Source organism: Arvicola amphibius, chromosome 11 (assembly GCF_903992535.2).
Source record: "Arvicola amphibius chromosome 11, mArvAmp1.2, whole genome shotgun sequence".
In the NCBI taxonomy this organism is placed as follows: Eukaryota; Metazoa; Chordata; class Mammalia; order Rodentia; family Cricetidae; genus Arvicola; species Arvicola amphibius.
In genome coordinates, this window is record NC_052057.2 from 118,840,567 (window position 1) to 118,984,745 (window position 144,179).

General features: G+C 42.8%; 3 protein-coding genes across 7 annotated transcripts; 1 reads left to right on the forward strand and 2 right to left on the reverse strand.

Annotated features, from left to right (window-relative positions):
* Nucleotides 1-43,334: 43,334 nt before the first annotated feature.
* Nucleotides 43,335-81,128, reverse strand: Tmem67 (transmembrane protein 67). Its single transcript, XM_038348282.1, has 28 exons — nt 80,888-81,128; nt 79,427-79,515; nt 78,163-78,256; nt 73,368-73,467; nt 71,629-71,698; nt 71,461-71,535; nt 69,218-69,280; nt 67,154-67,308; nt 66,930-67,038; nt 66,164-66,241; nt 65,414-65,479; nt 64,046-64,202; nt 63,427-63,550; nt 62,266-62,371; nt 61,041-61,097; nt 59,305-59,403; nt 56,910-57,008; nt 56,597-56,683; nt 55,660-55,759; nt 55,432-55,571; nt 53,736-53,876; nt 51,601-51,681; nt 50,892-51,008; nt 47,948-48,064; nt 47,756-47,860; nt 47,095-47,197; nt 45,102-45,244; nt 43,335-43,848 (listed from the first exon to the last, which is right to left on the reverse strand). Exons 1-28 carry the CDS (start codon nt 81,108-81,110, stop codon nt 43,768-43,770), a joined length of 2,979 nt encoding a protein of 992 aa, XP_038204210.1. The 5' UTR covers nt 81,111-81,128; the 3' UTR covers nt 43,335-43,767.
* Nucleotides 81,129-88,362: 7,234 nt separating this feature from the next.
* Rbm12b (RNA binding motif protein 12B) lies at nt 88,363-96,065 on the forward strand. Of its 4 annotated transcripts, XM_042055963.1 has the most exons (4): nt 88,363-88,593; nt 88,809-89,016; nt 91,593-91,642; nt 92,131-96,065. In XM_042055963.1, the coding sequence occupies exon 4, from the start codon at nt 92,159-92,161 to the stop codon at nt 94,661-94,663; it is 2,505 nt and encodes an 834-aa protein (XP_041911897.1). In that variant the 5' UTR covers nt 88,363-88,593; nt 88,809-89,016; nt 91,593-91,642; nt 92,131-92,158; the 3' UTR covers nt 94,664-96,065. The 4 variants fall into 4 exon arrangements, with proteins under 4 accessions (XP_041911897.1, XP_038203079.1, XP_038203080.1 ...); XM_038347151.2 differs by having other exon boundaries at nt 88,363-88,957; XM_038347152.2 differs by lacking the exon at nt 88,809-89,016.
* A 2,367-nt stretch (nt 96,066-98,432) lies between these two features.
* On the reverse strand, nt 98,433-118,928 carry Cibar1 (CBY1 interacting BAR domain containing 1). 2 transcript variants are annotated; one of them, XM_038347155.2, is made up of 9 exons: nt 118,696-118,928; nt 118,048-118,282; nt 115,916-115,984; nt 115,150-115,251; nt 112,771-112,776; nt 111,273-111,377; nt 102,476-102,589; nt 100,193-100,312; nt 98,433-99,070 (listed from the first exon to the last, which is right to left on the reverse strand). In XM_038347155.2, exons 1-9 carry the CDS (start codon nt 118,926-118,928, stop codon nt 98,987-98,989), a joined length of 1,068 nt encoding a protein of 355 aa, XP_038203083.1. In that variant the 3' UTR covers nt 98,433-98,986. The 2 variants fall into 2 exon arrangements, with proteins under 2 accessions (XP_038203083.1, XP_038203084.1); XM_038347156.2 differs by lacking the exon at nt 112,771-112,776 and having other exon boundaries at nt 115,156-115,251.
* Nucleotides 118,929-144,179: the final 25,251 nt, after the last annotated feature.

Sequence of the window (144,179 nt, forward strand, 5' to 3'; positions counted from 1 at the left end):
GTGCCACCACTGCCCGGCTCTGAATTAATATTCTTATTTGTAGTTTTTACTGATTGATTGATTTTGATTTTTTAAAAGTTTTCCTTTTGGGGTGCTACAAGGGTGAAGGGCAGGTACAGAGGGACTGGGAAATGAGTGGGATTGGGGTGCATGATGTGACATTCCTAAAGAATCAATAAAAGTTATGTTTAAAATAAAAAAAATCCCTGATACTCCAAGCCAAAATTAATCTTCCCCCAAGTTGTTTCTGTTGGGTATTGTCTTAGTTAAGGTTCCTGTTGCTGTGAAGAAACACTATGACCACGGTAATTCTTAGAAAAGAAAGTGTTAAATTGGGGCTTCCTTAAAGTTTCACAGGGTTAGTCTTTTATCATAAGAGAGAACATGGTGGGAACATTGCAGCACACAGGGTGCCAGAGCAGTAGACACCACACACACACACACATAAACACACACACATATACACACATACATACACACACACGGGGGGGGGGGGAGGGAGAGAGAGAACTAGGCCTTGCATGGACTTTTAAAACCTCAAAGCTCATACCCAGTGACACATTTCCTCCAACAAGGCCACACCTACTCCCACAAAACCTCCTAATCCTTCCCACATAGTGCCATTCTCTGACGACTAAGTACCCAAATATATAAGCCTATGGGGACCACACTTATCCAAAGCTCCCCAGGTGTTCTGCCACACCTTATATGTCTTTTTCTTTCATCTCTGTCTATGAGCTTTTTCTGAAACCTGCCCTAATAAGGCTACCAACTTTGACATGGTCTCTTTGGTTGATCCCTTTGTCCCTTAGCCTCATCAATCTCTCTCCTTCAGAGTGTCCCAGAACCAGGAACAGGACACAGTGTCCGTTCAACTCTGCAGTGGAAAAGCTGTGGGCTGTGGAGTTCTGTCATCTGTGTGCCGTGCCCATCTCCTCCGCTGAGGACTCTGGCTATCTCCTTAGACATCACCTGCCCCCACACGATTCTGTAATTGCCTGTACACCTGTGCGTTTCACATTTGGCTGTGCCTACCTTCAGACACGCGTCTGTACTAACCCTGGCAAGGAACATGGTCTGGAAGCCCCTGCAACTGTTTCCTGTGGGAAGCCGAGGGAACCCATTCATTCCAGTTGCTTTTCTTCTAAGTGTTACGACCTTGGAAAGTTACATAACCTACCCATGACTTTGTCTCCTCACAACCTGGGTAATCACACCTACTCGTAAAGGTTACTGAGGCGATCTATATTTTGGAAAAAAGAGACTATAAATGGTGTTGTGAGGGGCAGAAAATGAGGGAAGATCTGTGTCACCAGAATGGTGGGTAACTAACCACATCATAATGACGAAGGTGATGACAGCTGGAACGTTTTCAGTAGCTGTCACCTGCTCAGTGTTTTAGGGCATTATCTCATTAGCTCTGCCCAGCATTTTGAGGAAGATATTATTGTAGTCATCAGACGAATAAGAAAACTGGGACCCAGGCAGCCGAGAGTCAACCCAGGTGGCCCAGCTGGGAATGAGAGCAGGCCTTAGAAGCTAAATGTTGTCATTTCTTCAGCCTTGACTCAACAGCTGCTCCCCGCGGGTCAGCTGTCCTCATCTGACATTGATTCTTAACAACCCAAAAGCCAGCAAGCACACTGGGTCCTGCAAGGATCAGAGGAGGAAACCAAAGGGGCCTTCACAGAGTGCGAGAGAGGAGGTACAAACTGTGCCAGTCACAGGGAGCTAATCCACAGAGAGGTCAGGACAGAGAGGAACAGGAGGAGTGGCGGAGCTCCAGAGTGGCTAGGCAGGTGATGGACAGAGATTGAGAGGTGGTTCTGTAATTCGACGAGGTGAGGAGGGGCCAAGACTATTTTAGGCGGCACTGCAGTCAGTGTTGACCTGCAAAAAGGGCAAGCCCTCTTCTACTTCATGGTCAGCAGAGGGGAGGCCCCCAGAGGTACCGTGTGTGTGTGTGTGTGTGTGTGTGTGTGTGTGTGTGTGCAAACTTGTGTGTGTGTAAACTTGTGTGTGTGTGTGAGTGTGTGTGTGTATGTGTGTGTGCAAACTCGTGTGTGTGAGAGAGAGACATACACACAGAGAGAGAGAGAGAGGGAGAGAGAGAGAGAGAGAGAGAGAGAGAGAGAGAGAGAGAGAGAGCGAGAGAAAGGCACAGAGGCACACTTTGATGTTCAACCTCACGAACCTCCCCAGGAATCCTTTTAATTGTCTACCTCTCCAAGTTGGGTTCTGTGATTTCCACTGTCTGTAAGAGGTATTGTGGGTGACACTTAGCAGACTGCGGGATATAGATCTGAGTAGGTGGGGAGGCAATGAGTGAGAAACAGCGGAGTGGACTGGAACTTAATGGATAAGCTCACTTCCAGTCACAGGTCTCCCTTCAACCCCAAAGTCTCACCTTCATGTCCACCTAGAGTCAGTGGAGCTAACAGGCAGGAGTTGGGGCTTACCCCGGACACCATTTTCTTCTCACACAAATTGAGTTATTCGTCTATATTTGAGGCAATTTGCTCAACTATGCGATGGGAATTTAAGTGCTTTACCTAGGCCGCAGAGCTGTGTACAGGGACTGCTCCCAGAAACTGTAGTGCTTGGTGAGGGGAGGTTGTTGCTCCCTTTTGTTCTGTCTAGGGCTACAGCAGGAATCGTGGGTATGTCTTTAGGATTTGGTTAACCAGATTCTGCGTAGTGGACCAGATTGAATCAATAATGGAAAACTCCAGACTGAGAACTTTCTTCTATGCTGGGCCGAAGTGACCCCAATCTTTAGGGACCTTTAGAGCCACATTTTTCCATATCCTTAGGGCTCTATTAGGCTTGGTCCTGCTGGGAGCATCCGTATATGTGGATGCTGAGGCAGGCAAAGTTCAGCCTGATTTTGCTGCTGCCCTCTATGCCTCCTGGAGTGGAGAACCGTTCAGTTTCAATGTGTCTCTCCCGCAATGTACAGATTATAGCTATAGCCTGACACATGCCAAAGTAATTTTATTTCGGGAAATTGGTGAACGGGCTTCATCTTTTTCTCTATTTTTAGTTTTTACTTTTTAAGAAAGGGGACTTAGAATCTGCTGGAAACAGAAGGAAATTCTGGGCATGCTCAGAGGCTGAAGCCTGGAAGAAGGAAAAGACACCTTTGGTCTTCTTGATGGAAGCCCTAAGGTTGTCATTTGCCTGGATTTGCATGCCACAGTGGTAGGTGAGTGTACCCATGCCCTAAGAGGCCTCAGTCAGAACCCTTCACAGGAGATCCTTCCTTTCCCAAGCCAAGCAAAGAACATTATACGACATTATTTCCGAACAGCAGAACAGACTGAACGCAAATAGGCACAAGCCAAGAGTGATCTTCATCCAGATTTGCAAACCCAGTCTCTTCGTGCAGCATTCGATTCAATCAGATGAATGTCTCCATAAAACACTCTAAAAGGCTGTGCTTTGGAATTGGGCATCGCCATTTACAGGTGATGTTTCCCATGGTGGAAGGTTTATGATTTAATAGGCCCCCTTGAAAGCACTCAGTTGATAAGGATTATAATGGAACCCTTTGATGGTGACTTCTCCCCCTCACCCTTTACAGTAATTAGCAGCCTTGCTTGAGAAGCTATATCATTTTTTTTTCAAACCTCTCTTGGTTTTATCAGATGGGGATGCCAAAATATTTTGCCAGCTTCCAAGGCAACTAATGGAGGAGGCAAAGTTGTTGCTGCTCAGATGTATCCTTGGGAGGCGTGTGGGAGCCCAAGAGCACACAAGTCACATGCCCTGGGCCGAGAGCACACACTAATGTTTGCGTGAGCCGGGCAAGTCTCGTGACTCTGCAGATTGTTTTCTTCTTCAAGCAATGGCTATATTCTGGTAGCTACCCCACCTGCCTAAGCAGTTGTGGGAAGACACTGAAGAATGTCTGACAAAAGGTTTTGAAAGGTCAAAAGCCACACAGATGCAGGAGACAATAATTATGCCACTATGACCATCTGCCTTTACCCAAAGCTGGTGTGGAGAATTTTATTTCTCCAAGGGAAAACTTCTCTCTTTCTGAGTTGAAATAGTTAAATTCCGTGGGCTTTATCGGACAAGGCCACCAGCCCCTCTCACGGAAAGTGTGAAGGTGTTTTCTGGTGCTCACTCAGACAGACAAGCCCGAGTCTCATCCGTGCTCTAGCTCCCCTGATGACTGCCCAGACACTCCGTTCTTGGACTGGGGAAACATTGGAGCAAACATCTTTTGCTCTGTGGCTCTGCACCCGCATGGAGCCAGCCACTTTAGGGTTCTGCCTTCTTCTCAGAGAGCCAGACAACGTCAGGCAAATGCAGAAGCCCACAGTGTGGCACACCAAAGACTCTGTATTGATCACCACATTCACAGGGTCAAAAAGGCTGAAGTTAGAAAATTATCTAGGCCAAGACATGGAAACTAAGCTTTGAAAGCAGGTTCAGATAGGTAAGTAAGTAAAGTTAACAATCACCAGCCGTTTCGTATAAAGGCTCTTCTGACTTCTGACCAGCTGTTAATGATGACCAGTATGCGGTCATTAATACTAACAATGCCACACCTTCGATGGCTGCCACTAAGTGCAGAACAAGGTGTGTGTGAGGCACAGCGCTAAGCCGTTTGCATGTGTCCATTTGTTTGATCCCTGCGTAACTCAGACACAGGCATTTCACCCATTTTACAGAGGAGGAGGAGAAGCCAGGAAGTGTTCACCGAGTCCCAAAGTGTTAGTGTTTGCAGTAGCCCACAGGATGCAGGGTAAGAATGGGTATGAGTGAGTTGTAGCTGCCTATTCCTTTTATAGACAAGATTGCATATGAGCATGTCATAGCTACCTACTCTGCTCATAGACAAAACTGTATATGAGTATGTCACAGCTACCTATTCTGTTTAGACACAAAATTGCATTTATAATTTTTTGTTAAAAAAATTAAAGATGAAATCACTTTACCCAAAACCTCAAAGTGTCCTGGAAAACATACCTCAAATAAAACTGACCCACAAAATCATCCTGAAGTCCAGCCTGGCTTTCTATTAGTGGGTTAACAGAGAGAGGCCCAAGACTTCAAAGCCCTTCCTCTTACCACGCTTTCTGACTAGATGAATCAGAGGAGAGAATCTGCAGCTTTGGCCACAGTGGAGACACTCACGACCCCTGTGGCTCAGGGGCCGAACATCAAGACCAGCTGCCTTTGTGCCCAACAGTTAAGCATCTTCTTTTCTAGTCTTAGTGTTGCTTTTAACAGAATGAAACCAACTTTGGTTATCCCCGCTGGAGTCTCATTCTAAAGATTCTATATTTAGGCATTTTCTCCTTTTGCTTAGTAGGAGTCAGGCCTAGACAGTCAGCTGCCAAAAATAAACGTCCCTGCTCTTTTAATCTTCGCATTAGATTTTGCCAAGCTTCATTGCAAAGCCCGTCAACTCTATGAGGGTTCTCACACTGCGAGTCAGAGAGCCTGACTTTCAAATCCCAGACATGGTTTAGTTATTATTCAAAGGAGCAGACAACACTTTCTTGACTTTCTACCCCGTTGAAAATGTTAATTTCACATTAAACCGTGCTATCAATGGATGCCCCAGAAGTACCAGGCAGAAAAAGTTCTGGACCTTTCCCCAGAATGAAGTGAGAAAGAGAGGAATACTAGCAGCCCAGAAATCTCCCAAGGCTCTTCAATCTGCTCAGTGTGGCCATTTCCTCCTAATGGAAACCTCCTCTCTGTTTCTCCCTGGCACTCCCTGATGGTGTTTACTGAAGCTCTGCGCCCCCCAGCCCCCAATGCTTCCAGTTTCACGTAGCAGGGACAACGCTTAACCTAAAGCCATGTACATCGATCCTCTAAAGGTTAACTCAGCTCATATCCATTGCTGATCACAGGGTGGCCGAGGTGTTATCATAGTGCTAACTCTTAGTTTGCAGAGCTGACCCTCAGTTTGCAGAGCGATGCTTCGATCTTGTAAACAGAGCAGTCAGCTGTAAAACCCACTGTTGATATCAGATCCTTAAGCAGATGAGAAATTAACTCACCAGGATAATTGATCCTTAAACTGCCAAGAAAGCTGTTGGTAGTTTGCTTGCATTTACAACTTCATAAGCCTTTCTTTCTACATTCTAATTTCTGGGGCCTATATTTCTATATTCTCATTCTTATTTCTAGACCCTTCAAGGATGTCTATCTGTTTCACCCACATTAACAGCTGCTTTGAAGGTCAAGTCTGGAAGACCCCAAGCAATGAAGCAAGCCACAGAGCATGAGGCGTTCAAGAGGCAGAAGGAGAGACAAACATTCCTGTGCAGAGCCAGAGGTAAGTCAAAGTTACATGAGCATAGTTACAGCTGAATCCTATCAGGACCTCCAGTCTCCAGACTCAGGCCAGGGCTCGAGCCTCAGTTTCTGTTGTTTGGCATACTGAGCTGTGCACCGGCATGGGGTCAGTTAGAATAGAAAATTACTCTACATTGGCGCATTATCTTGGAAAGATGTGATGGATATAAGATACGGTGTATCAAAAACCCTTGGCCACAAATTGTTGCATAGAAGGTGACTGTCCCAGAAGTAGTTGGGATTTAGAAAAAGCCGTGCAAGAGAGAGACAGAGTTCATGTGAAGGGTGGTTTTTTTTTTTTTTTTTTTTTTTTTTTTTTTTTTTTTTTTTTTTTTTTTTTTTTTTTTTATAGGGGGAAAGTGAATGGGAAAAAGGGGGAAGGGGAGAGGTGAAATCAGCCTCTGGGGACAGGAGCGGCAGGAGAGAGAGAGGAGATGAGAGGAGAGGAGAGGAGAGGAGAGAGAGAGAGAGAGAGAGAGAGAGAGAGGCAGAGAAACAAAGAGACAGGAAGAGACGGGAGGTGGGCCTTACCCACCTTTTAAAAGGGACATAGCAAATGTGCACAGGAGGTGCTCAGTGGCTGAAGCTGAGGTTGTATCCTTAAGGACCTCAAGAACAGCCCACAACAGAGCTCATGGACCCACATCTTCCTAGTCCATCCGCGCTCCGGACCCTGGTACTGCTCATTCCTTTCCTCACTTCTAGGAGTTTGGTCACTTTACATAATTCTTATTTTAATGTACAGCTCTGGGCTTGTGTCTCTCCTTACTGAAGGCTTCCCTGGGTGCATGTCCTGAGGGCATCATCTTTGATAAGAGGGCTCCTTTCTTGACTCCCTTCGGTCATTCCTCTGCATTTACCCTGTGTTCTATCCACCAGGGGCTCCTGGGTACTTTCTTTGTGTGGCAATTTTTCTTCGTTTTCTTTGACAATCTTGTTCAATTTTTCCAAGCTCTAGTGGCTATTCTGATTTTACATTTATGTCTCTAGTGTTAGTATAGTTTGCGGTTTAATATTTATGCCTCTACTTCCAGAACCAGACCGAAGGTGTCTCTAATACAAGAACTTTACCCTCTTAAGCTTTTATCTAATGCAGAGACCTTCTTAGACCAGGCACTCAGCAAGGACGAAGGAACGAGTTCTACCCTTAAGAATAAAAATACAGAAAGATGACCACTTACAGCATAAATTCCTAAGTCAATAACTATTCAATTTTAAGTGAACATTTTAATGGAGCACCATGAATAATAAAAGAAATCCATTCTACTGGTGAGTGATATGTGCTTATAATCCAAAACTTAGATCACCGAGGGAGGAAGATCAGGAATTCATGATCAGCCTGGAAGACATTATGAGTTACTATTTTTTTCTTTAATTCCCATTCCTCCAGATTTCTAAAATTACATTAGGGCTGGAGAGTTGGCTCAGCAGTTAAAAGCACTTGTTCTCTTTTTCTCTCTTATGGAAAACAAGTTTGTTTCCCAGCACCCACATGGTGGCTCCCAACCATCTGTAACTCCAGTTCAGGAGAATCTAATCCCTCTTCTGACCTCCTCAGGCACCGGGCACATACATGATGCACAGACATACATGTAGGGAAAACATTCATACACATAAAATAATAAATACATCTTTAAAAGTTTTAAAAACTACTTAAGGAATACATTTTTATGAAAAAAATAAAAGTTCCATGTAATAACAGAGATTTCAAGATGATAGAGATTTAATTCTTGAACATACAGAGGAGTCAAGAGAAGGGATTGATATCCAAATCATGCTCATTAAGAAACTAGTCTCCTAGTCCTTTGCTTTTTTGCTTTCCAACATGGCCTCACACCTGTGTTCCAGTCGGCATGAAGTAGGAAGAGCCAAAACCAGTACCTTTCACCCCCAGACTTGATACTTTGGAAGTTTCCATAGTACTCATTTATATTTTATTTATCAACACTTAGTCATGCAACCATGTCTGGCTGTAGGGGCAGGTAGGAAATGTGGCCTTATTTGCAGTTCCAAGAATAGTAAGCCCCAGAATAGTAAGCGTTGTGTTAAGGACCGAGAGAGGAAACAGATTTAAAGTGGACAGCAGACTTGACTCTAGCCGGCTCCTGCATTGCCTGGATCTTGCTCATTTAGGCGGACATAAGCATTGCTCATGGCAGAAGACCTGGGTACTGTTTGTGTAGCTAGCTCACCAAAGCAGGCAACATTCATAGGAGGAAATGTGCTATGTTTGCTCCTCAGAATGAGGTAGATACTGAATAAATAATAATTAAAGGAGAACAATTGAAATGTTAAATAAGAAGAACCATTGACTGGGAAAACAGAGCGTACACCTGATGAAGCTGAGCTTATTCCCCATACAGGTCTGCTTTTCCACTCGAAACTTGAAGATGATGCCCGTCTCTCGCTAAGATGAAATGGTACCAGTCATGTTTTTGTCAATGACGCTTGACTCTATTTTAGTCCAAAACAACAAGGCAGCTCACAAACCAAGTTCCTAGACCTACAGCCTCGGGACGACTTGGAGTTGTAACACTCCCCAATCCAGTATGAATTTCTCACGTGTGTATTATAAACAGCAGTATCTTCTTCCCAGAGACTTTATGAAAAATAAGTGAAAATATATTCAGTAGTTTCAGTTTTTCAGTCCACCCGTGCTGTGAGGCTCCGGGGCAGTAAGTAGATGCCAAGTCATGTGGTGTGCTGGACCAAGGACAGCAGCATTCATGCTGGAGAATATTCAGAACGGAAGCTCCCGAGGCTGGATAGATAGCTCCGCGGTTAAGAATCCATACTCTCATAGAGGACCAGAGTTCAGTTCCCATCACCCGTCTCGGTGCCTCACTGGGACTCCAGCTCCAGAGGACCTGAGGCCCTCTCCTGCCCACATTCTCCACATAATAATTTTTTAAATAGCCACAAGGTTCTCTCATAACTCGCTCCCACAGCTGAACAATGTTCACAGAGCAGGCTATGTGGAGCTAAGAAAGACCGCAAGGCACTGTGGTCCCTGTCTCCAGCACCATGGAAACAGGATGGATACGGCGGTGTAGATGACGGTGGTCACCTGCCCTGTTCTTGGAGCTGAGGGCTCCTCTTGTGAGGCAAGAGCCCCAGACTGCCCACCAGCACCATTTTATATTCCGTTCATCCGTCCTAGTCCTTTCTCTGGCTCCTTATCAATAGGTTAATTGGTGAGATATCTTGTAACAAAATTCCGCTGAGTGGTTTGTATCCAAGTTGGTTCACGAGCTCCAGTTCCAGAGGAGACTGTGTCCAGGTGTTGTTTATTAGGTTGTCTCCTGAGGGCTATGGAGGGAGAAGCTGTCTCACGTTCTTCTCCTTGTCTTAAAGAAGGCTGTCTCTGCTTCCTGTCTTCTTAAGTCATCTTTCTTCTGTGGGTGTGTGTCCCTGTGTCCACACTTCCCCTTTCCATAAGGATGTCAGTTGTATTGAAGACCCCATCCTACAGACTTGACTTAACTTAATCACCTTTATAAAGATTTTTAGCTCAAAAAAAAAAAAAAAACCTTTGTATTTTGAGGTCGGGACAGCAAGCTATCTTTTCTGTGGGGAGGGAGGTGGGGGGGTCACGATTCCATCTACTTGCCAAAGAATCTTCCAGGGATGATGTGGCTCGCCTGAAGATTCTCCTACGTGGAGAGCATGTGGGTGTCGGTGGTGGGAGGGCTTCTCACTTTCCGTGGCTGCCTTGTGTTGGTGAAATAGAATTAGAAACAAAACCTCCTACCGCCAGAACAGCTTCTTCTCAAGAGCAGAGGAGAAAGAAACAGTTTTGCTATTGAACAAGCACTGAAGTAGGATGCACGAACATCGTGAGAAAGCTGCTAAGGAGGCTGCAAAGACAGAAGGAAATGTTGCTCCCTATAGACAAGTGGAGACACCCCACGCACGTTCTGGAGACCAACAATACCTAGTCCTCAAGCAAGAGGACTTCCCGGGACAGTTTGCCCTGTTGCTGCTGTCAGTGCTCCTGGTTTGGGGCCATCGCTCTCTTTCTTCCCCTGAGAGATTTACAAATCTTGTAAAAGGTTACAGAAGCCCCTTGCCTGCTTTTCAGGTCTCTCTCTCTCTCTCTCTCTCCCTCTCCCTCTCCCTCTCCCTCCCCCCTCTCTCTCCCTCTCCCCCTCCCCCTCCCCCCCCTCTCTCAGACTTGAGAGTTAGCTCTTTGAAAGGCAATGGCTGGCTGGTATGTGAGGTGTGAGGTATGAGGGGGTGGGGCGGTAGGGAGATAATAAAAGTGCTTCTGAGTCTGAATTTCCAGACCCTGAGTTCAAGTTCTGCAATTGCAGGGCTCCCAGGAGGAAATGGGGTTAGAGGCAGGAGGATTCCCAGAAGTTCCTAGGCCAGCTAGCCTGACTTACACAGAAGAAAATCAGCAATGACACCGTGACTCAAAACTAGGTGGGAGGGAAGAACCAATACCCCAAGGTTTTGAACCCTACAAATGTGCATTAGCATACACATGCCTGTGTTCACACACACACACACACACACGTACACACACACACACGTACACACACATTCTCACTCATAGATAAATCACATGCATAACATTTTAATAAACAAACAAACAAACACAAGAGTAAGGGCCAAGAATGACTGTGACCCTATGAGTCAGGAAACAGGAAAATGAGAGTCTATACCCCTGTGTAAATACTCATTGAAAATACACCACGAGCATCATTTTTCTATTGTGTTTCTGAGAATTCCACATCTTATTTTTTTCTTTTTCTGTTTTGTTTTTTATTGCTTCTTGTACTGACGTTTCCATGCTAAACTAAATGAGCTCATTTTTCCTTGTCCTTCACAAAGGTGGTCTTGAGTTGGGGTTTGTGCTCCACACTCGCCAGCTGTGGATGTCCCCCGTTCAGGTGTCTGTGCTGGTCTGCTCTTGAGGTCCTGACAGGCAGGATATGTCCTCAGCTGCAGCCACTAAAAACACCTTCTGTGCATGTTCGCTGCCTTCCCTTTCAAAAGGTGGGGGCGCCTTGCCCATCTCCTGTCTCCCTCCCTCCCTCCCTATTCCCTCCCTCCCTCCCCCCCCCCATCTGCCTGCCTCTCTTCTCTTCAGCCATTCCTGTCCCCAGAGACTGGTCTCCCCTCTCCCCTCACCCCTACTCCTGTTCACTTCCCCAAATAAAAAAATCCCTCCACCTGAACTCTGTCACATGACGTCTTTCTCTCACACACTCCACTTTTTTTTTTCTTTTCTTTTTTTTTTTTTTTGGTTTTTCAAGACAGGGTTTCTCTGCAGCTTTTTTAGAGCCTGTCCTGGACCTAGCTCTTGTAGACCAGGCTGGCCTCGAACTCACAGAGATCCGCCTGCCTCTGCCTCCCGAGTGCTGGGATTAAAGGCGTGCGCCACCACCGCCCGGCACACACTCCACTTTTTAAAATCACAACACCCCACTTCTTCTGAATGGCTCCAGTAGGAGCCCTGGCATGTCCCCCTTTCTGGCAGGTGACTACTCAGAGTTCTGCAGGGAAATGTACCAGGTCAAGCCCGCTCTCCTATGTAAATTGAGAGCACTGAGGTGTAAAATGGCCTCAAGAGCACTTTGACATTCTTCAACTAGTCCCTTCTCCCACTTGCACCCCAGCTGAGACGAAATAGTCTGGGCTTATAAAAAGTGAGAGATAATGATCTGACTGTGTTCTTAGGCTCAGGGGACAAGTGCACTTTTTCTTCTCCTTAAATGAACTGGATTTTCCCACTTTAGACAATGGCACCTGAAGCTATGATGACGTATGAAGAAGTCTATGGCTGAAATGATTTGGAAAACAGGTAGGTGATATTTTAAAAAAAAATGCAGTGGGATAAAAAAAAATCAAAACTGAGCAGAGCACACACTAAAATGCTGTTTGCAGCTGTGTGACTTACTTGACACCCGGAAACAAGGTTGCTCATCGAGCCACTGAGTCCTGCAGTAGCGCTAACATGTCAAGATTTTCCATCTCCCCTTGGAATAACTTCTCGCATTTCCCTTCTCTGTCCACTTCTATCCCCACCCCCCATTCTTACCGGCCGTCTCTGGTCCTTCATGTCTCCACTGGGTCTGAGGTGCACCAGTGCCTGTCATTCTCAGCCCAGGCCTCTAAGAACCAGGGGTGGCCTGAGACTCCAGAGGGAGGCTGTGCTGGAGAACTGAACAACGGCAGGAAGTGTCAGGGCCTGGGGTTGTCACTTTTGGTGTCCACTTTGCCCAGTGTTTGGTAGCTGTGTTTGTTACATCGGAAGGGCTGACAGTATGGGATGGTAAAAATCAAGGCCTTCAGCATTTATATCAGATACAAAATCAAGGCTGAGCTCAGTTTTTTTTTTTTTTTTTTTTTTTTTTTTTTTTTTTTTTTTTTTTTTTTTTTGTCATTGTCTGTTACTTTGGCCAAAATACTTCCCACAAACGGCTGAGGAGGAACGGTTTGTTACAGTGTGCAGTTTCAGAACGTTCAGTCTGTGGTTGCTGGGACCCTGGGCAACACAGAACATTGTGACAGTGGGGGTATGTTGTGGAGGCTGCCTTCTACTTCTCAGATGAGCAGGAGAGAGCACGACCCGAAAGAATCGTCGGGACATGTTATCCCTGTCCCCTCCAACTGGCTCCCGCCTCCTAATTTCCCAGAGCCTTTCAAATCATGCTGCTGTCTGGAGAAGAGCCTTTCATACGTGCGCTCAACCACAGACTGAACGTTCTGAAACTGCAATAGAAGGAAGAATTTTATCTTCACAGCTTAGAAGAAATCAAAACCAGTGGTCACTACTGAAGGAAGATGCTCACAGTAACTCATTAAGGTACCTACCACCAGCAAACAGATGTTGAGCACTTTGTACTCAAAGTCCTCAGAAGAGAGCAGGTTTCTGCAACGTGGAAAGTTGACAAGGACAGCCTTTCTCTTTGGTGGCCTTCCAAAGTCACTGTGGAGTGCAGCAGATTGTTTATCTAGGGAGGGTGTTATCTTGCGTTAACTAAAGTGGCCCTTGCTGAGGACCGCATCTGGGAGGACATCAAGGGAGAGGCAGCGCTGGACCCTCTCCTGCCCTCAGGATGATTTCTGTGTCCACAACATTAGTGAGACAAACATCCTATCTCACCTGACATGGTTGGAGTAACCAAGAAGACAATGTGGAATGTGGATTTACATCCACTAGCATTAACAACGTGCAAAGAGAATACTGGGTCTTGTTAGAATCCTGAACTTAACGATAGTGTGGAGTTAGCTGCATTAGTATAAACATAATCACAATAATAGCAAAGATGGTGGGTAGCATTAATAAAATGAGGGATTGTTTGAAGAGTAGAACATCTTTCATCTTTATCTTATTGTTTTTATTCTGTTTAGTACATGTTTCATAGGAACCCTGGAGAACTCACACCTATGCAGATATGCCTGCCCATCAGAAGTGCTCACTGAGAAGTGTGTCCAGGTTGTGAAGGACAAAAGGAGATTGTCCAGCATCTATCCATGGATAGGATTAAGAAAACAACTGCACTAGAAGTCAAGCATATAACAGGTCCCTCCTAGCAGAGCTAATCAAGCACGGGCTGGATAGATCTTTATGTGATGACTTCATGGCAAGGATTTAAGTCACCTTTGGAACATTAGACTATATGATTTTATGCTCTTTCTGAGACAGAATCTTCCTATGTGACCTCCCGTGGCCTGATTTTACAGCTCTGCATCCCTCGCTTATCTGGGATGACTTTATTTCCATCCCTGGTTTATCTGTTTCTCTGCCTTGTCTGTTTCCAGCGGATCTTAGTTAGCTCTTCCATGGAGTTCCCCTCATTTCACCTTTCGGCATATGGGTGTGTGCATGCGGCTGTCTCTGCTAGGATACTAAACCCTTTATGAGCAGAGGAAATCTGGTATTTTATTTTAACTTTTAGTTTTTTGTGTATATGTATGTATGCGTGCATATATGTGCAGGAGTACCTTGTGTGTGTACTCATGCATGTGTGGACATCAGAGGACAATGTCAGGTGCTGAACTTCAGATCCCCCTGCCTCTGCCTCCAAAGTACTGAGATTATAGACACACACCACCATAACTGGACTGAACCTGTGACCTCATGCATACTGGGTAAATATTTGACCAGCTATGCTACAAACTCGGCCCCTGTTGTTTTATGAGACAGGGTTTCTAACTGGCCTGGAAATTCCGCAGTAGTCCAGGCTGGCTGGCTCGTGAACCCTCCCTGTCACCACCCCCCGGCACTGGCATAACAAGAACGATCCACCACACCTAGCTTTTTAATGTGAGTTCTGGGGGTTGAACTCAAGTCCTTGTGCTTGAGAGGTTACCTGCTTGCCCTTGTATTTCTCTTTGTACTCTTAAGTCATCTCAACCTACGCTTTATATATTGGTGACATTCAATAAATGTTCATTAATTTAAATTATGGAGTACTATTGTTTTAATAAAGGCAAAACTGTTCTCTGACTAAGTAGAGATAACATGTCAAGTTCCAAAGAAATGACTGCAGGGGGTCATTGGCTGTCATGTCTTCAGATCAGCGTTGATAAGAATGCAGACCACACTCAGCTTCGAATACCCATGTTAAAAGGTTGTCCTTGTGCAAAGATATTGTCATCAGTCACCATGATGGCTCTGTCATCAGAATGCCCCAGCACCTCCAAGGGGTCTCCTCTTACAATGAAAATCAACCCATACATTTTAATTGAGAAGCTGAGCTGTGCAGATTATATTGTGAATAGCCACTGTGAATATGATATTGGTGATACTCATGTTCCGTTCTCAAAGAGCCCAGAGTGGAATTTAGGGTTAGGAGAATGGATAATCAGGAAGCAGAGCTTCATGAAACACCAGGTGCCACTTTAGGAGTTGGTGCCAACAGAATTCTCAAGCAGTCCTGGGGCAAGAGGGTTTTCACAGGCAGAGAGTTCTGGAGAAGAGGCTTGAGCAAGCCTCTGATAGCACTGCCTGAACGTGTTGCTAGCTGGTGAGAATGGTACCCCTCCTGAGGCATCAGCCTCCTCTGTGGTGCTTCCCTGGCACAGCAGAATCCAGACATGAATCTGATAGCTCCCTTATCCTTAGAATGACCAGCCTTTGTGCGCCACCACAGTCAAACCCGAAAGATGGCGTATTGTGTTTGGGTCATCCGAAATCCCTTAGAGTAATAAAAACAAACCTGTAATTTTATGAGCATAGACAGGCCCTTCAGAGGGAGAGGTTCAGAGAACTTGCAGGCCAGATGGTTCCTCTGGGGAGAGCCTGGGAAAGGAACCTAGTGTTCATGCTGAGTGGAGACTTAGCTGGGTGAGGAAACTGTAAATCTCTGCCTTTGTGACAACACGAGCCGCCAACGCCTCGGAAGTGGCCCCACCAAGCTGGTCCTGCTGTAGGTAGACCCATGGCTGGTGGGTCTACGGAGGCTGGCTGGCAGGCTCGCCACAGCTAATCTGAGCCTCCTTGTTGACTAGCTCTGTGGCCTTTGCAAGACTTTCGCTGTCATTGGGAGAGTGGATTTGGTGTTGTCCTTTGCTCAAATCCACTTTTGCTGCTAAGCACAGAGTTTAGACTCTTAACTGAGAGTTCCCGAAGGAGGTTCTGTCGCTCATGATGGATTAGGAGAGCAACTCACTGTGAACGCTACAGAAATAATGGGAGTAAGGGCCAGAGAGACAGTTCAGTCAATAAAGCACTTGCTTTGCAAGAACGAGGACCTGAATTCAATTCCCAAAACGCACATAAAAACAAAACATTTTTTAAAAAAAAGTCTGGGGTAGAATATGTTTCATCCTTTATCTTATTGCTTTTATTCCAAAGGAACCATGGAGAACTCACATCTGTGCAAATAAGCCTGCCCATCAGAAGTTAAGAGCTCACTGAGAAGGCTTTGACAAGTCTATAATCCCAGTTCTAGAGAGGCGGATGCAGGTGGCTTACATATGTGTGATATGGGTGTATGTGCAGCCGCATCCACAGACAAATATGAACCTGCCCATGTATAAACACACACACAAAAATAAACACTCAAAAAGAAATAAGCCAGTTAGGACACAGGCAAGCCATATCACTTTCTACTCTGGCTGTCAGGAAAGGTGGCTACATGGTTTCCAGCTGCAGGAGACAGTCTTTGTTCTCCGTTCCTTCTGATAACTCACAGCAAACAGGAATTTTTGATTCCTATGTCCCTGTTTCTCAGTGCATGAACTCAACAAGCTTCTGCTGGCATCCCAACTTCTGACTCCGTTCTCTCAGTTCGCAGCCCACAGCCTAGTAACACTTCTCTGGCCTCTAGAGGGTAACAAAGTGGGAAGAGCACACCCTTTGGGATACATTGTGGCAAGTGGGGGCCACAGAAACACAAGTACCAGCGGCTAAGCTCCCGATGGGTGAGGCACAATGCATTTGTCTTGCTCTGGACTGGGCAGAGGGGGCTGTGCACACAAGGAGAAGCAGCCTGATGGTGGCAGCTCCAGGCTGGCAATCAGGGAGGAGCTTGGGTGACTTTGGTGCTTTGGTGTCTGTAGTTTGAATGGGCCGTGATCTCTCTGAAACTCAGTTGGAATGTCATCTCCCTTGTAGGTCATTAACAAGGAGAAGAAGATTGTCTGGCTCTGACGAGTAGGGATCAGTCCTCTGGGAAGAGTCTAGGGTTAAAAGACAGGAACAGAGTAGAATTCCCATTCTTGACTCTAAGTGGCTTTGTAGAGAGAGAGAAGATCCGGATACACACACCTTACTGTTTCTGGGTGTAAGATACCTGTCATTGCTCAGGGATGCTGCCAGTGAGAAAGTCACCAACACAGCCACCATATACTTCTTTTCTTAAAAATGCAACCTATCTTGTGCTATTATAAAGAGAAAAATGGCCTAAGACAGAGCTGAAGCCTGGGTTAAACTTGGAACATTTGAGAAATGGTGTAAGAGAATTTATACTAAAGGATCCGTTTAATCAAAGGCACAGAGTCGCGTTCAGTGAGTTCTCACAGCAAATCACTCACCCGATGGACATCTGTTTGATTGGAAACTCCCTAGGTACCGGGAACACAGAGTGGAATCCAAAAGACCTGTTTCTATAACCGAGTGGACGATTCTGACTCTTGTTAAAGTCTGGAAGCCAGGGGCTTGTTTAGCTACCTTGGCCCGCGAATCGGCTGACTTGTTTAAGGCGACTGAGCTGGGATTTTGCTTCCCTATGTCTCCTTTACTTTGATCTAGCAGGACTCCGATGATGCAAGGACAAAGGCAGCTTTGGTTGTGTCCTTCGGGTCCCCAGGAATCTGCTTGGCGGTGGGTGGGAGGAAGGGGAGTATGCTTTTGCCTCTGGGTGAAACTTTAGAGAAGCCTCATTCTCTTTGTCTTTTTTGTCTTATCAAGACTTCTGCTTATTAGGACAAAATATGCATACAGTTTTATTTTAACGACATAGGTGTACAGGTCGGTAGTGTTAAGTTCTCATAGTGTCGTGTGGTCAGTACCATCTTTCATTCCCAAATAAACTTTGCTCCCAATAAACAGTGAGTCCCCTTCTCTCCTGTCCTTGGTGCCTGGTAACTGCCCTTCTCTTTCCCTCCTCTGCGCACTGGTCTACTGGGGACCGTGGGTGGTATAGATACAGCCCTTGTCCTTTGGTCGGTGACTCCTTGCGTGAGGCACAATGTCGTCAAGATCTGTCCATGTTGTCTTACGGATGGGGTTTCTTGTCTGGTGACGGCTGAGTGACGGTCTGCTGTACGCACCCTCCACGTCCTGTTTACTCATCATCCATCAGCAGATGCTTGGGTAGCCTCCAGCTCTGGGCTGCCAGGAAGGCGCATGCGCAGATGTCCGCTGTAGGGGGTATCTGCCCTCTCTTCGATCATTCTAACCGTGGTCGCCTCACAAATCCACGGTCGCCTTCTGCCCTCTTTCCTGCCAGTGCACTGAGATGGGTTCCGGATACTTGGAGTATTTTTCTCCTATTTTTCAAAGTGTTCCCAAGTAACTCAATGCCCTGTTATACAACTAAAAACACACGCTACACCCTTGTTAGAGTTCTTTAAGTGTGAGTCATAGCTCTGCCCTCAAGGAGGAAGGGAAACTCACCAGCGTAGACCTGGCTCCAGAAACGGCTTTAGATGTCTTTATCTTATAAAATTGGTGTAGCGACTTTGCCGAACAAGGATTCTTCTCTTCTACAGACGAGGAAACGCTGTTTCACATGGGGACAAATGACAGCCCCAGATTAGAATCCCGACAGCTCTGTGGGTCTGTAGTGCAATTACATAATCTTTTCAACCTGCTCCACTTTCATGTCCAACCGGAGAGATGCAGCTTTGTTACAGGGTACTGAGCACACTTAAAAAATATTAATCCCAGCACTTGGGAGGCAGAGGCAGACGGATCTCTGTGAGTTCGAGGCCAGCCTGGTCTACAAGAGCTAGGTCCAGGACAGGCTCCAAAGCCACAGAGAAACTCTGTCTCGAAAAACCAAAAAAAAAAAATATATATATTTGTAAGGGTTTATATTAATTTTGTGTGTATGGATGCTTTGTCTCCAGGTGTGTACGCACACCACACATGTGCAGGGCCTCCCTGGAACAGAGCAACAGATCCCCTGGATCTGGGGTTGCAGATGGTTGTGAACCACCGTGCTGGGAAATGCAGTCAGGTTCTCAGTAAGACCAACCAGCGCTTAACCACTACGCCAGCTCTCCAGTCCAGTGATTGTAGATATTAGAAGTGGGAATACTTCTAACCCCCTGCTTGGAGGTTAGTCTGTGCTGAAGATTTAACTTCCTCAGGACCTCCGAGAATCAGTGACATTTATATCAACAGTAGTTAAGAGCGGAAGCATTCTTAGGGTGAGGACTCTGCCCGGGTGAAGGGAGGGGGAGAGTGTGGGCACGGGCTACGTGAGGGGCAGAAACCAGCCCTTCCGAAGTGGAAAGCACCTGTTATTACTGAACACTGAGCAGTAGGTTCCATGAATATTAGATCAAAACTGACAGTGCAAGCTTTTTGAAAGCAGTGTGGCCTAACTCTTGCACCAGGAGGAGGAGTGCCCTTGAAGAGGCCTTGTCCCAGCTGGGGATCCTGCACAAGCCATCCAAACACACTGCGTCCAATGTTTTCTCATTCATGAGGAGGGGTGTTTACGTCTGCTCTGCACGGCTGTGTAAGACTCTGCGGTAGAAGGTGAATAGTCTCGGTCCTGGCTCCTGACTGCTCAGTCACAGCAGTGGGTGCCATTGTGGTCATCACCATGCCCGTGCTCAGCCGAGTGCCAACAGGGAAGCGTGGCTCTTCCTTGACTCAGATTGCCATTTGAGGGAAACTTCTGGACAACAGAGGTCAGAGGCAAAGGGGACGTCGATGGGGCTAGCAGGGGCTAGAGAGGCTGTAGGAAAAGGTGGACCAGAAAATGAAGAACTAGCAACCTGCCAGACCATGGGAATAAAGCCTTAGAGAGGGGAAAAGTCCAGGATCATTTTACTTTCGCAACAAGACAGAGAAGAGTGTTTATGGAAGCAGGAATCAAAACTGAGGCAGGAGAGCTGAGCCTGGAGATGGGGTGGACGTCACAATAAGGTTGTCGTAACCTGTTCCAGAACGTTGACTTTGACATGGTGACAGGACATGAAAAGAGCAAAGAGCCCCGTGCTTCCACACACAGAGCGAGCAGCTGATACCAGAGACTCTGAAGGGACTTCAGCATGCCAGAGAGAGAGAGAGAGAGAGAGAGAGAGAGAGAGAGAGAGAGAGAGAGAGAGAGTGCGCACAGGAAGGATAGGGCGGACCTATATGAATGGATAGCAGTGCTCTTTGTATTAAATACTCTCTCATTGTTTAAACAACAGAAAAGCAGGGTGAGGGGTTCTTTCGTGATGGTGTCACAGAGACCTAGATCCCACAGACCCCTCCCCCCCTCACGGTCATCCTTCGTTTACCCAGCCCGCAGGATTGCTCTGTGAGACAAGGTGCCAACTGGCCTGCGCCTCTGCTCTGGATGAAGGAAGGAAGGGGTATTTCAGAAAGCTGTGTTTTCCTGCGCTGGGGATTACTGATACTTATCTGCACGTTCCTCGTGTGTTAGCCCTTGATTCTCACGCTAGCAGTCAATGACTATTTGCCTGGACATCTCTGCACATTTCCTGGTTGCTAGGCTACTCATCAGAACTACCGCCTTATACATTTCTTCAAGTGTTTCTGTGTATCCACCACTACTCTAACCATGGTCCATTATTTTCTCAGACAGAATGGAATTCATTTGGTCTAGCCATGGTTTTTTGGTTTTAATCTCTTCATTTTATTAATACATGCATGCTCATGCTTCCATGAGTATGGGTGTGCATATGTGTATGTGCATGCACTCCTGCACTGGTGCTCAGGCTTACATGAGTATGTGTGTGCATGTGCGTGTGTGTGTGTGTGTGTGTGTGTGTGTGCATATGCACTCCTGCACTGGTGCTCATGCTTGCATGAGTATGTATGTGTGTGCAATGCACTCCTGCACTAGTGCTCAGGCTCACATGAGTATGTGTGTGTGTGCATATTTGTGTGTGTGCAATGTACTCCTGTGATAGTGCTCAGGCTTGCATGAGTGTATATACATGTGCATATGTATGTGTGCACATGCACTCCTGCACTAGTTCTCAGTCTTGCATGAGTGTGTGTGTGTGTGTGTGTGTGTGTGCATCTTGCACTGGTGCTCAGGCTCGCGTGAATATGTGTGTGCATATGTGTGTGTGCACATTCACTCCTGCACTGGTGCTAGGCTTGCATGCCACAGTGTACATGCAAATATCAGAGTATGACTTGTGGAAATTGAGTCTCTTCCTTTGCCCGTGGATCCCAGGGATGAAATGCAAATCATCAGGCTTGGTGGTGAGCGGCTTTTCCTGCTGAGCCATGTCTGTAGCTGTTTCGGCCTTTTAGATCAAATTCTGTCTCAGTAAAGATGACCCAGTCTAAGAGTTATTCTTTTTTTTTTAATTTTTTAAGAGTTATTCTTAAAGTGAGATTTTTTCTTTGGCTTTTCAATTGTGTCTGATTATTTCTATGTAAATCACAGTGTTGATCGTTTCTCTACAGTCTCAGAACACCAGAGTGCCATCCATTTCTTATCTCAGTGAGTTGACATGCATCACCAGCTGAATTCTTGAAGCAAGGCTCCTTGCTATTCTGAGTTAAAGGAGAAGGTAAATGAAAGTGTTTACGCTTTCTATAGGCACTGTGGCATCTCCAGAGGCAGTTTCAGGACCACGCTGGACTGTCTGAATATCAAAATCCAAACTAGAAATGCTCACACTGCTAACTTTTCTGTTTGATGAAAGCTGAATTAACATGAGCTAACAAGCTAGGTGAGATAGAACACCAAGTCTATGGGTAAATTTTGCTTTTTATTCATAGACTTTGAAGAATACATTTGAGATTTGTGAACGGCGCTCCTCATATGTGCAGCTCTCTGACCCTAGCACTGCCCCTCACAGGACACTGCCGTGTGTTTATTTAGCTCCTCTTCTGCTGCACCGTTGGTTATGTAAGGAAGAGACCATGTCTGCCCTGTTCAGATCCTTGGCACAGTTCCTGGGGCAATCATAATGGTCATGCAACATGTATTTGACTCTCTAAATCAGTGAATGACGACAATAGGCTTCTCCATGTGGCTAGTCACACAGAATGCTTGGACGTACTTCTTGACTATGTCAGTGTTATCATCGGCATAACCTATTAGAATCAAAGACACTTGGGTCCATAAAGCCTCTGTGATTCATTGGGTGCTGCAGTTTTCAGCTTTAGATGCACCCAGGAATCAGCTAGGAATGATGCAAAGAATTCACCTGAGTCCAATCCCCAGATATCCTGATACAGTCAGTGTGGCTTGTGATCCATAACTCTGGGCTCATAAACTGCCCCCAGGCATTGATAACAAACAGCCAAAGCTGAGTTGTCCTGGTTTGTCATAACCTCTTCCTTTTATGGATAGAGAAGTTGAGGCCCAAAGACCTGAAGTAATTGGCTTGTCGTTGAGTTCGTGGCAGAGGAGAAAACCTGGGTGCACTGGTTCTCCAGCCAGCGTGCTCTCTCCTGTACCTGGTTTCTCAGATCGGCTCATTCCAAGTTGCTTGCTCTTTTTTAAAGTGTATATTTATTATATAATGCTTCAAAACATGTGTGTACTGTGAAATGGCTAGTTTGAGCGAATTAGTGAATTCACACTTAGAATTTTTGTCACAAGAAGACTAAACATCTGCTTTTAGGATATTTAATGTCTTCTGTGTGTGTGTGTGTAGGCATGCATGTATGTATGTGTGCATGCATGTACTGTGGTGTGTGCATAGGTGTGAATGCATGCATGTGCGAGTGTGCTCGCGTGCGTGCACACACACGCAGGCATTTAGGCATAACGAACCAATGAAGGTCAGAGGATAACGCAATTTTAGGAAATCGGTGGTCACCTTCCACCAGGTGGTTACCAGGGATCCAGCTCATGTTGTCAAGACTGGTAGTTATTGCCTTCACTTTCTGAGTCATTTCTCTACCCCCACCCCCAATCTGAGCATTTTTAAAGAATATTGGCTTTAACAATAGTCACCACGCTATACAATAGATCCTAACTAGAATTCGTTATCTTTGACCACTGTGTCCTTCACTCAAGCAGCAGGAAATTACGTTTTACTTCCTAGCTCCATAAGCTCAACAGTTTTGGATGCTGTGAGATCATGTGGCAGTTGTCCTTTGGGTTGTAGCTGACATCGTTTAGGATAATGTACTCCAGGATCGTCCACGTTGTCACAAATGGCAGGGTAGTATTTTCTTATCTTTAAGGTTGAGTAAGATTCTCTCGTGGACACACACACACACACACACACACACACACACACCACTTTAACAATTCATCCCTTTATTGCTGGACACTTTACTTGGCCCTGTATCTGAGCTATTGCGGCCATATTGTATTTAATCTGAGGTCTAAGCAATGTGTTCCTCTGTGCAGTGGGAAAGGGCAGACATACTGGATGGAACAAAGACCAAAGGGGAGAATGGACGACCCTATTCCGACCCTCAGTTAAGTTAAATTTTATTAGGCCATGTTTTCTGAGGCACATTTTTATTTTCTGGGGTGGTTTTTTTTTTTCTCATCAGATATTGAACCAATGGCATACTACAGGCCCTAAGGCTGATGGGAAATGTTTGGGAGAATCCCAAATGAGAACACATTTGCTGGATCCGTCAGTCCTTCAATCCTTACTTACTTACATTCTCCATAGGATGCAAACTTACTGGCCCTCTCCTACTTCTTCTTTGAGGGATGAAACATCTTTGTCTGCTGGTCTTGCTCAAACATTGTCTAGTAGACAGCATCCCGGTGACCTGCCTCGTCTGCCGAAAACCAGCCGAGTTCTGTGGCTCCAGCCTGAAGCTTGTGATCATACAATGGCTTTTTCCTTTCAACACACCGGTGACGAGAGCTCCCCTGCCAAGAACTGAAGGCTTCAGTTCTGTAATTCATCAAAGCAGTCCCCTAAACACGCTGTCAAATAACCTTTCTTTTCAGGAGGTCTAACCCAATAGCCTCCCAGACCCCAGGATGAAACCGAGCTGCGTGTCCACGGTGTGCAGGAAGAACAAAGGAGAAATGACTTCAGAGTGGGACCACTCGTTGCATAACGCCTTGTGTTGAGAAATCCATGGCCCATAAAACACTTACCTACTTTGTGGGGTTTAAATAAAGCAGAGTGGCGTTCGTTTCTCATAGTCATCTTTCTGTCAGAATTCCAGCTATTCTATGACTCAGTTGGGTATGTGTCTAGATTTTTAAAACTCTTTTTTAAAAAAAAATTATTTTGGATAAGAATGAAGAAGTCTTCACGTGAAGTTTGTAAAGAAAAGTTTATCTAACAAATGATCTTCTGCATCCAACACACACACACACACACACACACACACACACACACACACATTTTATTTCACGCTTGAAAGAAAGGGTCGTGAGTAACATTCTAAGAACTGAGGCTTACCCTTATCGGAGGAGCGTTTTCTCTGGACCCTCTATCTCACTGTGCAGCAGTTCATTCCTGCCTGCAAATTGGCTGAAATCTGTGGCAAGGGTAGGGGTCATCGATTTCACCTTGGCTGAGCGTTCGGATACAAAGAGGAAGACGGATCAATGAATACACATGAGAGGCCTTTCCCCCAGGTTTCACAAACCTTGTCTGTAGATCCTTCATCTGCAGCACAGCCTGCAGGGCTGCTCACACTGTAGGCTTACACACACACACACACACACACACACACACACACCGGCACTCAGCTGGACTGTCTTTCCCAGAATACAGGGGTAACTCAGGACTTGCTCTGTTCAGAATGAGATACTCTGCTTTCTCTGACCCAGTAAAAGTCCTGGGTGTCTCCCACCCCACTCTGCTCACTGGGTGGCACAGAACCCAAAGAGACCTCTAAAAGAAGATGAAATCACAAACAAGTAGCCACATGCCAATCATTCGTATACACAGGACTGTGAACTTGGAGAAAGTGAGAAATAAAGTTTTGTTATTGCAAATTGTACAATCTGAGTTTTCTATTTATTTTAGTAGCTCTCAATGCATTCCCCGTTGCGCTTCTTTCTTTTGGACCCTCTGTCTCACTCCTATTATTTCTTATGATGAGTTCCTCACTCTGCCTCTCTCTCTCTCTCTCTCTCTCTCTCTCTCTCTCTCTGTGTGTGTGTGTGTGTGTGTGTGTGCGTGCGCACACGCATGTGGTGGCCAGAGGTTGGCAATGGACTACTTTCCCTTATCACTCTCTCCGTTGTTCAGTTACCCTGACTGGATAATGAGCTCTGGGGATCCGCCCACCAGTCCCCATCCCTGGGATTGGATTTCTGAATGTGCGCCACTGTGCCTAGCGTTTACATGGGTGCTGTAACTCAGGTACAAATACTTTCATGGTAAGCATCTTACCCACAGAACGTCTCCCTAGACTGTAGTTCTTTCTTCATGGCTAAATGACGGTATATGTTGGTGGATGTGGGATTAAAGCCTTCACTGTGTTGAAATGATAATCACACAGTTGAACCAATTCGGCTTTTTACAAAGCTTACAATTTCAGTACTTGAGATAATTTTTGTTGAATAGCTGTTTGAGTGGACAGTAACACAGACCAGGTAATTCCCTTGTGGGGACAGGCACAAAGGTGGTCATCTCCACACTAATGACCCAACAGGTGTGGATATGACAACCCTTTGCTGATAAGCAAGAATTCATCTGAGTACTCAGCTGACTTTGAATGGCCGTGTGGCTTCTGGACCTTGTAGCTTGGTGTCAAGCTGTAAGTGCTGCCCGGAAAGACATGGGAACTGCTTAGGACTGGATGAGGCCCCCAAGTGAATTCAAGTCTCAAGAAGGCAGAGCAAACAACACTCCCAACTAATGCTCCTCCCCCCCCCTCCACCCACCTGGCTTAGGACCTCCTAACCACATTCTTTCAGCTGTGGCTGTGGCGTGGCAGTTAACCCCTTCTCCTCTTGGCTTCTTGTCCCGAACTGGTAGCTCTGAAACCGGTTTCAAGGTAGTTCCATCAAGAGGCTTTCCCACAAAGTAGGCCCCAGGCTACTCACTCTGGATTCAACCAGAAAAACTACATTTTGATGTGCCTTGAAAATTGCGTTTTGACATAGGAATTTATTTTTGTTTGAGGGTGGGGAGACCCCATGACCATACCATCTCATTAGGTTTCATAAGAATACCGCACCAACGCCTAGTCTCAATCTCGCCAACGCCGAGTGATGTCCTTATCTGAATCTACAGCTCATCGCTTCCTGAGCCCCCACACAGAGTCCCACTCACCTTCCACCGTCTCCACTTGCTGGATGTCTCATAGACACCTCCTCAGAGTATTCCTGGAACAGAGCACTTCACCCCGCCCACCCTTCCATCTTAATTGATGACATCACCATCTTCCCCATGACTTCGCATAAGCCTCTGAACTGTGCTGACCTCTGTTATCTACTTCCTCCACATCTAGCCAGTCCTGTTTGTAAGCTGCCCTAATTAGCTCTTAATTATCTCCCCCTCTCCACCCCTGCTGCCCCTGCCTGAGTGTGGGATCTGGTCATCAATCTTTATCCACCATTACAAGACTCCAAGCAACTCCAACAGCCTGGCGACTGCCCTGACCATTATTTAACCTACAGAAGACTTTCTGGTAGTTTCTATTCAATTACAGCTTGATAGTTAATAAACTGCTTTCTCGTACATTCTCACACTTAAACCTCATAGCACTCTATTTTTGGTTTTCTTTTTGAATATGATATTTTTTGATTTTTGGAAATTATATTTAATATATTTTGATCATACTCACCTTCCACTCCTCCCCCTAATTCTTCTGAGATCCACCCTATCTCCTGGGGGACAATGGTCTGTACCCTGCCACTTTTTATTTTAAATAAACACTGATTGACCAGTAGCCAAAAAGAAAGTATAGGTGGAGCGACCAGGCAGGAAGTAGAGGCAGGGCAATGAGAATTCTGGGAAGAGGGAAGTTTCAGTCTACAGTCATTACCCAGACACAGAGGAAGCCAGACACAGAGCATGCAAGGTGTGACTGCCTTGCCAAAAAAGGTACCAAGCCACATGGCTAACACAGATAAGAATTATGGGCTAATATAAGTTATGAGAGTTAATAAGAAGCCTGAGCTAATAGGCCAACCAGTTTATAATTAATGTAGGCCTCTGTGTGTTTATTTGGGCTGAACAGCTGTGGGACCCGGAGGGACAGAAACCTCTGTCAACACCCATCCCTGCCGCTTGTTCTCTTTTGAAAAATAACCAAGTCGATTTGTGCCAGGCCTCGACTGTATGTGACCGACCTACCAGGGGTGACACTGACTCTCCCTCCCTCTCATCCACTGTTCATGGCTTCTCAGAGAGGAGTGGGGGCTCATTATTCCCTCCCCAGCTCTAAGCTAGAATGTCAACTGGCTTTATCTTGAGCACAACTTTTACAGGCAATCACAGTGCTGTGAGTTCATGAACATAGAGGTCCTGCCGTGTCCAGAATAAACTGTTTGGCTCTGGTCCTCCCCACCTTTGGCTCTCGCAATCCTTCTGTCCCCTCTTCTCTGATGGTCCCTGAGACACTGTGGAGGAAGGGTGTAAAAGCAATGTAACCTCTGTGGCTGAGCACTGCCCCGACTGACACTTGTTTTCTGCAGTTTGGCCAGCCATGGTCTTCTGTGTTAACCACGTCTCTGGTGAGATCTGAGAGCTGCACTAGGCTATGTGCCCAGTAAATGGAATTCAGATGGAAGGTTGATAGCATGTTCAGCAGAACGATAGTAGAAAGCTCACCCCAGGAGCCTGGAGCTCCCCAACCATGGGATCCTGGCCAGTAGATCTCACATTTTGTCAAGTAGTCATTGTCATTCTAATTTAGAGCAGGAAACTGAGGCATAAATTATTATAGTGACCAAGGAGTCTTGTAAAGATACAGAACACTGAGATTTGAAGCCAATTCTGAAGACTCCGTGTGTGTCCACAACACTGAGCCACAGAGCCAAGCATGCATCACCATTTCCTTCCAGAATTTTGGAGAATTCCAAAGTTTCCAGTCCAGAGAAGATCTTTAGAACTGTGCCATAGAGCTTCTTCCTGGGCTCCTCGTACAGCTTGAGTGGGAACTCACATTCTAGCATGAAACCTCGGATCAGTCACGCAAGCTCTCTCAGCCCCCACTCCTTAATCTGCAGAGGAAAGCTGGCAATAGAGTGTCCCCCAGAACGGTCATGGGCCTTCACCGACTTAGGGCACACAATGCTCTCTGCATTCTGCTTGCACTGACACGCTCATTCCTGTTGCATGTTGGTTCTATGTGTTGACTAGTTTTATGTCAACTTGACACAAGCTAGAGGCGTCTAAGAGGAGGGACCCTGAATTGAAAAAAAAATGCCTCCATAAGATTGGACTGCAGGCAAACCTGTAGAGCAGCAGTTCTCAACCTGTGGACCATGACTGCTTTGGGCGCTGCATACAGATATCCTGCACATCAGGTATCTACGTTTCAATTGGTAACAGCAGCAAAATTACAGTTAAGAAGTTGCCGTAAATAATTTTATGGTTGGAGGTCACCACAACATGAGGAACTATGTTAAAAGGTTACAACATTAGGAAGGTGAGAACCACTGCTTTAAGACATTCTTTTAATTAGTGATTGATGAAGGGGGGCCCAGCCCTTTGTAGGTGATGCCACACCTGAACTGGTGATCCTAGGTTCTATAAGGAAGCAGACTGAGCAAGTCACAAGGAGCAAGTCAGTAAGCAGCACCTCTCCATGGCCTCTGCATCAGCTCCTCCCTCTGGGTTTGAGTTCCTGCCTTGGCTTCCCTCAGCAGGCTCGGAAAATGCCAGCCAAATAAACCCTTTCCTCCTCAGGTTACTTTTGGACACAATGTTTCAATACAGCAACAGTAACCCTAATAAGCAAATCGTCTCACACATTTCCTTTCTGTCTTTGCCGTTGAAGACCAGATCCCAATCTGTTACTGTCTCTAGGAAGCCTTAAAAATACCCTTGATGACCAGCTCTCCCCAAACACCGTATGTATCTACCTCTCTAGTTAGATACATGGTCAGATGGTGAAGTCCTTAAGATCAGCACAGAATTTCTTCAGCGACTTCTCAATAGGTCTTCAGGAATGTTCCTGCCCAGAAGAGATTTGAACTGCTCTTCCTGCAAATGGTTCCAGACTGGTTCTTTCTCATTTCTCTTGTCTTCCACTGCCTTTCCTTGATTCCTCCTACTTCTGACTTCATGTTTGTCCTTGAGATCCTTGAGACTCTTTCTTGCCCCACCTTGCCAGTTCTGACTGTCTGGACGTAGTTATCTGACCTCAGCCCCAGGCCAGCACGTGTCTCCAGGCAAGGCTAGTGTGTCTGCCCTTACTCTGTCTGCTGCTCATAGTTTTTTTTTTGCTGATGACAATACCCAAGGACTGACCAACAATGGTTCCAGTAAGATGGTCTCAGTTCATCCCTGTTGTTTGTTATTTCTTTGTCTTTCTTGTCTGACAGCTGAACTCTCCCAGGACAAAGAGACCTCAATATCAGTAGCTCCTCCATAGTACCTGCCTTGGAATAAGCTTGTATCGAGTGATTGCTGATTGAATAGACAATTCCTTCCCAGCCTAGTGGGGGTGGCTCTGTAAATTCTCCAGACCACCAGGAGGCATCTCCTGGCACAGGTACTGCAACTTCAGTTACACGGCCAGGTTCAGGCAAATGGGACGAGCAGACAGCAATGGCGCTGGGTGCGACTTAGGATTTTCACCACAGTGTGGAAGCACATTATCATCTTAACTATGGAAGGATTTTCTTACCCTTTCCCATTATACCGCTATACATCATTTCTATAGACTTGGATGCTATCAGCATCCTGTATTTATTTAACTGCATTATAACTGCATATATATTTCAGAATTAATGCTGTGCTTTTTACCAAAGTGATTTGTTAATATTAGTCTCCCACTCTTGTCCATTAGTTCCCTGAAGTAACTCTTTTCTGGTTTTCCAGATTTGTCTGTGTGTGTGTGTGTGTGTGTGTGTGAGAGAGAGAGAGAGAGAGAGAGAGAGAGAGAGAGAGAGAGAGAGAGACCCTGTTGAGTCGTCTATTGTGAGGTGTGTATTACAAAACGTTGATTAAATTGAAAGACACAGGGCCGTTTTCAGCGATAAGCCAATTTCATTTTCTGTTTGATTCAACAAGCATGGCTCTCACTGAATATGTTTTTCCATAATTATTCTTGACTCTACAGCAATAGAGATGCCTAGACGATCCTGTTTCTTTTCACTTTCAAATGTTCATGATGTTGTGGTTCTGAGACTGAATTTAAGACCATGATGCCTCCTTGTTTCTGACGATCTTGGGATTAGTCAAAAGATTTTAAAATGCTATTATTTTACTAAAAGAAAGATGCACTTTGAAATTACTGATTGCTAAAATTTCTAAGATCATCACCGGGCCATACCACTTCTTACCTACCCATCACTGAAAAATATACACTTTGGGGAAATGAACATTATCACCTCAGTGAGACACTACAAGCTGCCTGCCTGGGTGAATTATTCTTGATGCTGAGGGGCACTACTGGACGTCAGAGCTGGGGATGTAATTTGGTACAAGCTTTATAGAAAGCAATTTGACCATCTATGCCACCACACTTAAAAACTCATCTTTAAAAAATGCATGTACCTTTTCAATTGTTCTAGAATACTCTGCTAAGCATATAGTTGATAGAAGGCTAAAGTTTTAGTTAGATGGTAGTCCTAGGAATTTAGAATAGGGTACAAACTCATCACAAGGCTGTGGACTGGGATCTGGGAATACGGCGCGGTTGATAAGGGTTTATAAGATGAGCGTGAGGACTGAGCTCAGATGCTGGGCTCCCACATAAGGAACCGAGTCAGGTTTTGGTTGTGAACCTAGCCTTCAACAGATCTGGGCCCTTTTTCTAATATCGGGTCACCTCATCCAGCGTTAAAATGAGGTTTGTGCCTTGTCTTATTGTAACGTGTTATACCATGTTTGGTGGATGTCCCTGGGAAGCCTGTTCTTTTCCTAAGGGAAACAGAGGAGAAGTAAGGAAATGGGAGGGGGGTTGGGAGGAGAGGTAGGACGGGAAACTGAAGCTAGGATATAATATATGAGAAGAAGAAAAGGAGAAGTCAGGAATGGAATCATGTGGCTGTAATCCCAGCCCCGAGGAGGCAGGAGGGTCCATGCGGTCTTGTAAGCCCGTCCAGTATAACTCAGTAATTCCCAGTTCAGTGAGTGTCTGTCTGAAATACAAGGTGGGGAGCAATTGAGGAAGACACTAGCCACCACACAGAGGCACACACGTGCACACAAATACCATGCAACACACCCGTAAGTGCATGTTTACACACACACACACACACACACACACACACACACAAACACGCAGGTGCACTGAAAAAGATCTGTGAATCGAATGAAGTAGTGTTTCTCAACTAAAGCATAAGAAACTTAGGACTACTGCTTTCTAAACTGTGTGCCTTGGTCCATGATGGACAAGAGATGCACAAACACCTTCGGGGAAGTGTTTCAGGAAGGACCACTTTCCTGCAACCTTCCTCAGCTTTGTTATAGGTCAAACTAGAGTCAGTGGGACATTTCATAATTCGAGTCAGTGGTCTGAAGAATAACTCGGATGGGGAGAAAATGAGGGGAGTTAAGAGGGGTAAAAAGGCAGAAAGTGACAAAGGAGGTCCAGGCAAAGGTAGCTGCTTCCAGAGTAGTCAGATTCCAGCATTCCAAGGAGACTCTCTTGCACCACCTTCTGGGGATCACGTATAAATGCACCAAACAGAAATTTTTGTTCTCATGGACGGTACTTCTTTAAATGGTTAGTGTACAGCTAAGAGTTTAGAACAGCAAACAAGAAAAAAGAACAACATTGAAAGATGTGTTTAAACTGTTTAATATTTGCTAACATTAAGAGGTATTTATGCAACATATGTATGTATTCGAATGAGAGATGCAGGAAATAAAAAAAGTGCACGGTAACCTTGTTTATACACAAGACAAGCTGTGGATTGAGACGCTTTAAGGAAGTAATAGAATTCTAGGCACTGGAATTAGATATTATGCAAGAGCAAATGGACAAAACCCCTTGTGTATATACAATCTTCATTCTCACAGGGAAATATGTGCCATAAATGTCTACTAAAGTCAATTAATTGGTTACGATTAGGTTAATCATATATAAAGTGTGAACCACACAGGGTTCTCATGCTAGAGATATAAGTTTTCGAACAAACTGAGTGGACATGGTCTCTGTCCTTCTGAGGGGCAGACAGAGCAGGTGAAGGCTGATGCAGGGATAAATGAAGCGGTACTGATAGAGACAGGACCACCACCTGGTTACAGAAGGTCTGGAATGACATCCTTTGAGGAGAAATCCAAGTGAGCAGGTAAAAGAGGTTTGGGGCAGCTGAAACAAGAGAGACCCCCAGAAAAAGACCATGACGGTTTGAAAGCTTCAAGGAGGACAGTAAAGCAGGGGAAACAGGCAGACAAACCGCTGGACGACTGTTGATCCAGTCCAAGAACGTATTCTCTGTCTGCGGTGCTTAGAGTCGGGATGAGTGGGATAGTGAGGAGGGGGGGGGGGATGGAGAAGGAGTGTTGGACTTGATCCTGAGCCGTCTCTCAAAGGTCATCAGGATGGTCCAAGGGTTCAGTAAATGGGATTAGCCTCACTGTTTACTCTTTAGAAAGAAACCATTATTTGTTTACTTTTAAACAAACCCCTAAATCAAACAGAACCCCTAACAACCAGAGTCTTATTATGCTGCTCAGGCTGGCCTTTAAGTCACAGGCTTATATAGTGACAGGCTTATATAGTTTTTTCATTCTCATGGAAAAGTGTGTAACATAAAAAAGTAATAAAAATAAAGATTTTTACAGATACTAATTGCTTAGAATCATTTTCTGGAGGATATTCCATCATGTGGAATATGTTCCTTACTTAGTATTTTGAAAAGCAAGCAACAAAACAATATATACAGCACATAATCCCATTATGAAAAAGAGTGTAAGTAAAGGCATGTATCATATTTAATATAAAGAAAAATGGGGTATATGCTAAACCAAAATGTAATCTTGACTATCTAGAAGGTCATGATATGTTTTTTTTTTAGTTATGCTGTTTTGTATTTCCTAAAACTTCTACAGAGAATATGTACTATTTTGTAAGTTGAAGGATATTAAAATGTATATTAACTGTACTCGGACAGAAAACAGTGCCCTACAGGTTAAAAGTCTCTAACTGTCCTAATGATGTAGAAGAGACAGGAGCTCTCCCAAGGAATCACCTGACTTGGTGCAGCACTTGGATGGGATTCCAGAGTCTAATTTTTCTCCTCTAATGATCCTCTCATCCCACTCCCTCCATTCCCCAACCCCACCTTCCATATGCTTCTCAGAGTGGTTAAGGCCTCGCCTGGGAGGTCAACTTTGACTGTCTCTTCCTCCTATTGAGGCAGGATCAAGCTCTCCCCCACCCTCCACCCCGTGCCTAGGCTGAGCAAGGTCTCTCTCCATAGAGAATGGGCTCCACAAAGTCAGTTCATGCCTTAGAGTTAGATCCTGGTCCCACTGCCAGAGGTCCCATATACTGCTCAAGCCACACCATCGTCTCCTGTATTAAGGGGGTTGAGTTTGGTCCTATGCAGGTTCCCCATTGTCAGTCACGAGTGGGTTCTCTTCCACCAGCTTGGGTCAGCCGATTCTGTGGGTTTTCCCACCGTGGACTTGACCTCTTTGTTCATATTATTGCTCATCCCTCTCTTTGCCTGGAGCTTCGTTAAGCTGCGGATCTCTGCATCTGCTTTTATCTCTTTCTGGAAGAGGATTCTAGCTTCCCTGGGGTTGCGGACTGTAGGCTGGTTATCTTACAAATGAGTACATACTGTGTTTATCTTTCTGAGCCTGGGTTACTTCACTCAGGATGGTATTTTCTAGTTCTGTTCATTTGCTTGCAAATTTCAAGATGTCATTGTTTTTTTAACCGCTGAATAGTACTCCGTTGTGTAAATGTACGATGCTTTTCTTTATCCATTCTTTGGTTGAGAGGCATCTAGGTTGCTTCCAGATTATGGCTTTATGAATAATGCTGCTTTGAACATAGTCGAGCACATGTTCTTGTGGTATTATTGATCATCCTTTGGGTATATGCCCCAAAGTGGTATTGCTGAATTTTGAGGTAGATCGATTCCTATTGTTCTCAGAAATTGCCATACTGATTTCCACAGCGACTGTACAAGTTTGCACTCCCAACACCAATGTAGAAGTGTTCCCCTTACTCCACATCCTCTCCAGAATAGGCTCTCATCAATGTTTTTGATTTTAGCCATTCTGATTGGTATAAGATAGTTTCTCATAGTTGTTTTGATTTGCATTTCCCTGATGGCTAAGGATGTTGAACATTTCCTTAAGTATCTTTCAGCTATTTGAGAGTCTTCTGTTGAGAAATTTTGGTTTATATGTGTACCTAATTTTTAAATTGGATTATTTGATAGTTTGATGTCTAGCTTCTTAGTTCTTTGTATATTTTAGAGATTAGACATGCAGCTTTTGCTTCTAATGGTGAATCAGAGAGTCTTCTCTAAAAGGAGCTATGCCTCTGAGTCCCACCAACAGAGCCTATCTGTAAATATGCAGCTGCCAAGAAGCTCCAATTGACTCCTGTTTTTTGTGCATCTAGAAGCCCCCTTTTTAAGCTTTCTTAGGCTTTATATGAATGTTCTTGCCACACATTTGGGCTCCATTATGAAAACAGAGACTGCTTTTTTTGTTTTCCAGCTGCCCAGACCTGAATAATCACACAGAAACTATATTAATTACAGTACTGTTTGGCCTATTAGTTCAGGCTTCTTATCAACTAACTCTTACATCTTAAATTAACCCATGTTTATTATTTTATATTTTAGCATGAGGCTTGTGGTTTGTTACCTCTTGCTCCTTGGGTGACTACATGACATCTGCCTGACTCTGCCTTCTTTCCTCCTCTATCTCTCTCTGCTTGGCTTTCCTGCCTCTCTATATTCTTCCCTGTCATAGGCCAAAGCAGGTTCTTTATTAACCAATGGTAGTAAAACATTCACAGCATACAGAGGGGCATCCCACATCAACTTAAGGCAAATCCACAGAGAAAGAAGAAAAAAGGTAACTCTATTTTTGAATGGGATGCAAATGTCTCTAGAAACTGTATCATGAAGTATATTCTACAAACAGAACCTCAGCTTCTCCTAAGAAAAGCATTATAGTGGAGTAGCATCCTGATTGCTAATTGAACATCCCCTAAACCATAAATGTACTAACTCCATGTGATAAAAGCAAAGTGTGAATTTACTAACCGCCTAAAACCGTAAGATGCATCGTAAGTGCTATAAAACAGGCACGGATAAAATGGATGCATAATTTTAAGAGATTCTGGTATGTCAAAAGGCAAATAACCATAAAGTAACCAATGACCGCATGGAGTGACAGTTATATAAAAAAGGGAATTTTGTTTTCCTTTTCAGTACTTAAATGTGGTTTTATGGGGTGATAAGTATAACTCTTAAAAGCATCGTTCAAGAAAGTTCTAGTTGTTGCTGTCTTGGGTACGGATGAATGTTCCGGAATTAAGCAGTGTTGGGTGAAGCAAGTTAACTCAGTCCTGTGAAGAACGGGGTAGATATTACTGTTTGTGCTGTGGCATTGTCCAAAGTGATAATTTCTTTCTGGAATACAGTGGATGGCATGTTGTTAAATCAAGCTTCCAGACTAAGAAGTTTCTGAAAGAAAGGGTTGATTGGCTTGTGAGAAATGATACAATGTCTCCAAGCCACCAGCAGTCTGCAGAGAGCAGGTAGGATAACGTTCTCTGGATCTAAGGGCCAGGGTGTTGCATCATGGTTTGGGGGAGAAGAGGTGCCCATGGCTGACCCTGATTCTAAATAGACTCTGTATGTTAGAGGGTCAGGACAGCACGAAGTGATAAAAGCCCTCCGCAGGTTCACATGGTGGTTTACAATGGACTTCTTTTATATCATCCATCCCTCTATTCTCTGGCCTGTAACTCAATTTAGGGCATCTCTGGATCAAACACTTAGAAAGAAGGAGGAGACCCAAGGTACGGCAGGGAAAGCCACGGTCATTGAATATGAGAACTATACTGACCCCAGCCAGAAGCAGGCCTTTCCTCAATAGGATCGGCTCATTGGCCTGGCCTCTGAGATCTGACCTGGGTCTCTCACTTCTAGACAACTGTTACAGCCATGTAATGATGGCTTTGAGGGAGGCTCCAGAAAGAGAGAGCTACTCAGTGTGTTGAACCACATCTAACTAGCTACAAAATCTAACCCAAAACAGAGTCTCACTCTGTGCTGCAGAGGAGGCCAAAGGCACAGATAGTGGTGGATAAATCATAGGGTTGTTTTTTGTTTTGTTTTGAATTTTCTGCTTGATTCTGAGCAAATCCTTCCTCTGATGTCGCTCAGTGTCAAATGGTTCACCTGAGCCTCTGTAGGCCTTTTCACACATTGTTCCTACTGTGTGGAAACCTTCAACCTTATCCCATAACCCCTCAATTCTGTGCATCTTTTGTCTCAAAGTGGCTCTTCATACCCCTTCCCAGATCACTCAAACTATTTGGAATGCTAATTTCATTTTTTATCCTTGTACTCTCTCCTTAGATAGGTTTCACTTCTGGTGAGCCGAACATGTCTTCCCTTGCAAAAACTGCCTACACCTTAAACCCAGAGCCAGAGAATATATTCCAAAGTGATTCTGCAAATGTGATTAAGGTTTAAGAATTAAATGTTGAGGTGGGGTAAATGTAGCACAATTAATAAAAACCCAGAGGAAGAAATTAGGGTTCAACCTGAACATCAGAAAAGCAAAGCAGAAAGCCACTAACTCTTAATTCTACCTCAGTTCAAAAATGGCGATCCTGCCTTCAGGAATCTCAGAATGAAACTGTGACTGAGAGCTGTCTCCTATCTTACATTCCTCTCTAGGGCTGGGATGAGAGGCAGGCACCACCTGGTTTCTATGGCAAACTAGTGTGGCTACTGGGATTAAAGGTGTGTGCCACCAGTTCCTGGTCTGTAAGGCTGATCAGTGCGGCTGCTTTACTCTCTGGTCTTCATTCAGGCAAACTTTGTTAAAACACAAGTGAAATATCCAGAGGGTGCAATGTAGCCTTGGAACTCCTTCTAAGCAAAAGACTGAGGCAGACGGTCAGGAGAGCGAGCTGAGGAAGTGCCGTGGCTGCCTTTAGATGCAAACACCCTCTAGATACTGCTGAAGGCAAGAGATGGAATTACGGAAGACGTGCAGCCTGGACGACGACCTGAGCCCTGCCAAGTGTTTTCCGAGTTCAGATGTCCCGCACTGAGAGACGCCGCTGTGAGGCACAAACCCTGCCTGTGTGACAGAAGGAACGAAGGACACTGTGCTGACTACAGTGCCTGTCCCTCTGCCTTCCCTTTCCCACTGTTCCCTGAGCATGTATGCACAGTAATGGGCACGCAGAAGCACAGGGTACATACTGTAAATGAACCGGGCTTAGAGGAGCCGGCAGAGACGGCAGGTGTGTGTGTGTGTGTGTGTGTGTGTGTGTGTGTGTGTGTGTAGGGGGGTCATCGCAACAGATAACTCAGTCAAAATCTTCCTTAGTTATTCTTCCCTTCAAATGTTTCTTGAGTATCTCTAGCATCTTCCAGAAAACCAAAACAGGGCAGTGAACAGAGGTGACCTGGCCCCTCCCCCGGGAAAAGTCGTTACCACGACAGATGGCAGCAGCAGTCAGCACTGTGATCACACCCAAATGACTGAGGAGTGTGTTGCTAATATTGGTGAAAAGTTTGGCTTATATTTGCCACGCTATCTGTAAAAACAAACAGAAGAGATTCGTGACAGGAAGACGGGTAGGGAGGTTGTTGGTGCGTGCAAGTAACTAGTAGGAAGTTGCCTGAGTGACAGCTGAGACTATTTCAGTTAATTGTGGATAAATACCACTGTCTCCCCAGAACAAAATAAAACAAACAAATAAAAACCAGGCTCAAATGAAGGTCTCCTGATGATGGAAGGGGCCTGGTGACGGCCTGGTCGTAGCTCTCCCCTCCAATCAGACTTCATGAGATTAATTTCTTTTTCTGTGAAGTAGGAATGGCTAGAAGAGACACAAACTAGAAAAGCAATAGCACAGCAGTACTGAAAAGTGCAAATCCTTCATAACAACAACGGGGGACCGCACACCCATATGTGTGAATATTTTTACACAGGCAAAATGTAGAATAGATTTCCTTAATATGGAGGTTTCATTGTGAGGGTCATGGTCTTTGGAATTATAGTTCCTTGTAAACGTTCCAAGTTGCAACATTAAGATGTATAACAAATTATTAAGTAAGACGTAGGAGATTGTGTTGTAGAAAGGGCATCACTCAATACTTGATATTCAAGATAATAGTCTAATTTAAAATATTTAATTTAAATATTTAAATCACATTAAAATGAGTTGAAGGAGATTTTGTAATCACGAGGTTACATGATGTCCTGAGTTCTGAGGTCAAGCTGGGATTCTCTTCCTCAGTGGAAGATGAAAGTGTAACCTAGGTCCGAAGAGCATCGTGTGTTTGTTAGCTGAGCTGCCCAGCTGTCCAGTGCAGAAAGAAGAGAGCCAGCAGAAGCAAGGAGGGGCCAGGTGTTGAAGCTGCGGACTGGAGGAGGCCGACTTCTGTAGACTCTGTAGTTCAGCAAGCACACTCTCAACGGAACCAGGAAAAGCTCAGTGTGCTCTCTACTGCCACCTGCTGTTGTCTCTGGGGGAAGTTTCACAAGGGTCAGATTAAGATGACTTTAGTCATGAAAATAATATGAAAGTTCATTTGTTCTACACGGCTCTGACAACACATGGTGCCATCTTGGTGGCATCCTGGAGGTACCTTCTGGCTTTATTCTGCACTCAGTTCGCTAACAAGGGTGCATCCCTATCCAAGCTCTTCTGCATAGGGCTTGCATACAACCTATGCATAGCTTCCCATAGACTTCAAATCCTCATTGGCTTACATATAATACCTACAATGCATGTGTCATATAAATAGCTGTTGTGCTGTATTGTTCAGGAAACCAGGATATTATCATCATTATAGGACATGGGGCTGTGAAGGCAGACACGGTGTTAGAGAAGGCGCTGAAAGAGTCCTACATCTTGATCCAAAGGCAACAGGAAGTGAACTGTGTGACTGGGCATAGCTTGAGCATAGGCGACCTCAAAGCCCACCCCTACAGTGATACACTTCCTCCAACAAAGCTACTTCCTAACAGTGCCTTTCCCTGTTAGTTCTGGGGGGACCGTAGTCAGAGACTGCTCATTCATTCCTGGCTGCTCAGATCTGAACAATTACACAGAAACTATATTAATTATAACAGTGTTTGGTACATTAGCCCAGGCTTCTTACTAACCATGACAATAATGAACTAAACCTCTGAGGTGTAAGTGAGTCACCCTAATTAAGTGTTCCCTTTATAAGAGTTGCTATGGTCATGGTGTCTCCACAGCAACAGAAAACACACTAATGCGGTAACACATGAGCATCCTATTGGGATCTAGAAACAGAAGCCAGTGCAGCCAAAGCACCATGAGAAGGATGCGCTGGCAGGGACGAGGGGCTCTATTTGGGATGTCCAATGAAAAGGCAATGTGGGGTAGGGCAATTGGTTTAGGAAAGCATAGTTTGAGGAATTTCAGAGATCTACGCCAGTTGGTGATCGTGTTTCCTGGCCCAGGGATGATGAAGGTAGAGTTTTTCTGAGGTGTGGCTCGGGATGAATTAGTCTGTATAACATAGGCATGCTTCAGCCTAACCTCACCAGTTCTAGGAACTGGCTCTAGGAGAAGCCTCGGAAAAGATACACATATATTCTGTATTTTTTAATTGTATTATGACGTTGCAGCATCTTAAATCAGGATATTATCATCATGATAGGACATGGGGCTGTGAAGGCAGACACGGTGTTGGAGAAGGCACTGAAAGAGTCCTACATCTTGATCCAAAAAAATACAGAATGTGTATTCTATTCAAATTACCTGTGCCACCCTAAATTGCTATGTACTTCTTAGCAATATACTAGTTTCTTTGTCTTGGATGTACTTGATTTTTGGCTTATCTTAAAATTTCACACCAAACACATCTTTTCCGAGGCTGAAGCTCTGATGATCCAGAGCTAATAGGTTTTCTGAAGTCATAAGCTGACTACAGCTGTACTTACTGGTTAATCTCTCCCTTTCTTCTACCAGCGATAAGACACTTCGAAGGCTAGGAAGTGAGAAGAGGCGTTTGAATGAATGAATGAATGAATGAGCACATGAAAGAAACCCTCCCTATTCCAGAGACAGTAGTACCCACACCCCCTTTCTTTACTCTGCATCATGAACCAAATCTCCAGCACAGGGTGCACGGGGTGGCGACAGCTCCTTCCTTGGCACCTCTACTGTGCTGTGGCCACCACTGGGGCCTTGTGGTGAGGCTGGCAGAGATGACGGGGCCCAGGATCTGCAACAGTCACTTACTGAGACCATTATAAATATATTATGCAATTAATTTGTTAGCAAAACAGAATATATATCTTGAGATTTTTAAGATGATAGTAATAATAATTTAGGGCTAAAAATTAAGACCATCAAGACTCCTAGGTTTCTTACTAGTTTAAGCGTTTTGCTTACTTTTGTGTGTGAGGTGCTGCAGATCAGACCCAGAACTTCGGGAATGTTACATGTGATGGCTCTTCTAGATTGCCAACTTGACTTCATCTGGGGTAACTAAGCCCTAAGTGGCTGTGCACAGCTGTGAGGCTTTTTCTTAATCAGTTCAGGTGTGAAGCCCCACTTGTAATGTGGATCTCTGAGAAGATCCACCTTTAACCTGGACCACACTTTCAGCTGGCGGCCTATATAAAGGACGTGGGACAACAAAGCTGGCTTTCTCTCCTTCTGCCTGCTTGTCTTGCTCCCGGTCTCAATAGCAAGTCCATTCCTGGCATTAGAGCCTAATTCCTCACTGAAGACCAGCTAAGACATCCAGACTTGTGTAAAGAACAACACTGGGTTCTTGGACCATTTCCTGGTAGACAGCCATTGTTGGGCCAGCTGGACCAACACCTGAAAGCCATTCTAATATCCCTCCTCTGTCTATCCAACACATCATTCCGTAAGTTCCGTTCCTCTAGAGAACCCTAACACACCAGGCAAGTGTTCTACCATTGAACTACACCCCAGACTCCTGTTGTAAGGGTATCTTGATATGAATCAGTATCGTAAGATGCTAATCTCTGGGACACCCCGAGTGGTGAGGGAAGGAAAGGGTACTAATCTCTGGTAAAGACGTAGTAACTTCCTGGAGAGGGAAGGCCGCTCACTTGAATTCACAGCTGCTTCTGGTATCCAGCACATCTTCATTAAACCACTCTGCTTACGGCTCTGTGACTTGGATTTACTTCCCCTCAGATGATACTGGTTGATAGTTACATACCGGAGAAAGACACAAGCTTCCTGCTTGAAAGCACTTCAGTTAAAAGTTAAAGGGCATGCATCCCCACTCGGGTTCCCAGCCTGGCCTCCTCCAACAGCAGCAGCCTGTTTACACAGGGTTTGGGAGCTTGCCTATCTCTGAGAAGCACACAAGTACACAACAGCTTAAAGGAGCCCCTAGGGCTGTTTCCCCGTGAGGAGACAGAACTACCGTGCTACAGAAATGAACAAAAGGAAACAGTTGAAGCGACCCTGAGACCAGCGGCTGCCACACTGCGAAACAGGAACACAGGATCGATCTAAGCAAGGTATGAAGTAACACACAAAACTAATTCAGAGTGGAATTTAAGGTTTTTTTCCCTTTCCATTCTCAGCAGTGCAGATCCTGTATGCTGAAATTTATTTAGTAGTAATGATTTATTGTGGAGTGGGGGCTGACATTGTGCTGAGTAGGTTGCTTCAAAACTCTATGCTGCCTCATGTATCGCCGATGTGGCTTTTATAAAGACATCCTGCCATGGGGTCCTTCAGAAACCACAGTTCCAGTGATCCAGCAGCTTTTCCTTCTCCCTTTTCTGTTCAGTCATCCAAAAACTAAGGGGAAAATGGAAGCTCCAGCTTGAGCGGCAGCTGGACCCCTGCCCTGACACACTGCATTCGACCCCTGCCCTGACACACGGCCCTGACACACCGCATTCGACCCCCGGCCCTGACACACCACATTCTTGAATGCTAGGTCTTCTGGAATACATAAGTCAAAAAGGAAATAGAAGTGTAAAATATTTTATTATACATTTTCAATTCATAAATATATACAGTATATACATAGTATTGCATTTAAGTAGTTACACGGCATCACTGTGGAAAGTAGTCAAAATGTTGGTTCTGGAATATGATAATTATCTTGCAGTACTAGAGTCCTCTACGTTATGGTTGGACACAAAAAGAACTACTTAAGAGTATCTTGAGGAGAAAAACAGAAAATAGAAAATGATTAACTATATGTTTTTAAAACTTATTTACTTATTTTAATTGTATTTATTTTGTTTTTTTGAGACAGGGTTTTTCTGTATACCCCCAGCTGTCCTAGAACTCACTGTTCAGGCCTTGAACTCAGAGATCCCTCTGTCTCTGTGAGTGCTGGGATTAAAGGTGTGCGCCACCACTGTCAGGCTACTTTAATTGTATTTTGAATCCATTTTTTCCTTATTAAAAAATAAGATAGTAGGCTAGGTGGTAGTGCCCACACACCTTTAATCCCAGCACTCGGGAGGCAGAGGCAGGCAAATCTCTGAGTTTGAGGCCAGCCTGGTTTACAGAGCGAGTTCCAGGGTTACACAGGAAACTCTGTCTCCAAAACAAAACCAAAACAAAAAAACCAAAAAAATAAGCTACTGACTTATGAAGCCTAAACTTGCCTTCAATAAATTGGCCAGTATAACAAGGTATATTTACAGTCTGTTATTTATAGTATTTATTCATAACTGAAAAGCAGCACTTTAGAAGAGTACTCTTAAAATATTAAAACGTGTGAAAAATCCTACATTGGAAAAATCATGCAGTTTAATGTGAAGAAGGATGCTTAAAAGAAATCTCACACTAGCTCAGAATTGAGAATAATAGATAGTTATTTATTTAGGGGTAGACTCACAAATCAATATCCTCTGCTTGAAAGGAGAACAGCAACCGAATCCTGCAGCTGGAAAAGAGGCCCGATGCTCTCTTTACATCAGCATAAACAGTGTAAGTGACCACGTCCCAGTGGGCGGACAACTGAAAGGCTACTGGCTGTAGGATTTCCTATAGCATCAATAAATGGAAATAACACGAGAGCAGGCTCACAGTGGGCTGTACTGCACCACATCATACTGTCCTATAGGGAGCTGCCCACCCACAAACAGGGGTGACTGCAGCAGTAATAATACAAGCCAGAAATGTTAAGTAAATTTGAAAGTACCTTTAAATGTTTATTTCATTATAAACATAAGTAAAACATGCAAATACTGAACTAAACACTAGCTCTGAACCTACAATCAACTAGATTTGTCACTTTGAGAATCGTAGGCCGACCCGTGTCCTGATGGCGGCGAGCTTGTCATCACGTCCGACCACGGAAAGCCACATGCTTCTCTTTCCTCCTTCCTTCCCTTTTTCTGTCCTATGGTCAGTGCTAATGTAATACTTAGTAAATTGAATACAATACATAATAGGGAAATAGTACTCTCTACTGTATTTCATACTTACAAGCTATAAAAATAAGTTTTTCTGTATATAAAAAAATGAAAGAATAATAAGTATTACAAGTTTTAAAAAGTATGACTGACATCACGGCTGTGTCACAATCACACCCAGTCCTTAAGTTCTGTAGGCACAGCTTAGATAAGAAATCTCTCATCCACTAGAGTTTTGGTTGCCAAATTCTTTTGTCCTACTGTATTGCGGATAAATCGAAAAATCTGGAAAAATAAAACAGTTGAGAAGGAAATTAAAGATTCATAAAAAATTAAATATGCAATTAAATTTTAAATATATAAATTAGTCAATTTTCTCACCCTTTCTTGTCACGAATGAGTATTTTAATTACTTGATGCAATCATTTTAAAACTATAAAATATTAGGAAATACTTTTATGAATTAATATATACCTCTCATATTCACAAGAACATACTTTTAAATACTTAAGGAAATTTTTTAACTGTCTAAAACTAAAGAAACATCAAAAGCATCTCCTTGGTAAAGACAGAATTTGTGCCTGATTCTAGACCTCTGTGCAGGGATAATAAGCCCAGGCCCTAAGGCGCGCCTTCCTCCATGCAGGCGGTGTCCGGGTGCGGTTAGCAGCGGCACTTCTGGAGCAGCTGCCTTCTTGTGAACTTTCCACCTCAGAGGTTTCCCACTCAGTGTTTACTATGCACAGGTGAGGTTGTGAGCTGGCGGTGTGCAGCCCTGAATGGCGTCTCTAGGGCTTGCTGGTTTCTGTGTGAACGGGACTCTTATAAAAACTAGCGCTCATTTCTGGCATGTAGGAGACTGGTAGCTAAGTATCTTCCTGGTTGCTCAAGGAACTTCTGCCCTCAAGTGGAGCCTGGCATTTTACGGTGCCCAGGGACAGAGTGCAGAGTGTGATCTCCTGAATGGCTCCTCCCTTCCTTGGCAGGGTTGATCATATTCCAAACATGCCCGAAAACCTGGTCATACATTCTTTAAGAATATAAATACCAGAGGGAGGAGGGATTATATGGGCAAAGGGGTCAAGACCATGATGGGGAAAGCCACAGAGACAGCTGACCCGAGCTAGTGGGAGCTCACTGACTCTGGACTGACAGCAGGTGAACCTGCATAGGACCAAACTAGGCCCTCTGAATGTGGGTGACAGTTCTGTGGCTTGGGCAGTCTGTGGGGCCACTAGCAGTGGAACCAGTATTTACTCTAGTGCATGAACTGGCTCTTTGGAGTCCATTCCCTGTGGAGGGACACCTTGCTCAGCCCTGATACAGTGGTGGGGGGGGGGGGAGAGCTTGATCCTGCCTCAATCTGATACACCAGACTTTGTTGGAGTGGATGGGGATTGAGTGGGGAGAGTGGGATGAGGGGAGGAAGGGGGAACTGTGGTTGGTATGTAAAATAAAAATAAAAAAAATAGAAAAAAAAATACCCACACTTCTAACACTCTACTTTAAAGGAACCCAGAGTATGTGTGGAGATTTACCTCTTGCTGCAGGTACGTGAGGAAGGACGCTAAAACAAAATTCTGGCAAGCCAAGTCCACAACACAGAAGAACAACAGATCAAAGATAAGGAGCGTGGCCTCGTTTCCATAATACAGCACGCTGCTGAAAGAATGGCCTTCGTCTGCAAAACCATGCATAAGATACAGAGTCAGGTTAAAGTCCTGCAAGGCACGGCACAAGTGTTCTAGAGTCTCTGCCTCAGTTTCCTGCAGTTTTGTCCTCTTGTGCACTGCACTGCACACGCAATCCTGTCCTTTGTGGGATGGGAACACCCCTGTAAAACACCTGATCAGTGCTGCAGACCCCGCTACCATGGGAAAACTATCAGGCAGACAGACACAAGTGCTATCCACAGTTTTAGGGGTTCAGAGAACCAACACTGCCAGAGAAGTCCGGCAAGGGGCCTGTTTAATACAAGGCGGTGACATTGGGGAACTGGTGCCATCTGTCACACTGTAGGGGCTAGGAACGAGGACGGTCAGTTTGTGGAAAGTCACTGAGCTGACAGCAAGACCCTTACAATGTATGCACTTCTCTATATACACACAGGCATGTAACATATATATGCAAAAAACACACCAAACTCACGTTCTCCTGGCAACCACTATCTCTTCTAGCAATGACCTGCGCACCTTCTCTGTCTCCCAGGAGCTGCTCCCTCAATGGACACCTCTTCCTAGACGCCCCAGCCACCCTCAGTACAGAGCAGTGTCTCTCTGGTTAGGGAGGGCATCGACTGCTCACTAAGTGGGAACCGCAGCTGGAAATCTGCATTTGTCTTCCTTTCCTTTCTTCTTTTTCATTAGTTATGGGTGTCGATAACCATGGTGGTGTATATGCGTGTGTGATGTATGCAAACCTGTGTGGGAGTATACATGTCTGTCCACACATATGATGCATGTGGATGCTAGAGGGTGTGTGGTGTATGCACGTATGTGTGGGAGTATACATGTCTATGCATGCATATGATACATGTGGATGCTAAAGGGTGTGTGGTGCATGCATGTTTGTGTGGGATCATATCTGTGTACATATGATGCATGTGCATGCCAGAAGAAAACATCAGGTGTCCTGGATTCCCACTCTCTGCTTTACAGCTTTGTGACAGGGTCTCACTCAGGTTGGACGTGCGCTGGTAGCTGGTAAGCCCCACACCCTTATGCCCCACCACCCCTGCTGTGGCAATGAAGCTACAGACACACATGTGGTCATGGTCCAGAGGTTACAGACACACATGTGGTCATGGTCCAGAGGCTACAGACACACATGTGGTCATGGTCCAGCTTTAATTTAACTGGTGGTCCAAACTCAGGCCCTCTCCACACACAGCCATCTCCCCAGCTCCTTTCTTCTTTATTGATGAGATCTCACCATGGCACTCAGGCTGACCTGAGACTTGAGTAGATGGAATTACAGGGGTGCCAGGCCCAGCTTTGTTTAATTTTTCTTTCCTATTGCCTTTCCCCTAACATCTCTGGTAAACCCCTACTCCCCTCTCCTGGCACCTACCCATAACTCCCCTCTCCTGGCATCTACTACTCATATTCTGCTTTAGGCTCTCTATATGCGAAAATTCCGAAAACCCTTTAGAAGGTCATACTAAGTTTAGAGTGAAGGGGATTTAAATAATCAGAAAGGTCGAACAACACTTTGAAGTTCACAAAGCTAGCAGGTGTCGATTGGGCTTTAACCTCAGGACAGAAGACTCTGAAGCTGTATTCCTAATGCCGGCTCATTTCTCTAGCTCAGCCCACACCATGCTCCAGAGTGTGATGCATTCACAGACGTCAGTAGCCGGCTCACCAGCAGAACTGCTTTCACCACGGCCTCACCAAAATAAAATGGACACAGAAATGACTCTAGTCCCATGAGGCTGAGGTAACAAAGTTCTCTTGTTTCTATAAAATTACAAAAATCAGTAAGAAAACAACTTAAGCTCCCCCCGCCTCCCCAGACTGCAAGGCCGAGGACCGTTGTAGAAGATGCTCCTCTCCATGGGCTCCATGAACTCCATCCCCAGGACTCGCTCCAGAAGCAGCTTATCCTTTATGAAGTAATCCATTTCCTTATGAACCTGGTTTGAGAAGACAGTCATGGAAAAAACTGTAATAAAATAAGTGTTTTCCAATAAACACAAAATGAGAAGCAGAAAAAAAATGAGGAATGAATAATATATAAGAGAAACTTCTGTAAAATGAATCACTACACTACTATTTATAATAAAAATATTTTTAGAAAAGTTTTAAATCTTAAATTCTGTGAATATATTTAAGGATAGAGATACTGGAAATTGATTTATAAGATGCCTTTAAGAATACAATCATAGTGTAAGCATTTCAATGAATAATAACATTTTGGTGACATAAAATTCTAGTACAGAAATATTTAAAAGGACCATAACTTGCTAATGGGCACATTAAATTCACATCTTTTATACACTCTAACTTTCTCTTGAAACCATACATTGTTAGTGACTGTAAATGTCTTTTAAAATATTATTCATAAGTATTAAATGAGAGAGAAAACAAAAACAGCAAGGGGTTCCCTGACATGGCTGAAACTATAACTGAACCCCCATTTAACTTTTCAAAAGCAGCAGACGACCGTTGCTCACAGACACCAGCGTACATACATGATCGATGAAAGAGCCAAGGAACTTATTCATCGCGTGGTATGCTTTTACACTTTGTTCGAAAGTGCTTGCTGATGAACTCAGTAACCTGGCGGGGCCATTTCTCTAATATGAAAAAGAGAAATGTATAAATATAGCAACACACTTTGTTATGTACACACTGGAAACACACGTGAACAATCCTTTACAAACCCTTGTTAGTGTTTCATGGATTCTGTCGTAGTGCTGTCTCATCTGATCAGAAACTGCAATCTGGAAAGTCTGCCCATCCGTGTTGGGTACCAAACCTCTTTGGCTGCACAAATTTTCCTGAAAAATTTAAAGGATTTACATTAAGATTAAAAACGACTGCAAAAGGCCTTTCTTAGGAAGAGAAGCACACATTTTCTTTAGCTGGTGTCACATGTCACAAGACTGATTAACCTGGTGGTACTGACTTGAGACAGAGTCTAACGTTACTCAAGGTCCCCCCATCCCTCCAGATTTGGCCATGGTCCCTGCATTGTAACCCACCTCCCCTGTAGGTCCCCACGGTGACTCCTCTACTGTGCTACCTACACTGCCCGGTTCACCATGTATTTGGCATTCTTAGCTCTCACTGTGATCAACCTTACTGCTTTTAATGTTTGTGGGAAGACTCAGTGGTGAGTGTTATGGACAGGTCGTCTTCTCACAAGACTGAAGACTGCCAATCACAAGCACGAGCGTTGTGTGAGCTCGTGGCCATGCTGGTTTCTGCTGGTGGCTGTGACACCCGCTCTCCCATCTCAGAACTCAAGGCTCTGCTGCGTCTGACCATCAGCAAACAGCACAGCACTTGGTTTCCACAAATTTAAAGTAAGAATGTATGCAATGAGCTTCTGTTATTTTAAATAAAAAGTTCAATTAAAAGAGTACAGATAATTGTGGAGAATGTCTAAACTTTGAAGAAATCTTTCACGCATCTGGACTAACGCTATTTAAAGGACTTCACTTCCAGACTTGCGTCCTAACACGTGGACAACATAGGATCACAACGACTCCTCCTTCTCGTCACCATCACATCCGAGCAACTTTCCTGTCATCACGTCCGCCATGAGCCAGCGGTGTGTGGGGAAGGGGGGTGAAAAGTGGCAGCACAGAAACGGTGCCCAGTGCACTGACAGCTCTGCTCAGCCAGTGACGACGGAACCACACCCTCAGGGATCTTCACAGCTTCCACCTAATGATGGGGGTCTTTCAGGGCTGCTTCCCTCCCTCGCGCTACCATCACTGGGCACACATCATGATCTGGAGCGCTCTGGGGCCCAGCACGTGGCCTCACGGACCTTGGTCATGTGTGGAGTGAGATTCACTTCTAGCTGACCTGTGGATGCTGCCCAGAGGGGAAGACTCCATTCTCCCAGCTCTCCTCTGAGGCATCTTCCCAGTCATCTAGGCCTTCATCTTCCTCCACATCTTCAAAGTTATTGCTATCGAAACTGTCCTCATTGTCTGACACGACACCCTTATCACATGAACCATGCACCACAGCCTCCTAAGGCACCACACATGGGCTCCCATTTTTAATAGAAAAATTTCAGCACCTACTTCAGAAATTTTTTTATTGTAAAGATAAACCAACTTACATAATAACCTCCAACTTTTACATGTATTCTCCTTAAAATCTAGAATCTAATTAGCTACTCATATTTAGAATTTTTGTTGAGTTAAATCCATATAATCAGTCAAAGAATTAAAAGTCCTAAGAAGCTCCTGGCATATATTACTCAAAACATTTCCATTTGTAAAAGTTTACTCTAATAACAATTGCTTTATGGACACCCATTCTTTAATGCCATTAACTATTAACTTCAAAAACTACAGTACGTTGAAGAGGGAAAACCATGTTTTTGGATATCAATACTGCTAACATATCTGTTATAAGTACTTCACCCAATTTGCTGTCTTATTTATTACTGATACATGTGTACTATGTCACCAAAGGAAAATCAATTTTTACTCGCTTCTTAAGGCTTTCTATTCATTGTGCTTTAAGGCCATTCCTCAGCCGGACATGGGCTTTTTCAGGGGCTTATGGTTTAAATGATTACAGGTGACCTTCCAACTCCGTCATTTCTAGGAGCTAGGAGAGTAGGTCAGCACCTGGATTCTCCAAGTCACCCTGACGAGTGAATCACGAGTCACAGATGCAGGCTCAGTCGCCCTGAGGCTTTCTTCTTAAGTGTTTCTAGTTTTGTGTTTTGAGGAAGTTATCAGGGTGTACAGCAGAAAGTACACCAGATCAGTCACCCCTCGGGTTTCAACATTACCAACATTTAACTAATCTTTGCCTCATTTATCTTCCCAATTTTTTTTAGAGTATTTTAGAGCAGACTTCAGATCCTGTGATTTCATCTGTGGATCTCAAAAAAGATTTAATAAAACAACTATCATTGTCATTTTTATACCTAACAAAATTAATCATTGCTTAATATAAGCTAACATTGAAACCATTAAATCAGATTTTTCCTGAAGACGGAATCAGGATCCAAAGTCCATAGCCCGAGCTTCACTGATCTGTTTCACAGGCTTCCCTCAGCACGTGGCAGCTGTCTCCCACACCGTCCTTCACATCCCAGCTCTGTCTCCCACACCGTCCCCTTTCTTCCCTTCCGTCACTGGTGTGTTTGAAACAGCCATTTGTTCTGTGGCATTCCACACTGTATCTGCTAAGCAGTTCCCGCAGTCTTTGTCATTTCCTATAAAACTGCAATTAGATCTAGAGGTTTGATTACGGTTAGGCTCAATTTTTACATCATATCAGGAAGTGTACAATGTCAGCTTGCCTCATTCTTAACTAGGAGGCAGTGTGTTCACACTGTATCAGACTGACCCTGCATCCCCGCTCCCCCTGACACACACTCGTGTTAGTGTCCACTGTGACAGGAGCACACGCTCACGCCTCTATTAGTCACTGTGATTTCCTCACTTAAATGCTCGTCCTCTTCCCTGCTGAGGAAGAACTTTCTTCTTTTGCTTGATATTACAGGAAACTACAAAATAAAACCAGACTCTTGTATTCAGGGTCATGAACAGGTATCCCTGCAGCTCTCAAAACACCCGTGAGCATTTCAGGTTCACTTTAACATGGGGAAGAAGTGGACTGTATTCCTACCGCCTCTCTTTTGAGGTTCATGTTCATCTCCTCCATGTTGGTGTCTGCGTGTCCGTGCACTGACCTCCCGTGGATGTAATACCCGAAACACCGGTGTGACAGCAGAAACACGGACACCTACACAAGGAGAAGAAGTCAGAGGCTCATCCACAAAACCCCAAACCAAGTTTTTGTTAAAATCATTCCCTCCTCCAAAAGAATAAGTACTGACTGTTTAAGAAGTACACAAAATGAAAACCAAGGTGGTGACGATAATAAAGGTTTGCTTTGTTTTTATAGATGGAAAAAAGACAGGACTTGTTTTCTAAGAAAAGAAGACATTCTGAAATATAAATACATTTCAGGTGCTGTAGGATCAATGAATTATTAATTATTCATAATTAAGAACTGGATAAAAAAAGAGAAAAGCTAAGGCAGGAGTATTAACTTGTGGAACAGTATATCTATTTTTCAGATTAAAAGCTGGTTGGAAATTAGATTAATAACCCAATCATCACAACCAACTTGTTAAACTGCAATAGCACTGCTTTGTCAGATGTGTGCACACACTGCAGTCATCTCTAGACACACCGCGTCTGTCAGATGCACACACTGCAGTCATCTCTAGACACACTGCGTCTGTCAGATGTGCACACACTACAGTCATCTCTAGACACACCACATCTTGCAGATGGACGTCCGCAGCTGCAGACAGTCATAAGGAACTCACATTGCTCATGGAGCACAGGTCGACGAACTGCCGGATTTTGTCTTCTATAAATCGCTCGTAAAAGGCCCCAAAGAAGAAAACCTGAAACAGTCAGTCAGGCCATGAGTGTTTGCCAACCAAGCATACAGAGGCTCTAAAGGTTTCCACAGGATAACATCCCACTTTTCAGTTCTGACTCTAACCTCAAAGGAAGGGAGATTCAGAACTATGTCAGAAGTTACTGAGTGAGTCCATTTTGAATTTTAAAAACTTATCTTGCTAACCAAACAAGGAAAGACAAAGATGGAAAGAGAGTGACTTACAAAGTTAGCATATATTAGTGCTGGGGAGAGCTTTCTGCACATGTGTAAGGCCCTGAGTCAGGATCCCCAGCAGCCACATCAGAAGCCTGGTGTGGAGGTATGCAGCTAACCTCAGCACGAGGGTGGAGACGGGCGGGTCCCTGACTCACTGAGAGACCCTCAAGAAGTATAGTGGAGTAGCTGAAGGAGACACTGGATGTTGATATTCGGCTTACACATGTACACACATACAGACGTACATCTACGTGCACACGCTTATACAAACAGGTATGTATACTACCCACTCATACATTTGAATAAGTAAATGTATTGCCGGTCAAGATAAAATTTTTCTCAAATTTTTTGAGAAATTGTGAATTTCAAAAGCCATTAGAAACTTTATGGATTTCAAATTAATTCTGAACAGAATAGCATATAAAAACATATTTAACATTAAATTTTAACTATTGATAATACATTAACTTTCAAATGAAATACTTTTAAGTGTTTATATAGATTTAATAGCAATACTAGGTAAGGAAATTTTATGAATTAAAGTTTCAATTATAGACCTTTCTAGATGTTCCAGAGAAACCTATTTCCTAACTGCCCTAGAGCTACCCACTGCTCTGCCATGCTGAGCTGTCTCTGTTGACTATCTCATATCCTGTAGATATCGTCATGGCAACGCCTCACACGCCCTCGGCAGCTCTTGTGGGAGCATCCCCATGACTTCAACACAAGGTCTATTCTATAAACCACGCTAAATGAAGTCTAGGAACGGACTGGACCCTATAGCAGCTGACTCCTGGTACCGACCAAACAGTAATGGCAGCAATAACAAGTCAACGGTACACATGCACAGACGTGTACACACATGTGCGCTCTCTCATACACACACACACACACACACACACACACGCTCTTCTTTTTCATGAGAAGAAGGTGGCAGGGAATGGCTTGCCCCCCTCTTCCTGTTTTGCTTTGTTGTTAATTAAATGGCAATTTTCAGATGGTATTCTGTGAAATTCTCCCTGACAAGGCTACTTTAAGATCAGATGAAGTAGGTATGTTTGCAAGACACAGCACACTCATCAAAGATCTTATTTCAAATTCTATTTCCTATGTGTTGTCCTCTCCTGGTGGCCATTCACTAACTCTCACCAGCCCAGCTGTGCAGCTTCAACTCTGAGCAGTGTTACCAACACAAAGAAGTGTGCATTTCTCAAGCCAGTTCTCAGCTGGGAGTGTGGTATAGCTAGAGCGCTTGCTGGCGTATGTAAGGCCCTACGTTCAGTTCCCAGCTCTGGGGAAAGCCTATTCTCAGTTATGGAATGCCACTTGAATCCAGTTGAAAGGAAAACGATAATTTAAACAGACACAGGTAAAGAAAACACTGTCTAAATAAAGATAAACAACAAGAAAAAGAAAATACCCGAAGTATACAAGCATATCTGGCCCCTTAGTTACATTTAAACCAGAGTCTCCAAAAGACACTTCAGAGTCCATAATGAATAGGAAGTAACCGTGAAACCAAACTGCTGGGTTAATCCCAGTGCTGCCAACTCTAACTATAAGACTTAAAGCAATCACTTAACTCTCCAGAGCCTCAGGTCTCCTTGCTTGTTACATGAGGATACTGCCTTAACCCATCTCTAAAGGCTAAAGCACAGACTAAGTAGTCAGTGTGTGTAAAGCCATGGATCTCCCAGTGCCTGGATCAGGATATAACACAAATAGTTATTGTTATTGCCTTTGTCACCTTCTTTCTGCTGTAGCACTCAGCATTTTGAGAGACGTTGGTATACAGGCAGGGCTATAAACTGGCATTGTACCTACATACAGTCTCGTTACCTGTATTATCCCAATCACCAGCCAGATAGCAGTGGCCACAGCGTATCTCAAAATGCGGCTGTAAGGTGCCACGTAGTCAGACAGGTTTCTAGAAAGGCTGGAGGATGAATCCATCAATGCTAAGTTTTTGAATCCCACAACCTGAAGCAAAAGGAAAAGTGAGAATTTACAGACATAGGTAAAGAAAACCCTTCCAGACTAAAAATGAAATACTCTTCTCTATTCACCTTGAAAAACTAAAACGCCCAAGGTTGTAAACAGCAGGAAAACCAAGACACTATTGCAAACCTAAAACTACCAAAAAGTTAAACAAATAACTAGCAATTTATAAGTATTTAACATGTACCCTTTAGTACGCTAAATACTTTCTGTATTTCAAAACAAAATATTCCAAAATGTCTTCCAAGGAATGTATGTCCCTTCCTGGATGAAATGAAGCCACAGTTAGGGAGGTTTGATGGGTCTATCACACTGACTGCCACGGCTCTTCTCCTTGGAAAACAAGGCCCTAGGTATTTTTACAGCAAGGTTTCTATACAATTCTATGTTCTTTAGTGTTTTGCAAAGCTAACTGTGGAAACATATAATACCTTTTCAAGTTCATCAAATAATCCCTTTTTACTATTTTGGGGTTTGAAGTACGCTCTCCTTGGCTTAGGCGAGGTTGGAACCTGCTGTGCACATGACCTTGAATTCTTGAACCTCGTCTACTTCTACCTTCAGAGAGTTGGGTTACAATCCTGAACTATTCCATACCCAGCTTCATCCAAATAGTATTAAAAAAACAAACACTGCTTTATCAAAAAAGTATGGCTATGAGGGAACAGAAGTGCTGTTTAATTCAGCCACTCTACTATACATGCGTATATTGATAAACTATGCTGTCAGTAAAAACACATACTTTGTGTGGAGGGGCTAGGCCAGAGAGTAACTGAGGGCCTCATGGATGCTGAGTAGCTGCCGTATTACTGAGCTGTAGCCTCCTTCCCCAGAACTACCTGGAGAAAAAGGCCTTGGCATGTTGTCCAGGCTAGCCTTGAACTTACTCTGAGCCCAAGCAGAATCTGACCTTGTGAGCCTCCCACCCCAAATTCCCAAGTAGCTGGGCTATAGCAAACATACAACAGTGGTTGGTTCTGGGGCAGGGGTAGGAATATGGGTCATTCAGAAGGAAGATTTTTGAAAATACACAGATGGGATTACCTAAAAGCTACCAAAAATTAAAATCTGTAATGATAATGCACATGGGTATTTTATACGAGTTCATCAGGAAATTCTGCTGCAGACCACTGGTACAAAAGCTACTCCCTAGAAACCCAGAGTGTTCAACTCCATGAGCCACGAAGAGGAGTGGTGGGGACCCGGGGGCTGCAGGGGGGAGGAGCGAGCGGTTGACTGCAGGACCAATGCATGGCTGCAGCAGAATGAAGAGTCTGGGCTTTGCAGATGAGGAGCTCAGGAGGCAGACGTGGTGAGTCCGTCACACAGTGTGGACGCTCCCACAGCACTGCCCTGTGCACTCAGAGGTCCTGACGGCGCACCTTCCAGGGACTCGTCCCGACTTTGTTTTATAGGAAGGATCAAGGGGAAATAAGGACATGTGCCACAGAACAAGCTCCACCGTCTGAGAACTCACTGTGAAGGGCTAATAAGCTGCACTCAGCCGCTTCAAATGCCCACAGTACACAGTTTATACCTCCAAAAAGAAGAGTGTGCTGAGCACTTGGAAGAGAGGATTGGTTTTCCTCACAGTCTGAATCTCATTCCATTCATTTGCTACAAAGTATGTCCTCCATATGCTCACAGGAACAGTGGCGCTCCGGACACCGCCCTCACCTGGGGGGGAGAGGAAACGTGTAAACACTGTTCTCCTTCACCCTGCAAGGCAGCAGCAGGACTCGGCACAAACACTGACTTCAGTTACCTTCGACAGCTTTAAGAACTTTTCCTTTGGGCCGCTCCCAATCAATAAAGAATATATCTATGGTAATCTGGGAGATGAGCTTGTGCAAAAATTGTAGAGCCTAAAAATAACACACAACAAAACACCTGAAAATATCAGTATTTACGACTGATTATAAAAACGACAGTTCTTTTCAAAGCGCAACACAATCACAAGAGTCACCAAGGGCACAGAGCTGTCACACACCTATCCATTTACCTCTTTTCCTTCTGTCCTTAAAATAGGAGCATGAAAAAGCTGAGCTGGCCTTCTGCCCCTCCCTACAGGCCCTTTGCTTAAATGGCTCCCTTCCTCCAGGCTCTACATTCTCTGACTTCTTTGTGAGCAGGGTGCAGGCGCGGTCAGTTTAGACCCAGTCTCATTCCTGGGCACTACTGATTGAAGAAGGATAAAGCCAAGCAAGGGTGGCAGCGTCCTGAAGTCCCTTCCTCAGTGGTAGAGCAGATGGGGTGAAGCCCCAGAGGAGGGCACGCCGAGGGGCGGCTGCCACAGGAGGAGGGGAAGGATTGACCGCAGTTTCTACAGTCCCAGCTCTCGCCAGCGCTGGCTTCCACTCTTCACTGACAGAGACAACATCCACGATGGAAGGTTGTTTGTCCCATGTGAACACATTCCAGATTTTAAAGGAAAAGTTCAATATTGAAATATCATTTTATCAAATTAGCTACAACTTATGATTTCTCAGGCATATTTATAATTTCTTTGAAAAAATGATTTAAGGCATAACTTCAAAAGGGATAAGTAAAGGCACATTTCCTATGTAAAATAAAAAGATGTATGCTTTCTTTCAAAACCAAACAAAATTTATGCCAAAAATCGTAAAAGCATCTGAATTTGCAACATGCACTAGCTTCTTAGCAGGCTTCTGAAACTGGGTAACCTGTCCTTTGACACATACCTTCATAGCAAAGGCACACCCCACATAGGTAACGAAACGTTCTTCCTGAGCCGGCATCGGCAGCAAGACAGAGACAGACTTCTGTGCCTAAAACAACAACCACACCAGGCTCTCAGGACACAGTTTACAAGCCAGAGGAAGCATCCTTTGGAAACAGGCATCCTCAACAAAAGGCACACCAACGGGTGGGGAGCTTAGTAGCTGCCGTGATGAGCTTGAACAGAAATGTCCCCAAACAAAAGTAGTTCTATTATTAAAGCAGTTTCTAGTTATTCAGAGCTGGCATTCAGGTGAAATTCAGAAACTGACTCACTTTGAAGAAAATAAGCCAATAGAGACCAGTTCCCACTGTGACGATAAAGAACACATTGGCCAGATCACCAGCATAGTACACCAAGAATTTCATGACTGTCTGCAATTTAAAAAGAATTACAATTGTTAGAGATTCCATTTATTAGCTGTGTATTATATTTATTTCTGCGGAGGGTTCGCTCTACTTTACTTTTATCATATGTAAAATGGGAATACAAAAGTGCTACTTCTACTTTAAGAATGTAAAGTATGAAAACACTTTCTTCTCACTGTGTGTGCGTGGTCTGGGTGCACGAGTGCTGACTGCCAGGAAGACATTTAAAGGTCAGAGGATGATGTTGTGGAGCTGGGCTTCTCCTTCTACCTTTGTTTGGATTTCAGGGATAGAACCCAGGGTGTGGCGCGTCCCTTTACTTTACTGAGCTGTCTTTTTCATTTACTGTTTTAGAATTGTGCACGAGTACACGCAAACACCCACTTGTGAGTGCATAAGAGGGCAGATCCCCTGCAAGTGGAGTTACTGGTGCTGTGAGCGGTCAGACACGGGTGCTGGTACTGAGATTGGGCTCTGCAAAAGGCAAGTACACTCTTAATCACCAGCCCTCCGGCCCGCCAAGTATGACTTCTGATGACACTGATACACTGGCCATCTGTATGCACACACCACAAAGACCACTGCGCACCTGCTCTGCGTCTCCTGACTCCTCCTCATTTCATTCCTCTTCCATCCGCCTCACCTTCGCTTTATGATAAAGTGGAAGCTGCTTCCAAATTCCCTAAGTTGGGAATGGCTACCCAAATCTATCTTACATATTTTCACAGTTATTATGTAGTGTTATTATTTGTCGTGCAAAAAAAACCTGATGCTTGCTCACACTAGGGATATACTGAGCTACATCTCTGGACCCCAGTGAGCTTTCTCGAATGTAAATTAGATCACGTCACTTTTGTTCTTAGAAACCTACAATGACTACTCACTAAATTGCTGACCCACAAGGTCCTCCCAGTACAGACCAAAGTCAGCTTCCTACTTGGCTCCTGAGTTGCCCACTGCACAGGCCCATGTCAGTGCGCTGTGGAAAACAACGGCCGTAGCTTCATCAACCACTCTGCCCTCTCCCTGCCAGGCTCCGAGGACAGCTGCTCTGCTGTACCCATGCCTGTCGACAACAGACCCTGGTGACCCCTGTAGAATGAACATTTTAACTGTCACCTGTAGGAAGGGCCTTCCTTGTTCCAAATAGGAGCACAAGCCCTTTGCCCTGTCACACACTGGCTTTGGAGTCAGGAGGACGTCCTGGCTAAACAAATTACTACAGAACCTTTCTCAGGCTCTTGGTTTGCACAGAAATAACACCTGCTGTTGAGTTACTACAGACATTAAGCAGATAATCTAAGCTCTATTTCCCTTCTATCACAGATAAAATGGGAATAATAAAAGTGCTCTACTACATAGAGCTGTGTGAAGATTAAGTAAACTATACATATAAACCTTAAAGTGTGCCTGGTGCATAGAAAATATTCAAGAATGTTAGTCAAATGTTAAAATTCTTAAAGATTAAATAAGAAGTAAACTATAAAGCTAATGGAGTAAAACCTTCTTTGGTGTTGAGATGGGCAACTTTCCTAAACAAAAGAACATAATATATATAACACACCCTAAATTCATGTGACAGTGTGGAAATTAACTAGACGTTAAATGCTAATTATATACTGAAAGTTAAAGGCATGGATCATAAGTAGCTCATAAATTTGTACAAAATTTCAGCATGAAAACAGAAATGGATTTAATATTTTGAAAAGATACCTCCTTCATATTGAATATGAAAAACAAGGACCCTAATAGAAAAGTGAGCAAGAGTAATCTAAACAGTTCACAAAAAAGAGCCTAAACCTTTAAAAAGTCTATAAAGGGCTGGAGAGATGGCTTAGTGGTTGAGAACACATCTGTTCTTCCAGATGTTCAACCCCCAGCATCCACATGGCCTCTCACAACCATCTGTAACTCCAGTTCCAGGATCGGACGCCTCTTCTGGTTTCTGTGGGCAGCAGGCAATGACGTAGTGCACAGGAATACATGGGAGCAAAACACCAGATGCGTAAAATAAAACTATAAAGTATATGAATAATAAAACAAAACAAAATAAAATCCACAGTGACATCTTAGTATATGCCACTCTATGGTACAAGCATGCTAATGTAGGAAACTATCACGTACTGGCGGGAATGTGGGCAGGCCCTGTGTGCTGGGAAGGAAGTGAAACTGCATACGTTCTATGACCTCAAACTAAGCTTCCTAACCTGAGCTCCAGAAATCAGACAACGTTCTTACTCATCTTCTAGCTGTGATTCAGAACAGCCAAACACGAAAAACCTCATTTAAGAACTGGGTGTACCTGTAAATCAATCATGGGGCTCCCAATGCGCCTTTTCCACCCTGCTGTCTTCAGAAGAGATGACAACACAGCCAGCCCACCCAACACACCCAACGCAATCTGGAAAAGGAACAGAACAGAACAGAAAACAGTTTAGAACAAACATAATTCCTCTCACTGCTCCTAAAACCCACTGTGAAGGTAAAATTACTCAAAAATTGGTGGGGAGCAGTTGAAAGGACATGGGAGCCGAGCAGTGAGAAATTCCAGGGGCTTAATTCGGGGAAAATTGAGCAAGAAAATGAATAGTAATGAATTACAAAATCACCTAAATTAAATATCCATGAAGTCATAGTGACTTAAATAAATAACTGAATAAATACTGATGAGGGCAAAAGGGAAAGCTTCGCCTTATAATAAAGTTCCAATTTATAAATTTAGAAGAAAAGAAGGAAATAATAATAAAAAAACCAATATCAGGCAAACACCACAGTGGTACTTTCTGCAGACAGCAGCACCAGTGGGCAGCAGCACCAGAGGACAGCGGCTGCGGAGACCATTCAGGCAGCAAGTGCTTGCTGCACATCATGAGGACATTGGCTGGATCTCCAGAACGCATGTAACACCCACCCACATAAAAAACATGGCACATGTGCCTGCAATCCCAAGGATGCAAAGGTAGAGGTTGACGGTCCCTGCAGCTTGCTGACCAGCCAAATCTGTGAGCTTAGCGAGATACACTGTTTTTAAAAAAAATAAGGTAGAAATATAGAGGAAGATATCTAAAGTTGATCTCTGTGAACGTATATGTATACACACTCACACATACACACACATACTTGATGTGGGATTCCCCTCTGTATGCTGTGAATACCACTGGTTAATAAAGGAACTGCTTTGGGCCTACAGCAGAGCTATAGGGGAACAGAGCTGGGTGGGGGAGAGGAGTGAGGGTGTTGAGGGGACGACACTAAACTGAAGGCTGGGAGAAGGAGGTGGAGTCAGAGAGAAGCCATGTAGCCCCACCAGAGACAGATGCTGGAACTTTAGCTGGTAAGCCACAGCCATGTGGCGATACACAGATTAATAGAAATGGGTTAAATTAATACGTGAGAGTTAGCCAATTAGAAGCTAGAGCTAATGGACCAAGCAGTGATTTAAATAATACAGTGTCTGTGTGATTATTTTGGTTCTGGGCAGCCAGGATGAACAAGCAGCCCCCTTCAACACACGCTCACACGCATGTACACACTTAACACACTCATGTGTGCACACATGTGCACACTCACGCTTACACACATGCACACACATGCACACTCCTGACCCATGCATGGACAAGGGCCTGGTGCACTCCTGTGGCAGTCTCTAATAAAAGCACACAAACTCAATTTAAACATTGAAAACCTGCAGAGAAACCCAAATTGATGGCCAAAAAGGCTACCTAATAAATGCTAGCAAAGGATCAAGCCACGAAACACAAGGAAATACTGGACACTGACAGACTGGCGGACACACAGAAGATGGGACAACTGGAAGCAATGCGGAATCTGAAAAATGACGGAGAAACCCTGCACTACCCGAACAGGACGCAGGTCAGCTGAGAGCACTGCACCCACACTCATTTCCGGTGACCATCGCTGTACCGTGGGGCCAGTGCAAGAGTACAGGGCCAATCTATTTTCACAGCTTTGTTTACATCCAAAAATTTTACATCAAAAGAGTAGTGTAAATATTTTAACAAGTCAAAAGGTACTCACATCTGTCTGGACAAATGCGTCTCCTTGATTCATCTCATATTTGACTGAGAAGGAAATCTAGTATTTAAAAGAGAACATTCCGTCATGAATTGAGTAGTTAGTCTAACACTGACACTAGACACCTCACCCCACTTTCACACGAGTAATCTGCGTCTGGACTGTGCCGTCTTTCAGCAACCACTCTTGCGGACACTGGCCTTTACCCCAGAGGTGCTTTCTGAGAACTCTGCACTGCATTACGTGTCTCTCAAACATGCACGGAAGGAAAGAGTTCAAGCCAAACCAATCCTATTTTGTCTTCAGATAGATTTCTGTCACTGAGAAAGATGATCGTCTTTGTATCAAAATTATTAATTAGCTACACAACCATATTCTAAGATGGCAAAATATGCAAACATCTGAACAGGACACCTGGGGACACCATGGTATTAAGGTGCACACATGCCACAGCACACGTGTGAAGGCCGGAGGACAGCTCTGTGCAGTCAGGAGGTTCCAGGATGGAGGCCCTGCTGCCAGCTCCTGCCGTGCACTCTCACCCGCTTGAGTAACCAGCTGCGCTGCTCTCTTCTTTCTTATGCTTTGGTTTCTCCACACTTGGTTTGCAAATTGTGGACAAGATTAATATTTAAAGAAAGGAGTGCTTGCATTAGAATGAGAGGTTTTAGGAAGTTTAAGGCCAGGCAGCCTTTCTTCTGTTGCTATTTAGCATCCGGTAATGAACCCACATAGATCTACTATTTCTGAGTTCCTGGTTTAACCAGGCAAGGAAACGAAAAAGCAAAATGCTCAGAAAAGACAGATCCAGACGCTGTGTGTCTCCACATACTCAGCCACTGGCAATCCTTTCACTGAAAATCCTCACCCACCCTTGGGATGAGGAGTCCAGACTGCTCTTGCATAGGACCTGAGCTGAGTTCAATTCCCAGTTCGCAGTGAGTGAGCCATCCTTAGTTCCAGCTCAACTCCAGCTCAGTTCCAGGGGATCTGATGGCTCTGTCCTCCGTGGGAGCCTGGGCTCACATGTACATAGCTGCTCTATCCCACTATACAATACACACGATTAAAAACAATAATTTCATTCATCCCTGCCATAAGAGCTCAACTTCTTTCTTCTATTAGCCACTCTTGATTAAGATTTGAATATATAAAGAGATTTGTATAGGCGATGTCAGCATGATATCAATATGTACAATGACGGGGGAACTGATGCTAAAGGACTCACCTTCACAGACTGGCTGTTAGCGTTTCTGAGGTCAACATCACTGTAGGCGATGGTCAGTAAGGGAGTATATATGTTTCCATTCTTTGTGTTGGGTACAAGGCGTATGCTGTTAAAAGAAAATATACTCAAAATTATAAATATATTTAACTCCTTAAACATATATTTATCTCTTTTGAATTTTATATAGACGGTTAAACCTTGTATTTTACACTCAGTTAGTATGGGCTAAGGAGGCTCACTATAAACCAGGGGTTAAACCGCAGCTCATCCTCACTGCTAAACCCTTCAACACAGACGTGCGCTGCAGGAGACGAGCTTGAAGCTCTGCTGACGTAGGTTCTGACACACAGTGAGATCCCTGAGGCACTGTGAGCAGTCTTTAAGGACAGCTGGAAGAGCTGTGCTACCTGACACCTAAAGACTGGCAGACAAAACGCGCATCTTCAGATAAGGAAGAGAAAGTTTCACTACAACACTTGTTACGTCGAGTTTGCTTTAGGCACAGTTTGGCAAGTATAACGTTTAAGTATCATATAGTTAGTGAGCCCAAAAAGAAAAATGCCAGCATGGCCTAACCAACAAGTCTACCCTAATTAGGTTTGATTTCATTTCTATTAGCAATTCCACACTGGCAGGTTGAGCAGATGTTAGAACACAGTCCATACGGATGTCAGCACAATGTATGAGAAAACTCTCACAGTGCCCGATTCATAAAATTGCCACAAGAATCCAAATGAATAGTGGGAAAATGGCAGGCTGCATGGCGGCACTCAAAGCAGGGAGAATGAGATCTGCCATGGAAGGAAACGGGGACGAGGAGGCTGAACTCACAGTCAGTTCTCAGTTCTTATTCAAGATCTATCTTAGCGACCGGCATTAACTTCCTTCCTCTTCCTCTTCCAACCTACTGCAATTCACCAGGTATAGAGTGACCTAGAACGTGAATCTGGGCAAACTCCTGAGGTCCTTCTGATATCAGTTCCCCCCTTATCCCTTAACCCCTATTGGTCTATGTCAACCTAGATATCTAAGAGAACCTGACGTATCATTTCCATTCAGGTCTCCTGACTTTTAGTCTGGCCATTCCTGGTGCACACCCTCCTCATGCTCCTCACGGCATGGTCTCAGATGCTCCCAAATCTGCCCTAGTTATCTGCTTACCTCAGTGATATCTGGGTAGCAATTCGAACTACTCTTGGTTGACTTCTGAGGTCATTTTCTCGTCCACTGACTGCATCCACTAAGAAGATGCGCCGAGTAAGAAGCCACTTGCTGGAGCTGCTGTCTTTATTATAAAAAGGGAAAAAACGGCATTGGGAAAACTGCTTTCAAACGGCTTAAGATGGCCCTCACGACATTTACTGACAAACCAAGATTAATGCTTAGTATTTGTTCTGAGTGAGACAGCCACAAAGAGCTGCTCCTGTCAGAAACTGACGTCTTCTCCACTCCTTGCCTGGGCCGTATTTTAAAGTGTGGACAACAACAAAAGAAATCAGCGTGTCCCCAACAAGGGGTGAGAATGGTGGAGGGAAAGTCAGTTTACAATTTCAGTCACTTTCCTCAGGACATTCTTTAAGCAAGGATATGATTCATAAAGTTCCGAGAATGAAATCTGTAAACGGGCCCAAACACAGCAGCCACACTGCCGCTTCATGGCATGCGCCTTGGGGCATAGCACATAACCACACCCTCGGAGGGCCCGGGGCCCGTCAGCACTGCCAGCACTGGTCTGCAGGCACTGAGTTCAGCCACGAGAGAACAGAGGAGAAGGTCTTACCTTGGTTCACAAACATCTTATTGTGTTGGAGATTTAGGTTTAACACGGGGACAGCCCACACATAATGGTGCTCATCTTTGTCGGTGTACTCTAGATAGACATCATAAAATATAGGACTGGGAAAGTCAGCCAGGATTTTAGAGAGAGAGATTTCACACTAGGAAGTAAAATAAAAATATAAGTGTCACGACTCAGAATTAGAAAGGATATTACCATTAAACATTTTATAATTTTGTGAAGAGTCTTTAAAAACAGCATTTGCATGTACTTCCAAGAGAGTGCCAAAATGGAATTGGAAATTCTTAAAGGCCCCACTCCAAAAAAAAAAAAAATCCACCCAGTAAAGAACTTCTGTTTTTAGTCTAAACACAAGGAGAAGATCAGCTTTGTCTTTGAATACTAAGTGCATATCAAAGAAGAGGCCTAACAACTGCTTCTGTCCTACAGGACACACAAAAGACGCACACGACTGACGGGCTCCCCTCACTGTTCCCTGCGGTCTATGCTCATCCGTCACAGGCCCTCACCATCTACACACCAGGCCATCCTGTCTTCCCAACATTGCCAATGTGGGTTCTGCATGAATTCCCTTCTGGCCATGCTTCATCCAGCTTAGGTTACAGAGATAACTTGAGCATCACTGCCTCCCCAGTCTTCCCGTGTTTCCCTGGGAACCGGTATCTACATATCTACACACATACACATGTCTACAACATACCACTTGGACAGTCTCTGCCATTCTCTGTCTACAAAGGTATTTGTTTACTGAGCTGTGTGAACTTCTATGATTGACAACCATCTACACTGCAGTAATCATGGGTTTAACCCTACCTGGAGCAGCACTTGGAGTAATCAGCTAACACCACTGGGACCCGTTGGAGCAGATGCCAAGTCCCTCTCACCTTGTTTAGGACTGAATGGCTCTGCATCAGACTCCTACAAGCTGTCGACTCTCCCTGCTCACTGTGGTTCGTGTTGTTATAAAGGATGATGACATAACCCCTTATAAGTCACTTCTTAGCATAAAATAAACTCATGTTTATGGTAGAAAATTTGGAAAATATAAGAAATAAAACAAAAATCATCTCTGGCACAACTGTCCAAACTGATAAATAAAACTGTCTATCTTCTCCCAATTGGTTGCTCATGCTGGTTGACTATGAAAATCTGATATAATAGATACTTAAAACTCTGTAGATGACAATGTATCTTTGTCTTGATGATTAACATGTTTTGTGTCCAGATAATGCAAGATTTATTAATCAATGAAACTATTCATTACCATTAAATGGATTTCCAATAAAAAAATATTGTCACTAAAGAACAAAGTGAGACTACAGACTGTCTAACAAAGACAGAGACACTCACGTTTTGCTGGTAGGTTGTTCCAAAAGAATAAGCTGCATCCAGTCTTGTCTCTGTGTCTGGACAAAGCTTTAGCAGAAGAATACAACTGATGAGCATCTCTTGCAAATGATTTCTTTGCTCCCTTATGAACATCTGCTCTATTTTCTACTACTTTAATATGAGAGGCCAGGCAGTGGTAGTGCACGCCTTTAATACCAGGACTTGGGAAGCAGAGGCAGGCAGATCTCTGTGAATTCAAGGCCAGCCTGGTCTACAGAGTGAGTTCCAGGACAGCCAGGGCTGCACAGAGAAACCCTGTCTCAAAAAACAAAAGAAAACAAAAAGCTAAAGGACTATTTTTTGTTATAAACTAAAGTTATAACTTGAAAACCAGTCTTAAGAAAGTCTAACATGGCACTGGTAAGATGGCTCAGCAGGTAAAGGCACTCGCCACCAGGCCTCAGCCCCGGCAGAGGCCACCACGGTAGAAGGAAGGGAACTGACTCCCACAGCCTTTCTGTTATCCTCCACACACCATTGGTGACCATGAACACACGCACACACACACACACACACACACACACACACACACGCATGCACGCACGCACGCACGCATGCACACACACACACAAAATGTAATTTAAAAGTTTTAACTTAACATGCACACCCCATAACAGATTCTCTTCAAAAAACACTCTAGTCTGTTCCTTTTGTCCTTGCCTCAGACAAAAATGAAATATACAGCAATGTTTTAGCTAGAATCACACTTACCTGTAAAACACCACCTTCTAAAGTTTGCCATTTGATAAAATTTCCTCTTATGTCATAGGAAGCAGCAACAAACTTCAGCTTGATGTTTTGGTTAAAGAAAATAATAGTAAAAGAATGTCAAATACTCTATGAAGGGTATTTTTATTACTATTTTTTCAATGTTAACACTATTTTTGCTGAAAAAATTAAATTCAACTAAATTTATTTGAATGTGAATTACTCCCACTGTCGGTACATTTAAACACACCCACCATAAGGCAGGACTGGTGTTTTGCAGAGGTTACTTCAAAACTGCGGAGAACACCATGCAGGTGCCTTTCTCTCAAACCCTTACATGAGAGGAATATGGAGGGAGGGTCCCGTGTATCATTCTGGAAAGTTCAACACCTAGAGGTGGGAATCAGGAGCTGTGGGGTGCGGTGAAGCTGTTTTAAGTGAGGGCACGAGTCTGCATCTGGTAATGACACCACACTTCTCGGCCCTCCAAGTGCTGCCAATCCACAGAATGCAGGCATCATGTCAGACAGCCCAGCTCCACACTACGCCGTTTCCACAGCAGCTGATGTCTATACAGCTGAATCAGTAAACTTCTAAAAATAATCTTGGAAATTAAGAAGTGTGACCAGTAACTGTCTCTTCTGAAGCCAGGGCCTTGTGCCTGTCAACTAAGCATGTCACCCCTGAGCTGCATCCCCGGTCAGTCACTTATTATCTCAAGTTAGCAGCTCACATGCAGTTATTCCTCTAGAGATGTGGAGACCTGTACCTGGTTCTGTCCTTTAAAACTGAAGTTTGTAGGAAGAGGGGTGGTACCGAGAACTTGCGGGGCCAATCCTGGCTGGTCTCCATAGAACAACCAAGGAAGGTTCTGCCTCCTGTGAACAACCAGACTTGTCTTAATGAAAGGAAGAAGCAGTGATTTACTAACATCTGTGAAAACATCTGTACTGAGTTCATCTCAGAACACTTCAACAACCAAAATCGCCTTACCAGAACGGGACAGAATGAACGCTGCTCAATCCAGCAGTGCTTTCAAAGATGTAATGGAACAGGCGGCACGCGTCAAAGGTGGTAGAGTCATAGGAGTTCATGTTCATCACACATATATTTCCAAGAGCCTGGCAAGATGTCAGGTTAGCATGAACCTGCAGAAGGGAGGGGGCAACAGCAGCAGGGCAAACAAAAGGTGACAGGAAAGTTATGTGGACAATTAGGTAGACAAGAACTTTTCATCACTTTTTCTCATGTGTCTGTGGATTTGCCTACATGGGTGTCTGCACTACGTGCATGTCTCTGTACCATGTGCATGTCTCACTCCAGCAGAAACCGGAAGATGGCTTTGGTTTCCCTGGGGCTGGAGCCACAGAAGGTCGTGAGCCACCATGCGGGTGCTCGGAACTGAACCTGGGTCCCTGCAGGAGCAGCAAGCACTGTTAAAAGCTGAGCCATATTCCCAGCCCCAGAAAATAAATTCTTAATACATGAAGATGAATAATAAGAATAATTTAATTATAAATTCTGGGCAAAATATTAGCATGAGTACCTGAAAGAAGTGAAAATATAGAGAATGATATTTAAAATAAAACCATTAAAGAGAATAGTTTTATTTTAAGAAATACCATGGTTTATTCCACTTTGATTTATTCCACTTTGCTTGAGTAATTTATTTTTATGAATAACAAAATCAAATTATTAGCTGAGTTTAATTTCTCAACTTCCTTTCCCAGTTTTCTCTACTTGGAAAAAGCAACTCTACTTTGGTACTCAAGTAGAAAGCTTCAGAAAGAACTTGCCTCCATTCCCCCCGGCCAGCTTGTTAATGCGTCTCCAGCCACACCCGTGTTCCCCCCACACAGTGTGACATGACTCTAAGTCATCTTGCTCCTGTTGTTGCCCCATCAAATCTGTTCTTCATACCACAGCAATACTTTCGAAACCCGCACTCAGACAGAGCCCCCTTGGCTCAGTGATCCTTATTCCTGTGGTGGTCTCCTCTTCGGACACTCTTCCCCTTCGTATTTATGTGGCGTACTAGCACTTCCTTCTGCTTTTGCTCAGATATCACTCCCTAAGACATGCATGCCTTCACCACTCTAGCTATGACAGCACAGGCCAGGCATGCTGGAGCAGGGATCTAATCTCAGTACCCAGGAGGCAGAGACAGGTGGATCTGTCAGTTGGCCAGTCTGGTTTGTAGAGTGAGTTGCAGAGCAGTCAAGGCTTCATAATGAGATCCTGTCTTAACAACTACTACAACAAAACAACCTAAAAAACCAAAACCAAACATAGAAACACACTTACTTCCTTTGTTCTTTATTCTGACTTATTGCCTTCATACACTATTAACAACATGGCATTTATTTAGACCAAATGTAAGGGGGGGGATGATAAGTATATTTTGATTATTTACACGAGGGGAGTTTTTCCTGTCTTCTGAATATCGAGCTGAGAACAGGCCTGGCATATACCATATCACTGTGAGACTCTGCCTAAGTGACATTCAGTTTCTCCAGACAGAAAATGACAACAGTGGTGGTCTGAATGAGAATCATCCCCACAGACTCATGTTTGAACACTCGGGCCCAGTGGGTGGAACTGCTTAGGCAGGGTTAGGAGGAGGTGTGGGTGCTTTGAGGTTTCAAAATACTCCTTGACATTCCCAGTGTTCCCTCTCCTTCTCCTGCTTGTGGATTCAGATGTGAGTTCTCTGCTGTCCCTGCCACCACAGCTGCTCTGCAGTCAGGGACACTGACCTTCTAAACTGTGAGCCCAGCAATGGGGACTCTCACCCTCTGAACTGCGAGCCCGGCAAGGAGGACTGTCAACCTCTGAACTGTAAGCCCACTCAAATGCTCTCTTCTCTAGGCTGCCTTGTCCTGGTGGTTTGTCACAGCAATTGAACAGTGACTAAGAAACCACCAAATAACCCTGGGGACATCATATGTGTGAACTGCACAATAGTCTACAGCCTCTACTTCAACCCAACAGAAAGCCTTTACTCATTTCAGAACATATGACTAAAGAGATGATCCACTCAGAGAACTTTAAACTCACCCAGCATGCAGCTGCCGCCGCCTGCAAGTGCCGGGCAAACCATTCTGAGTTTAATGACATCCCCTATAAACAGAAAGATGAAGACAGGTTTAAATTCAAAGGAAGATTCCTTAATCCTATGTCTTAGGAAGACATTAATACATAAATTAACTGAAAAGTGAACAATGCTATTTTCTTACTGTTATTATAAAAACAGAGTCTACTGGAATTAAAAAAAAAAAGCTGATGAGTACCTTCTACTACAATTGAAGCTGTGTGACCAAACAACGCCACTGAGACAAAGGATGACAGAATGTGTACGCACTCCTAAAACACTGAGACAAAGGATAACAGAATGTGTACACACTCCTAAAACACCGAGACAAAGGATGACAGAATGTGTACGCACTCCTAAAACACCGAGACAAAGGATGACAGAATGTGTACACACTCCTAAAACACCGAGACAAAGGATAACAGAATGTGTACACACTCCTAAAACACCGAGACAAAGGATGACAGAATGTGTACGCACTCCTAAAACACTGAGACATCGCATGACAGAATGTGTACACACTCCTAAAACACTGAGACAAAGGATAACAGAATGTGTACACACTCCTAAAACACTGAGACAAAGGATAACAGAATGTGTACACACTCCTAAAACACGGATGCTAATTTTACTAATGCAAAACAAAGTGGTAAAAAGGAAAACGATAGCATCTAAGTATCGATGGCCAGTATGTGTTGACTTAGAATTATTTTAAGTGTATCAAATTGATGAGCACTAAAGAATGAGGAGAACAATTGCTACACAATGGGAAAGTAGGGATCTACAGAGTAATATCTGACATCTCCTAAATGGTGTTTTGTAAACAACAAAGGACATCAGAATAATCTCTGGAATGTCCTAAAACCAAAGGTACCTGATTTAACCAAAGGCAACCAGAACCACCAGGAGACCAGGGTAGCATACATTTCTGATGCTGTTGTTATTTTATTCAGACTGGTTTCATGCAGCCCAGATTGGTCTCAAACTCACTACACAGTCAACTGTGACCTTAAACTCCTGATCCCCCTGCCTCCACTTTCAAGTGCCAGGACCACAGAAGCGTGTCATCAAACCCATTTCGTAACTGAATTCTGAGAAGGATAGGTATAAGTATAAAGCTCAGGTAGAAAGCTGAGACTCCGAAGACACAGTGAGTTACAGATTAACAGAGGAGCTCCAACCAAACCACCAAGAACGCCTCACAGCCACCAGATACACGAAAACACAACTGTAAGGCGCTGTGGGAGCCCTTCAAAAGGCAAAAGAAGACATGCCTTGAATAAGAAAACACACACATGCACAATGACACTCACACACACACATCCACACATGCGCAAATGTTCTTTATGATAAACAGTGCCAATGAACAAATGTGGAAGGCTCCTAAAGGAGAGAATCACAAAGGGAGATTAGCTAGTATGCTAAAAAATTCTCCCCACACCTCTATGGCCACACCACCCTGACTGTGCCTCATCTCAGAAGCTAAGCAGGGCTGGGCCGAGACGGTTCTTAGACGGGGGGGGGGGGGGGGGGGGGGAGGTCTCCTCAAAACAGCAGTCTTCAACTGCTAAGGAGGATGCCGAGTGTAAGGTGCTCATGGCAACCTCATGGCAGGGGTTCAAAATGAACAGTATCAGCAGTGATGAGACAGGCAGACAGACACCGTATGTGCTCTGACATGACGGGACAGACAAACAGACACCGTATGCGTGACAGACCTAAAGTACTGAGCTGAGCACACCGTTTTCTCTCTAATGGCTTTCTAGCAAGCATACACTGAATGTGACAAGACAGGACAGATGCAGGCTGGGTTACCCCACAGACGGTAAGCCCTGGGACCTGAACTGTCAAGTCCATGAGGGACAGGGAGAGACTGAAAACTGTCTCACACTAGAAAACAAAAAGGGCATAACTGCTAAAGCCTGGCAGTTTCAGGAAAAAAGACATCGTTGTGACGTTTTAGAAATATTATTTCCTTTGCTTTCCCTCCAAGACAGGGTTTCTCTGTGTAAGTCCTGGCTGTCTGGAACTCACTGTGTAGACCAGGCTGGCCTCAAACTCACAGAGATCCTCCTGCCTCTGCCTTCTGGGTGCTGGGATTTTAAAGGGGCTCACACATAAAACTTTCTCAATGTGTCTGAAATTAAGCAAAGGGAGAAATGCAGGACAACCTTTCTCAAACAAGCAAAAAAGAATCAAAAATACTCACAAGCTCTCCATAGCGTGCCGGAGAAATTACACGCTGCCGGAAATAACCTGTGTTGCTGAAACACAGCCCACCTGTCTTCACAAATTAATCAGAGAAAAATGTCAAATTACATAGAGGTATTATCTATTGAATTAAAAATATGTATTTCATCCCCTTGATTGTCCTTACCAAAATGTAAGGTTCTGAGCATGTGCAAGACCTGCTGGTATTCACGAACGTTGGTTCACAGCGGACACACCTGGTCAATATAATAAACATCATTTTAAAGTGTTAATGAATGACACTGAGCCTAATTTAACTGAGAACTTATCTTCCCTAAATGGTACATTAGAACACAGTAAGTCAACTAAGTGATTAATTACATAAGCTGGAAACATTAGCCTTGAAAGGGTTTTACATCATTATTACAAGGCGAAGTATAAATGAAATTGGCTAATATAGGACCATTCTCTTAACTACATACATGAAAATATACAGCATGAGTAACACTAAATGGTGAAGATTATAAAATCATGTACTAACAACAGAACCCAACAAACTCATATCAATTGTCCTAAATCAATTTGCACAAGTAGGCATATCAAATACATCTTTTCAGTGAGTTGAGAACACAAGCATGCATAGCCTTCCACCAAATCTGCAAGAACACGGTTAGCCTATCACCTCTGTTATTAAGGAAGGAGATGGAGAGTTGGTCTGAACTAGTGGGGATTGAGACGGGCTGACATGGACATCAGGTATCTATGAGATAGACAGGTTAAGAAGCTACAGCACGCCATGTAACTCAGAACAGGCTGGGGAAGCATCAGAGGGAAAACTTATAAATCAGCTGGGAGCAGATTCTGGAAGTTTTAGCTTGACTCAATCCAAGAGAGGAAATACTTTGCTGCTAAGTTTCACAGATGTTGTTTTCATTAATAAACTCAAAAAGGGAAGAGAAAAGCAGTGCCAACAGGCAAGTGATCAACGTACACTTGCAGAGACACTGAGAATGCGGGGCTCGGTAGGATCTGTTTACACCAGAGGCGTGTGTGAAGAAGGGGAGGGAGTTTTGAATTTATGAGTGGGTACTGAATACATACATGAAAAGGGAACAGAAGCAATATAAAATTGGGCTACCAATCAGTGCACTTGTGTTAGGACAACATTTATTAATGTGCCCTTGTGTTGGTTTAAATGAGAATGGCCCCCATAGGCTCATATATTTGAATGCGCAGTCGTCAGGGAGTGGAACTGTGTGGGAAGGATTAGAGGTGTGGCCTATTGGAGAAGGTGTGTCACTGGGGTCAAGTTTCAAAATCCCAGGCCAGGCCCCGTATCCCTCTTTGCCTGTTGCCTGAAGATTTGGATGTAAAGCTCCCAGCTCTTACCCAGTGCCATGCCTGTCTGCCCCCACTGTGAAGAACATGGGCTAAACCTCTAAAACTGCAAGCAAGGCCCAATTAAGTGCTTTCTTTTATGAACATTATCACAGTCACGGTACCTCTTCACAGAAAAAATGTACGCAAGCCACCTTGTATATGACGTTGTAATATAAAATGGTTTCCAAATCATATGCTATATATACTATTCTATAGCTTATGTACAACTTACATAATAATGAACAACAACCGCTGCCTTTTGCTAAGCAATTACTACAACACTATGTTAAGACCTCTGCATGTATATTTTGAGGAAGGACAGCTTATGAAACCTATGGAGGGAAGAATACATTTCCACGCTACACACAAGGGACTGTGACTACCTAAGGTCAAGTAGTACAAGGCTAATAGAAGACTTGAACACACTTTTTCATGGATTCTGGGACTCAGCTCCTTTACTGTCTACACACACTCTCTCTTGGGAAACACTGAGGGACATAAGGACAAGGTGATATTAATGAAGCTAGCTTGTAGTGCACCACTGACCTGGTTCCTAGAGCACTGGCTTTTGTGAACGAGTTTTCGTTTCCATCACAGAGCTCACAAGTGGCTTGGGATAACAGAGATCCATTAACACTTCTTTCCACTGCGCAGGACACAAGCAGACAGTGAATGCTCAACTCCATACTTACGTAAATGCACAATTACAACAGTCCTCAAAGCAGCATCATTTGGTTGAAAGGCATGTCAACCACCTACATAATAAAGTATACAAGAAAAATCTTTTCATCCCAACTGAAAACATATAGAAACCAGTTTTCTAAGTGATTATAACAGTAAATCAACATTCTCCCAAATAAAATTTCTCAATGTCTTTCCTGTCATACTGGGATGAGGAAACATATTATCTTCATAGATTGCTGGCCAGTTCCCACAAATGGGAGGGCTTTTAATAACCTCCAAACTCAAACATCCCAGCCAGCAGTAACCTTCATCTGTAGACACAGAACTACAGAAGCACCTCCACCGGAACATACTGGGTTATATGGTATTTGATAGAGCAGAATCAAAATGTCTAAAATAGCAGAATGGTGATATACCTATGATTAACTTTTTTCAAGGTATAACAAATTTAATCTCTGAATTTTGTGGGTTTTGACTATTTTAAAAATTGTAAGTCACAGACAAGACGGCACATGCCTATCATGCCAGCACTTGGGACTTGGAGGCAGGGGGGCATCAGAAACTCAGGAAATCTCTGACTACACGGTGAGTCTGCCAGCCTGGTGTAGCACAATTAATAAAAACTCAGAGACAGAAATTGAGGTTCAACCTGAAGGTCAGAAAAGCAAAACAGCCAACCACTGGCTCTTACCTCTACATCAGTCTGAAATGGTGATCCTGCTTCCAGGAATCTCAGAATGAGACTGTGACTGAGAGTTGTCTCCTCCCGTTTTATAATCCTCTCTAGGGCTGGGATTAAAAGCGTGCACCACTATCGCCTGGTTTCTATGACAAGTTAGTGTGGCTCCTGATTAAAGGTGTGTGTCATTACTACCTGTAAGGCTGGCCAGTGTGGCTGTTTTACTATTCTGATCTTTAGGCAAGCTTTATTTATTAAAATACAAATGAAATGCTTCTACAGCCTGGTCTTCACTACCTCAAAACAAACAAGATATATTACACATCTCATTTGTAGGGAGGAGTGAGGCAAGAGAGACAAAACAGGGTGGCGGCTGAGTATAATTAGAATACATTATAATACACATATGAAATTGTCAATCAACAAATTTAATTAATAAAAAGTAAGAATATTATATTTCTTACTCAAAATTGTAGGATGATCCTTATATTTATTGAGGAACTTGGACCTCTAACTGTTGTCCACATTATGAAAACTTCTTTAGCCCGCTGTTTGGGTTTAGGTACTTCTCCGTGTGTCTGTGGGTAGGTGTGACTACGCACGGGTGTGAAGACACCAAAGGTCAATGGATGTCTTCTTCTATAATGTTCTACCTATTGTTTGAGACAAAGTCTCTACAAGCATCAAGATTCTGGGATCCAATCTGTTACACACACACACACACACACACACCTCCTGGTGCTGGCATTACAGATCTACGTACATGTCTGGTTTTCACACGAGTTCTAAACTCTGATCCACGTGTTTGGCTGTAAGTACTTAAATTAACTCACTGAGCCATCTCTTTAGTCACTGGTTGTTGGGACTTTCATTTTATGACATTCAAATTTTTTATGCAATCAAATTTGCCAAATTTCCTTCCCAGGGCTTTGAAGTTGTTTTTCTATTCTTAGAAAGACTTACATAAAAAGAATGTAAGTCTGTCTTTAAGAATTTTCATGCTTTATAGTAAGTATTTAAGTATTGGATTTACTTGGAATTTAGGGATTGAGGTAGAAACCCAATTCAATGATTTCTTAATACCATCAACCGTTACATTATATTATATATTATATGTAACATTATATATGTTACATTCCCTGCTGGTAATGCCAGTTTTCATACAACACTGGCTGGTACATACCAAAGGACTGGACTCGCTTCGATTCTAAGTTATGTTCCACACATGCTGTTGTTGAAAGCATAAAACGCACATGCTATCTGACAGTATGGCTCCTCTCATGCATTTTGTGAATAAATTTGAGGATCTGTGTATCATCAGGGACACAAAAACCCCGGTTGATTTTATTATTAATATCATCCCTTTAATATACAGGCCAGTAGGACAGCTGACAGTTTTTATATTTAATCTTCTCAGCTGAATATGAAGAGTATGTTTTTATTGTTAAAGCTTGCTTTTGGCAGTTCCCCCAAAGCTGCTACAATCTCAGTGACCCGCAGCCTTTCCTTTATCTCTTTTCTCTGATGCTGGCCAGAGCCACATGGCTGACCTCAAGTCATGCTGGAGCCCATAAGACTACATATTTATATAGTAAGTGCACAGCTGACAGACCAACAGACAGACCCTCAGGAAGTGTACACATCCACGTCCACACGGAACAATCCGTTTTGCAGAGCTGTAGGAACACTTTTCTTTTGGAAAAGTCGCTGTCACATCTGTGGAAACCTTGTGAGGCCATGATTCTCCCTTCAAAATGGGATTCATTCCCCAAACACCTCGGCAGCGTGACTTCTGCATGGGTAATGGAATGACCTTTCCAATCCCCCACATCACGAGGCCTTAGAGCAGTAACATCCACTCTTTGTTCTAACAGTCAAATTTACAGAAGAGTCAATCCCACAAAACCACCTGCTAACAGACCACAGAGAAACGTCTACAGAAGACAGGCACTGAGCAGGAAGGCAGCAGGCCCCACCTTCACTAACAAACAAATCTGGGCATCACAAAAGAGATTGGATGAGGAGAATGGGGGAATCCAGGACTCAGAGATGTTTAGTAACTTAATCGAATGATTTGGGATGCCTGGTATTTCCCCTTGAATGCTGGCTCTTTCCTGGGTTGGGCCCCCTGTTCCTGGGCACAGCTTTGTCAGGCTCTACCTGCCTTCTTTGTGATTTTGACATGCATACTATCATTGTCCTTGCCTATGGAATTTTCCACCTGTATCTGTAAAAACCAGAAACCTCGTGGAGATCACCCCTTATTTTCCTTCTTCTTCCCTTACTCTTCTTCTCTGTGCCCCTTCACTTCATTTTTTCCCCTCGCCCAGAGAATAAAGAACATGGAGAGATAAAGTGCTTGCGTCCATTTTTTAACCCTCAGATCCTCACTTGCCATAGACATTCGAATCTGAGCCTTGAGAAGGCGCCGAAGCTGGCACTCAAGGTCTCCGCACCGCGCCCCCCATAAAATCCACTTAACTCAGCAGCAGTCAGCATGGCTTCCCCTTCCTTCCTCAGTTCTCCTCTGAGCAGCAGCCGGGACCCACAGCTCGCTCACCCTCAGGTGCTGTTACTTTAAATTCTAATGAAAATAGTCCTTAGCTTAAATTAAAAAAAAAAACAACAAAAACCCTCTTCCAAAGCTCGCTTACATATCTCTCCAGTTTATCTTGTACATTTCTTCTAAAGTTTGTTTCTTTTTTTATTTTCTTACATCACATTTTCTAGTGACTTGTTTTTTACACAGAATATAATTTTTGAACATTAACACTGTAACTTAAGAAACTCTGCGTTACAGGAATTTCTAAGGATTTCCTTGGGTTTTCCAAACATACAGTAACTTTATATTCAAGTAATGACTTTTTTTTTTTTTTTTTTTTGGTTTTTCGAGACAGGGTTTCTCTACAGCTTTTTTAGAGCCTGTCCACCACCGCCCGGCCTTCAAGTAATGACTTTTAAAAAACCTTTTTTCCTATGAATATGTTCTACGCTTACTTGAGCCCAACTATTTCTATCCTTTTCCAAGGTCTGCCATTAACAGACATGTCACTACTTTCCCCCTAGGAGTTGGTGTCAAGTCTGGTGCTGCACACCTTTGAACCCAGCCCTTGGGAGGCAGAAGCGGAAAGATCTCTGAATCCACGGCCGGTTGGTGAGAGGGTTTGGAGAACATCTGAGGCCCACGCGGGGGAGGAGAGAACTGATTTCTGCAAGTTGTCCTCTGAACTCCATGCAAGCATGCACTATATATGTGCTTATGTGCACATGCACACACATAATTAAATAAGTTCAATGTTAAAAATGAAAAAAAATCATATTGGCTTTTGAGTTGAGATATAGGTATCCTGTTTGATTAAGGAAATACCCATCTAATGTCGAATTGGGAAGAATTCTTAAAAATTTTCTTCTCAGTGTCTGTTAATCATTATAAAATTTTGTACTACAATGAATTTTTACACAATGACAAAGCCATTTAAATTGATGTCCTTTACAAAATAAACACAAAAATTCATCACCAATGTCATAATCTGCTGGCCTGGTCTGTCACCTTAAGAGACAAGCTCGCTTTAAGAGACAAGCTCTGCCTACTCCTAACCTCCTCCCTGCCTTCCACTTAGATAAGCAGATCTCCCACCTCCTCTCCAGTCCTCCCTCCATCCCACGGTCGGTCCGTCCGTCCGTCCGTTGGTCCTTCTGTCCGTCCGTCCGTCCGTCCCTCCCTCCCTCCCTCTTTGCTCTTCTTCTGGAAAGGCAGCTTCTGCCTCTCTCTCTTTTCCCCCTCCTCCCCTTCTCCTTCCCATTCCCCTCCATAACCCAGTAAATAAACTCTACACCCAAACTCTCTCTGCATGGTATATCTGTATGTCTGACTCCCACAGAGGCCTCAGGCGACCCTCCACCATCCCTCATGGGACCAGTTCCCCACTACTGCTTTATAAATGATAGCAACCACTATTTTATAAATACTGTTCTTACCTAATATATGACCAGTGGGACAGTGGCATTTTCCTTCAGCTGTTAAGCTACCAGGGCAAGAAATACAGTCCCAGCCATCTTTGGTAACACCTTTCTACAGTTAAAAAAAAAAGAGAGATTTTCTTTTTAATTAACAATTCAAAATTAACTGTCAGCTTTGCATTCACAAATATAAAACACAACAAAACTCAAGAGAATTTAATTTAAAAAATCTAGTTATCAGTTTACTCTTGCCTGTTCTACAATATCCTGTTTAAATATTCAAGTTTATAGGTTTTTAAAATTTGTTATGATTCTAAGTGGGTTTATGTCCTGTGAATTATACAGTTATTAATTTAAGAGAATTCACTGGAACACTGATCTAGTGAGGTGGACTGGCAGAGGTCTAATAGAGTTTGACATGGTGAGGACACCTTCTCATGTCTCATGGTTTAGGGCAAACCTGAAATGACAGTCACGGAAATATAGTTAGGACCGAACTCAGCAGAGAATAATGTTAAAAACAACAACAAAAAGACATAAACTAGGCTTCGTTGAAAAGACTGGACTTATTAGTAAATGCTTCTACATAAGGCCCACTGTGTAACACAAAAAACTACAATAGTTTCAATAATATCTCTGGAAAATAAACTTGCCCCCGAAACTATGTTCTGTCCATTAAACTCAGAACCAAACTGACTGAAAAGGAAATTAGATTTCTATCCAATGAAAATTAGCCTATGTAGCAACTACTAATTGATTAAATTTCCCTAAACCTGTATGGAATGAAGAGACTAACGAAACTGTAGAGCAAATTTAAATTTTTATTGATGCAACGGGCATTGGATAAACGCATTGCACTTTGCAGGGTCATCGTGTGAGACCACCGACCCCGTAGGTCCACCTGTCTCAGAGTATCCCCCTGGGATGGTCTACGTGTGTAACGTGCACCTTCCCTTCCTTCTATCTCAGAGTATCCACCCTGAGTGCTTCTATGTGTGTAACACGCACTTTCCCTTCCTGACACTGAGTTACTCTGAGGAAAATAGAAACAATTTTCACAGCACCGATTCTAAGATGTCTAAATCAAACAGTTTCATAACAAAATGAATTTCTGTTTTCCCCCCAAGTTCTCATGTGGTTTTAGTGATCTCTCAAAATGGACAATAATAAAGTTAGATTAATAACTTTAAAGTTTGTAAAGAAATGGGAAAGATTATATTAAAGTTTGAGAGAGAGACATTACTTTTCCCTCCAAAGTTATTTCAAACTAAGTTCTTCATACCATGTTTTCTGGACACTTTTTACAAACAATGGACGGCCCTCCATTGTTAGAGATCATGTGATATCCTGGCAGACACACACAGGAGGTTCCTGAAAAGACAAAAGCCGATTTCTATCCTTAGTGAATACAATTTCAAGACAGGGAAACCTAACACTTCTTATGATCTTGAAGCTGGGAGTGGTGGTGTACGCTTGGGACCCCAACACTTGAGAGGAAGAGGCGGGAAGATCAGGCAGGAGTTGAAGGTTATCCTCGCTCACATCGGGAGTGGGAGGCCAGCCTGGGCATCTTGTGTGCGTGTGTGCGTGTGTGACACTCGTGTGCACATGTGCTTGCATGAGAATACTGACTGGATCACTGAACTTTATATACCCTGGCTTCTCGCTTAGTAAAACGGAGAAAGTAAGGGTCAAGACTTGGAAACGTCTGGTATTATGTTGCCGTTATTTAAATTGTAACTATCGCTAAACTATGAAAACTATTTTCTCGTACTAAACCGTGTGTGTGTTTAATGATTTTGCTATTATCTTATTGAAAATTCCTTTCAGCCAACACATCACTGCCACTCTGTGTAGAAAGATAATAAATACTGCATGGTTCTTACTATGCAACGCTGCTGGATAATTAACTCTAAGGCCTTAAGTAGAAATAGCACCCGCAGGAGTCTACATACAACACACACACCTTCCTTTATAACCACGGAACAAATAAACCTAAACACGTTTTCTCTCACACTTCCTCTCCTGGACACCCTGATGGGCACTGCTCACTGACTGAAGTGGGATCTAAAGACAACGGAGTTAACCAAACGGAGATGCAAAGCGTTTAGAGTTTAGTAAACAGAAAAAGACTTAGTTTGGGTGGTTTCAGTGAGAACTAGACCCAATAATGCAATTTAGGGGAAAAATTCACCTAAGTCTAAAGAGACATCAGGAGCAAACAGTAACAATCAACAATAAATGGGGTAGGTCCTAAGGAAATCTATAACAGGAGCATAGGTGCAGGTTGGCGGCAAACAGACAAGAGTTCTCCTAGCTTCCAGAGGACGTCATAGGGATGTCACATCTGGGCTTCAATTTTCTTATGTGCACAGAATCTGGTCATAGTTAAGGTCGCCTCCAGCTCTCAATTTCTTGAATTTGGAAGCAGGGTTACAAAAGAAATTCGTGTTTTCTCCCTTTCTTTCCTGCCAGGGTGCTTCTCTCGTCACCCCCGGTTACTCCTTCACTATTTCTACTCTGCTCTTGTTGGGCGGCTTTCAGGTACTATCCTGAGGATTCCCTTGCAGGGACTGACCCTGGAAATGAGCTCCTGGTTCAGGTGGGGTGGTGGGGCCGGGGTTCCCGATCTCATTCCGGGGCCAGTCCCAGGAACCTTTTCCTTAGGCGTGGCGGCTGTGAGTTTTCGGAACTCACTAAGTGTGTCACTCAGGTCAGGGTCCTCCACCCCAAAGCGCCTCACCTAGGGCGTCCCGCCTCTGGTTGGCGCCACAGGGCTCGCAGGAGAGCGCGGAGATGTCGAAGTACTGATGGAGGCCGCACGACTCGGGCCGCTGGAAAGGGAAGGAGAAGATCTGGGCCCACGAGACTTCGCCGAGGACCAAGAGAAGGAACGCAGCGCCGGCCTGGACTGGAGAGCCAGGTTTGGCCGCCATGGCCACCTCGGGCCCTGCACGCGTCACCATGGCACCCGCCGTCCGCGGGCGCCGGCTCCCAGCAGCCTCCGCGAGGACCCTAGCGCGTCCGCTGAGCTGATTGGACAACCGGGGCCCGCCTGGTTGCTAGGTTACCACGCAAGCGCGCGGAAGGATGGATCCGGTACAAACTGAAGTGGTGGCGGCTATTTCAAATATATTTAATTAATGCATGTATTAATTAAATGTAATAATAATGTAAACTGAATTTAAAATGTATTCTGGGACACAGATAATTTAGGCTATCTAGGAAAAAATACGACAGCAACAGAAAATATCTGGTTACAACACTTAAAAGTATTGTTTCATGAAGTTGGCAATGACACACACACGAGAATTTATTCAGGCAATATACTTTTAACAATAGAGGAGATATGGCACGTATTTTTAAAATCTCACTGAGGTAGTGGTTTTAACAGGTCATGGGCTTGATCTTCAGCAAAATCCTTATTGATTTCCTATGCGACATGAGAATATCTCTATGACAAAGGACCGGAGAAAACCCTTGCCGACTAGATCTTGGTTTTGCACTTTTCCTGTTTTGTACACAGAGGATCATTCATGTAAAGCTCATCTTAGTTGTTTTGAAAATCAAATTTACACATACTTGTGTCTTTCAAAGTAGACACCCTTGTGGACTGATAGCTCAAAGATATTTTGGCATTACATTTATATCTCATTTTTGGGTTCCAAGACAAAAATGGTTTTAATAAATTTCAATTCTATTTTGCGGTACTTTTTTTACTTTTTGTTTATCTGTTTATCCTGATCTCCCTAATAAAATCATCTGGTAAACTCTTTTTTAAAAAAAAAAAATCAGTGGAAGCTTGCCCTTCTTTGTGTTTTCCCAGAAAAGGTAAAGTTTTGTAATAAAAATGGTATTCTGATCTGATGGTCAAGGTACATGCCTTTAATCCCAGCACTCGGGAGGCAGAGGCAGGCAGATCTCTCTGAGTTCGAGGCCAGCCTGGTCTACAGAGCGAGTTCCAGGACAGGCTCCAAAGCCACAGAGAAACCCTGTCTTGAAAAAACAAAAACAAGCAAACAAAAGAGGTGTTGTGTCCTTATAAGGAGGGTATTTATATTCTCAATGCCTATGGGAGATGCATCTAAGGAAGCTAGATAACGCTTAAGTTACCATTGTGTCTTTCTCAAAAGACTAACATTGATTTGGTTTCTAGAATGTATGACAAAAGAGTTGTGTTCTCCTAAGCAGTTCCCCAAAGAGAAAATCTTTTTTTTTTAAAAGGTTTTTGGGTCATTATTTTATTGACCTGGAAATAGCTTATTTGGATACATTTAAAAGCACATAGTCATATAATCTTTCAATCTTTTTTTAACCACCTGAGCAAGCAGTGCAATTATCTTTGTTTACAAGGTTTAGAGGCATGACCAACATTGCCCAGGCAAGATATAGAAATTGTTCATGAAAGTGTCAGAAACTAGGGGAATGTGGCTTAATGACAGCTTAGAGAGAAATATACCAGAGAAAGATTGGATTTGGAGAGAATATTGACTATGATGTAGGAACCAAACTATGTTCTCTTTATAATGTTATTAATATAGTTAATATTAATATTAATCTGTTATATCTTTCTGGAAATCATATTTCTATTAAATGTAGGCAAAATGAGAGATTTAAAACAAATTCTCTGCTTGCTATTTGCAGAAACAAACTCTGAATTCTGTAAAATTTAATTTCAGGAGTTACTTAACCAAAATGTTGTGCCCCTAACAGTATAAATGCTGCAAAGGGAGTTAATATAGAGAAACTAGTCTTTGGAACTATAAACTGAATGCTCATGTGTTCTTTAAACAACCAAAAACTACTACCTGTAGAAAGTAACCCAAAGGGAACTAAAAGGAATAAAATCTCATAGATGGATGTGTTCCATTTGGTAGAATTTGGAAAACTAAATATGTACATCACACCATTGATATCTATGAGCAACTGCTTTGAGTTTGGAAAAGGCTGATTTGGTAATCACACATTTGCTATAAGTTATGGCCATTGTGGGTATACCTGCACAAATAAAGACAGATAATGGTCCAGCATATGTCTCTAAGAAAATGAAACAGTTTTTTGCTTAATATAATATAAAGCATATACACAATCATACAGGGTAGGCAGTTATAAAAAGATCAAATCAAACTCTAAAGGACATGTTAAATAAACAGAAAGTGATGATAAATACTGCAGAAATAGATTGCATAATACTTTATTAACTTTGAATTTTCTAAATGCTAATGGAACAACATTGCAAAGATACATTGGATAGTAGAAAAAACAATGGAATTAAATCAGTCAATATGCTTTAAAGATACTGACCTCAAAAGAGAAACCAGGAATGTGTTATGCCAGGGAAGGGGTTTTGCTTTTGTTTCCACAGTAGAAGAAAAGCTATGGCTATAACAAAAAATGATAAAGATTTGACTTGCACAAGAGACACTTCTTAATTAGAAGAGATGATAGTTCATTAAGCACCATGGCTGTTTAATTTAAACTAGCCTATAAAACTAACAAAAGAATTTCATTTGATCAGTTATAACTTGACAAAAGAGAATCTCCCCCAAAATTAGGGTAGGGGAAGGGTTTTGTTTTTGTCTTTTCAGGAGAATAAAGGTATCCAGCTAAGGAATCTGAAGACCACTGAACTAATGAGACATCTGAGGAAAAAGGACAAATCATCCAGAAAAAAAAATGTCTCAAGCAAAAGAGTAAATTGGCTTATTGGTATATCACATTTCCAACAGGGTAAAATTTCATAAATCCTCCCAAGTGTTTGTTTCTGCTGTTCTCTACAGACATATAATACAAATGGTCTTTTTGTAGTCCCAGTACAGTTGAAGATTATAGCTGCCTTTGGAGCTAGAGTGTGGCCCTCTCCTCTAAACCCAAGTATGCTTATTAAAGTGAAATCAATAATATCTGTCTCATGTCATAAGAGCCACCTGATATGAGACAGAATAAAGAATAAAAACAAAACAGACAAAACAAACTAACTATATTTATACTTTTGTCATTATATTAATAGTTATATAGAGTACTAATTCTATAAAAGGTTTCATCTACCTTCCTGTACATGATTTTTGGTTTGAGTCTCTCTCAGTTTTTTGCAGTGAATCATGAGCATGCCTAAGAGTGACCTTTGAAGTCTGAAGAAGATCTGAGAGTAAAACAGTCCCACTGGTCAACCTTACAAGCCAGGTTATGGTAACACACACTTTTAATCCCAGTAGCCACACTAGTTGCCATAGAAATCGGTGGTACATGCCTTTAATCCCAGCAGTGCACACCTTTAAACCCAGCCTGAGAGAGGATTATAAAATGGGAGGAGACAATTCTCAACAGACAAACTCATTCTGAGATTCCTGGAGGCAAGATCACCATTTCAGACTGAGGTCGAGGTAAGAGCCAGTGGCTGAGTGTTTTGCTTTTTGGATCTTCAGATTGAAGCCCAATTTCTCTTTCTCTGAGCTTTTATAAATCATGCTTCACAATCCCCATAAACAATTACAGATATCCATAGCCCATTGAATGACCAAACACCACCCACCCTACCTCTTGGTGGGCATTGTATTCTTAAATTTACTTCCTGATGTCTGGGAGAAATAATATCTTGTCCAGCTGAGTTAAATCCTCATGACATCCTGCCTGAAATTTTTGTAAATGTGCATGAAGATCACTACAAGTAGCCTCACCTGAGAGCCACACATCCGTCCTCTAGTCTCCCTTGTTCCCTCCCACCCGCCTGTGGTTTCCTTCCTCTTCCCTGGTAGAACTTTTTCTACCTACTCACAAGGCTTTCTAACAGACTCACATTTACAAGTGTGTGTGTGTGTGTGGGGGGGCACACACATGAAGGTCAGAAGACAACATTGTGGAGTGGATTTTCTTTCATGTATGTGGGTTCTGGGAGTTGACCTGAGGTCGTTGGACTTCTTGGAAAGTCCTCTCCCCACTGAGCTGTGCTGCCACCCGCGGGGCCGTGTTCTCAGAGGTGTTCCTGGTCCATTCCCATTTCTAGCAGCAGCTCTCTTATCATCTGACTTCATGCAGAAAACACAAAAAGCATAGAGCTGATCTCAGCTTTGTTTTGCCTGTGTTTCTTCTTTTTACTGAGCATGGCCGCCTGGACCACCAATTGTCCATGCCTTCAGAGTTCAGAACCCTCTCTGTAGTGCTCTCTGAAGTAGATCCATAGGGCTCAACTCCTGGATTTATCTTTTACCATCTATATTATTGTGGTGGTTTGAGAAAGAATGGAAAAGCGCCCCGTAGGCATGTTGGAGAAAGAGGTCACTAGGGGGTGGGCTTTGAGGTCTCAAGCCACAACCAGTGTTTAACAGCTCACTTCTGGCAGATAAGGATGCAGAACTCTCAGCTCCTCCAGCACCTTGTCTGCCTGCAAGCCACCATGCTTCCTGCCATACGATAGATAATCTCTGAACTGCAAGCCAGCTCCAATTAAACATTTCCTTTATAAGAGTTTCCGTGGTCATGGTGTCTATTTACAGCAATAAAACCCTAGGACAATTACCTTACAGAGGCTGTGTAATTACCCATGCTCCATTTCCACTTATAAAATGAGAAAATTATAGTATTTACATTTGAATGAAGTTCTGAAATTAAAAGTATTGGAGTCTCACACTGGGGTGACATCTGTCAGGGTCCAGCCTTGATGGGGTTCACACATTCCAGGGTAGGGGTGTGTGGACTAGAAATATTAGATATGAGGAACAGAGCTCTGAAAGAAATGGAACGGAGATGCAGAGTAGAATCAGGAGGCAATCTAGTGATTAATTATTGGCCCGCATTTATTTTCCATATGCTTATATTCTAATCTAAAGGGGGGGGGGAGAAGGCAAAAGACAGCTTTAACATGACACAAAGAACAGAGAAATATCCTCTTCAATACCTGAAATATCAAGCCACTATATCCTGACTTAGGCATTCTGTGTTTAGCAGGACATGAAGCGACCACACCTTAGACCAAGCATCCTGTAGGCAGTCTCTCTCTGGATCAAACCTCCTGTCCTATCCTTGAAGGAGCAGGAATAGGCTTGAATTCTCTGACCTTTGGTGAGGGTGGAATGGATCCACTTCTGCAAGCTATCTTAATGCCCCAAATACCAAGTATCCACACCCTAGGTCAGGATATCTTTTCTGTAACCACTCCTTAGGTCATATCTCTTGTCACCAACCTAGAAGGAGCAAGAGTCAGCTTAAACTCTCTGACCTTCAGTCAAGATGGAGCAGACTCACTTCTGAGGGTCCCTATAAAAATGAGATAATATACAAGGCCTGGAACAAAAACACCTCAAAAATGTTAGTAAGCTTTTGAGATCAGGGTCCTGAACCCACAATTTTGGCAGGGCCGAAGCCGGGATTAAACTATTTGATACTTAATCCAAGAATCATGCCTCTCATGGCATTCTCTGCTTCTGTTTGGATCAACTTGACATTTCAAAGAAGTCAAAGCACCGTTAATACTGTTTTACATTATCATCTTTTCTCTCAAACCTAAGAGTCAGGCTCTGTTATTATTCTGATTTTGGAATAGCAGACAGAAGACGGCCCAGAAACATCTCCTAGTCACTTGTTAGAGTGCCTCTTATTTCTTACTACACATTATTTTGGACATTATTTTACAGTGACCTAAATTAAACTCATTTTCTTCTAAGATTTAAGAGTGTTTCTGTTTTCTTAGTGGGCTTTGAAACCACCGTAAGTACATCTTACCGTTTTGTCAAGTAATTCCGGAAAACCAAATACAAAGCGGGTGCCACAGAACGTGCTTGTGATTACACTTTCATTTCTCAACTTTCAGAGGTGATCTGTCTACTCTGTTTTAAAATCTCCAGAAGAAAGCAACTTTATAAAGGTACTTACCAACGTTACTGATGTTAGATTAAGCATCATTTATTGAGCCCTTAGCTACTGACATTGTACTTATCCACACTCCACAGCAGTAAGATTAACACTGCTGTGGCGTTTCCGAGTGTCGAGGAGCCTTTTGGAAGAGCTTCCACCCGTGGAAGTGTGAAACCCAAACAGGAGCCACATGTTATCCATTGTTATTAAGTCTCCATACCTCACAAAAATAAGTTTCTGTTTCCAAAGCCTAATGTATTCTGCAAACCATGTTTTTCAACCTGTGCTGAATTCGTGACCCCGCCCCCTTGCCTTGCTAAGCTTCTGAACCTGTGATATACGGTTGATATAGGTTGGCCTAGGGAAAATGTGTCTTCCCAGGTATCTTGATGACTTACTTCCCTTCCACATGATGAAATCTTGCTCTGATCTACCCCACAGTCAGCTTTGAGGCTCCACTCTTGTGTCCAGGTGCTAAGGGTCAATTATCTCTGAAAGATATTCGGCGGAGCGACACTGGCAGGACCCCTGGAGGGTGGGAGACCGCGGAGGGTGGGAGACAGATATGCCATGAGGAGAGAGTTTGAGTATAGAGTTTATTTAGTGGGTATTGGGAACGGTTGAAGAGTAAGTGGTTATAGAGGGAGTGGGAGAAGGGAGAGAGGAGGGGCGACAGAGGAAGAGGGAAGAGGGAAGAAAGACAAAAGAAGGGGTAAGGGGAGAAGGGAGAGAGGCCATAGTTACCTCTTCAGAAGGGGGTGGGAGAGAGAGGGAGAGAGAATGGAGAGAGGGCAGAGATCAGCTTGGTACCCAGGTGACAGGGGAGGTTAGCACAAGGATAACAATCTCCACAGCTGTCTTCTATCAAGACTAACCCTTCCCCTAAAAGGGACCTCAGAAGCCAATGCGGGCGGCTCTCTGAAAGCTCTAGGAGAGGCGGCTAGCTGGCCAGTTCTAAATACAGCTTGCTTTAATCAGAGCTTCGCGGAACTGGTTTTTCCTCAGGACTAACAGAAACCACAGCCATGAAGGACAGAGAAATCTCCGGCTTCCCTCGTTCGCATCTCTTCCCTTAACTTGAAAAGAAAAAAAAAAAAAAAGAAAGACAGACAGAAGAAACCTGTTCGTGTATTTCTACAGTCGTCTCCTGAAGATGGGAATTTGGCGGGCGCAGCTCCGGGCCCCCAGATTGGCCAGGCGCAGGGCATGAGCAGAGAAGCGCCACACACCCAGGTTACTACTGCAAGCGGCTCGGGGCGTGTGCGCATGCGCATGCGCCACCCGGCTCCTGGGTTGTGGGTGCTGCCCGGAGAGCGCATGGGCAGACAAACTGTCCGTCGGTTTGTCCCGACGGGAGGGCGGCGTGGGCGCCATCTTCCTGGGGGCCGCCGGGGGGCTCGGCCGGCTGGGCGTGTGGCGGGCGCTCAGACTTGTCCCGGGGCGCCGGTCGGGGGAGGGTGCGAGCGGCAGGCCGGGCAGGCGGGGCCGGGGCGAGCGCGGCCTGTGCGGTTAGAGCCCCGCGCGCTCGCTGACCCCGACGCCCTCCGTCCGCCTCCCCGAGCGGGGTCTCGACAGCGAAGATCTCGGAGCCTCGCCTAGGTATTGCTTTTCTCGGCCGTGTCCGCGTGGGTAGCGGCGCGGGAGAGCTCGGCAGGCCGGTGTCCCCGGGCTGGAGGGGCGCGGAGCGGTGCAGTGAGGTTGGGAGCCGGTCCCCTTGGGCGAGCTGGGGTGGAGCGTTTGCGCTCGGGACAGCGGAACGCAGAGGCGCGTTGGTCGGGCGGTCCCGGTTAATCTGACAGCCAATTCGGGCGCAGACTCTGGCGACAGTCTCGGATCCGACCTAGCAAGTTGGCCTGGCGGTAAAAGAAGGAAACTCTGATCTTCGGGAGCGTGGACAAAGGCGTCGGGCTGTGGAATCGATGCCTTCGGAGGATTCCCCCATTGATGATGGATGACGTGAGAAGTCGGTGCTCTGTGGATTCGACTTAACAGTTCCTGACCCGGGACTGTGGCCTCAATGTGGTCATGCATTTTTTTTTTTTTTATTTTAGACACCTGCATTTTAAAAGGCAGATTATATCAGAGACTATTTGTGGACTGGGGTAGATGGTCTGCAGGAAAATTCAAGTTTAGAATTTTAACGTTCTTCATAACTGGGCAGTAAGACATAGTTGGAGGCATCTAGAAAACTGCCTCCATTATCATGTCTGGAAAATGCCTTTATTTGATAGTTAAAATCAAGTGGATCTGAAATTACGGCTCTTAAGTTCAGTGTCCCGTTTTTCTCTGACTCTTAATTAAAAGATGCACACTTGCGATCATTTAATTAAGACGGTGATTTAAACAGAAGGATGACGTGGTAAAATTAGCCAGCTTGTTTAAAATGTGTTTATCATTAAATGAATTTTTAGGGATTGGCTTGCTGACATCAACACAGTCACTAATCACTTTGGCATTCATATCTAAACTGGGCTTAGTGTGTGTTTCGATTTTTGTGGAGTGGCATTCGAAACCAGAACAGGATAATTTGTGTTTCGACTTTGGTGCAGTCTGTTGTGCCAGTAGACTGTGGAGATCCTGAGGAAATAGTATATTGTGAGAAGTACTTTGAGTCTTCTAGAGATAGTCTCGACGTTACTGTCTGTGGACAGATAATGACATTGACCTGCTGTGGCAAGGGCAAAGAAGTCTAAACATTAACTTTTACTTGGCACAATAGCACAGACTAGGTCTCTTGGATTGGAATGCAATGGCCTTGTGCCTGTGAAGCTACCTTTAGTTAAGACACTTAGGTAAGGTGGTTTTAAGCTAGGGTGTGTTGTGAGAGGCATTTTGAACTTGGCAGGTACTTATTGCCTTGAAATGTCTTCGAATTCATGTACTTGTAGTTGAATTTATGTCCTCGGATTCCATCCCTCTTGAATTTAAAAAGTTTTAAGGACAAAGTGGTGTTTACCATTTGCTCCCCAAAATATTTAAAGACTTAAAACGCAGTCAAGTCAGTTGACATAGGCGTCTTGGAATTTGAATGTGGACAGGTGTTTCAAGGAGCATTTTTATAGTTTTTGTTGAAATGTTGGGTATAAATATTAACTTGTTGAAATCAGCCTTACACTTTTGTTTGTACTGCAAAGACTTTAATAGTAAATCTCATTTTTAAAATGTAGTGTGTGCCATTATTTTTTTATTAACTTCTAGTTTAAGAAGTTTAATCTATAGACCAGCTCCACCTTTTTAAAGACAATCTTTCAAACTTGAAGGAATATATTTATGTACAGTGGTACTTAAGTTTAAGGGAACAAAACTTTATTTGCACATTAATATTAATTATAATTAATTTGGCACATTTGAAAAGTTATTTGGAAAACATTTTTTGGGTGTCTGTAAAAGCGCTACATACAAGTATCCTTAAATAATACTGAGTTGAATTTTTTTCAGTAATGAATGTTGGCAATCCCAATATTCCAAATTGGTCTTTATATTGTTTACTTTTCTATATTATTATCAAGGTTTCTGTAATGTAAGTGTGTAGGGTAGTTTTTTGAAGTGGCTGTTGGCATAATAAAATTCCAAAGTTGATACAGTTTTTTTTGTTTTCTTTGTGTCTGCTTGAGATGAATTTTAACAGTCTACTGTTGTAAGCATATTGGAGGAGGAGTGACATTGATTTTTTTTTAATTTAGGGATGCTATCATGTTTGCCTTAATTACATTGTAATAATGCTTGTTTCTGTATTTGTGATATGTGGAATTTGTATCCAAATGGTAGCCATTGACTTGGCTTTATTGCATAATTGCTAGTTTTCGAGCTTTGATATTTTTATCCAATATACCATTTTGAATTGTTGCTTTGTCTGACTTAGTAGTGTGTCTTGGAAGGGTGGAGAGTGGCAAGGGAGTTAGTTGGACATAAGTCTGAACTACATGCTTGGGTCATCATTAGGTAAAATGATGGAAGATCTTTAAAAATATTTGATTTTCAAGTCGATGTTTTACTTATAAAACAGATTTTTTAAAGTACATCTATGGCTGGGCGGTGGTGGCGCATGCCTTTTAATCCCAGCACTCGGGAGGCAGAGGCAGGCGGATCTCTGAGTTCGAGGCCAGCCTGGTCTACAAGAGCTAGCTCCAGGACAGGCTCTAGAAACTACAGGGAAACCCTGTCTCGAAAAACCAAAATAAATAAATAAATAAATAAATAAATAAAATAAAGTACATCTACAACTTCTATATCAGCATGTAATAAACCCAGAGTTTACTTAATGATGGAATTCAGTGAGTTTTGATATATTTTATACACTTGTAACCACTACTACACTCAAAATATCTATTCATACATTTCCATGCAAATTCCAATCATGTAGTATAATTTTCACATACATTTTTAGTTTTTAATACTTCCCAGCTGTCTGCTCTGGTTTTATACTTCTTTTTTGAAGAAGTATAATCAAGTTCCCTTTGGGACAAATCATTTTGTGATGCCCATAATTTCCATGCTTTATGGTGTTTCGCTCTACTAGGTAATTCTGAAATGGATATCAGGCATTGAAATCAATTACAGAGTTCAAAGATTAATTATATTTCATTTTCTTTCCACAGTTAAGTTGCTTTTACAGAATTAACAGGTCTCCAAGAAATAAAAGGAAAAGGTAAGACTTCAGAGCTTACGGCTTCGCACAGAACCGTGACAGCATCAGATAGATCAGTGTGTCTTTGTACCTTGCTTCTCTTTCCGTGGCAGCTGACTGTCCTGAGCAGAAACGAACACTGACCATAGCTGGCTTACTTACGGGCCAGGAGGAGGCATGTTTCTAGAGTCTGAAAGTAGTTTGATCTTGTTGTAAAACAGCATTTGGTAGACTTACAAGGGAAAAGTTGGTACTTTTGATGTTCCTATTGAATAGGATAGTTGATGTGAAGTGTTACTTTAAGGCAGTTGGTTTACCTGTATGGTTAGATAGGAGAAAGCGTATTTGTTTTCTTTAAGAATTAGTTAAGATCAGTTTTTTTGCAAACTAGTATCTTGCTTTCATTTATTAATGCTGAAGGAAGCAGGAACCAGGTAATTATTAAGCTAGTTTGCGCTAAGGTGCTGCACAAGTAAGTCTTGCTATTATGTGTACCTTTGTGTCTGCAGGTCATTGTTGCTGTGGTCTGAGCTCAGCATGGCTGTAGTCATCCGCCTACTGGGGCTTCCCTTTATTGCGGGGCCTGTGGATATCCGTCACTTCTTCAAGGGATTGGCTATTCCTGATGGAGGAGTGCATATAATTGGAGGGAAAGTTGGGGAGGCTTTTATTATTTTTGCAACAGATGAAGATGCGAGACGTGCCATAAGCCGTTCAGGAGGGTTTATCAAAGATTCACCTGTAGAGCTTTTTCTCAGTAGCAAGGCAGAGATGCAGAAGACCATAGAAATGAAAAGAAGTGTTCGTGGAGGAAGAGGGCGACTGGGGTCGGGGGCATCAGGCGTTAGCAACCTGTGTCATTTTATTGATGCTATGAAGAAAGAGGAGAGTCATTCTGGATATGGCTCTTCAGTTAACCAAGATGCTGGGTTTCACTCTAATGGTACAGGACTTGATGTAAGGCCAAGAAAGACCAGGCCATCGAAGGCTGAGAATCCTTTCTTGTTTCTACGAGGCTTGCCTTACTTAGTAAATGAAGATGATGTCCGTGTCTTTTTCTCTGGTTTGTGTGTGGATGGAGTAATTTTCTTAAAACATCACGATGGCCGAAATAATGGTGATGCTGTAGTGAAGTTTGCTTCATGTATTGATGCTTCAGAAGGTCTTAAATGCCATAGGAGTTTCATGGGTTCAAGATTTATAGAAGTAATGCAGGGCTCAGAACAACAGTGGATGGAATTTGGTGGCAGTGCGACCGAGGGTGGTGACATTCCTCGTCTGCAGTCTGAAGAACACTCTCCTTCAAGAGGGATGAACGACAGACATTTCCGAAAGCCATCTCATTCAAAATCTCCTAGAAGAACACGTTCTCGCTCTCCTCTTGGATTTTATCTTCACTTAAAAAATCTTTCCTTAAGTATTGACAAGAGAGATCTAAGGAATTTCTTCAAAGACACTGACCTGACTAATGAGCAGATTAAATTTTTATATAAAGATGAACGAAGAACACGGTTTGCCTTTGTGATGTTCAAGAACCTGAAAGACTATAATACTGCCCTGAGTCTGCATAAGACTGTGTTACAATATCGTCCAGTTTTTATTGACCCAATTTCTAGAAAGCAAATGATGAAATTCATTGACTGCTATGAAAAGAAGAGACCAGGGTCCCTAGAGAAAGAAAGGCCTGAGCATGTTTCACAGAAGTACTTTGAAGACGGCTACTCTGGTCAGAAACTGTACATATATATAAGAAATTTTCCATTTGATGTCACAAAGGGCGAAGTGCAGAAGTTCTTTGCAGACTTCCCCCTTGTTGAGGATGATATTTATTTGCTTTATGATGACAAGGGAGCTGGTTTGGGGGAAGCACTGGTGAGATTTAAATCAGAAGAACAGGCCATGAAAGCTGAACGTTTAAACCGAAGAAGATTCTTAGGGACAGAGGTGCTGTTAAGACTTATATCTGAGGTACAGATGCAGGAGTTTGGTGTCAATTTTTCCTTTATGTGCAGTGAGAAAACACAAGCCCGTTCCCAGTCACACAACAGAGATGACCGTTCCCATCTGTTTGCCTTAAACGACTCACCAGTATGCTCACTTGGCCGGTCTGAAAGGGTTGATTATCACCTGGAAGACTTAAGGCATCCCCACAGGTATTTCCAGCAGTCTGACAGGCACCCTCCTGAAGACTTCCGGCACTCTCCTGAGGACTTCCGGCACTCCCCGGAAGACTATAGACACCCCCGGGAGGAACACATCAGGCGCTCGAGGGAGGAAGACTGGAGACGGCCTCTGGAGGATTGGAGATGGTCACCGGAAGATGATTTCAGGCACGCTTATGAAAAAGACTTTAGGCAGCTGCCAGAGGAGGACTTCAGACGGCCACCTCAGGAGCACTTTAGGAGGCCATCCCAGGAGCGCTTTCGACGGCAACCCCAAGAACATTTCAGGCTTTCCCGAGAGGAGTATTTCAGGCATATGGCAGATGAAGGCTTTAGGCACCCTTCTGATGAGGACTTCAGGACCCCCCAAGAAGAAGATTTGAGATGTCCCACTGATGAGGACTTCAGGCAGCTCTCTGGGGAAGACCTCAGGGATGTACCAGAGGAGGACCCGAGATTTCCTGATAGTTTAAGACCTCCTGGTGAGGATTTTTGGACCTCACCTGATTTCAGGGGTCATCGTCCTTTTATGAACTTTGGTCACCTAGACGGTGGCAAATTTGATTTTGGAAAGCATAATATGGGATGTTTTCCTGAGGGAAGATTTATGCCTGATCTAAAATTAAATTGTGGTTCAGGTAGAATAACTCCTGTTAAGATCACGAATCTTCCATTTAAAGCTAATGCTAATGAAATTTTAGACTTTTTCCATGGTTATAAAGTCATACCTGATTCAGTTTCAATACAGTATAATGAGCAAGGGTTACCTATAGGAGAAGCCATTGTTGCTATGATAAATTATAATGAAGCTGTAGCTGCTATTAAAGAACTGAACGGTAGACCAGTCGGTCCCCGCAAAGCTAAGCTCATTTTGCTATAGAGAGCCTCAGTCCGTAGTTTTCTTCTACAGTATTGATACAGTAAAAATACAGCCTTTTAAAAAGTTTATTTTTAATTATATAATTAACTATTTTAGTTTTAGCCTGTGACTAGAGAAAATGTGTTATGTAAATCTGGTTTTCCTTTGCTTACAAATGGACGTTCTTCTCCATAATTTAAAATTACATATGCTCTTATTTGCTAGGGCAGAGAAAACAAATTTCCTGAATTCATTAGTTTCATTGATGCTATGGATAAACCCCAGTCTTGTGAAATGTGGAGTTATGTTTGGGGAAGGTAAATTTATCTTTAATTTTGTTTTTACCATCTTTTACTCAGACTGTCTAAGGAAATGATGGATGACTGGTTGTTCAGATTAGACATTTTTATTGCTACCAGCTGCAGAACTCCTTTTTGTGTGAGATATAGTGTTAAGGTCTCCTCTTAACTCTAAATAGTTCAGAAAATGAACATAATGTGAACTTGAAATTTACTTATATGAAAGGCTTAGGAAATTCTCAAAATTTGTGTTCATAACTTTAAAAAGTTTTATAAAAATAAAATTGCAACTGAAATACTTATTAACTTGTATTTGTATAACAAAAGCAAAGACAGAATTGCGTCTGGGTATTATAAAGATTTCTCATCAGTTGTCTTAAAATTATATGGTGAGCGGGACCAAACAATCTATCATACTAATGCACAGGTCTATAATTTTTCCAATCTCATTTTATCTTAAGCACTGGAGGCCTAGGACTTATCCTAACTAAATTGCTAAGATTAACACAAAATGTTCAGAAGACAAAATAATTTGTTTAGGGCTAGAGGGGAACTCTCAGGCTGGGAAGATATGACAAATGAATCTAGTTTTTCCAGGAAGAATCTACTGGTGACTCATTAGGTTTCCTTTTTATCTTCAAAATTTTGTATTTATTCAGACTCACTAAATATAAGATTTCTGGGTGTGAATTTTGACTTTGATACTCAATGTTTATATTTTGCTTATACTCAACTAGATTTTCCTTACTTTAAATAGAAGTGGCTGACAATGGACACATAATTTATTAGGCAGTAAGTGCTTTATATGTATGATCTATTATCTTTTTATTGTTATTCTTCACAAATAAGAAATAAAGTTTAGAGAAGTTCAGCAAGTTGCCTGAAGTTAATACTAAGTTAAGGAACCAATTTTAACCCCATAACAAGATTTCTGATCATACCATGTCCATAAATATCTTACTGTGTCACTTTGTTACGTGGTATTTCTACTTTAGTAAGATCATGCTAAAAAATATTTTCAGTTGTAAATTATATTTCCTTTCTTCGATTTATTTTTAAAGTTGCATTTAAAGTATGACACTTAAACATTGTTAGCTAAATTAAAGAGAAAAATGACTTAAGAATGTATAGTTTCTCTTGGATACTCTCTCTCTGTCTCTCTCTCTCTCTATATATATATCCAATTCAAAGTTCATTTTTTCTAATTCATGATTTTTATAGTTTAATATGAAACAAAGTTTTACCTACTTCCCTCATGCAGACATTTCCCCAGAGTAATTGTGAGTAAATCTTTTTTAAATATGGTGTATTATTTAGCTACTGCAGATGTAGAATACTTTCAGTATCTTAAATTAAATTAACATTTGGTTATATAAAGAAATCTAAGAGAAGCCTGCCTAAGTTTCTGGTTTTAATAGTTAATAATTAAATAGAATTGATAAATTATGTTAAAAAAGCACATTCTGAGTCCTAAAACTAATAAGCTTTTACAGAGAAAATGAAAAACTTGAAATCCTAAGCCAAGCACAGTGATTACATAGCTGGTTTATTTGATCAGATCTGCCAGACTGTAAATACACTTTCCAGATCAGGACATGGAGATACAACTAAGATAAAGCTGAAAATGAAGGGCCATTGACTGTGCAATCGCTTTGCAAACCGGGCTGTGGTGGGACGGGCACGGTCGGTGAGAGACGAGCTGGGAAACAGCACCGTCTTGATTTTTGTTAATTTATATGTGTGAGTGCTTTGCATGCATGCATGTGTGCCATGTGTCTGTGGAGTAGAGACGTGTGCTCCTAACCACTGTGCCACCTTCATTCCCAGCCATTGATTCTCAAACTACTGTGGCTGTTTTTTCTCAACCATCAGGCTCAATCTCCCTTCACTGGTGTGCTTGTGTGCAGGCTACAGTTTGATGGTGGCTTACTTAAGCACTTTTCCACTCTTTTGTGAGGCAGGGTCTCTCGCTGAAAACTTGCTCGATTGACTGGCCAGCAACCCCTGGATCTTCCTGGATTTGTTTCTCAGTGCTTTCGGGCTTTATGGTTGTGAGCAAACACCTAGCTCAGCCCCAAGTTTAATATTTTGTAAACTTCATTATAAAAGTTTATTATTGAAAACTTGTTTCTAACACTGGTTTGAGTAACATGTTGATTTCACTTCAGTTGGTCATGGTAGTAGCTAATATTTATACCAAATCAGAGTGTTTCTCTTTTGCCAAGCCTAAGGAACTGGACACACAGCTTCGGATATGAAGGAATGGTCCTAAAGCCTCACATGCTCATCACCCACTTCAGGAAGTCCACGGCCAGTTTTCCATCTCTCAGCAGTAGGTACACTGGGAGTGTGTTGGCTCTCTTAACATGATAGCCAGTGTCTTTTTGCATTCAAGTCATACTTTTTTCTGTTCAGAATGTATATAAAAATAGTAAAACATGTCTAGAAAGTAAACAATCCTAGAAGTGCTCATCTGCCAAGCAGCTGAGGATGCTGTTAAGAAGCAGTGGTTTTTGATCTATTATTACCTACTAAGCCTTGCCACTGAATCTTAGTTTTTACTAGAGATGCCAAATTACGGGCTATTTATATTTAACACACTGAGCTTTTGTTGTCAGGGCCTCATCATGCATGCTAGGCTAGTGCTAACTCCCAGCCCAGTTTCCACATTCTTAAGTGTAGTGAGATCCTAAGTACATGCCTGATTTTGCCTCATTGACCACAAATTAAAATTTGATCTAATATTTTGTTTTTATATACATATTTGTTTATAATTTTTTTGAGATGGGGTTTCTCTGTGTAACAGCCCTGACTATTCTGGAACTCACTCTGTAGATGTTGAATTCACAGAGATTCACCTGTGTCTGCCTCCTGAGTGCTGGATTAATGGTGTACCACCACCTCCTCCTCATCATCTTTTTTTTCTTTTTTTAAGTCTCATGTAGACCATGTTGGTCCTGAACTCAGTGGAAGCCAAGGATGACCGTGAACAGCTGATCCTCCTGCCACTGCCTTCTAAATAGCTGGCAAACAGGCTTGCACCCCGCATGTGCGGAGGCAGTTTCTGAAAGCACAGCTGTCAAAGCACAGCTGTTTCTGTGTTAGGCACTGACTTGGCAGATGGGGCAGTTGCTGCCTCAAAGAAATCCCTATCTACTGAGCAGCACGGAAATACCATAGCTGTTTCCCCTCTCTGCTCTAACATCAGATCTGTATACTGACCAAGAATATAAAAACCAAGTAACAATCTAGAGCTTTAAAAGCAGTCTGAGAAAAAGTACCAAAGCAATCTTAAAAAGTATTCTCAGGAAGAAACACTTTAAATTTTTCTGTTTTGAATAATTGCTTTGAGATTCATAAAATCATAATTGTTTACCTAAAGAAAAAGAAATTTAAGTGTTATGTACATTTATAAAGGTATGTCTTATACCTTTATTTAGCTATATTTTTGCTGAAAACACTAAATTTACACACCAAATGATGAAACGAGGTTGTAATTAAAAGAAACAATCTTTTTACTTAAGGCATTATGGCATACAGTTATTAACTGACCTCTTGCTATTTCAAACCTCAAGTCTGAACCTAAAAGAAACCATCCAACCTCTGTTACCCCCCTCCCTTTCGCATCTTCAGTAGGTTACATAAACTGCATTACATCTGAAATGCTGTGAAATACATAATCCAGTTTAATAGTATATATACAGAAAGATACGCTACTATGGATAGGATGTTGAAAAGACTGTATGAGCTGGGTGGTGGTGGCGCACGCCTTTAATCCCAGCACTCAGGAGGCAGAGGCAGGCGGATCTCTGAGTTCCAGGGCAGCCGGGATACACAGAGAAACTGTTTGGAAAACAAAACACCACCCCCCCTCAAAAAAAGACTGGTATGTAACACTAAAGAAACATCATTTTTTGAGCATAATTTCCTTTAATCCCGCCCCCCATTTCATAGCAGTATTTCATTTGAAGTAAACCTGTCAGTGAGTGTGATGTAATCCCAGATTCCGCCACTTAATATGAAACGGAAATGTGAGTTTCTAAGATTAGTTTTCATCTTCTGTCACATCTAACTCTTCGTCATCTTCATCTTCGACTTGTTGGTCCTTTCTCGTTCGACAGGTGGTTATCTGTTAAGAATTAACACATGAAAGAATAAAAAAAATGCTTTTCCACGTTTCGCATCTTCTTATGTGTCCTTCTAGGAAAGGGTGTATAGAACAACTATTTCAGCAAGGCTGAAGTTTCCCTTTATCAGTGTATGTGAGGGTAACCGTGTTTGATCCAGCAGTGACTTCAGCAGTGACATTCACTGGGCCGTGAATGCTGAAGTGAGTCAGACAATCCTTGCAGTGTCTGAATGAGAGCCGTCAAGTGGATGGAAACCAGATGTCAATTGAGCAGCAATACTGACAGTAGAAATGTGGGATGAGTTGAGAACCAGCTCACCAACTGCACATATTTTTCTCCCTCAGCTGTCTCATTAAAACCTCTCTGAGGGTGATCTGTGCCACTCAGGAGACGCAGGGCCAAGTCTGAACACCAGCTGTGGTCACATTGTGATGCATTGCTACTGACCGATGTTGCTCAATACCTTACAGTGTACAGATAGACAGTATCTCTACCAACCCCCAGGTCCCTGATCTCAAGTTAGGAAGGCTGCATATTAAAAATACCCTACTATACATGATTTAGTTCTAAATAGAATTTTACATGGAATATAAAGACAATTTATGGAGTTACATGTGTCACGGCTAAAATAATAGAAATGCCGTTTGGCTGGGGGAAGAGATGACGTAAAGCAGAAACAATGCACAGACTCCAATGACAGAAGTTTTACCTTTGGCAATCTTGCCTAAAATTATATTTTGAGATTGTTTAATTTTAAAATTCTGAGGCAATATCAGATTTTGACACATTATAGTTATGGTTTTGACTGTTGATCTAAAGAGCTATGCATTACATGAATTATGGCTAGGAAAAAACCACTTTCAGGTGTATTTTCTACACAGATGCTCTCTGATTTTTGAATTTGTGTTAATACTAGACACAGCAAATCTACATTTGCATCTTCTGTCTTTGCAGCCGTCTCCTCAGTGTGCTGCCTCACTGAGTAAGTGACATAGTCACAGACACTTCCACCATTCCAGAGGAGACAGCGTGGGGGCGCGCAGCAGGGGCAGCCCTTGGAGTTGGTACCCAACAGTTCCAAAGGCAAGAACTCAAATTTCTTTACCATTTTTTTCGCTCACCTGTCCAGTTCCAGTTGCACACTTAGCTGACACTGATCTCTGCAGAGGTGACTTTGAATTTGCTCTTACAATATCTAAACGAGATGGATAATCTGGTAGATACAGAGAATTTCGGAAAACCTATTGCAATGTAAAACAACATTATAAAGTAGATGCTAAATGAACATTTAGATAATCCACTTACATTTTTAAATTTCAGTTATGTAAGCTTAAAAGGGGAAATTACAAACCTAGTCATGTTAGAAAAGAAGGGTAAAAGAATTCTCCTAGAACCATGCAAGTTGATAGAAGATGTACAGCCGTCATAAACTCATTTGGTCGAGGCGCACACAGGTGTGTTATACACTTATCTGTGGTTCTTTCTGCTTTGCCTTCCTTCACTGAAGGGCGTCACTGCAGAGTTTTCATTGGTGCCATCCTAGCCCTAACACATTAGAATCGGAACCTGTCCGTGTTTCTCAAGTCTTCCTGTCTTTTATACTTACCCACGTTTCTAACACACATGAAGAGTCAAGGTCAGTGTGAATTTCAAATACCTCCTTCCAAACTCTTTATTCCACATTTTTTATTAAAAAAAAAAACAGCAATGGCCCCCAATCATAAAATTATTTTTTTTTGCTACTTCATTCCTGAAATCTTGCTACTGTTATGAATCATTAATATCTGTGTTTTCCAATAATGGTCTTAGGTGACCCCTGTGAAAGGGTCATTTGACCCCCCCCCCACCCCATAGGGGCTGTGAACCACAGGTTTAGAACCATTGCTCTAGAAACAAGCATCTACTCTTATTATTATTACTTCAAGGTGTAACTTTAAAAAAGCTAATCATAAAGTATGAAGAAAAACAAGCTATGTCCCTCTGCATTTTTTCTTGTTTTGAAGAAATCTTTAGGTTCTATGGCTGCATATCATTATATTTGCCCTGGTCCCAGAGTCATGGATGCTCCATGGTATACAGAGGTTGAGAGCTATGTTTCCATTCATTCCATGCTCAGTGTTTGAAGTACATGGCGCTTCATTCACAGCAGTGTAAGGACTTTGCATCATTTATGCCATCATCTCAAGCTCCTTTGGCGTTAAGGCTATGGAACCGTCCATCTCTCACACCCCACACTGTGAGATTGGCTGCATTATAAAATTTTAATGGCTACATAGAATTTTGTCTTCTTTGATATCACTGGTAGACTGTGATTCGCTCTGATAATGTAGACTATTTCTTATTCATGATCCTAGTACTAAGAATGGTGCTTGGCATAATAGGTGCTGAACAAACCAGTTGTTGCTTGGACATCTTAGGCGGTAAGTGGCATAATTTTTATTTTACCATGAAGATATGAAGTTAATTTATTCAGTACTATTCCACTGGAATGTGAAGGACGTTGTTTAAAAATACATCTACTATAGAACCTTGAAGCTTAGTTTTTCATCTGTCTCTTCTACACAGCCTACTTAGTTGGCTGATTAAGAGCAGTGGTAAGTTATAAAGGGCGCAGAGCGACCTATCTAGGGCCTCTGGAATGGGGAGAAGGACTTTAAGTTATAAAGGGTGCAGAGGGACCTATCTAGGGCCTCTGGAGTGGGGAGAAGGACTTTAAGTTATAAAGGGCGCAGAGGGACCTATCTAGGGCCTCTGGAGTGGGGAGAAGGACTTTAAGTTATAAAGGGCGCAGAGGGACCTATCTAGGGCCTCTGGAATGGGGAGAAGGACTTTAAGGGTCAACGGAACTTAACCTAAACATCAGTTTACTATCAGGAATGTTAGCAAACGGAGACTGGTACTGGTAAAGGGGACTCCAGGTTTGCAGCGATCACTTGGACCTGCTCCTCAATGCAGTGGTTTTCTCGCAGGAAACGACGAGTCACCACCCTCAATTCTAGCCTAGCCTTAGCACAAAGCGTTATGAGCAGCTCTGTGACAGACTTTGAGTTGACACCCAGCTGTGCTACTGAACTAGCTGACGGCCTCTGAAAAATTTTCCTGTTTCATTTTTTCTCATCCTTAGAGTGAGGACAATAATTTTTTTTAAATTGGTGGATTAATTAGCATAGTTAAAATACACAGATCTGTTCAAACCAATAATTGCATAAACGTGCTACTATTTTATAACTGTCATGTAAGAGTCTGATAATCTCTTAAAGAAGAAAGCATGGAAAGGGTGGGGATGAAAGCTGGCTGGAGTACCTGAAGGGAGTGGCAGTCCTCTGTTGCCGTCTAGGTTACACACACTAAAGCTCGCAAGCCTCTCCACCTAACGGAAGAACCGAGTCGGATGCAGGCCCTACCTCCAGATCCTCGTCCTCGTCGATCTTCTGTATGTTCTGGTACGCAGCAGTGAAGACCTCCAAAGCTTTGCCATGAAATAACATCTCAATTGTGATAAACTCTGAAAATATGTTCTGAAAAACACCAACATTGGGATCTTAAAGTCATTTCAATTGTTTTTATGCATTTAAGAGTTTATTGTGCGTAAGCATAGAGTTTTTGAATACGCTGTCAGTTTTTGTGCAGGACAAACACAGCTGAAATAAATATGTGAAAACCTCACAGCAGAAACACAAACTCCGCAAAGTTTGCCTTTGTCTCTACTCACTTCTTTTTTAAAAAATTATTTCTTTTTACATGATAATTGACATTTAGATGAAAAAAGATGACTAAATGCACACCTTTAGTCTGCATCCTATGATACTGTACTCCTATAAATATACTCCTGCATCCTATAAATATTCATGTACACCTTTAGTCTGCATCCTATGATACTGTACTCCTATAAATATACTCCTGCATCCTATAAATATTCATGTAAAAAGATGACTAAATGTACACCTTCCTATAATACTGTATTCCTATAAATATACTCCTGCATCCTATAAATATTCATGGTAAAAATTTGAAGTATATTTTTAAAAACTATAGAAGACTGGCTTCTGAGATACGGCATGGAACTATGACCAGCAATAATTGCTACTCTATGATGCAGGCCATGGAGGGCTGTAATGTACTTGATTGTACAACTGGGTATCATAATGAACAACACTATGTTTAGATACCACTTGGAATTTCATCCTGAGCATCTTCAGAGAGATACAGGGTCACCTTAAGAGACTGAGTGACTTCTGTCTAGGAATTCTTTAATTGTTAGATTCCCCAAGAGTCAAACATTTACTGCATGATCCAGTAACTTTGCTTCTATTTCGTATGTATACATAAGAAATGAAAATATATTTTGCCACTTTGGAACCATCAGGAAAATCTTCAGATAGTTAACAATAACTATCATCCAGCAATTTTAATCCTATTTCATATATATATATATATATATGAATATAAATATATTTCCACACAAGAACGAGTATAAGGATGTTTAAACATATCCAAATGGTGGGAGCAATTCAAGTAGCCATTAACTGATTGATGGATAAACAAAATAGTATTGTACAATCCAATTTATTTGACCAAAATCAAGAACGATGTGTGCTACACCACAGATAAGCCGGCAAACATGCTGAGTGAAGTAAACACGACGCTTCCTCCCATGTGGGGTGTTCAGAGAGGCCCGGGGTTCCTAGGGCTAGTGAGCAGGCAGACAGGTGAAGCTAAAGTGAGCGCCGTGGAGGTGACGAGATGTTCCACAACTGGTGGCGGCTGCACGTATCTTAAAAAGCAGCGAGCTATATACTTTTGAATTATATCTGCTTTTTCAAAGGTGATATTTTCTCCTGTCCCTTTCTCCCTGTAAACACCAAGAGACTGTTCCGAGGGGCACAGCATCACAGACTAGGAGAGGAATTTGGACACACTGTGGAGCTCCTTCATCTGCTTCAGAAACCCCTGGAAAGAGCCACTGAAGCGTGGAATTTTGCCCCGGTTTTGCACTCACTATTGAGTAGGGATTTATAATCCCTGTAGAGGCAGCTTGCCTGTAGGTGGGAAATGAAATTGAACCCAAAGATCAGAGATTGCACGTGAAAGATATTCACAGGCGCTAGGAAGTGCTAAGTGGAAAGGGAATCATTGTTAACTCTCATTGTTAAGGTCAATGCTACTTTGCTTAGAACTCTTAACCCAAAATTTTACAAAGACTGTTGGCAGATGAACTCCATGACTCTCCATATTCTCTCAGCTTGGAAAAGATGCCTATTTCAGGGCTTCCTCTTTGGATCCTCTGAGCAATAACCTGCTTTGATATAGCACGGTGTAGACTGTGACTTAATTTAGAGGCCAAAGCTCTGAAACACTGTGAAACTATCATCAGGAAATATTCAAATGCGTTGCTTTTAGAGATGAATTATGTACATGTAAGATAATTCTTATTTCATTGGCAATATAGCGAAATAACAGCTGTTACAGGAAAATTTGCAGTGAGTAAAAAAAATCCTTAATTTTTAATGGCATATAAAATGATCATTAAGCAATATTTAAGATCTTAAGAAAAATCACGCCTAAAACACCGTCATCAAAGACCCACTGAAAAGTCAAATTTACAGGTCTGTCACACAATAAAGACAATTTTGAATATTTGGAATCAAACCAGTTTATCACTGTGGCTACAGTTTATGTGACTGTCCTAATTAGGGTACTGTGGCTGTGACGAAACACCGTGACCAAAAGCAAGTTGGGGAGGACAGGGTATATGTCACTCACAGTCTATACAACAGTCCACCATTGAAGGACGTCAGGACAGGAGCTCAGCTGGAGGCAGGAGCTGATGGGAGGTGCTGCTTGCTGGCTTGCTCATCATGACTTGCTCAGCCTGCTTTCTTAGAGAACCCAGGACTATCAGCCCAGGGAGAGCACCACCCACCAAGGGCTGGGACCTCCTCCATCAATCACTAAGAAAATGCTGTGCACCTGGATCTTATGAAGGCATTTTCTCAGTTGAGTTTGAGAAACTTTCCAATGACTAGCTTGGGTCAAGTCGACGTAAAATTAGCCAGCACGATCTTTTTACAGCTTTGAAAGCACTGTTGCTATTATGTCCTATATATTAATAGCAGTCTACTAGAGATTTAAAAACACAACTGGTTTACAGGCGTATTTTTGGTTTAGTTCCCTGAATAAATTACTCTGTGTAGTTCCTTACTTTTAGTAACTACTTTAAAGTCCAGTTGGTATAAATGGAACACTTGTTTAAGGTGCCAGGAATGGTATCTGATACATAAACATATCTGCTAGCTCTTGTTAGAAATACAGCCCCTAACTCTAGCAGAGGACTTCTGCTCTATCAAAGGCCATGCTGACCCTAGGGGCTGCAGGAAGACACTGCCCATGGCCTGCTCACACTCCTGTAAGCCCACAAACAGCCCCAAACAGCACCCTCCCCTGGCCTCCAGATCCCACAACGTCAGCCCAACACCTCTGCCTTCCTGGAGGCCACAACATGTGAAGAACCCCAGAGACCACGCAGGTAACCAGAACCCCAGAAGCAACACTGACACTCAAAACCCCAGAGGCTATGCAGGTTGCAGAAACTCAGTGGAGACACTCTACTGGATCTGAAGACTCACTGGTTACCAGAACCCTGGGCCACTCGCCAGAAGACCAGAGAGGAAATAGAAACCATGGGGGAAAATCCATCTAACAAAGATAACCTCAGAAATCAGCACCTAAACCTCTAATAACCCCAAACCCAGTGTAAGAACACAATCAACAGCCAGGGTGATACGGCACCATCAGAACCCAGCTATCTATCCAACTACAGCAACCCTGGATTTCAACACAGCTGAAGCACAAGAAAATGACTTTAAACCCAATCTTACGAAGATGATAGAGGCCTGGCCCTAAAATAAATAAATTAAATACAAACAAATAGGTGTAGAAAATGAATGGAAATGTTCTATACCTGCAAATGGAAATAGAAGAAAGAGAGAAACTCATGGAATCCTGGAGACGGGAAATCTAGGTAAGCGAACAGGAATTACAGGTGCAAGCATCACCAACAGAATACAGAGATGGAAGGGAATCTCTGGCGTAGAAGATAAGACAGAAGAAATTGAAACAGTGGCCAAAGAAAATGTTAAATATAAACTTCCTGACACAAAATATTCAGGAATCTGAAGCACTATAAAAAGACCAAACCTAAGAACAATAGGAATAGAATAAAGGAGATTCTCAGCTCAAAGGCCCAAGAAATATTTTCAACAAAATCATAAAAAAATTTCCCCAACTTAAAGAAGGAGATGCCTACAAGCATACAAGAAGCTTACAGAACACCAAATAGATTGGACCAGAGAAGAATGGCCCCGCCACATAATAAAGCACTAAAAATACAAAGACAGGAGATTAAAAACTGCAAAGGAAAAAGACCAAGTGACATATAAATGCAGACCTATTGAATCACACTTGACGTTTCAATGCAGACTCTAAAGCCAGAAGGACGTGGACAGATGTCCTGCAGACTCTAAGAGACCAACAGACGCTAGCTCAGACTACTATATCCAGCGAAACTTATAATCACCATAGATGGAAAAAAGATATTCTATGACAAAATCAAATCTAAACAACAGAACCTACTAGAAGGAAAACTCCAACGCAAGGAGGTTAACTACACTCAAGAAAACATAGGAAATAAATAATTTCACACCAGCAAAACCAGAAGTAAAGTGCTTGCACACACACACACACACACACACACACACACACACACACACACGCCGCCGCCGCCGCCACCACCACCACCAAAATAACAGGAATTGACAATCATTGGTCATGAACATCTCTCAACACCAATGGACTCAATTCTCCAATGAAAAAATATAGGCTAACAGAATGGATGTAAGAACCAGGGCCATCATTTTGCTACTGCATATAAGAAATACACCTGGCCGGAAAGTGGTGGCACACACCTTTAATCCCAGCACTCGGTAGGCAGAAGCAGGCGGATCTCTGTGAGTTTGAGGCCAGTCTGGTTTACAAGAGCTAGTTTCAGAAAAGGCTCCAAAGCTACAGAGAACCATTACCTCAGAGTAAAGAGAGTAAAGAAGATTTTTCAAGCAAATGGACCCAAGAAGCAAGCTGCTATAGCCACTTCTAACATCTAACAAAATAGACTTCAAATCAAAATTAATCAAAAGATATAGAGAAGGATATTTCATATTCATCACAGGAAAAATCCACCAAAATAATGTTTCAATTATGAACATCTATTCCCCAAATGCAAAAGTAACTGTATTTGTAAAAGAAACATTACTAAAGCTTAAATCACACTTTGAAACTCACACAGAATTTGGGAGACTTCATACCCCACTCTCACCAGTGGACAGGTCATCCAGACAAAAGAAACAATGGTGCTAACAGACATCGTGACTCAAATGGAGCTGACATCTACAGGGTATCTCAGCCAAACAGAAGAATATACCTTCTTCTCAGCATCTCATGGAACTTTCTCCAAAACTAACCACATACTCAGTCACAAAACAATTCCCAACAGAACAAGATAATTGAAATAATGTTCTGTATCTTAAAGATCGCCGTAGAGTAAAGCTGGACGTGAACAACAGAAACAGAAAGCCTACAGACTCATTGAAACTGAACATCTCTACTGAATCACCACAGGGTCAAAGAATAAATAAGAAATGAAAGACTTCCTAGAATTCAATGAAAATGAAAGCACAGCGTATTCAGACTTACGGAACACAATGAAAGTGGTGCTCAGAGGAAAGTCCACAGCACTAAGTGCCTTCATGAAGAAATTAGAGAGATGTCACACTAGCCACTTAACAGCACACCCGAAAGCTCTAGAACAAAAGGAAGCAAACTCACCCAGGAGGAGTAGATGGCAGAACATAAAACTCAAGGCTGAAATCAGTAAAATAGAAACAAGGGGAACAATACAAAGAATCAATGAAAACAAAGAGCTGGTTCTTTGAGAAAATCAACAACATAGACAAACACTTACCTAAACTAATTGAAAGGCAGAGAGAGAATATCTCAGTTAACAAAATCAGAAATTAAAAGTACATGACAACAGGCACTAAGGAAATCAAAAGAATCATTAGGTCATATTTCAAAAACCTATATTCTGCAAAATTGAAAAATATAGAAGAAATGGACAATTTTCTTGATAAAATTATCTTATCAAAGTTAAATCAAGATCAGACCATTTAAATAGATCTATAGCCCACAGTGAAATAGCAATGATTAAAAGTCTCCCAATCAAAAAACCCCAGGGATAGATGGTTTTAGTGCAGAATCCCACCAAACCTTCAAAAAAGAGTTAATACCAGTACTCCTCAAATTATTTCAGAAAATAGAAACAATAGAAACATTTCCAAATTCACTTCATGAGAACACAGTCACCCTGATATTCAAACCACACAAAGATTTAACAAAGAAAATTATAGACCAATATCCCTCATGATGCAAAAATACTCACAAATCAAATCCAAGAACACATCAAAAATATCATCTACTATGATCAAGTAGGCTTCATCCCAGAGATACAGGGATGGTTCAATACATAAAATCTGTCAGTGTAATCCACCATATAAACAAACTGAAAGAAAAAAAAAAAACTCATCTAGGGCTGAAAAAGCCTTAGACAAAATCTAATACCCCTTCATAATAAAAGTATTGGAGAGATCAGGGATACAAGGGACATACCTAATTATAATAAAAGCAATATACAGCAAACATCAAATTAAATGGAGAAAAATTCAAAGCAGTTCCACTAAAATCAGGAACAAGACAAGGCTGTCCACTCTATATTTCTTCAACATACTTCTTGAAGTTCTATCTAAAGCAAGAAGACAAGGAAAGGAGATCAAGGGGATACAAACTGCAGAGGAAGAAGTCAAAGTATTGTTATTTGCAGATGATACGTAAGTGGCCTAGAAATTTTACCAGGAACTCTAACTGCTGACAACACCTTCAGGGAGGTGGCTGGATACAAGATTAACTAAAAAACAAGCAAACAAACAACACAGTAGCCCTCCCATATACAAACGATAAATGGGTTGAGAAAGAAATAAGGGAAACACCACCAAAAGAGCAGCCTACAGAATGAGAAAAGATCTTCACCGGCTCCACATCAGACAGAGGGATCATCTCCAAAATACATAAAGAACTCAAGAAACTAGACATCACCAAAGCAAATAATCCAATTAAAAATGGGAACAGATCTAAACAGAATTTTCAACAGAGGACTCTTAACTGTCCAACAAACACTTAAAGAAACATTCAACATCCTTAGCCATCAGGGAAATGCAAATCAAAACTACTTGGAGATTCCATCTTACACCTGTCAGAATGGCTAAGATCAATAAGACAAGTGATAGCTTATGTTGGAATGGATGTGGAGTAAGGGGAACACTCATCCATTGCTGGTGGGTGTGCAAACTTGTACAGCCACTTTGGAAATCAATATGGCGATTTCTCAGAGAATTGGGAATTGATCTACTTCAAGACCCAGCTATACCACTCCTGGGCATATACCCAAAGGACACCCCACCACACCACAGGGATAACTGCTTAACTATGTTCATAGAGTGAGGTAACCTAGACCCAAAAAGACAAACATGGTATGTACTCACTTATAGGTGTATATTATAACTGATATATATAACTGGTGTATATTAAAGGATAACCCTGCTACAATCCACAGATCCAGAGAAGCTATGAACCAGGAGAGTTCAAGGGGGAGGGACTTATAAAACTCACTGTGAAGGGGAAATAGAATAGATATTGCAGGTGTCTTGGGGGGTCTTCATGGGGGATGGGGATGGGAAGAGGAAGGATCAGGATGTCCCCATCAGGATGGAGGGAGATAGAAATGGGAGAGAACTGGAATGGGGAGTGAGACAGGGCAGATAAAAAGCAAACTCACAATGAATAAGCAAAGTTGGTCAAAATAACCTGTCAGAGGACCAAAAGCACGGTAACTAATGAGACACTCCTAGCCAATCACGACACGCCAACTCCTATCGCAGCAGCACAAGAAGCAGCCAATCAGAGGCATTCCTGCGGCAGCTTGATTCCCCCCCCCCGCCCCCCTTCCCCCCCCCCCCCGTTTTACAGCAAAGAGCTTCTGTGTTGGAATCTTCCAGAGTCTATCATTGCCTCTACATCTCCTCATCCCTTGCCCCTCCCCCCTCCCGGGCACAAGGGGCAGCAGCAACAAAGTAGCGCCCAGCATGGAAAGACCTTTTCCTTTTGCTTGCTTTTTGGGTCTTCCTTACCCTCTTTTGGGCATTTTTCTTTCTTGCCTGTGGGAGTGGCCAGCCAATGACTGGTCTAGTGTCAGATCTATGCCAGGAGAGTGAGCCCACCCCTGACACCGCCTGGAGCGCCAGGACCCAGAGGCTGGACCCAGAGACCTAGGGTAGAGCCAGACACAACTCTATGAGAATCTATGAGATGATTCTTATGCTATTCTGATATACCCATAGATTGGTGCCCGAGCCCAACAGTCACCAGAGAGGCTTCAGCCAGCACCTGATGGACACAGAGGCAGACCCACAGCCACACACCAGGCACAGCCACACCAGGCTGAGCTTGGAGAGTCCTGCAGAAGAGGAGGAGGAAGGACTGGAGGAGCCAGAGAGGTCAAGGACATCACAAGAAAACCCACAGAATCCACTAACCTGGGCTCACAGGGGCGAGCCTGTGTGGGACTGAGCTAGGCCTGCTGCCTATATGTGAGAGTTGTATAGCTTGAATTTTTTCAGACTCTTCTAAGAGTGGGAGCAGGGGCTATCTCTGATTCGGGTGTCTATTTTTGGAACCTTTTTCTCCTACTGGGTTGTCTCTTCCAGCCTTAATAGGAGAGAATGTGCCTAGTCTCCCTGCAACTTGCTATGCTGTGGCTGATTGACATCCATGGGAAGTCTGCCCTTTCCTGAAGGAAAAGGGAGGAGGGGTGGATGGGGGTCAGGAGAGGAGAACAGGAGGAAAGGAGGGAGGAGAAACTGCAATCAGAATGTAAAAAAAAATACGGCCCCTATATTATGTCATAATAACACTTGATATATTTTGATCTATATTTTTTTTAAAAAAATTTAAGGACTCTGGGCTAAAAATCATTTTAGCAATTTTCCCCCCTGACTTTAAGCAACATTAGGAAACATTCTGCATTAAGTTAATTACCTTTATGTCCTTTATTTTCTGCTTTTCAAAATTGTCAATAGTTTCCTCCAAATGACGACTTGTTCGGGTTGCATCAATTGTGGCTCTCTGTAATTCAGTTTCGGCCTAAAGAGTGAGTCCCCGGAAAGGAAAGATTTGGATCAGGACCATGGAGTTGAATCCTTTAGTCAAAGTTACCATTCAGCGCCGGGCTTTTCTGGCCTCACAGTGTAACTGCCCACGCTTACCTTTACCACAGACAGTGTGCACCATGCAGAGCTTTAAGTTTGCTAAGTGACACCCTGGGTTCGTCACAGCCGTGTTTCCGTGTCCTACCGCTGTGCCCATCTCAGTCTGTGACAATCCTCACACTGTCCCTCTCTCCCTCGCCCTCCACCCCAAAGACAAGACTTGTAATCTGCTAGTGTTTCCATGTTCTCCCGTTGTATTCTTTGTACAATAAAGATTATCCACAAGACTATTTTCTAGATTAAGTGAACTAAATAAATCTTTGTGACGGACTAAGATCTGCCTGCCTCTGCCTCCTGAGTGCTGGGACTAAAGGTGTGTGCCCCCACCGCTCGGCTGAGACACAAGTGTCACTATTTACTTTTACGAGTTCCCCAAATGCACTAGAGTCCTCCTGTCTAGCCTGGGCTGTCCTAGGATTCTCTGAACGGGCTGATCGTGAACTCCTCTTGGCTGCTGTGATTACAGGTATATGTCACCATATCTCTATCTCTATAGTTTGGGAATATATATAACATGGTCTAGGCTGGCTGTAAGCTTACTATCTGGTAGAAAATAACCTTAACTTTTTACTTCCAAGTGATGGGATTACAGGCATGTACCATAAGGCTCAGCTTAATCAGATCAATCAGATTCTTACGAGCTAACAACAATGCATTGCTTTGGTTTGGTTTATGGTCATTATATACTATGTATAAAGTAACTGATATATTAAATGGCAAGTTTTAATACGTTGCTTTATACATGGAGACATATACCCATACTGTCTAGATCTTTGTTGTAAAACAAATTATTGTGGCTACTGTCTGAATACTGCCATTTACTTGTGAATTGCAGCTACAGAGGTTTTAAAAAAACTGTTTCCTAAGTTCCTCTAGCTGCAGATCAAGAATGGAGGGCATCCTGCAGGAATGGTATTATTAAGTGCAGAAAATTCCAATTCAATCATGTCATTTCTCTTTAAGCATCTTTGCCTTTAGGACCAGATGTTCCAACACACTGAATGTTAAGCAGTGCCAACAACTAAAACGACATTCCTCAATTTTATGATTACATTATTCCTAATAAAGTTTTGTGCATTATACTAAAGTTATATTTTCCCTAAAGTCATATATAGTTTAATATTATCTGTAGGAAAAATTGGCATTTGCCATCAAGGTTCTGAGATGTAACGTTCTGACATTGCTCTTTTTCAAAGAATACATAAATGGAAACAAGTAAAGGGTTTACTCGCAGGGTCCGTTTCTTGACACACAATTTTATTGCCCACCTGCGACTGAGAATTTTCATAAAGGAAAAAAACATTTCAAGAAGAATTGTATATTTTTTAAATAAAATCATATGCCTTTATAGAATTGTTCTACAGCTTTAAGATACTAAGCACTTAACAGTGTATCAATTTGCATCTGTATTTGTTTATATTTACCATATAAAGTATAGTTTTTAAAAAACAAAGACTTTCACCTTAATCCTAACTAGTATTAAAACTATTTAAAAATATAAAAAGTATTTTAAAACATTTCTGCACATTCCTGGGCTTTAAAAAAAACAGAAAATTCAAATGTAAAGTTGAGTCCCTTTGAAGAAAACAGCTGCTGTCAGTTACTTGGTGTCTGATCATTTTCTTCTGAGAATACACAGGCTGATTCCTAAGGATTATTGTATATAACATTCAGTTCCTGTGACTTTTATTTTGTATGTAACATACAGTTCTTGTGACTTTATTTTGTATATTGTCTTTGCCCTTCTCATTTTCTGACATTTTAGTTTAAAAATTGGGAATCTCTGCAGACTGTTTAAAGGAAAGCACGGGGAAGCAGAAGCCATGGCTGAGATCTTTGTACTCTGGCCTCTAGGAACTGCAATCCCTTTCTAAGTCTGAAATCCTCCTTCTGAGCACAGAACTCACCCAGAGCCAGTCTTTACAAAGAAAATCCACATTGGTGATAATTATTATATTCACTGAAAATTGCTTAAAATTCTACAGTGAACCAATCTCGAGCAGGAGATGCTAAGATACAATTCCATGACGTTACCAGTGTATCCAGCAGAGTTGGTTAAGGCTTCCGAACTGCTCAGAAATCACCTGCAGCCTTGGGGTGGAGAGGTGGCCCCTGGGATCATCGTCACCGATAGGGACTCCACTGACTACACACTGCACTTGAGCAAACAGCTGAGCCGTGAGGGCCTACCCGGTAAAACCACCGTGATGCTCTCAAATGAACGTTTTTACTGTTACACTCAACACATTTACATGTACACTGACATGTATGTGCTAGTTCCAGGCTGTCAGAATCCTTCAGTCGCTCTATCTAGTGAGCAAAACAATTCCCCTGTAACTAACTTACATTGCTTTTCTTCTATCTTGTTTTAGGTGTGCCATAGGGCCTCCTCCTTCCTCTACAGCAATGTTAATGGAGCATGTGTAGGTCAGACAAGTGGGACTTAGCAGTATATCCATTTTTGTGTTAAAGGTCAGTATGAATGCTTATGACTCAATCAACAACTATTCAGGATTCCGGATGTTACATTGTCTTCAGAGACTCTCTTCCCTAAGAACAAAACGAATTTGATTCCTGACTTAATTTTTTTGTTTTGTTTTGTTTTTTTTTTCGAGACAGGGTTTCTCTGTAGCTTTGGAGCCTGTCCTGGAACTAGCTCTTGTAGACCAGGCTGGTCTCGAACTCACAGAGATCCGCCTGCCTCTGCCTCCCGAGTGCTGGGATTAAAGGCGTGTGCCACCACCGCCCGGCTCCTGACTTATTTCTTAAACATTGGTGATGCCCTAGTTTCTGACAGAGTTGTCAGGCATGAACTGTAGCATTCTCTGGTTTGTCCAGCTTGCTTAAGACAGACTCCATCTGGAAATCCGAAGCTGCAGTCAATGTCCAGCAAATGTTGTACACCAGACCAACTCAACTGCTCTCTGCCTTTTCTTGTTTAAAGTAGAAGGTGGGCCTATGCACCTTTGGCCCCAGGGAGACAGACCAGGTAACTAGTGCAGCCCCGAATCACTGCACAGGGGCTCCCTCCAGGAACGGAGCTGTTCTTCAACCTCCAGAGCTCAGAGAGCCACTCCCTACGTGGTGTCGGGCTAGGCTCGCAGTATCAACCCTGGGTAGAATGGGGAGGGGCAGGAGGAGATGTTAGCGCTGGCAATGTATGTGTTGTTGGTCATGAATGAGACACATCCTAGTTCAGGAAGTAATTGTTTCCTAGAAGCTCCATTTTACAGCAAACACTCGATTTAGATACTGTAGTATCTTGCTAAGACCTTAACTATACTCAAATCTTCTGAAGGTTTGACTGAAAGTTAGAGTCATGGTTTCATGTAATTCTTTTTTTAATTTGATGAAGGCCATTGTGGGACTTTTTCCTTCTTCCTTAAAAGTATGGCAGGCAGAGCATTTACTTTTTAATTTACCCTGAAAACACATAGATTTCTGAGTGGACTGGGGGACAGCCTATCTGAGAAATGAAAGAACTGGTCAGAAACAGAACTCCTTTCAGCTGGCTAGTTCCTCCTGTGGGGGTCCCAAAATGGGCCAAGGATTCCCCACACACTTAGGTCCAGAGGTGGAACTTCCATGAACACTTACTTTCGTACTGCATACCTCACAAACTGTTTAGATCAAAATCCAAAGGATACAATTACATGTCGATCGGATGGGTTTCGCTGGCGCGTCCTTTCTAACTGAGATAACTGCTTGGCTTCTCGATTCCTGGCTGTTAATGTTGCTTTGAGATCATCCTGTAAATAAGCACTTTTGTTAGTAAAAATTTCTAACTTAAGAATAAAACACTCTTTGCTAAGAATGGAAGACTGCTGCTTGTGTGATCTGGCCACCGTGAGCAGAGTTATTAGTACTGCACAATGTGTGTGTGTGTACACAGGAGCATGCATCTCACTACATTTCTTACTGTACACCGTGTGTGTGTGTGCACACGGGAGCATGCATCTCACTACATTTCTTACTGTACACCGTGTGTGTGTGTGTGTGTGTGTGTGCACATGAGAGCATGCACCTCACTACATTTCATAAGACCATATGTAACCATGAAAACCAAACACTGAAAAATAATTTTATTGTGTGCAATTTTTACTCCAGTTTGATTTTAAAACCAGTTTGTCAGATTTTAAGGATACAAGCCATCTGTTTTAAAACAAAATATATAAACATGTTCATTACATACTTAGAGTTTTTTCCATAATGGTGATTTTTATTGCTACAGTGGAGTATTAGGATACTTAGCAAGTTTGGTAAATGTGCTTTATTAGTTTTAAAGATCCAAATTTTTTCTAAAGTATGTAAAAAGAATAACTGCATGTTTTTTTTTCATTTGTTATAAAAAAGACAAAAAAAAACTTATACCTTTTAAGACTACCAAATGAATAAGAGAATGGATTTACTTACCCGTTTCATTTTTACAATTGTTCCATAAGCTTTCAAAGGTTCAACTACTTTGGCTTCAAGCCTTTCAACCTATTGAAAATTATATAAAATATAACTGAAAAGAAACATAGAAATGTCAAAATTTAAATACTGAAATGAAATCTATACTGTTTAATTTGAAATAAATGTAAAGATTAATAATTTTGAAATTTTAAAATGATCCTCTACGGCAATTTTATAAAAGGTAATCACCTGGATCTGCTGACACTCAGAATCTACACTCAAACATTGGAAATGCAAACCACGGGGCAAAGCACGGAACACAGCCTGGCAGGAATGCGTCTGGCACCTTGCAGCTCTCATCCTTGAGCAAGCACAGCGTGTACCTTACAGCTGTAGCTTCCGGGCAGTTTTTAAGACATCTGTAGTTTTAGGACAGCTACCATTTTCATGGGTTCAAGCAGACACTGCAGGATATTACAGAATTGTCTCCTAATTCTTATAGCTCAAAGTTTCAGAAAAACTAAACCTGAAAGAGACAGTGTTGCTAGGAACGTTTAAAGAAACAACTCTCCAAAGCAGACAGCGTGGGCATTATTGCATTAGCTGCATTTTTAGACCATTTATGATTTATCAAAGCCTAGGAACAAGTGGGCTTCATGATGCTGAGCTACAAAACCGCACAGTTGATCTCTTTTCATCTTGTAGTAAACACTTTCTCATACACTTTTAAAATTTTATCAAAGAACAATAAGTAGCCGCTCTCTTACCCACACTAGGCAAGGAACCGAAGCAGTGTCTAGTGTCCTTTCACAGATACAAACACGAGAAAACGAGGGGGCAATGCAACTTCGGGAGGGCGGGCAAGCGGATGGCATCTGCTGCTTCAAACAAGCATTTTCCCAGCAAATACACTGCTTTTCAAAATGATACATGTTTACCTAGTCAATGCCTTCCCATTGCATACCCAATCAATGAAATTTCATTTCATATTTACTCTTTAGTTTCTGGATATGATGTTATATGGCTGTTTCATTTTACAAGAGTTCAGGGAAATGTAAAATTTAGGCTCCCATCAATCGTTCAAATATTCAGAATTCTAAGATCAGATTACGAACGTCCAGGACAGCTTACCCCACGTCTGATTCCATACACCGTGGGGGATCATCCACCCTGCTCTAACAGCTTCCGGGTCCTTCCCTTGCCTACCTGTGTCATGGCCATTAGCATCTCCACCACTGGGCCAGCAGTGAAACAGAGCACAGCAAACGCAAATCAATTCACTTTGCTAGTTCACAAGTAGCATAACAATCTTTCTAGAAAGGGGAAATAACTGGCAAAACAGGGCTTTAGGATTATCTGTGCATAAAAACTACTTTTGAGACACTAAGTCTCCACTACCATGTATAATTCAGTATTGCTTGTTATTGAAGAAGTGTATGCCAAGAACATAACATTTTCCTTACATATCCAGAAGCGATTAGTACTCAAATTGCGTACGCATAATGATGATAAGTTCAAAATTTTGGGGGTAACTGAAAATTTGTTTTAAGGTACGAAAGAGAACAATGGCACTTGTCACAAAAGTAAAAAAAGCAATAAAGTTTGAACGTGGCGACCTCTGTAAGTTAACTAGTATTCAAAAGAAGCACGTGAAGGTGCTTATGCAGTATCAAAGGCAGGGAAAATACTGGGGCTTTGTGACTGTTGTTTGTTCTTTTAAGAAAGAATCCACAAGAGCAAGACTCTGCTTACTCTGAGCCACCACACAACTTAGAGCCTATCCCTTGCTTTGGGTTACATATCACAGCTTTCTGATTGCTCCACCTCCAAACCCCGGGAATATCAGCGATCTGTGGACGACTTTATTAGCAATTCGCTCATTTTGTCAATCTCAGCATTCCCATCTCCAGCCATCCTTTAAAACGCATACGGGACACACGTGCGCTTTCCTTTCCTCTAAATACTACATTTGCCACCTTTTCTGAATACTTGCGCCCTGCAACCAAAGTTGGACTCACGGTGTTACAGACAGGAAACACATTATCAAGTGTTCATTTACCACTGTTAGGATACGGCACAGCGAAAAAGTGTCCATGATTCCTACACACCACTTCTTGGACTTATAATAATACCGTGACCGTACTGCCTACCTCAGCTTGGCGGTAATCTTGAAGTTTGGCAAACTCATCGGCAAAGTTTTTCAGACCCTGCTTTAAATTGGGGGTCTCGGTAGAGGCATACAGGTTGATTTCATTCACCAGGAGGTCGGCTTTGTCTCGCAGCCTGGCAGTTTTCCGTACATAAGCAGCAAAGATTTGGCAAAGCTCTCCAAAATGCTTCTCCACGTTTGTGACAGCATCCTGCAGCTGTTTTGTCTGAGCATCTCTAGAAAAAAAGGAGATGCTACTCTTAAAACATTAAGATGGTGTCCCGTTCATTTTATCTGCAGCCTCCCCAACTCTCCCGGAGGCCCGGCCCTTCTCTAGGACCCGACTCGGGGTCTGGTCCTGCCTTGGCCCGCGCAGGCCCAGGATTAGGCCCGGCTGGGCCCGCCGCGGAGGGGCGGCAGCTGCAAGCCGGGCCCGCGGCCCAGCGGCCTCCCGGGCTCTGCACCTCGGCGGCGCCCGGCCCAGCTCAGCGGGATGGTCGGTCCGGAGACTCTCTCGGCCCCGCTCTCGCTGCAGCCCGGAGGACCGGCTGCAGACTGCGGGGACCGTGCGGCCTGTGCCCCACTCCCCTCGCCCGCCCACCCGGCCCTCTCCCTCGGGCGCCTGCAGGACGAGGCCCCGGGCGGTTACCGGTCTTCCAGGTTGCGCCTCAACATCTTGCCTTGTGCCCCGCCGAGGACCGGGGGTGGGAGCCCAACGAGCGCGGCTCCGGGGCGCCAGGGCGCGCGGGAACGGGAGCCGCCGCCACTTCGACCGGGAGGCGAGAGCGCGCCGTGCGCGCCGCCGCTCCTGCCCGACGTTTCCGTGGCAACGCGGCGCGCGCCCCGGCGGTCAAGAGCAGGGCAAGGGAGACCAGAGGGCATTGGAGGGAGGGACCACAGAGCATCCCCCTTCGGTGCTGCTCTCAGGCCTCCCAGGCCGCTGGAAGCGAAGAAGAAAACCAGCCCACCCGTAACCGGAAGGGGGACGTGAAAGCAAAGGTGCACGGGGTCCGCGCTCTGCTTCAGGATGCGAATTTATGCTGTGCTTGTCCCCGTGCTTCTCTGCTGAACGTGACAATGTGGGCTTTTAGAAGCCGCCTTTGGAAGAGAGATCTGTGTTAGTTAGATTTCTATTGCTGGGATAAGACTATGATGGAAAACAAGTTGGGGAGGAAAGGTTGTTGTTGTTGTTGGTTTTTTTTTTTTTTTTTTTTTTTTTGGCTGACATATCCCAAGTCACACACAGTTCATTGAGGAGCTTAGGGCTTGAACCTGGAGGCAGGGACTGAAACAGTGGCCGCAGAGGGACACTGCTTGCTGGCTTGTTCAGTTGCCTTTCTTATACACCCCGGGACCTCCTGAGCAGGGGTGGCATTGTCCACAGTGAGCTGGGCCCTTCTACCTCGTTCATCAGTCAAGAAAACCGCCATACAAGTTTGTCTATAGGCCCTTCTAACGGGGGCATTTTCTGAATCTAGGTTCCCTCTTCTTAGATAACTCTAGCTTGTGTCAAATTGACAAAAAAAAAAAATCAAAAAACCGAAGAGTCAGTTCAAATCTAGATAGCACGATAGTGCTTCTGCCTCATCTTTAATTTCATTTCCCCCACCCCATGCAGTTTCTACTTTATGAAAAAGAGTGTATTAGACTCAGGGAATACGTCTAAGAAAAGAAACAAGGGTCCATAGTTTGAGGAGACACGAATAACCCAGAGTTTTTCCTTTAACTTCTGTACACCCATGGCCTAGACTTCGCGTGAAAGAATGTGCGTGGGGGTGGGGGGACCGTGAGAAAGGGAAGAGGAGGCAGAGAAACTTCTGTTTCGAATGAACTTGGCGTCCAAATTCAAGGTTTATCTGCTTCCCTGGGCTTCTCCCATCCTTGGCTATCACACTCCTGATTTTTTGTTGTTTCCTCGAAACAGAGGAAATAGGATTTTTTTTTCTTTTTTGTCTTGTGCTCATCGGTGCCTTCTACAACTCCGTGAAGGGTTATTTTGCACAAATGGCTATCCTAGCCTTGTGTAATGTCTGCTTTAAAGTCCCCTCTTCTCCCGTGTTGTAACTTCTGTTTCAGAGCCCCCTGCTCTTTCATGGTGCAAATGTCTCCCTTCTCACTTGTATTTCCGCTGAAGCCAGCTGTCTAATGCTCAGTCTCGAAGAATAGAATCCTAACCAAAGGTCCTAAGAGTCTTTGCGCTCATAGAGCTCACAGCCTTGGGAGAGGGATAAACGTAACTAAATGCGTTAGGATTTCTATCACTGTGGAGAGACACTGTGACCATGAGTCTTACAAAGGAAAACATTTGGTGGGGTGGCTGACAGTTTCAGAGGTTTAATCGTTATCATCATGGTGGGGCATGGCGGCATGCAGGATGACATGGTGCTGGAGCTGAGGATCCAATATCTTGATCAGCAGGTCATAGGAAGTGAACTGAGATTATTTTTTCTAATTTTTATTGACCTCTTTTAATCTCATTTTACATAGCAATCCCAGTTCCCACCCCCACTCCTACCCACCCCCCAATCCACTCTTCAGAGAGGGCAAGGCTTCCCATGGGAAGTCACCGAAGTCTAGCACATTGCTTTGAGGCAGGACCAAAGCCCTCCCCACTATATTTAGGCTGAGCAAGGTATCCTTCCAAAGAGAATGGGTTCCAAAAAGCCAGTACAAACAGTAGGGATAAATCCTGGTCTTACTGCCAGTGGTCCCTCAGTCTGCCCCAGACATAATACTGTCACCCACATTCAGAGGGCCTGGTTCGGTCCTATACTGGCTCCTCCTGCTGTGTGGCTGAAGTTGGTGAGCTCCCATTAGCTCAGGTAAGCTGTTTCAGTGGGTGTCCCCATCATGGTCTTGACCCCTTTGCTCCTATTCTTGCTCCTCTCTCTCTTCGACTTTTGGTGCTCAGTCCAGTGCTCTGCTTCAGATCTCTGCATCTGCTTTCATCAGTTGCTAGATGTAGCATTTAAGATAGTCATCAATCTGATTACAGGGAAAGGGCAGTTCAGACACCCTCTCCGTAATTGCTTAGAGTCTTAGCTGGGGTCATCCTTGTGGATGGTGATGTTTCTCTGTTTTGTTTCTCAACTCCTTTATCATTTGTATATAGGAGGGCTACTGATTTCTTTAGTTGATCTTGTATCCTGCCACATTACTGAAGGTGTTTATCCACTGTAGGAGTTCCCTTGTTGAATTTTTGGGGTCACTCATGTATACTATCATATCATCTGCAAATAGTGAAAGTTTGACTTCTTCCTTTCCAGTTTGTATCCCCTTGATCTCCTTTTGTTGACTTATTGCTCTAACAAGACATTTGAGTGCCATGTTGAATAGATATGGAGAGAGTGGACAGCCTTGTCTTGTTCCTGATTTTAGTGGAATTGCTTTGAGTTTCTCTCCATTTAATTTGATGTTGGGTGTCAGCATTTAGTATATTGCTTTTATTATGTTTAGGTATGTTCTCCAAGACCTTTATCATGAAGGGATATTGTATTTTGTCAAACGGTTTTTCAGCATCTAAGGAGATGATCATTTTTTGAAAAAATATCAGTTTATTTATATGGTGGATTACACTGATAGATTTTTGTATGTTGAACCATCTCTGCATCTCTGGGATGAAGCCTACTTGATCATGATGGATGATTTTTTTGATGTGTTCTTGGAATTGGTTTGCCAGTATTTTATTATTTTTGCATGGATGTTCATGAGTGAGATTGGTCTGTAATTCTCTTTCTTGGTTGAGTTTTTGTGTGGTTTTGGTATCAGGGTAACTGTAGCCTCATAAAAAGAATTTGAAATGTTTTGTCTGTTTCTAGTATGTGGAACAATTTTAGGATTATAGTTGTTAGCTCTTCTTTGAAGTTCTGATATCTGTATTGAAACCTTCTGGCCCTGGACTTTTTTTGGTTGGGAGGTTTTTGATAACTGCTTCTGTTTCCTTAAAGATTATAGGTTTATTTAAATTGCTCATTTGGTCTTGTTTTTTTTTGATATGTGTTATATATCCAGAAAATTGTTCATTTCTTTTACATTTTCCAATTTCATGGAGTACAGATTTTCTGAAGCATGACATAATGATTCTCTGAATTTCTTCAGTGTCTGTTGTTATGTTCCCCTTTTTGCTTATGATTTTGTTAATTTGGACATTCTCTCTCTGCCTTTTGGTTAGTTTGGGTAAAGGTTTGTCTATTCTGTTGATTTTCTCAAAGAACCAGCTCTTTGTTTCATTGATTCTTTGTATTGTTTTCTTTGTTAGCATTTTATTGATTTCAGCCCTTGGTTTAATTATTTCCTGTCTTCTACTCCTCCTGGGTGAGTCTGCTTCTTTTTTGTTCCAGAGCTTTCAGGTATGCTGTTAAATTACTAGTGTGAGATTTCTCCACTTTCTTTATGTGGACACTTAGTGCTATAAACTTTCCTCTTAGCACTGCTTTCAAAGTGTCCCATATGTTTGGGTATGTTCTGCATTCATTTTCATTGAATTCTAGGAAGTCTCTAATTTCTTGCTTTATTTCTTCCTTCATGCAGGGTGATTCATAGCACTGTTCAGTTTCCATGAGTTTATAGGCTTTCTGCAATTGGTGTTGTTGAATTCTAACTCTAAGCTATGATGATCTGATAAGATACAGGAAGTTATTAGAATTTTTTTTGTATCTGTTGAGGTTTGCTTTGTTATGAGTATGTTGAACTGAGATTCTGAGAGTGGTGTGAGCATATATGAGACCTCAAAACCCACCTCCACAGACACTCCTTCCAACAAGGTCACCCCAAGAGGGCTACAGCTCCTAATAATGCCACTCCCTATGAGCTTATGGGGGGCAAGTACATTCAAACTACAACACCAAACAATCAAACACACATCAAATATAGCCCAGAAAGGTGCTACTGTGTCAGCTTTTGTTGTATAACAAGCTATAACCCTGAGCGGCTTACAAAAGTCTGTTAGACAGTTCAGGAATGGGGCGGGTAGTAGTTCTTGGGTGCTGTTCAGCTGGACTCTTTTCTGCCTCTCTCTCGAGGTGGTGAGTCTGCTAGCAGCAGTATAATCTCATTAAATGCTGTGGTTTGGAAATGATTTCAGTGTCCCTTCCAGTAGCACATAACGAAGAGGCTTGGTTCGCTTCTTAATTTGTGGTGAGAGGTGCAGACATTCAGGAGGAGGAGTCCAGGCAAAATGTTGTCCATGGAGACTTTCACTCTTGGAAGGCAGTAAGTAATTTTTTGGTCCCTTATTATTAGTTGTTCTCTCTCTCTCTCTCTCTCTCTCTCTCTCTCTCTCTCTCTCTCTCTCTCTCTCTCTTTCCTTTTGCTCTTTGGAGGGCCTGTCACATAGTTCCCAAATAAATACTCAGAAGCTTTGTTCATTCTTATGAATGCCTGACTTTAGCTTGGCTTGTGTCTAGCCAGCTTTTCTTAATTTCAATTATTCCATCTACCTGTTGCCTCTGGACTTTTTATCTTACTCTATTCTGTATACCTTTCTTTAATTCTTACTCTGTGACTTGCTGTGTAGCTTGGTGACTGGGTGGTTCGTCACCGCGTGAGCATAAAGGCCAGAAAAAGCATGGGTTTCCTTGGAACCAGAGTCTCAGGCTACTGTGAGCCACCATATAGGTTCTGGGAATGAAGCAAAATCCTCTGCAAGGGCAGTAAGCACTCATAACTTCTGAACCATTGTGCAGCATGAATTCTAATTGTTTTTAATAATGAAATCTTGGAGTCAGATATTAGGGGTGAAAGCTGATAGAACAGAGCATCCAGTCACTAGAGTTCTTACCTCTACTGAATCCTCTGACCAAAGGGAGCAAGACCCTGTCTCCACAAATCCTCAGACTGAATGGGCTGTCCTGTTTCTACAAGTCCTCAGGCTGAATGCTTGAGTTCCTGTCTGTTCCTGCCTTGTATTCCTCTCTCTGCCCAGCCATAACCCTTTCTGTCTCTACCTCTCTAGTGTTGGGATTAAAGGTGTGACCATGACCACCTGGCTCTGTTTCTCTTTGAAACTGTATCGATTGAGGGTAGCCCCAGGTGGCCTTGAACTCACAGAGATCCTTCTGTCTCTGCCTCCCGAGTGTTGGAATTAAAGCTGCGCGCTACCACTGCCTTGCTTCTATAGTTAACTGGTGGCTAGTTCTACACTCTGATCTCCAGGCAAGTTTTACTTCTTAGATCACAAACAAAATATCACCACACCGTTGCTCCACCCCCCTCGCCTTAGGCATTTTATAACAGTAATACAAAGTAGACAAATGCAGGTGGACTAACTTGCGTGCCATGTTGTAGGGAGCCTGTCAGATGAGGCGACATGGCTCTATTTTCCAGCAGGTTAGCCAGGCTTCTTCATATAGCTTCTTTCTAAAGTAGCAAGAGCAATGTAAACAGAGATTGGTCTTATGTTTCTTGGCTGCCCAGACCCAAATAATCACACAAAACTATGTTAATTACAACACTGTATGGCCAACAGCTTAGGCATATTCTTAGCTAGCTCTTATATCTTAAGTTAGCCCATTTCTATTATCTCATATTTTACCACAACTCTCGTGGTTTACTGGTGAGGTTCTGCATCCTTCTCCTTCCACAGCTACATGGCATCTCCCTGACTCCGCCTTATTTCTCCCTGCATTCAGTTTAGTCTTCCCACCTACCTATATTTTGCCCTGCCATAAAACAAAATAGCTTCCTCATTAATCAGTGGTAATAAAGCATATCCACAGCATACAGAGGCAATCTCTCATTGTCTTTCCTTTTCTGTATAAATAAAAAGGAAGGTTTTAACTTTAACATAGTAAAATTACATATAAAATAGATATCAAGCAAGAATTACAGTTATAATATTTCTTTGTGAGTCTAAAGTTTCATATCTCATTTATCTTTTATCATAACTAAGAAAAACTATAATTAAAACCATCTGTCTTCAACTCCATCAAAGACCCCAGAAGGATATAATATTACCTAAGTTAACAGAAAGTGCATTGTAAGCAACTTTCAAAACTCTAGAATTGACAGAGACATCTCTCTGCCTGGACAGTTACAGTTCTTTTATAACATTGGAGCATCCAACTGTAGGTCCTAGTCCGAATGTGTTTTTATATATAATGTGAGGTATTTAGACCAAATTAATTTGTTGGATTATTTATCCCCCTTTCCTTCTTAGTAATTTCCCTCTGTTGTGCTTACTTTGAAATATACTGCTGTTTGATAGTACTAAATTGTGCTCAGAAAAAGGGTTTGTATTTTCATCAATATTTGTGTGAGAAGAGAATATTAGTTTCTCTGTAGCCTTTCTTTCATTGAATATCCATTCTTTAAAATACCACCCATGGTTTAATCTGCATGATTCTAGTTTGCTTCTCTGTTGCCTTGATAAACATTATGTCCAAAAACAAGTTGGGTAGTCAGGGTTTATTTTAGCATATAGTTATAGGTTATGCAGTCCATTATTAGGAGGAAGACGAGACAGAACTTGAAGCAGAAAGCACAGGGGACTGCTGGTTATGACTTGTTCTCTCTAGTTTGGCCAGCTAGCTTTCTTATACAGGCAAGGCCTGCCTGTCCATCGATGGTGCTGCTCACAGTGACCTGAGTCCTCCTACATGAATTAGCAGTTAAGACAATGCCTCACGGGTAGGGGCATAGCTCAAATATGATCAGGTAGTTCTTCAGTTGAGGTTCTCTAGGTTTGTGTGTGGTTGACAGCTGAAGCTGACAATGGCTTGTTCTCTCTCTATTTAAATCTGAATTTCTTCAAAGACAATATATGGTGCTGCATACCTGTAATCTCAGCATTCAAGAATCTTTAAATCTTTAAATCTTAAAGAAGCCAATCATCCCTTAAAATATACCATCTTGTAGGACAGATAATATTGGAGTGTTTTGTTTGGAAGTAGTTTCAAATTTGTCAAAAATAAGACAAACATTTCAAAGTATGTAACTTTGTATTTAGCTTCCTCCATTACTAAAATTTTCTTCACTTGACCTCCAGGGTTTCATTCTTTTAATGTACACAATGATTGATTCAATAAATAATTTCCTATATGTGACATAAAATCAGATGTAGAAAAAGCTACAAAATTAACATTCTCATATACTATCTTAGCATTATTTGCTATGCTAATCTTTAAAACAAATAAAAAAGCAAAAGTACAGGGCAAAATGGTTTTAGAGCAAAATTCTACTAGACTTTCAAAGAAGAATTGATGTCAATACTCATTAAATTATTTAAAAAATAGAAACAGAAGGAACATTGCCCAACTCGTTTTATGAGGTCACAGGTGCCGTGATATGGAAACCACATGAAGACTCAACAAAGAAATGGAATTACAGACCGATTTCCCTTATAAACATAGCATCAATAATTTTACTTAACAAAATAACTGCAAATTGAACCCAAGAACACATCAAAAAGATCATCCAACATGATCAAGTAGGCTCCATTCCACAGATGCAGGATGGTTCCACCACAAAAATAAACTGAAAGAGAAAAACCCATGTGATCATCTCATTAGATTCAGAAAAGGCCTCTGACAAAATCCGGCACCCCTTCTGGTAAAAGACCTGGAGAGATTAGGGATACAAGGAACACACCTAAACATACTAAGAGCAACAAACAGCAAGCCTATAGCCAACACCAAATTAAATGGAGAGATACCCAATGCAATTCCACTAAAATCAGGAAAAAACCAAAGTTGTCCACTTTCTTCATGCCTGTTCAATATACTGCTTGAAGTTCTAGCTACAGCAATATGACAATTGAAGGAGATCAAGGAGATACAAATAAAAAGGAGTAAGTCAAAGAATCTATTTGCTGATGATAGGATAGTATACATAAGTGACCCTAAAAATTCCACTAGGGAGCTACTACAGCTGATAAACATTTTCAGTAAAGTGGCTAGATACAAGATTAACTAAAAAAAGCAGTAACCGTCCTATATACAAATGACAAATGAACTGAGAAAGAAATCATGGAAACAACAACATTCACAATAGCTTCAAATAATATAAAATATCTGGGGGAACTTTAACCAAACAAGTGAAAACTTTTTTAATATAAACTCCAAGTCTTTGAAGAAAGAGATTGAAGAACATATCAGCAGATGGGAAGATCTCCCATGCTCATGGATGGGTAGGATTAACATAATAATGATGGCCATCCTACCAAAAGCAATCTGCACATCCAATGCAATGCCCATCAAAATAACAACACAACTCTTCACAGACCTTGAAAGCATAATGCTCAAATTCAAAGAGGAAAACAAAAAACTCAGGATATCTAAAACAACTCTGAGCATTAAACAAGCTGCTGCAGGTCTCGCCATTCTGACTTCAAGTCATACTACAGAACTGTTGGCATAAAAATAGACATCTTGACCAAGAGGATCAAACTGAAGAGCCAGACATAAAATCCACAAACATAGGAACACCTGATTTTTGATAAAGAAGCCAGAAATACACACTAGGAAAAGGACAGCATCTTCCCCAATTGGTGCTGGTCAAATTGAGTGTCTATAACTTTAGAAGAATGGCAGTAGATCCAGACACATCACTCTGTACAAAATTCAAGCTCAAGTGGATCAAAGACCTCAGCATAAAATCAGTTACACTGACCCTGATAGAAGAGAAGGTGGGGAATACCCTTGAGCGCATTGGCACAGGGAATAATTTTCTGAACATTACGCCAATGGTGCAGGGATTAAATCATCAATTAACATATGGGACCTCATAAAACTGAGATTTTTCTGTAAGGCAAAGAACACCATCATTCAGACAAAGCAGAGGCCTGCAGAATTTGGAGAGAGTTTAGCCAACTCCACTTCTGATAGAACACTCTTCTGTTTATCTAAAATGATTCCATATCTTTTATAGATTGACACAAAAAATTGAAATAAAATTGATTGACCAAGTGAGGAAGAGAAGTAGCTTTGCTCACAAAAGCATTTGCACTTTTACTTCTTAATTTACTATGTTAGCAGAAAATACTTTTGGGTCTGTTAATAAAGGCAGAAGGCTTTAATCAGCTAAAATCGCAAATTAGTGGGTAAAGATAATATAGGAAATAATCTCAGGACAGGTGAGTACCCACTTGCATAGCCACAACACAATAAATCATATCTCATATTTGCTACTCTACCAGTGTGGGCCTGGGACAGAGTTTTTTCTTAGACGTTGGCAGTGGGGAGGAATTAGAGAGCTGTTGGACAATGTAACGTTAGAGTGTGTCTTAATTTCTAGTATTTAAAGTAAATTCATGCATGTACACAAAGAATTATGTAAATGTGTTTCACTATAGTGATTCTAATAGCAAAACGAGAAAAAAAAAGAAAATGTGTATCAATATAAGATGAGCTAAATAAATCATGCTGTATTGCAGTAGATTACTATATATTCCTTTACAACGGAGACAACTCTAATGTCCTTACATAAAACTCAACCTAGCACATATTGTTTAATATTGTTTTTTTTTTTTTTTTGTTTTTCGAGACAGGGTTTCTCTGCAGCTTTTTTAGTTAATATTGTTTAGAGAGAAAAAAGTAAGATAAAAATAAGACACATTGATGTAGGTTATGGGGTTGCAAGCACTGGGTGCCCATTTTTTTCAGAAAAATATGGTTTTATTGATGCATAACCTCTTCCATTTTTTCTTTTTTTACATGGATCTGTCATTGTGAGTTATGACTACTGTTTTAGAAAACATTATTTGTCCCTGTATAAAAACTGTGGTTAGCATTATTTGCTATTATTGTGTTATGTAATGTTATTTAGCTAAGGCAGCATGAAAAGCAACCAGGTCAATGAACTCTAGACACAAAGTTTGGAGTTTGCTGAGTCACTCTCTCTGGACTCTGGGATCATGCTGGTTACATTTACCCAGCTCAGGTTCCTGTCTATGGAATGGTTTAGACTTAGATAATCAAGTAACTGTGTGTGTGTGTGTGTGTGTGTGTGTGTGTCTGTGTGTGTGCAGCATCTATAATAATACTGAACATGGCACATGTGGCAACTCTGGATTAATAGGGCATCTCTCTTAGTGTGGTTGTTCTTGTGAGGTGACGAAGCTAAGGTGTCTTGTGCCCAAGGGTGAGTACCCTTCTTCCTCTTGAAGTCCAGCTCCAGCCACCCACACTCCAGATCTGGTGCTGTTTGTTCTGATACCGTGACCTGGGAAAGTTTTCTTCTTAATTTACCAACAACAGTGACAACCACAACAAAATTCCCTTTTGATAAAACTTTGACTCTTTAAAAAAATAGAGTCATATTTCTCTCCTTGACATCTGTCCTCTCACCCTATATTGTACTGACTAACACCTTACTCTCTGGGATCCCGGATGATCTGATAATCTCTTGGTCTCCACATGTCTCCTTCTAAACCTCATTTTGGTGCTCAGCTATGCCTGCCTAAAACCACACCATATCAAAGAGTACACAGCAACATCCACACTCACAGACACTGTCCTCGCTTATGGTAGGGTGCTTCCTTTGGTAATCACAGACAAGGTCCTCGCGTTTGGTAGAGTGCTTCCTTTGGTAATTACAGCAGTAAATCTTTCCCAGCAGGAGCTTTCCATGCCCCCTGTGATGCTAGACATGCTGCTCTTTCATGACTCTGCTTCCTGCTGCTCTGGCCTTGAGTGTACCCAACCCTTGCCACTCAGCAAGCACCTCCTATTCCTCCACCGTTGTCTGTGACTCCCTGGAGGGATCAGTGCTCAACGTTTGATTCTGGCATCTATCAGTGTTTATTTTCAAGTGATTCTCTTTGTGCTTCACTTGCTCCTTGGTCACAAATTGCACCTAAGTTATTTGGAGCCCTATATGTTTTGAACAGCAGCAACCTCAGGGCGAATCTCCACAAAAGGAGGTTAAATGAAGGTCCTGGCCCTTAGGAGTTTAAAGTTGAGTAAAGTTCTGTAAGTGTTGAGGAAATTATGAGAGTAAATTAATTCAATAGCAAATATTTACTATCTCCTATATGCCAGATCTGACATGGTGCCCTGCATACGTTGGCATACATTAAGAAACAAAACCAAAATCTCTGTAATCATTAGTGAAGAGATACAGGCAGAGAGCCATAGACGAATGTAGGCATCTTTTCTGTTTCTACTGTCCTAGAAACTGTAAGTTTTTACAAAAGACAAACAGAAAAGTAGAGCTGCGTGAAAGAAGCCAGGAGTGCTGGTGTCAGGGGGGACAATGTCCAGCCCTCTCACTAGTGACACCAGGTCTGAGCCAGTTACTCTGCAGACGAACACATGTAAGTCTGAGGTCATCTCTGTAAGATGAGGAAGATTCCTCTTAGTATCTTTAAGAAGATGAGAAAATGAAAACAAATGTTATCTACGTTGACTAGAAGACCGGCCCACACCTGTACTTGGGCTTGGATTTGAACCCAGGTAGTTTAACCTAAAAGTATAGGTTCTTAATTAGTACCTTGCTGCTTATGGGATGCGTTTAATCCCCCGAATTCTCCTTCGGTTTTTAAATATCGGGTGTAGTAATCTTTTCCTTTAAAAGCAAACTCATTGAAAAGAATAAAGACTCTTTCCACAGGCAGGGGGCAGCAAATGACTGGTTTTGAACGGGAACGGTTCATACACGGGAACGGTTCATACAGGATGCCTTATGAAAACAACAGCAAACCCCACAAACCTGTTTAATGATAGTAAATAATGGCCCTAAATGAGACGAAGCACACACCTTCCTTGTTCATTTACAGTAGCATTCATTTCTTTCCTGCTAACAGAAACATTCGAAGCCATTGCTTTAAAGTAATAAATCCGCATAGCAACTCAATCTTAATCTAAATATCAACATTCCAAAACACCTTACGCTTTGGTTGTGTGTTATTTTAAGATGCCAGGGGTTGTACATTCTTTTCTTTCTACTTTGCTTTTTAAAATTACATTGTCACTTTTTTCTTTTTAAATATATTCTGTTTACCGTTTCCTCCTCCCAGCTCCTTCCCATCCCCCCGCCCTTTGCATCCACCCCTCTTCGGTTTCTCCTTAGGAAAAGAACAGGTCTCTAAGAGGTAACAACCGAACATAGCAAAATAAGATATAATAATAATAATAATAATAAAAAACAGAAAGCATCCCATCGAGACTGGACAGGGCAAACCAACAGAAGGAGAAGAGCCCAAGAGAAGTTGCCAGAATCATTTTTTTAAAATTTCAGTAACGTTTGGTTAACACAAAAGATGGTGGCTTCCATTAGGTCATGTCCTTTGCTGTCTGCTCAGATCATCTCTGCCCTGTCATCTTCCTCTCCCTCCTCCTCCCACTGACCCATCCTCTCTCTCTCTCAGTATCCACCACTCGGCTTTCATGTTGTGTGGATGTACACGTGTGTATATATACATTTACATTCTGCATCTGAGAGAAAACTTGCTTTATTCTTCCCCTATTACTCTCTCTTCTTTCTCCCTACTTCTTCTCTTTAAACCTCTTCCCCTACATAGTCTTCCTCTACTTTAATGTCCTATATTTTTTTTAAAAAAATCTATCTATCTATCTATCTATCTATCTATCTATCTATCTATCTATCTATCTATCTATCTAATGTATTTTAAATTAGCAGAGCAGGAAAAAGGAATAAAGTTGATATGTAGTTATGTTTTTATATATACTTTTTATTAATTGGAGCCTTCATACATGTATGTAATGAAATATGGCCGTATACACTTCATCCCATTTCCCTCCAATCCATCCACAGCCTCTCCAGCCCCTCGATCCTAACTTTACTTCTTCCTTTCTTTTACTGGTGACCCAATATGTCCGGTTAGTGCAGCCATGGGTGTGGGACCATCGCCTGGAACACTAGAAATCTAGAAGCCCCCACCCCCCAGCTCTGCTGTGCTCTATGCACTAGAATCCAGTTCGGGAGCTTTGGTTAAAGGGCTGGAGGTTGAGCAAACACACGCAGAGACAGACAGACACGCGGACCTCCAATCACTGGTACAAAGACCCCTTTAATAGCACCATGGAGGCTTACATACCCTGCAGTCAATGGCCAACAGGTGAAAATCCCATCCTCTGATCCTCTAGGCTAGGCACAGCTTTTAGTAACTTCAATCAGAAAGCCCTAGCAGGGAAGAGCAGCTGAAGGCCAGGACTCCAATTGGTCCCAGTTAGTGCAGCCATGGGTGCAGGGCCATGGCCTGGAGCACTGGAAATCTAGACGCCACACCCTCAAAGAAGAATGACTCTCCCTCCCCAGCAGCATCAGCTGCAGATAGCTCCCCAGTAGGGTTTGGGGGCTGGGACCCTCTCCTCCATTTCTGCTAATGTTCTGTCCAACTTGCTCAGCCTTCCATGGTACCATACAATGCTGCTTTCTCTTCTCAATCACGATAGAATCACATTTCTATCATCCTTCTAATTAAACACCCCCGTACAGAGTTAGGTAGACTTTGTCCTGAACCACTTCATTGGATTACAAGCTCTGAACTTCCTCAGCTTTGGAGCCCCTGCCCTGCGCACGTAGTCTTGTGTGGAGTAGGTTCCTTTCTCTGGACCTTTTTATTGCTGTCCCCTTGCTAGGAGTGATTTGCTCTGATACCTGCATGGCTGATCCCCTCTCTCGTGTGGGTTCTTCACTCAGAGTTTACATTCTCAGTGTCTGACATCCTCCTGCTTTACGTCATTGTGGATTGCCTATTCCTGCAATATTATTTTATTCCTAGCACAACATAATAACGCATCGTGTAGATTTTACTCATTTATCTTGTTTATTTGTTGCCTAGATTGTAAGTTACACCAGGACAGAGATTTTTGTCAATTCAGTTTGCAACTCTATCTTTAGTGCTTAGTACAAAGTAGGAGATCAATACATATTTAAGGAATAAATAAACAGATAGCAGCCTTCAGTAAACACAGCAGGAATGAGCCATGGTGTATATGCATTGGATCTGAGCCTAGAACTAATGTCAAGGGAGAGGGGTGGGTTTTCCCCCCAACATATGTGGAAAGGCGCTAGCAAAATTAGATCATGTTTACCTAGATCTATTTTATATATATAAAAAAAACCCTAATTGTTTCACTGGTGTTAGCAAGCTTCTGTGCTCCGTTCCTACACGTCAGAGGGCCTTGGTCTCCTTACGCGCCAGGACAGTGATTACGCCTCAAAGACATCTGCTCAGTTGCTTGCTGCTGTCACCTGTGGTTTGTACAACTGAGTCCATTGTTACATGTTTGTTTACATGGTGTGGCATATGGCACTGGTCATTCTGGCCCCAGCCGTGTCCTGAAGATTTACAATGGCACTAGGCCTTACTACGCGGTGTTTGCCACTGAAAATTAGATTTCTTTTCTAATAGCTGAGTGCTGAACATTTGGACAGGAATTTTGAACGAAGATGTTCAGAGTTTGCATCCTGTTGCAAACCAATGGGTTTCAAAAGCACTTATTGGGCTAAGGCTAAGGAAAAGCAAGCTCAGATTTGGATAAATTTGGGGAAATTTGATACTTAGGACAAAATGGGGAAAATGTTCAACCTTGTAGTAGAATTTACGAAAGTACAAAAAAAATCAGTTTCAATTTGCCTGAGCGCAAATAATTTCCAGAAAGTCAGACTCTTGTAAAGTGTTTCGATTTTGCTTTCAAGTAAAGCAAAGTGCCCAAGAGCACTGCAGATGCTCTTCAGAAAACTGCATGGCTTTGCTTTTAGAGCAGGGAGACGCTACTTAGTAATTCTGATTATTTTACTTAGTCAAATTCCCACAGCTTTAGCCAGAGTTATTAGTTTTGTTAAATAAAGCAGAAATCTGGATGTCTCTGTAAGGCAGGACTGTGTTTGACAGGATGATTGCAAGTGGGGAGTGGAACATTGCAGGAGAGAGGATGCTGTGACCACGGGACTGAGGAGTGCTCTCAAGATGGGAGAGAAGGGCTTTCCTTTCTAAGAAATGAATCAGGCAACAAAGAACTGGCATGGGATGTGGGTTGACAGAGAGACGCGAGGGAAAGTAGAGACCTGAGCCAGAGCGAAGAACAGCAAGGCAGAGGGTCCATGGCCTCGTCGGAGCAGAGGCGAGGCATGGGGCCAAGACTTGATGGACAGCGTGGTTTCTTGAAGCAAGCCAAGTTGCAGACCCCAGAAAACAGCAGGGAGGTTACTTTAATCTCTAGTGTCTTCCAAACACAGAGCTCAGGTAAAATTTGCTCACTTTAAAATGTAGGATGGGTTTTGAAAAATACACTAGCCTTTTTCTTTTACAAAGGGATTTAAAATAACAATTTGATGGTCATTAATTTTGACATTTGAAATTTTCTCTTCAGGATACATGCGTGTGTGTGTGTGTGTGTGTGTGTGTGTGTGTGTTATGTAAATTATTTAAAAATAAAATCATGACCATAGGAATCTTTGAGATAAAGAACACAATTGGACATGCAGCTTGCTGTTGGTTTGTATGTCAGCTGGCACCCAGGGCATACATATTTAAAATAAGAACATGAAGGGTAGGAGAAAAGAAATCTTTGAATTACTGATCAACAAAAATTAGTAATCAGAAAGTCTTTCTTAAAGGCATTCGTCTTGCTCACCTTAAGCTAATTCCTCTGTAGGAAAATGGAGGACTATTTACTGAACCTTAGAGAAGGTCTTTCTAAATGAAGGAAAAGATAAGACAAGAAAGTTGAAAAATATACAAAGAATTAGGATAAAACATCAGGTGATTTATTTTTATATTGCACTAAAAGTCCAGAAAGCATAAAGTTCATAGTAAATCAGCTTATTTATTTACTTAGGAAACAAATTGCGTTGAGCACAGCGGCTTGAAAAGAATTGTTGGTTTGTTTTTCTCCTTCAGCTGTGCACTCACACCAAAGTCTGAATTTCCCAGGTGAAAACATGCACTTGCATTAAGACCTCTGAAACTTTAAAACACATCAAAACCAAAAAGAAGTGGACTAGGGATAGGGAAACTCTGGAGCGGCGTGGGAAAATTCATTCCTACTGAGACTCATCGCTGAGGAAACCTAGTAACCATTCAGGCACTTAATGGGTGGGTGACCCCAAGATCAGCCCAATGTTCCTAACTTCAGCCTCCTCTTCTCTTAAAAATACGCAGATGGGACTCAACGGCCAGTGTAGCTGCATCCATTCAATCTTCCCAAGGCCGGAAATTCCTAGACTCATGAAGGAATTTAAATACTGTGCTGCCAATGTTCTCCAAAAGTTGGGTACAGGTCGAAAGGAAGGCTTTTACACTTGAAGGTGGCTGGTAGAATACCTGCAGAGGGTAGAAAGGGGAGAGAGTTTCCTTTGAGAAGAGCTGGTACCCAGGGAAACAATGGCTGTCGCTGGTGACGCGCCCAGCATCCTGCCTTCCCTTCTCCGCCTGCTATTTTACAGGTGTGCTGTCTCTTCCCGCTCCCCCTGCCTCTCCGCAGAGAACTCAGGCAAGGACCCAGTTCCCAGCCTGAGCTGTGTCTCTGACAGCTCACACCTTCCCCGGGGCCTCCACACAGGGCGCGGAGCAGTGTCGCAGCTATTTCGCTTCCAGACAGTAGATGTCGCTGGCTTTCTGCGGAAGAGTGTGCCTAGCATCATAACTGCAGGTCTCTGCCTCAAATCTGTACTGAACCCCCTCAGAAGCAGGTATGTTTGGCTTTTACTTGTAATCACATCTTCTAGTTAGAGATTTCACTAATTTATGTAACACGCCCAAACAGTGCCTTCACGGTTTAGATGTTTCTGTTGATGAGTTTTTTCTTTTCTTTATTTTTTTAAAATCATTTTTCTTTTTCTTTCTGATTTTGATGTCACTGGTGGGAAAAGCTATCTCCCCGTCTTAAAGAGTTTCCTTAAATCATGCCATCCTCCATGAAGCATTGAGAAGCTGTCTTCTGGAAAAGGGAATTTTAGAGAGAGTGTAAAAATGACAATATCTTCTGGCTAAACTTTAGTAGTTTCTTCAAAGAAACATAAAATTATGCCACTCATTTGATTTTTATGCCTTTGAATATTTCTATTTCCCTTTAAACCAGAAGATATCCTCTAGTCTTAGGAAAGTAAGTGCAGCTAAGAATTGGTTTTCTGGAAACAGTTTGCTCTTTCTCCTTAATGTCTCAGTAACCCAAGGGGAACATGTTTCCATAGCAAACGGAATGTACTGCCTTCCGAAAGGTCTGCCTTCCCTGTGTAGAAATGTCAAAGGCTATGAGATGGCCCAGTCAGAGGAGGGTTTGCTGTCCTAGCACGAGGGTGGGGTTGCGTCCCAGAACACATGGACAGATGGCACGCGTAGAGGTGTGTGTCTGTAATCTGCACCAGGAGGCAGGTACAGGAGGCTCACTCAGCTCTCTGGCCAGCTAGTCCAGCCAAACTGGTCAGCTTCAGATCCAGTGAGAGACCCTGTTTCAAAAATGAAGGTGAAGAGTCAGCAAATGGCTCAGTGGGTGAAGTACTTGCCAGGCACACCCAACAATTCGACTTTGTTTCCCAGTGCCCATGGAAGGGGGAAGGAGAGAGCCAACTTCGCTACATTGTTCTTTGACCTCTACACATGTCCCATGGTGCATCCCCTCCTCTCTTTCTCTCTTACACACACACACACGCACACGCACACGCACACGCACATGCACATGCACATGCACGCACGCACAGTGACTGAGAAAAACATCTGACATTAACTTCTGACCTCTACACACACACATATGCAAGAACGTTCATGCACATATGTGCACACACATAAGCAAAAATGCACAACGCATACATACACTGTTACACAAACATATTTCAATGATGTCTTCTTAGGAAGTGTTTTATGGAATTTTCATGAAAACAAATTATGGAGAATTTGAAGAAAAATTACTACTACTAAGTTCATAATTTTTGCAGCTTGAGTGAATTATATTTCCCAATAAAATTGCATTTATTTTGCTAGGTGTAGATTTTAAAATATAAGCTCTCTTCTGGGATATGAAGCAAGGATGGTGTTTGACAAAATGTTATTTAAAGCCAAACCCCTAAAGGAAGAAGTTTTTTCTTTTTTCTTTTCTTTTCTGTTTTGTTTTTCTGAGACAGGGTTTCTCTGTGTAGCTTTGGTGCCTGTCCTGGAACTCACTCTGTAGACCAGGCTGGCCTCGAACTCACAGATATCCACCTGCCTCTGCTTCCCAAGTGCTGGGATTAAAGGTGTGTGCCACCACCACCCAGCTTCATAAAAAGCTTTTTAAACGTCATAATTTACCTCAAAATCATGAATCACATTAGCTCTTCTTAGAAATGTCTTCCATTTGAAAAACCATTAGTCACTTCTTTGCCCTATTTTTAAAGAGGATAACCTATGTATTTTATGTGATAAGGTAAATTTTTAATGAGTTCTGATACTAGAATTAAAACACTTAAAGATTGCGGATACAGTCTCAAACCTGGTGGTTTTGAAGAAGTCATAATCTCTGGTGGGGATTGTCCATGTGTCCCTCTCGTTCTCCAATTACCTGGACGTCGTGATGCCAGAGCACAGGCCTCTCTGACCTGGTGATGGAGCCGTGGAACTCCCAATCCCAGGTTTATTGCATCATTTGGGAATGAGCTGTTTCAGTAGCGTGAGCCCTGCAGATCTCACAAGATTGGCAGAAGCTGTTCATCAGGGCAAAATACAGGTCTACACCTTACACGCCTGTAAGTGTGAGGCTCTACAAGTGCTTTTTATTATGAATGAAGTTAAAACTTCAAAATAACAGCTCCGGCAGCAGCTTGTGCCCAGGTGGCAAGCAGGCCACCCCCGCAGCCTGTCCCTTGCCACCTTTGCTCCTTCAGCTCCGTCTCTTTCTACATCACAGGAGCTGGCCTGCTTCTCTTTCTCACCCTTCTCCAGCGTACATCTGCTCATCATAATGGCATCTCCTTGCCCAGGGCCTGTGCTGGGCAGCCTGAGAATGTCTTTAGCCAGCCCAAGGCTGTGAGTGCCTAAGGGGGCCTGTGGCTGTCTTTCAACCGCCTGGGCCCTGAGGACAGGTGGGCCTGTCGGCTACTTCCTTCTTTATACAGAGAGATTGTATTCGATTTGAACATTGCTTTAATTATTGGCTTTTCTTTACTGGTGATGTAATCTATGTGCCATGAGATTCACGTGTGTAAGTGTACACATCAATGTGATTCAGTATATCAAGTGAGCTCTGTAATGTCCACTAAAACCTAGGTTTAATATATGCCCACCATCCTCACAAAACACACTTGTACTATTTTATTCACTTTTCCGTCAACATGTCAGTGTTTTTGTTAAATAATTTGTTCAACTTTATTTTATGTGCATTGATGTGAAGGTGTCAGATCCCCTGGAAATGGAGTTAGAGACAATTGTGAGCTGCCCTGTGTTTGCTGGGAATTGAACCCCGGTCTTCTGGAAGAACAGCCAGTGTTCTTAACCACTGAGCCTCTCTCCAACCCAACACATCGATGTTTTAAAATGATGAATGCTGAGGACATCTTCACCTAATTAAAAAAAAAGATTTTTTGAGACATGTCTTTTTAGGTCTCATAGCTTTGATTACCTCACCTCTGATTGGATGATAGGGGTGTGCCATCATGCCCAGCCAATAGTATGAATATTGGAGAATGCTGTGCCAACCAATTCTTGATAGATATCTTAATCTCTTACAGTTTTTCTCACAACTCACTAATAGTTGAAGCTCTCTGATCAGATATTCTCACTTTAAACTTATATTCTGTCAAACTCCTCTATATGAGAGCATTTGCGTCCTGTGTAACTTCAGAGCTACCCTTTCTGACAAGGAGCGTGCTAGTAGGACTGGCTCCTCAACCATCTTGACTGAATAGGAAACTCTACTCACTGTTTATTAAGCTAGTAAAACAATACTTTGATTGAAAACTTTTATCATTTTATTCAGGATTCTCAAATAACTTTTGTGGATATTGTCTTATGCCTTCACTGCGTGACTTCTGAGTTGTTAGGAAAAAAAAACAGAGAGCAGGCCCGACTATGCTGCTCTCTCTAAGGTGCCGTTTTCTTAATAACTGTAAGCATTTCAGTGCTCTGATGACCCTGGTTTGGCAACCAAAAGCCATGGATTTGTGGATGGCAAACCGGGAGTTCCAGGGACCCTCACTCCCTGCCCTAGCACTTCTAACTTACTGTGTTGGAAAGCCATCGGTCAGAGACTGACATTTTGATATTTGTTTATTTCTTTGTTATGTGTTCATGCTTATGAAAGCTCCTTTACCTTCTAAATATTTCTTAAATTTGTCCTTGTATTTCTTTGCCAGGTTCAGATACTTGCCGTCCCTCTCTTGGATCTGGGGAACAGTCTCGACCTGTGGCTCTCCCATACCCTCTCCTGACTTGTTCCAGCCCAAGTCTATCTTCTCACCACAGCCAGAGGAAGCTCTTGGAGCCAGCTCCTTCCAGACACCTCCTTTAGCGTGCTAGAATGAAGGACGTGCTCCTTAGCACAATGCACAACAAGCCTGTTGCCCCGTCCTCAGCTCACCCCTTCACCCATTTCTATCAGACTTCACACACATTTGATGGTTGAATAACACTGTCTCCTGGATTATTTTCCCCAAGCTGTTTGGATTTCTTTCAGTGCATAATTTTTTCTTTACATGCAGAGCTTTGGCAACCGATTTCCCCTTTTTTTCCAGAAAGCTTTACCTTGAGCATTGCTTACTGGAAGGGCACTTCCTCTTTGGTGTTTTTGTAAGAATGTACACACACACACACACACACACACACACACACACATGCCTTTACTACTTACTATTGCTCTCCTTACTAAGTTACCAGTATCCAATTAACACCTCTAATCCCAGCACTCGGGAGACAGGGGCAGACGTATCTCTGTGAGTTCCAGGCCACACTGGACTACCCAAGACTAAATCAGTCTAAAAGACAAACAGCCAAGCGGTGGCTCACACCTGTAATCCTAGCACTGGGGAGGTGGAGATAGGAAGTGATGTGTGCTGTGGGACAATGGTTTGTATCCTGTCAATTATATTTTATATAAACACTGATTGGCCAGTAGCAAGGCAGGAAGTAGAGGTGGGGCAATGAGAACAGGAGAATTCTGGGAAGAAGGAAGTCCTAGTCTGTGGTCCTGACCTAGCCACAGAAGAAGCAATATGTGACTGCCTCGCTGAATAAGGTACCAAGCCACGTGGCTAATAGAGACAAGAATAATGGGCTAATATAAGTTATAAGAGTTAATAAGAAGCCTGAGCTAACGGACAAATCAGTAATATAGACCTCTGATTTCTTTGGGACTTAACTGCGGGAACCCAGCAGGACAGAAAACTCAGACAACAGATAAGCCTGGGTGGAGAGAGGATATAAGGTGGGAGGAGATAGGAGCTCAGAATTCAGTCTGAGGTTTCATAGAGACAACATTCAGTCTGAGAATTCCTAGAGACAGAATTACCTGTTCAGTCTTAGGATTCGGTAGAGGTAAGAACTAGTGACTGGCTGCTCTGTTTCTCTGATCTTTCAGCATTTACCCCTATATCTGTTGTGGGGTTTTTATTATTAAGACCAATTATAATTCATGCTACACATCATGTTACTCATCTTAATTAATTTGGGTAGGAATTATACTTTGGTGTAAAATGCTTGGACAGTAGTGGTCATGCCTGGATCTTCTCTGTATTTCCAGTATCTTGTAGGTAGGATATATATTTTTTAAAGTTTATTTATCTTTATTTTATATGCACGAATATTTTACCTGCATGTATGTATCTGTACCACATGCATGCATGGAGCCTGCGGAGGTCAGAAGAGGGCATCAGATCCCCTGGAACTGAAGTAACAGGTGGTGTTGAGCCATCGTGTAGATGCAGGAACTGAACTCTTAACTGCAGAGCCATCTCTCCAGCCCCTGTAGGAGATATTTTGTATAGATTTTCTGATAACTAGAATGGAATTTGATTGAATCCGCGACAACATTTATTGCTTTCTGAGTCACGTTTGGAGTTTTCTGTGCATGCATTTCTGCTAAGCTTCACACGTCTTGGATCAGCTCAATTTTGTCAGTCACCCACAATCAACGCCCTTCTAGAGTGTTACAGGGATGAAGTGCATTTTTACAGCATGTGTAGAGGCAAATCAGGTCTGATAAAAGCCAGTAGCCAGTGCTGAAGAGAGTAAACCCGTGGGAAGACTGGTGAGCAGTAGGGAGGGGACGTGCTTGCTTCACAAGCATGAAGTGTTGCTCTCTAGCCCGTGGGTCAAGAGCTGGGCACAGTGTCAGGCAGCTGTAACCGCAGCAGAGAGATGGAGGCTGGACAGTCCCGGAGGCTGGTCAGCCGGTCCAGCCGATTGCTGTCTCCACATGCAGGGAGAGACCCTGTCTCAGACAGTAAAGTGGAGTGTGACAGAGAAAGCCACCTGATGTCTCCACTGGCGTCCATAGACACATGTCCCCACACCCCAGGTATACATGTGTACATACAAACCCAAATAGTAGCCAAAGCTCTCTTTGGTATTTCACTCTCTCTAAGCTTCTTGCTACATAGCTTAGGCAGGCCTTGAACTCAGTATCTTTGTGCCTCAGACTTCTGAGTGCTGGGATTGCGGTCCCAAAGCTATCATGTATCATGTCACTGCTGTGTGGCAGTTACTAGGTGAACCATATTAGCCATGGGCCAAAAATGTGTCTAGGTAATATTAGTGTAAAGCTGTTACTAACTCTCTACACAGATGTCTACACTTATTGACTGAGCTATCTTTTCCAAGTTACAGAAAAACATTAATATTACAGAATGGTCATTTTTCATTCATTAGTAGTTACTATATTCTGGCCTTTATTTGTTATGCTGAAACAAATTCACAAGAAATTATTATTCGGCTTTAATGTCCAGGAAGATTAGGTTTCAGAGAGGTTAACCACATTGCCTAAAGTCTCATAGCTATGATGTGTATGCAATTCGAATTCAGTGGCGTCCGTCTCCAAAGTCCTTGTCTTGTCCTCTTAGTCTCAGATCTCTGAAGGAAAGTGGGTGAAGACGGGAGTGTGCGCAGCTCTAACCAGGCAGCACTTGGAAAGGGTGAATTTGAAGCCAGGCCGCACCCAGGCTGGATTGGTGGAGTAGCTATGAGGACTGCTTGGATTGTTCCTGAGGTGTGAGTGTCTGGCAGGTAGGAGGTGGTTGCCTGTGTTTGCTGGAGGGAGGAAGACAAACACCCTAAGACTGTGAAGAGGACTCCAAGAAGGGAGACTGTCTGCCAAGGGAGTGTGCCCACGCCCCGGTGAAGACTGTCTGCCAAGGGAGTGTGCCCACGCCCCGGTGGAAAATATTTGGTACCTATTGTGCGTTGTCTGACCAGGGAACTATGTGTAGAGGAGAACTTCCTCTGCCTCTGAGGATGTTTTTTCCTCCTAGAAAGAAATTTGAAAGTTAAAAACAGAGAAATTATATCTCAAGAGAAATTAAAATTAAGAAAACATAAGCATGAATTTTCAGATAAATAAAGTAGATTACAGAAACAGTTGCAACAGTGGTTGCTCAGTTGATAGTTTTATGTGCAGACATCAGAACTTCTTGGAAATTATTTATTTCAAACTATTTTAGGACCTTAAATTATACATCTCGTGAACTACTTTTCAAGAAAATCCATTTGACTTGATTTTGCCTTTAATATTTAAAGCCTCGCAATCCTCATTCTCTTGCATTTTTTTTCAGTCCTTTCTTTGTCCGTCCTCAGTTCCTAATTGCACCATACGACATACACACTAACGAGACCTAGGAGCTCGCTTCCCCTCATGGTCAGAAGCTCACGGTCTAAGACTGATGTCTGATGATAGCCATCTTGCTGGCAGAGTCTTCAGATAGCTGCACACCACTTGGCGAGAGGCTATGGTGTGTGCGTGTGTGCGCACACGCGTGTGTGTACTGCATGTCTGCTTCTCTTTATGAAACCACCAGTAGTTAGTTATGACGCTTAGTTCCTCAGCTCTGATGACCTCATCTAGTCCTAAGCACATTCCAAAGAACCTGGTTTATGTTTCCAACCTCGTGTGTGTGTGTGTGTGTGTGTGTGTGTGCTCGATCGCGCACACGCGCGCGCATGTGTGTGTGTGACAGGGTTTCTCTGTGTTATTCTAGCTGTCTTGAAACTTTCTTTGTTGACCAGGCTGGCCTCGAACTCAGAGGTCCACCTGCCTCTGCCTCTGCCTCTGCCTCTCAGTTGCTGTGATTAAAGGCATATACCATCATCTCCTGGCTGTTTCTAGCCTGTTAATCCCTTAAAACAGGATTGATCTTGTTTTTGTTTTGTTTTGTTTTTGTTTTTCAAGACAGGGTTTCTCTGTGTAACAGGCCTGGCTGTCCTGGAACTAGCTCTTGTAGACCAGGCCGGCCTCATACTCACAGAGATTCGCTTGCCTCTGCTGCCTGAGTGCTGGGATTAAATACAGGTGCCACCACTGCCCTGGTAAAACTGGATTAATCTCAAACTCGGTTTTTGGAATGTTCAAGCCATATCAAGTCACATTTTATTAACCTTTAATGAAATTATTGTAATAGGGATAGAAGAATATATGTTTCTTTTAACTAGTGTAAATGTTTAGTAATTTGATTAGCATATAGAAGTGATAGGTCGGCATACAATTTTATTTGCCAGTCTGTAAATTTAGGCCAAGATTTTCAATTTTTGCAGCTAATGAGATTTGTGCAAGTTGTGTGGAGATGGAAGCTACTCCTGAGAGTGGGGGTGCAAGCAGAGGGACACCAAGCTTGTTTGCCGCCACCTCTCCCCTTGGACGGCCGTATGTGGGCTGCCGCTATTGCCGGGACTAGGGTCAAATCAGGTTCTTGATGTCGCCTCCACCATGCTGGGCACTGAGCACTGCTGGACTGAGGACAGGAGTCTGCCAGGGCTAGAGGCTACCGCCAGCGGCAGAGCTCACTCCTGCAGGACCGAGGAAATTTCATCACTCACCTGCTGTCAACATTCCCACGGCTGTCTCGTGCACAGAGTGGACGCCCCACACCCACTGCTGTGCACTTATCCCCTGTAGCCTGCTAGAGTGTTCCTGGCTCTATGTGGCCTCCAGAGACAGTGGGTGCCTTTGACCTCTGCGCTGGTCAACCTGCTTGGATAGATCAGTGAAGCGTACTTTGGGTATGTCTGTGACTAATCCAGAGACAGTCTACAACTGCTCTGATGGAAGCAATCCT

Excerpts from the sequence above, each read along its gene's own strand:
- Cibar1 (XM_038347155.2), bottom strand. The coding sequence starts at position 118,928 with ATGCCCTCTGGTCTCCCTTGCCCTGCTCTTGACCGCCGGGGCGCGCGC. Across the intron at positions 102,590-111,272 it reads AGAAAATAAAGGACATAAAG|AACATATTTTCAGAGTTTAT; the intron begins GTAATTAACTTA and ends GGTGTTTTTCAG. Across the intron at positions 100,313-102,475 it reads ACGAGGACGAGGATCTGGAG|GTTTTCCGAAATTCTCTGTA; the intron begins GTAGGGCCTGCA and ends ACATTGCAATAG.
- Tmem67 (XM_038348282.1), bottom strand. The coding sequence starts at position 81,110 with ATGGTGACGCGTGCAGGGCCCGAGGTGGCCATGGCGGCCAAACCTGGC. Across the intron at positions 73,468-78,162 it reads TCCCACTGGTCATATATTAG|TGGAAAGAAGTGTTAATGGA; the intron begins GTAAGAACAGTA and ends TGTCCTGCGCAG. Across the intron at positions 66,242-66,929 it reads GTTTTAAAGGACAGAACCAG|CTGAAGTTTGTTGCTGCTTC; the intron begins GTACAGGTCTCC and ends CAAAACATCAAG.
- Rbm12b (XM_038347151.2), top strand. The coding sequence starts at position 92,159 with ATGGCTGTAGTCATCCGCCTACTGGGGCTTCCCTTTATTGCGGGGCCT.